Source organism: Vulpes vulpes, chromosome 14, assembly GCF_048418805.1.
Source record: "Vulpes vulpes isolate BD-2025 chromosome 14, VulVul3, whole genome shotgun sequence".
In the NCBI taxonomy this organism is placed as follows: domain Eukaryota; kingdom Metazoa; phylum Chordata; class Mammalia; order Carnivora; family Canidae; genus Vulpes; species Vulpes vulpes.
In genome coordinates this window covers 74,483,595-74,605,490 of record NC_132793.1, presented here as the reverse complement: position 1 = coordinate 74,605,490, position 121,896 = coordinate 74,483,595, and the positions used below count along the sequence as shown (strand labels likewise).

Genomic DNA, 121,896 nt, shown 5'->3' with positions numbered 1-121,896 from the left:
TAATTGAAGCCTGCAGTAGATAAATTCATCTCTGTATAATGGCAGAGAAGAGAAGAACTTAGAACTGGACTTAGGAGATCAATCATTTTGTGTTCTGATTAAGGAAAAACTCACAAAGGAGATTTACAAGCAGCCTCTGGAAGTTCTGTCATGGAATCCAGTGGAAGAGGATTTCAAAAGTGTCAGCTTTGCCCAATGCTGAGAAACTAAGGAAGATGACAGAAAAACACCTGATTAATTTAGTTTTGTGGGTTAACTGTTGGCCTTATCAAGAATAGTGAAGTAATTAGGGAGAGTCCATTCTGAATAAGGCTCCTCCTGATCAATCAAGGAGGTGAGGAGGTGAGTCAGCAAGAGCAGACACTCCTAAAGATGTGACACGGGGAAGAGAAAAGGGGGTGGAGGAAAGGTTTTTGTATTTGACTTTGCAGGTGAAGATTAAACACTGACAATGTGATCATTAATAGTGTGCTCCAGTAAACTGAAAAGTCAGCCTTTATTCTGAAGTTACAGTAATTGTTCCAAGCCTGCTCAGATCCATACTGTTTGATAAAATTTTACTGTGTTCTTGCAACAAGGGAGCTCTCAATGGCACCAAGGTTCAAATAGACAGTGATAGAAAGTGCTAATTCCTTCTAATAGCCATTTTTCCATTAGAATTTCCAGCTGGGGGACGCGTGGGTGGGTCACTGTTGGGTGTTTGCCTTCGGCTCAGGTCAAGATCCCAGGGTCCTGAGATGGAGTCCCACATCAGGCTTCCCACAGAGAGCCTGCTTCTCCCTCTGCCTGTGTCTCTGCCTCTCTCTCTCTCTCTCTCTCTCTCTCTCTCTCTGTGTGTGTGTGTGTGTGTGTGTGTGTGTGTGTGTCTCAAGGATAAATAAATAAAATCTTTTAAAAAAATTTCCAGCTGAGCACAGGAGCTCCTAAAATGAAGACAATTCCCCATTCTTCCTTGCAGTTGTATGTGGCCAAGAGAGCAAGTTCTAATCAATGGATATAAGTAGGAGTATCTGTAGCTGCTTCAGAGACCCTTCCTCTGGAATCAGCTTACATGAACTCTTTGACCCACTATGTCTTTTTCCACTTTCTTGCTGGAGCTGAAGATCCATCTTGGACCATGAGGTGACCTTGAGAATAGAGGCCACAGATGATAGTGTAAAAAACTACAAGAATCCAAAGTCTGCATTGATTTCATAGAAGAGAGTCCCATGGTGGCTCAGACTGCTTGTACCTGGATGTTAACAAAAGAAAAATAAGCATCTAGTTTAAGCCTCTGATATGTTGAAGGCAATGAATATCCTTAGCCAAATCTGAATCTAACTATATACAGAACGACAGCAAGAAAAGCCCAGACTGTAATAGAAATGACAAACCATCATTGAGATGAAAATAGATTAGAAATCACTGAAGAAGATTCTATTTAAGAAAAATAATAGGGTTAATTTAAGACCAGGTATCCTGTCCAGGAGTCCTTGATGTTAAGAAGGAAATGGGCATGGAAATGACCATAATAAGTAGAAAATTCCACATGAGGAAATGTGGTCCTGTATTATCCGGTCTTCTTGTGTATCAAGAAGGTCAATCATAGCAGACAATCTTGCAAAACCTTACTTTAAGAGGAAAAATGAGGCAGATGATGATTCCTTTTTCTTTTTTTTTTTTTAATTTATTTATGATAGTCACAAAGAGAGAGAGAGAGAGAGAGGCAGAGACATAGGCAGAGGGAGAAGCAGGCTCCATGCACCGGGATCCCGACATGGGATTCGATCCCGGGTCTCCAGGATCACGCCCTGGGCCAAAGGCAGGCGCTAAACCACTGCGCCACCCAGGGATCCCCGATGATTCCTTTTTCATATTTAATGCATACTTTCAAACTTTGTTTTAGCCTATTTAACCGTGTATATATATTTTAATCTGTTTAACTGTACATATAACCTGCTAAACTATATATATAAAAACACACATTATATGTATATACATGCATATAGAGTTTAATTTGTGTTGTAAAAGTCTATGTCCAAAATTCTATTTCTTGGGGGATGGTGGCACAGAAGGAGACGGAGATAGAGAATTTTAAATAGACTCCACACCCAGTACAGAGCCTGACTTGGGGCTTGATCTCACAACCCTGAGATCATGACCTGAGCCAAAATCAAGAGTTGGATGCTCAACTGACTGGCCACCCAGGCACCCCATAATTCTGTTTTTTTTAAATAGTAAGGCACATTGCAAAGTGTGCAGAAAACACTCTTCTGGTTATCACTATTTCTCAATTTGAAGAAGTCAAAGCAAGCATATATAAAAAATTCACTTTGAACTGACTACCCAATCTGTTATCAAAAGAAAAAAATCCTGAAGAAAACATTATTATCTCTCATAATAAAGGAGATTTCCACTCTATTTATATGCTTTTTTATCAAGAGGTCCTTATTAGAAGGGCATCTGGCTGGCTCAGTCAGTATAGCATGCGATTCTTGATCTCCGGGTCATGACTTTGAGACCCACAATGGGCATAGAGCCTCACTAAAAAAAGAGAGAGGAAGATCACTATTACAAAATTACATACAATGGGCATGAATTTTATTCCACAATACCAAGATAAAAGAAATATCACATTTGTTTCCTAAATTAAATATAATCTGTTCTGAAGTTGGTGGGAAAATTCAACCAATCATTTTTTAAACTCCCTTCCCTTTCTTGGGGAGGTCCTGCAATAATCCTGGACTTCTGTGTTGTCAAAATTAGGTGATTGTACTATCCTTTTTCTCCATAGTTTAGCCATCTTTGCCATTGTTCTGTGGCCTGCAAGCTGCTGCTGTAGAGCCCTGGAGCCTGCCTCTCTGGCACTGAACATCAGGCAGGCTCAGAGATGCATCTCACAGGGGATTCCTCGTTGACTTCTGACTGCGTTTCTCATTGCCAAGTTCCAAAGAGGGTCACTAACATGCCTGCAGGGTTTGGTGGGTTCTTTGTCTTCTCTCCAGCCAAAGAAAGCTAAAATTCTCACAATGCTTGGAAATGTGATCTCTTTTCTCAAATACACATAAGGAGAAAAGATGATAACCCCAGTTCATTTTTTTCTCCTAATTGTGGCACAGCGTTAAACTTACGTAACTCATAAAACACATTAACATTTGTTTTGAGCCTACTCTTTAAAAAAATAGTATTCAAGCAACTGACGAGGCGAATAATTAATCTCACTTCTCTGATTTGAATTTAAGTTCTCCTTCTGCCTCCAGTTTACGTGCTAACTGGCAGTGGAATTGGATCATCAACAGTTGTTTCTTCCCACTTTAGACTGCCTGAAATTGTTAATACCATCTGAACACATTTGAACTCTGGTGAGTTTCCTTATGCTCGCTTCTAAATATAAAATTAGTGTAACTGTGTACTATTATGATATGCCTATATCTTTGAATTTTTTCCAGATGAATTCAGATGTGACTATCCTTAGATATATAAAAGCAACTAATGGTTTTGAAAGTCTTTTCTTTAAAAAAAGAAAGTATTTTCTTATTGATTTGTTTATGATTTGCTAGAAAATAGTAGAAATCTAACATTAGCATAAAAAGTGAATCCTAATCTGATTCAAATTTAATTATGATTCCTTTGACCATCTTAATAATATATATTGTATTATGATTAAGGCAATGAATAGAACATGTTCATTACAGTGTTAAACATTAGGATGAACAATTAATAAATGCTTAAATCTGTTTAAAAAATCTAAAGAACTTGTTTAGTATCATACATGCAAATACACACACACACACACACATATATATATATATATATATATATATATATATATATATATAACTTACATATATTAACCCTCTCTCCTCTACTGCCATTGGTCTCCTTTAGAGGATACAAGGGAAACAACTCATTTTTCTGGAAACCGTCAGTAAAGTAAAAGGTCAAATGTTTAATTTCCCTTTCCTACATGAACTATATTCAAGGAAAACTAAATAGCTATTGAGGGAAATTTTTTCCCTAGAAGAATTCCAATCAATGAATAAAATAGACATAATTGAATATATCATTTTGCAAACCCAGATGAAAGAATGGATCTAAGTAGTGATCATCAATGGTCACTAATGTCAACAAAAGAGCCCTCAGGTATCATGTCTCCTGATGAAAGTATGTAACACCTCTTACGGAGCAGCCTTGCCAAAAAACTCAACCCACATCAAACCAAACCTCCAGATCTAGCTACGAGCTTACAGGAAATATAGAGGCAAGAGGAGTAGGTTAAAAGATACTGTGGCTACCACATAGTTTTATACAAGAAAAATAAAAGTGAACTAAAGTATAAAAAAAAGGTCCAAATCCTGATAATTCTACAGCCCTAAAGACTGTTTAAAAAAATAAAGTGCAAGAACAAAAAAGAAAGAACATTATTAGACATCAATCAATCCCAAAATGTTGACTTTATTTGGATTCTGATTTATACAAACTACTTAAAACTTATGACATTTATGAAACAATTAGAAATATTAATACCAGAAGCTAAGTATTTAGCATTATTGAAGAATTATTTTTAAATATTTAGATGTGAAAAATTATGCTTTTATAAAGAGCAATTTTATTTTAGAAATCATATTGAAATATGTATGGATGAAATGATATGACATATGGTATTTGCTTCAAAATAATATAAGTGAGTAAGGGTATACATGAAGCAAGTTTGTCCATATTGGAATTAGATGGTGGTATTGCATATGAAGGAGTTCATTGAATTATCATTTCTACTTTGTAAAATATTTTCTTTTAAATATACACGTAGAAAAACTTAGAGGTGAAAAGATATGATAAATTATACTTGCCTCAAAATAATACAGCTGTGAGGTAAGGGGTAGAGTGGGTGAATTTATAGATGAAATAAGATGTGACCATGAGTTGTTGATACTAAAGCTGAGAGGTTTATTGTACTATTCTCTCTACTTTTACATGTGACTGACATTTTCCATAATAAAAAAATTAAAAGCAAAAAAGATTCACTGTCACTCTGAGAAGTAGTAGAAAGAAGTACTCATTTATAACTAAATGTATTTACCTGGCATATTATAATGAATAGTGAGTAGTTCATCTATGAAGGAAAAGCTTTAGCAAACTGCTGTGACAGAGTCTCATTGAGGCACCCAGTGTGTCATTCAGAATGGCCACCCCCAAATCTCAAAGGCATAAAACAAAGTTTATATGCCATGACAGGCTAAGCTATGCTGTAGTAACAAATCACCCCCCAAATCTCAGTGCATATAACAACAAAGTTTATCTATTCTAGAAGTGATTTGTTCATTGGAATCTCTCAAGCACTCAGATTGATGGAGAAGCCACAGTATCAAGGCTTGCCCGTTGCTGTGCCAGAGGGGAAGCCAACTTTAGAATATCTCACTTTGGTGGCTGAAAAAAATCCAGTCTAGAAAGACACATGTCACTCACTTTTCACAGTTCACTTGCCTGAATCAGTCACATGGCCCTATTCAACCACAAGGGAGCCCGGAAGTACATTGCCATCATATGCCCAGAAGAGAGAACTGGAAATATCTGGCAAAGAATTCTGACTTCCTTGCTAGAGAACCTGTGTCATTATGTTGAAGCTGTATCTTATATGAGCCATGGGGAGAACTGTACCTGTTGCCACCCCTGAGAAAGTATTCAGACATAAGTGCTTATCCATCCTTTTGGGTTATTTCACTCTTTATGATCCATAGTAATGCAATATATTTTACATAAGGAATGTAAACTAATTGGTTGACTCAATTGTAAATTTAGAAATACTTTTTAAAACTAAGTGTTCCATTTTCCCCTTGGGTTATTAAAGTCATAGTCATATGTTCTCATTGTAAAACACATGGAAAATATAAAAAACTAGAAAGAGGAGAAATCACTCATAATTTCACCCTCCAAAGATCATCACAGTATGTTAGTATTTTAGTGGATTTCCTTCCAAACTCTTTCCAAGCATTTTAAAACACTAGTTCTGGGCAGCCCAGGTGGCTCAGCAGTTTAGCGCTGCCTTCAGCCCAGGGCGTGATCCTGGGGACCCAGGGTCGAGTCCCACGTCAGGCTCCCTGCATGGAGACTGTTTCTCCCTCTGCCTGTGTCTCTGCCTCTCTCTCTCTCCTCTCTGTGTATTCTTATGAATAAATAAATAAAATCTTAAAAAAAAATAAAACACTAGTTCTCATGGTCACAGAAAGTGTAACCATTTCTTCATTAGTGAAATTGCTCCAAATAGCTGATCTAAGTGGCCCTAAGCAGATAATTAAAAAAAAAAAAAAAGCTCTTTTCCTTGTAACATGAGTGTTCTAACATGGTTAGATAGCATGAAATACTAATGGTTAATAGTTCCATGTCGCTTTCTATGTTTGGGAGCAATGCCCCTAGTCCTAACATTGCTTATAGTATAAGACCAGCCATGAAACAAATGAATAATTGTAATTGTTATTTTCATTTGCTTCTGGTATTTTCTCCATCCAGATTACTAATAAAAAGGGAATAGCTAAGAAAAAAAGGGGGGGGACAGCTTTGTAAATTCATATTACTGTGGAAATGAAGCCTCTTAAAATAATCAAGATTCTGGTTACTTTTCAAAATAATAATAATAAAAAAAACAAAATAATAAAACATCCAAGCAATGATTTAAGTCAAAAGAATAAATTGGTCAAATATGTTACAATTGGGATGAATTCCTGAAGTCTATACCATTTAGTCATAAATTGAGATCTTTAGAGGTCAAATATGATACATGGAGTTTTCCATGTAATTATTACTCAACTTTTTCCATGTAATTATTACTCAAACTTTGCAAGGACTCTTTTTCATTAATATTTTTATTTGACATGTGCATTTCATGTGCAGATTTCTTCTTCATTTCAATCAGCAAAGGAAATCATAGGAAATTTAACTGACACAGAAGCTCCCAAAACATTTTGTAATTTTATTATATTGTAGCAACCTCTCAACTATTTATATTACTAAATAACAGAATGACACAGTGAATTGTGAACTTTTTAGGACAAATTTCATAAATTATCCATTTTTGTATCCTTACAGCTCCTATAAGGAGGAAATACTCATAAACAAATAAATGTTACACTAAGTACAATTGCATTTGTATGTGAAAGGCATTCCAGTTTTGGGGAGTTTGTTCACTTTATTATTATTTCATCTTTGTATTCTGGAATATGTCCTTATAATTTCCAGAAGGGAAATTATTAATTTAGGTCATGTGACCGTTCCTTCATCTGATTTGGTAAATTACTTTCCAAAATCTTTTCCTAATTTATATCCCAACAGGATAAGGGTTCATTTCACTCTACCCTCACCAATGGAGTTCATGCATGTTTTAAACAAACTGGCTAATTAGATACACTAGAAATAGTATCGTTTGTCATTTCATTGTTAATGAGTTTGAGCATTAGTAAAACATGTAGTAGGCACTGAAATTTCCTATTTTGTGAGTTGACCACGTATATACTTTTCCTATTTATCTCGAAGGTGTCAGTGTTTTCTATTTCTATTCTTTGTCCTAACACTATATATATATATAAATATGCATTATACTATATGAATACTTCTATGTAAATATTTCTACCCCAAATATACATTTGCATACATGAGTCTCTGCTATTAGACGGTGGTTCCATAAAGGCAGTGACCTCATTTATCTGCAAATAAACACCTCACACATAGTAGAGAAAATGCACTTTGTACTGTGCAATTTAAGATTAAATGAGATAATGCAAGCAAAGCATTTAATGCGGTGTCTGCCGCATGGTGGGTGCTCAGTAAGTTATTCTCAGCTGTCAGAAGTTTCACGGTTGGGCTAAAACCACACCGTCTTATTTCAGAGTTAAGTAAAAGCGAGGCTAGAGAGAGAAAATCAGGATTCCGTATCCTTAAAAGATCACAAACTGTAGTTGCGAACTGCAGATTTAGAATCCGAATCGATTCTCAAGCCCTTCACCATAAATCACATCTGATATAGTCCTGAGATACTAGAACTCCAGAAGTTTCTTTTTAAAGCTTGCTTTCGGAGGGCGAGCGCGCGCCCGGAGGTCAACCGCGGGGCCGCCCGGGGCCCCCGACCCGTACACTTCCTAGAGCCCAGGGTGGACGATGAGCTGGCCAAACGCTTTAGCAACAGATGGATTTTTCTCTCCACATGTTCTCTCTTCTTCCCTCGACTCATAGGAAACACGCGGTAAAAACAGTGCAGCCCCACGAGCGCAAGCCCGCATCCCAAGAGGGGCTCGGCTCCCCCGCTGCTTAGCGGTCCTTCTAGGGGCGGGGAGGCGGCTGAGCCTCGGGACCCCCGGGCGAAGCAGAAGCACAGCCTCGGCCTCGAGGGCGAAGGGCCGGGCGCGGGCCCTGGGCTGCCGCGGGCGGGGAGGGCGGCGGCGGCCGCTGTGCGAAGCGACAAGGCAGGGGGCCGGGGGGCGGGGGCGCCGGGGCTGCGCCGGCTGCGGAGCTGCAGGCTGGGGGCGGGGGAAGCCGACGCGAGGTCGACGGAGGGCAACGGAAGCCGGACACGGACGCAGCTGGCTTCGCCGGCCTCGCGGTTCGCGCTCCCGGGCGTCTAACGCGAAACCCATGCCGGCGCAAAGCGGGTCTCTACCTCGTCGGCACTTCCGGTGAGAGCCCTGCCCCCCGCCGGGGCTCGGAGCAGCGCGCAGGCGCGTCGGGGCTCGGCGGAGGCCGCCGGCGCAGGGCAGGCGTGCGCGAGCCTCGGGAGCCTGTTCTGCGCCTGCGCTGCCAGCCCCCCGCCCCCTTCCCTGTTCCCCAACAGGTCGGGGGAAAAACAAACCCGGAGCCGACGGAGCCGCCCCGGGACTCCCGGCGGGGGTCGCCCTTCGCTGCGCTGCGCTGCGCGGCGGCCGTCGAGCCCCACGGAGCTCCTCGGGGTGTGGGCAGGTAAGAGCCCCGGCAGCAGGCCGCCTGGCGTCGGCTCACCTGTGCTGCGCGGAGGGGGCGGGGTGGCCGCTGGGCCCCCGACCCGCGTCCTTCCCCTCCCGGGGCCCAGCGACCTGGCCGGGAAATCTCGGCCGTCCAGGCTCGCGTCGGCCCCGGAGAGCCCGGAGGGCCCGACCGGCGGGGCTGCGGGGCTGCGGGGCTGCGGGGCTGCGGGGCTGCGGACGGGCGGCCTGCGCGGGGAGGAGCGGGCCGGCGCGGAGCCCTGCTCTCGGCCTCCGGGCTCCGCAGGGATGCGGTGCTGCGCCTCGACCTCGGCCTGTTCCCTTTGGCACCTCTGGCACATTCTAAAAGATGACCTAACTTTCAGACGTTGACTTACCCGTACTACCGTGATTACCGTGATTGCAGATTATTGCAGACGGAGTGATCTCGCTCCGTGTGACCCGTCTGGAAACCAGTCCGTGCGTTTGATAACTTCATCTTTTTCGTTTAACGAAATGGGCAGTTTGTTTGGTCGAATCAGGTTCCTTAAATGACTATGTTGAGCTTCCTGTCTTCCACACTGGCAGAAGTGTAATGCTTCGGTCTAGGAAAACTATGGATTTTCCTCCCGTGGGTATGAAACCTGCATGCTTAGTGTCAAAAACAAAATCTTAGATGTGCTGTAATGATCAAGGTAAAATAATAAGCCATAATTCCACCATTTAAAGATAATCAGCCACAGTTAATATTTTGACTTTTTACCTTCCAGGTTTTTTTGTTTGTTTTTTTTCTCGTGGCATTTTTCTTAATTCCGATGATGAGATTTTATATAGAGTTTGGATTGCCTGCTTTTTTTGCTTGAATTTAAGTGTTTTTAAAATCTTAATTAAGCATGACTTTATGACGTTTCATTGTCCAAGTAATGCAGGAGCAAAGCTCTGTTCCCATTTAATTATCATCCCAATCATCATGTTACATAATATGATGGTATCATAGTTTTTTAACCCCGTGGGGTCTCAGGATCCCTTTACAAACTTAAAAATTATCGAGGACTAAAAGTTTTTCTCCGGTATATTTATGCAGTATATTTAGTATTTTAGAAAATAAAACTCAGAAAAAAATTTTGAGTTATGCATTAAAAACCCGTCGCATGTTGAATTAAATAATACTTTGAAAAATATTTTTTCTTTAAAAAATTTAGTGAGGAGGGCAGCATTGTCTTTATTTTTGCAGATCACTGATGTCTGGCTTTATAGAAGACAGCTGGGTTCTCAATATTTGCTTCTCCCTTCACTCTTGCGTGCTATTGTGTACGCTAAAGCACGTTAAGAATATCCAGCCTTGCATAGACAGGTGTTTGGAAAAGGAAGGACCCCTAAAAAGGTTTTGGGTCTTCCAGGGGTCCTCAGACCAGTTTGGGAAAGCTGATTTAAGTATTCTTGCATTGATGCACTTTTAAGTTTTTTGAAATTTTGCACTATTAGGAACATTGCAAAGTTGAAAGTTCTTTGTGATGTGTTTCCCCCACACCCGTGCTAAAGTTTCTCTACAAATAGAATTACTTTCGATGCCTATGTAATTTTTTTTTGTGCCCTAATGTTGGTGTTTAGATGGTTTCAGTTAATGATGTGGTGAAATATCTTTACATGTTTACAGTTGCTTTGAATTATTTTCTTGAATTTTTAAGAAAGAGAATTGTTACATCAGATGCAATCTCTGGGGACTGTTTGTCGGAGAGGGTGTACCAGTTTACTTCCTAGCAGCAGTGTCTGAGGTGCTCTTCTTGTATACCCTTACGAACATTGAGCACTTTTATTATTTGAAAAAATTATGGGGGTGGCTGACTGGCTCAGTTGGTAAATTAGGCAACTCTTGTTCCTGAGTTTGAGCCTCATGTTGGGTGTAGAGATTGCTAAAAAAAATTGTGTTCTGATTTAGTAGGTAACAAATCGTATGTGTTCTAATTCACGTTATGTTGATAGTACAGAGTTGTGCTTTGAATATTTTTTCATAATCTTATTAGTTTGTATTATTTGCCCATTTATTGTCCAGTGTCAATGTGTTTTTCTAACAGACTTTTATTATCTTTTTTGTATTGTAAGGATACATGCCATATATATATATATGTATATATATATTTTTAGGAAAGGAGCAAAATTATTTTTTCTCCAGGTTATGAAAGTAGTATATTTTTTTAAAATTAACTAAAATACTATGGAGATACATAATGTAAGTATAAAAGACTTGCAAAATCAGATACCCTTCAGTTTGATGTTTGCCCTCCATGGTTTTCTCCGGTGCCTTTACTAATACTTTTTTTTTTTTCAAAACAACTTATATGTAAAACTGGTTTTATACTGTGCATGATGTTTTGCAATTTGATTTTTTGTCATTTAACATTATATATTGGCTGTTTTCCTATAGAAGTACATATAACTCTGGGCAAAGTTTTATCCTGAAGGGCTTTAGAAATATTAATTGTGGTCTTTAGTTTTCTGATGTCAGGCTCCTCTCCTCTTCTATATTCTCTTTGTAGGTGATCTCATCCATTAACAGCTATGTGCTGCCAATTCCCAAATCTTTTCTCTCTCTCAGACTTCTCTCCTGCATTCCAGATCCTTATATTGAACTGCCTATTGGACATCTCCTCCAGGATGTTCTCAAGGTACTTCAAACAACAGTCCAAATGTGAACTCCTGTTTTCCCTCAGTCCTGCTCTTGTTTGTATTGCCCGTCATGGTCAAGTGGTACCACTGTCTACCCAGTCGCCCATGATAGAAACCTGACAGTAATCCTAGCTTTCTCCCTTGCTTTCCCTCTCCAGAATATCCCATTCTTTAGCACTTTTCTGTTGATCTCCCTTCCATCTGCTCTGCACTGTGTCCGTTCAGGCCCTCATCATCTCTCATCTAAACCATTTTAGGTGTCTTTTTACTATTGGTTTTGTTGGTTTTCTAATTAACTTATATGTTGCTGCCAATTTTTGTTAAATCATGAGATTTTTTTAAAGCCATCTTTTTTTTTTTTTAAAGATTTTATTTATTTATTCATAGAGACACACACACAGAGAGAGGCAGAGACACAGGGAGAGGGAGAAGCAGGCTCCATGCAGGGACCTCGACGTGGGACTTGATCCCAGGTCTTCAGGATCACACCCCAGGCTGCAGGCAGCACTAAACCACTGCACCACGGGGGCTGCCCTAAAGCCATCTTCTATAAAGTAAATATTGTAAATCTTTGATAGTAAATCTGAGAGTATGTAAGCGGTCAGGTGAGTAAAAACATTACCTAAAATAGGTTATCATAGGGATGCCTGGGTGGCTCAGTGATTGAGCGCCTGCCTTCAGCCCAGGGCGTAATCCTGGAGACCCAGGATTGAGTCCCATGTCGGGCTCCCTGCATGTACCTGCTTCTCCCTCTGCCTGTGTCTCTGCCTCTCTCTCTCTCTCTGTGTCTCTCATGAATGAATGAATGAATGAATGAATGAATGAATAAATAAATAAATATTAAAAAATTTAAAGTCTTAGAAAAAAAACAATTTTTCTAAAAAATTATGGAATTCATTGAATATCTATTTACAGACTTATCTCTACCCATGTAGCAAAGTACTACTAAGCACTAAGTCATTTGAGGTATTTAAAAAGGTATAGAAAAGGTAAGATAATTAAATAAAAATAGAATCCAACAATTTACATAAGATATAATACAAATACTGTACATGAAATTTGAAGCTGCACATACTTCCCATTTCATTCAACTAAGCTGTACTTATTGTGCCAATAATCTACCATGTACATCATGAAGACACAAAAATAATATGACATACTCCCTAATCTGAAGAGGTTTATTTACATGTACGTAAATACGTGGACTCGATTCCAGGACTCCAGGATCAGGCCCTGGGCTGAAGGCAACGCTAAACCGCTGAGCCACCCGGGCTGCCCTACGAGACTATTTCTAAAGCTGCTAATTCCTGTGCTTTATGTTTTTAATATGTTTTATATTCAGAGTTCCTTTACTGCTTTTTGCTAGTATGTTTTTTAATATAATGTTAATGGCTATCAAAGGAGTGCTTGTACATAATTTAAAAAATCAAATAAGGCTATAAGACTTAAAATGAAAAGCAGTAATCTTTTCCCTCACTTTCCTGAATCGCACTCTAGAAAAGCAGCCTTTCTCAATCAGTTTTCCTCATTAGGATCACAAAACACAGAAAATAAGTTGAGCTACTGTTCCCACAGTAGTTTAAAACTAGTAACACTTATGAAGGTAGGAAAGAAGGTAATTTATTACATAAAGTGGATGCCTTAGGGGATTCAGGCTTCATTCTCTTATAGAAGAACCCTTTCTGGCAAAGGCTCCTGCAGAATGAATGACTATCCAGCTCTTTATTTATTTTTGTTGATCAACTCTTTCTACCTCTAGATTTTTAAATAACCTGCTTACTTATATAGCTGTCTCCCCATCCTACCATAGTTATAGATATTATATACCAATTTCCTATTACAGAAAATGAGAGTTGAGGTTACCCAACCTGTAAACACTGCACTTTTCCTCATCTCTTATTTGCAGATTAGTTTTATGTTAATTTTTAGTTAAATCATTATTTAGTGTTTATATCATTTAACTATGTACATAATGTGTACAGGTGAGCCAGGTATATTGTGCTATTTCTTTTTTTTTGTATAATTTTTGCTTTTCCTAGAATTTGTAATTACCTCAGTTCTCATATATCTACGTTTTATATATCTTTATGAATGTATGTTTTATATCTTTTTTAAATGTATCTTTTATATGCATATATATTTTTTAAGATTTTATTTAATCTCTATCCTAAGCATGAGGCTTAAACCTATAACCCTGAGATCAAGAGCTGCACACTCCACTGACTGAGTCAACTGAGTCAATAAGACAGGTGCCCTGTCTTATATATCTTTTATTTATCTATTGAAAACTGAGTCAACTGAGTCAATAAGACAGGTGCCCTGTCTTATATATCTTTTATTTATCTATTGAAAACCCCTCAGACAAGATGTGTAAATCTCCTTTTGGTAGATTCAAAATGTCTGTCGTTTGTTTTGCAACATCTTTCCTGTAATTGTCACCCTGTGTCTATCTTCAAGCGTTGCTTTCTAGGCCTTTTGTTGCACAGCCGTCTTTGAGGTGTGTTTTCTTTTTTGATCATCTTTGAATTACAGTTGTCTCTCCCTGTGTTGAATAGCCGGTTTCTGGACTTCAGCCCTTCCTTTCTTCTTGTCTCCCTCATGTTGGTAGAGTACATATTCCAGTTGGCCCCTAAGAAGAGAGACAGAAGAGGAGGCAAAGTTTTTGGGTCTTGCCTGTCTAAATATGTTTTTAAAAATTCTGCCCTCAGGGGCACCTAGGTGGTTCAGTTGGTTGAGCATCTGCCTTTGGCTCAGGTCATGATCCTGGGATCGAGCCCCCTGTCGGACCCTCTGCTCACTGGCAGGCCTGCTTCTCCCTCTCCTACTTGCTACTCCCCTTGCTTATGCTCTTTCCCTCTCTCTCTCTCTCTTTCTCTGTCAAATAAAATCTTGTAAAAAAATCAAATAAGTTTCTGCCCTCACACTTGACTGATAGCTGAATATAGAATTCCAGGTTGTAAATAATTTACTTTTAGAATTTTGGAGGCATGATGCCATTGTTTTCTAACTTCTAGTGTTGTTACTGAGAAGTCTAATGCCTGATATGATAACCAGTCCTTTGTATGTGACCTGCTTTTGCTCTCTCAAAGCTTGTATTTTATTCACTAAGTCTGTAATAAGCATATTTTATGTAGCAAACATTGTTCAAGATACTTTGAATATATTCGTGAGCAAAAATACAAGGTATCTACCCTCATGAAGCATAATTTCTTGGACAGAGCTGGTGTTCCAGATGGTAAACAATGTAATAAACTTGTAGAAAAAGTTAGAAGGTTGTAAAGTAAATGAGTACTTTAGAGAAAAAGGAGAGCAGGATGGGATGGGGAGGTCAGGAGTGTAAGGGAGAGGTGGGAGATGCAGTTACAGCTTGAAATGGGTTGCTCTCTCTGGTATTCTGAAATTTTAAGGTGATGTGGCTTGATAAGGATTTTTCATCCATTGTGCTGGGCCCTTTCCACCTGGAGATCATATCCTTCAGTTCTGAGGTATTTTATTTGACAAATTCTTCCTTTTTTCCTTCCTACACTTTTTTCCTGGACTTCTTGTTATTTGAATATCAGACCTCATTTGATTACATTTCTAATCTTTCTGCTTATTTGCTTTCCCTTTCTTTTTATTCTGCTTTCTGGGATATTTTCTCAAGTTTATTTTCCAATGCCTTCATTTCATTTTTTTTTAAATCTTTTACTTTAGAACAATTTTAGATTTTTAGGATTATTGGAAAGATAATCCAGAGTTCCAATTTACCCTATACCCAGTTTCCCTATTATTACATGTTACATTAATATGGTACATGATTAATGTAACCAGTATTGATACATTAGTATTAATCAAAGTCCATACTTTATTCACACTTCTTTGATTTTTCTCTAATATGTTCTAATCTAGGAGTCCATGGAAGATACCACATTACCCTGATTAGTCCCGTTGCCTTCAGTTCCTCTGGATTGTGACAGTTTCTCAGACGTTCTGTTTTTGATGGTCTCGAACATTTTGAGAATCACTACTCTGCTATTTAGTAGAATGTCAGTTGTGGTTTTTCTGATGTTTTTCTCATAATTAGAGGTAGAGTTTGTGAGGTTTCTTCACTGTGAAATTATTTTTTCTCCCTTTCTATACTGTACTCTTGAGAAGAAAGTATGTGCAGCACACTTAAGGAGCAGTTATGTTGCACTTCCCTGAGAACAAAGTGTCTATGTAAATTATTCAGAATTTTTCTATTTGGAATATTTGTCCTATTCCCTATTTGTTTATTTATCTTAGTATGAACTCATTTTTTTAATGCTTTGCCTTATAAACCAGTTTTGGTTTATATATTTTATTAGTTGTTCCCGCTTTGGCCTTTGGGAGCTCTTTCAGTTGACTCCTTTGATATACCTCCTTTATTGTGTGTGCGTATACACCCATGTGTGCATGTGTATATGTGTTTTCTGGGATTACAAGATGCTCCATGCTCATCTTGTATAGTTTCTGCCCCAGTCTTAGAATTAGCCATTTCTCCAAGGAGCCTTGGTTCCTTTTGTTTGAGAAACCATGCTCTGGGTGCTAAGTAGGCTTGTCTTGCTTCTAGGCCCTGTCAGCTAACAGGGCAAGAGATATAGGTGTTTATACTAATATCTATAAATATTTCTGGTAAAAAATTAGCACAGATGTATAACCATTTGTATCCATGTTAAGCTAGCCATGAGTTTATACCAGTGTCTCCAATTCAAATCTGTTCCCACGTGGATCATTTTAGCTTCTTGCCCTTTTGCTTATCTAACCTTCCCTGCCAACAAGGAGAAACCTGGCTCCCATAAGCAGCCATTCCATTTACTTTTTAATTGCAGTTCAATCCAGTATACATATATAATGATTTCAGAATTGTTAACCCATACCCCCATTGGAAACAACTTTATCAACTAGAGCACAATGCCCCTGTTCCTTTTTTCAATTCAGCCTTACAGATTCACTCATTTCCAAAGGTAGCACTTTATTCCTCCACCCCTTTCAGTAAGATTGTTTTATACATTTATAATAAATTTAGTCTCTTTTGTCACATCCTGCATTCCATTTTGAGATCACCCAACCTTCTAAATAATTTTTTTTAATTTGCATACTTGAGGTTTATTCTTTGTGCTCTAATCTGACAAATGTTTACTGTCTTGTATTCATCACTATCGTATTATACAAAATGGTTTCACCACCCTAAAAAAATCCACTGTGTTTTTCCTGTTCAATGATCCCCTACCCTATACCACAAAGCAATCACTTGTGTGTTTATTTACTCTCTTTGTAGTTTTGCCTTTTCCAGAGTGTCATATAATTAGAATGATACAGTATATAGATTTTTTTTTTTAAAGAGAGAGAGAGCAAGTGAGAAGCAGAGTAGAGTTAGAGGAGGAGGGAGAGAGAAAATCTTATGCCCAGCACGGCACTGAAGGCAGGGCTCAGTTTCATGACCCTGAGATCATGACCTGTGCCAAAATTAAGAGTTAGATGCTTAACCAACTGAACCACCCAGGTGTCCCATGTACAGTGTGTAGAATTTTAAAGACGGGCTTCTTTCACCTAGCAATACGTATTTAAGACTCACCCATGTCATTTTGTGTGGCTTGTTGGCTTATTTCTTTATATCATTGAATACTGTCCCATTGCATGAGTGTATCACAGTTTATCCATTCACTTACTGAAGGTCATTTTGAATACTTCCAAGTTTTTGCAATATAAATAAAGCTGTTACAAACATTCACATCTAAGTTCTTGTGTGGACAAAGGAACATTTTGCATTCCCATCAAGAATAAACATGAGTTCCTGCTGATCATCATCCTTGCAGTGTTTGTTGGTATTGTCAGTTTGGATTTTAGCCATTTTAATTGACGTGAAATGGTATCTCATTGTTTTAATCTGTAGTCCCTAAAGACATGATGTTGAGCATTTTATCATATGGTTATTCACTAACTGCCTATCTTCCTTGGTGAGGTGTCTGTTGGGAACTTTTGCCCATTTAATTGGATTGTTTGTTTTCTATTTAACATTAGGAGTTTTTTGTAGACTTTGGATACAAGTCCTTTATCAGATAAGTGTTTTGTAAATAATATCTCCTAGATTGTGGTTTACCCTTTCATTCTCTTAACAGTGTCTTTTTCAGAGCAGATGTTTTTGATTTTAATAAGGGCCAACTTAATCAGTTTTTTTTTTTTTTCATGGATCATACCAGTGTTATATTTAAAAACTCACAGGGACTCCTGGGTGGCTCAGCGGTTGAGCATCTGCCTTTGGCTCAGGGCGGGATCCTGGAGATCGGGGATGGAGTCCCACATCGGGCTCCCTGCATGGAGCCTGCTTCTCCCTCTGCCTGCGTGTTCTCTCTCTCTCTCTCTGTCTCTAATAAATAAAATCTTAAATAAATAAATAAAAACTCAGCACCAAAACCAAGGGGTTTTTTTGTTTTTTTGTTTTTTAAGATTTTCTTTGTTTATTCATCGGGCAGGGAGCCCGATGCGGGACTCCATCCTGGAACTCCAGGATCCCACCCTGAGCCAAAGACAGACGTCTGCTCAACCGCTGAGCCACCCAGGTGTCCCACCAAAACCCAAGATTATGTAGATTTTCTCTTATGTTTTCCTCAAGAAGTGTTAAATACTGCATTTTACACTTAGGTCTGTTACCCATTTTAAATACATTTAGGTATAAGGTCTGTATCTATGTTCATAGTTTTGCATAGGGATGTCCAGTTTTCTCAGCACCACTTGTTGAAAAGACTAGCCTTTCTCCTCCTAATTTTCTTTGCCCCTTTGTCAAAGATATGTTGACTGTATTTGTGTGGGTCTGTTTCCCAGCTCTCTATTCTTTTCCATTGATCTGTATGTTCATTCTTTTGCCAGTACTATATTGCCTTGATTATTGTAGCCGTTTAAAGCCTTAAAATCAGAGTTGTCCACATTTGTTCTTTTTCAGCATTATGTTGGCTGTTCCTGGTCCTCTTCCTTTCCATATTCACTTTAGAATTTTGAGTTTCCGGAGTCCTCCTACAAAATAGCTTGCTGGGTGGGATCTTGATTGGGATTGTGTTGAATCCAGAGATCAGGTTGAGAAGAATTGACATCTTAACAATGCTGAGTCTACCTATCCTTAAAAATGGAATATATCTCCCATTTATTTAGATCTTCTTGATTTTTTATCAGTATTTTTGTAGTTTTCCACATATAGATCCTTTATATATTTTATTAAATTTATACCTAAGTATTTAATTTTTTGAGTGTTATCATAAATGTAATTTTTTAAAGTTCCAAATTCTAGTTGTTCCTTGCTCATAAATAGAAATGCATTTGATTTTTTGTTTATTAACCTTGTATTCTTTGTCCATGCTATATTCACTACTTTATTTGCGGGGGGGGGGTAGTTCTGGGGGGTGTTCTACATTGAAAATCATGTCATTGCAAATAGAGACAGTTTTATTTCTTCCTCTCCAAATAGTGTACCTTTTATTTCTTTTTTGTGTTGCACTCACTAGAGGAGTTTTCAGTACTATGTTAAATAAGAGTTGTGAGAGAAGTTATCCTTTCCTTGATCCCCATCTTTAGGGAAAAGGCATCCAATTTCTCATCATAATGTATAATGTTAGTTGTAGATATTTTATAAATATTCTTCATCCAATTGAGGAAGTTCCTCTCTGCTCATAATTTGCTGAGAGTTTTTATCGTGGTAGGTGTTGAGTTTTGTCAAATGCCTTTTTTTGCATCAGTCAATATGATTATATGATAATTCTTTAGCCTTTTGATATAGTAGATTATATTGATTGATTTTCAAAGGTTGAACCAACCTTGCATAATTGGATAAATCCCACTTAGTTGTTGTGTATAATTCTTTTAATACCTCATTGGGTTCTACTTGATAATATTTTATTGAGGATTTTTATGTCTTTATTCATGAGCAGTATTGGTTTGTGGTGTGCCTTTCTTGTAATGTCTTTATTTGATTTTGGTATTAGAGTAATGCTGGTCTTTTTTTTTTAAAATTTATTTATTAATGAGAGAGAGAGAGAGAGAGTGAGAGAGGCAGAGACAAAGGAGGAGGGAGAAGCAGGCTCCATGCCGGGAGCCCAACGCGGGACTCGATCCTGGGACTCCAGGATCGCACCCTGGACCAAAGGCAGGTGCTAAACCGCTGAGCCACCCAGGGATCCCCTAATGCTGGTCTTATAAAAAGAATAGAAAGGGTTCCCTCTGCTTCCTTTTTCTGAAAGAGATTATGATGAATTGGTATCATTTCTTCCTTTCTTAAATGTTTGCTAAAATTCACCAGTGAAGCCACCTGGACCTGGTGATTTGTTTTGTGGAAGGTTACTAATTATTGATACTATTTCATTAATAGATACAGGGCTGTTTGGGTTATCTGTTTCTTCTTGTGTGAGTTTTGGTAGTTTGTATCTTCCAAGGAATTGGTGCATTTCATCTAAATTATCAAGTTTGTGGGCATAGAGTTGTTAATAATATTCCTTTATTGTCCTTTAAAGTGTCCATAGCTTCAGTAGTTATATTTTCCCTTTCATTTCTGATATTGGTAATTTGTGTTTCTCTCTTTTCTTGACTAGCTTAGTTTTTTTTTTTAAGATTTTATTAATTTATTCATGAGAGACAGAGAGAGAGAGAGAGAGAGAGAGAGAGAGAGAGAGGCAGAGGGAGAAGCAGGCTCCATGCAGGGAGCCTGAGGTGGGACTCGATCCCAGGACCCCAGGATCATGCCCTGGGCTGAAGGCAGGCACTAAACTGCTGAGCCACCCAGGGAACCCCTAGCTTAGTTTTTTAAATTTTACTTTATTGTTTTTCAGAGAACAGCATTTTTGGTTTCAGTGATTTTTTTTTTCCTATTTCTCTATTTTCCTGTTTTTAATCTCATTGGTTTCTGTTCTATGTTATCTTTGTTGCTATTTGTTTTGCTCTTCTTGCTCTCCTTTTTCTAATTTCCCAAGTTTAGATGATTGATTTTTAAATCTTTTTTTAACCTATGTACTTAAATTATAAATGCCCCTCTTAGCACTTTCACTGCATCCAGCAAGCTTCACTTGAATTTTAAGATTTTTGCTTTCACTTTCCTTTTTTTTTTTTTGTTTAATTTTTATTTATTTATGGTAGTCACACACACAGAGAGAGAGAGAGAGAGGCAGAGACATAGGCAGAGGGAGAAGCAGGCTCCATGCACCAGGAGCCTGACGTGGGATTCGATCCCGGGTCTCCAGGATCAAGCCCTGGGCCAAAGGCAGGCGCTAAACTGCTGCGCCACCCAGGGATCCCCTGCTTTCACTTTCCATGATCACTTTTTCCCTCTCCATATGTTCCTTATTTATGGCTTCCTGTTCCTGTGTCATAGTTGCATTGTTATTTTTCTGAGAATGTTAATTAGTTTCTTTGAATTTTCTTCTTTTTCCTGCATTGTCTCTTTTTCTAAGTTTCTTTTGGTGTCTTATGTTTTTGCATACTATTGTATATGTATGATATAACCAAAATTTAAAAACAGAAGTAAAAGTAGTAATGTGCTTATTATTAAATTAGGATGACATGTCACTGTTATTGAAAATTGTTCTGAAGTTTACCTGTTGCCAGCATAATTATTGTTCTTTTTAATATGACTTATTCCTAAGGGTGTTCAGCCTTTGGAGTACAAAAGTTTCATTAGAGTGGCCACTTGTGAATTTCTCCTTATTTAAATTGCTTGGTATAATGAGTTACCTGTATATGTTGAGTTATGTTTTTCATCAATTCTAGAAAATTTTCTAGAATTATCTTTTCAAGCAGACTTGTTTCATGCTATCTTCCTTATGGGACTCCATTCTCGTGATGGATGATTTCTGCCATCCATGCCTCTCAACTTTTTATATTTTCTTCTTCTTGTCTCTCTGGGCTGCATTTTTTTTTTAATCCTTTTTTTTTTTTTTTTAAATTTATGATAGTCTCACACACAGAGAGAGAGAGAGAGAGAGAGAGAGAGAGAGGCAAAGACATAGACAGAGGGAGAAGCAGGCTCCATGCACCGGGAGCCTGATGTGGGACTCAATCCCGGGTCTCCAGGATCACGTCCTGGGCCAAAGGCAGGCGCTAAACCGCTGCGCCACCCAGGGATCCCTCTGGGCTGCATTTTAGGTCATTTCTTCAACTAGGTTTTCCAGTTTATTTAGTTCTCTCTCTTGTTATGTCTAATCTGTTTAACTCCTCTTTAAAAAATCCTTTTTTTTTTTTGAGACTTCAACCATTGTCAGTTCATGACAACCATCAAATGTTTCTTGTAAAACCCTTTCATTTGTTCATTGTCTTTTACCCCTCATTTCCTACTCCTCTTCCTCACCCCAGGCAACTGTTCAAATGTGCTGCATGATGTATATCTTTTTGTTTGTATGTATTATTGCAAAATTTGTATTGTATTATTGTATTTTACAGAAGTAACAGTACGGAACAGATTGGAAATTTTTTGTGAAAAAAGGTCATTTACCAAAGACAGTGTGAGGAACATTGCTATAGAATGTTCCACCTTCTGGGTTTAGCTGATTGCTTTGTTTTGAAATCATCTAACTTGTCCCTCTGTGCTTGAATTTCCTGTAATATGCAGTTAGTTCTAAAAGCTTGGTTAAATTCAATTCAAGTTTAGTTTTGGGGGGCAGGAATATATTATATGTGATGTTGTATCTTCCACGTGAGGCACATAATGTTTGGTTCTTCCACATTTATTGATGGTGAAATTGATCAGTGGAAGTCAGCATTTGCCTGTTCCCACCATTATAAAGTTACCCTCCAACCTTTCATCTAACACTTTTAGCATACATTGATAACTATTGCCTAGTCTGTTAATTGCATGAAGGATTTCTAAAGATAATTTTTAAAATTGTAATATCCATCTGTATTTAGTAACTGGAATTCTTATCTAAAGAACTTTCCCTGGGCAGCTAGTTTATTATCCTAAAGTACATTTTGTAAATAAAAGGGAGGATAAATAATTGGCTCTTTTTCCTTAATGTATCAACTTTCAAAGATAAGGGGTTTTGACCTGGTAGCCCTCCAATGAGTCGTGTTATTTGTTTTTATTTTTAATATCACTACGATCTCTTGTTTTTTTAGCTATTTGATTTGTGTTCAGTCCTTTGTAGCCTACATTCATTGGATGTTTGGTTGTCCCTTTTTTTTTCTTTTTTTTGGTCCCATTTAAGATAGTAGGAGCTCCTTCAACTAGGCTGCTATGTCCTTTTAATTTTATCCTTTTAGTCACTGATAGATTCCTTTAAGGTGGCTCAGACTCATTTGGGAGTTCTTGGCACAGCTCAGAGGTTTACCTACTTTATTTATAAAACTAACTTTTTTTGTACCTCTCTCGTATGTTCATTTTCTATTTCTTTAACTCCTGCTCTTAGCTTATTAGTCTTCAATTTTTCTTCCATTATGATAGAAGCATCTAAAGCTCTAAGCATTTGAAGTACCACTTTTGCTGAATCCCACAAGTATTTATATGAAGTATTTTTATTTGCAGTATATTTCATATTATTGTGTTATATATTTATATTATTTGGTATGTGATACTTACAACTGTTTTTAGCTTTCAATTATGAACTCTTCTTTTCTTATGTAACTTAAGTAACATGGGTACTTAGATAAGTGTTTTAAAATTTACAATACCATACGTATGTATGTTATGTTGTTAGAGTTGGTTTTCATGAATTATTGTACATTCTTCAAAGCAACTTGTTTGTGTCTGTTCCCTGATTATACTTCTTTGTATGCAGTTAGGTGACATAATATTTATATGTTAGAGAATTAAATATACTATAATAACTTTTTATTTCCTAGGCATATAAGGATTAAATTCTGAATAAGTCTACAAGTAGGATGGACAGTTATTTTAAAGCAGCAGTCAGTGACTTGGACAAACTCCTTGATGATTTTGAACAGAATCCAGGTTTGTTGATTTTTAATTTTTGCTACTAATGGAATTTTTAAGTATCTGTGATTCGGTTATCTCAGATACAGAGTACTCTTAGCAAAATTTGATTTTGGTTGGGGTCACATGATTATATGGTATAAGCAGTTCACATTTTATTATATATTAGTCTATTCCTTTTTTTTTTTTTTTTTTTTTTTTTATTCATGAGAGACAGAGAAAGAGAGGCAGAGGCACAGGCAGAGGGAGAAGCAGGCTCCAGGCAGGGAGCCTGACATGGGACTCAACCACGGGTCCCCAGAATCACGTCCTGAGCTGAAGGTGGTGCTAAACCACTGAGCCACCTGGGCTGCCCCTATATTAGTCTATTCTTATACTAAATAGAACCAATAGCCAGAAATAGAAGTAAGGAAACTAGAAGTTTTCTCTACAGGTACAAATTTAACTAAGAGAAAGACCTTTAAAATCAACAAATAAGCCAGCTAAAAAAACAACTTGAACACTTTACATAAATTGGTATTTCATTAATGTGAGAGATGTTGTTCCACTCATCTGATAATGAAGACTAGGAAACTAGAGAGAGAACCAAAATGTTATATTGTTTTTCAGCTCTTCCTTGGTCTGGATTTTATAGTGCAACTGAGTCATTTTGGGTGGAATTTCTATTACATTGTGACATCTGAAAAGTAAAAACTCCCAAGTAGTTTAAACAAAAATACTTTTGGAGGTTATTATCATTTTGTAAAAGAGTAGTCTTTATCTTTGTTCCAAACAAAAGTTTAGTTAATTTAGAAGACTTATAAAACATAATTATCTCTGTGATAATTTTGCTTTGACCTTCATGAATGACATTATATCTCTGTTTTACTTAGATGAACAAGACTGTCTTCAAGATGAGCAAAATGCATTTGGTTCTAACCACTGTTCAGTTTCTTCAGAGTTGGTTTCCTCACAACTGACTTCACTGCTACAGAAGGATCAACAATGCATTAATTGTTGTGCCTCATCAGAAACATGCTATGAAACAAATCAGATTTCCCTGAACAAAACACTCGAGGGACTAACTTCCATACAAAATGAAAAAAATGTAACAGGACTTGATCTCCTTTCTTCTGTGGATGGTGGCACTTCAGATGAAATCCAGCCTCTCTCTATAGGACGATGTAATAAACCTGTCTGTGATCTGATAAGCGACATGGGTAACTTAGTTCATGTAACTAATAGTGAAGAAGATATTAAACAGTTATTGCCAGATGATTTTAAGTCTAGTGCAGATTCTTTGATTGGATTGGATTTATCTTCAGTGTCAGAAAATCTGTGTGCTTCTCCAGCTGACCGTGGTAATAATACTGTCAGAGAGGAACAGAATGATGTCGACTCTGAATTACAAAATAGAGAAATCAGTGGAGCTGAAGAATTGGGTATAAAAGTAGATACAACAGCTTCAGATTCATGCAATTACAGTGGAAAAGAGAATTTAAAAGATCAAGAGATCTCTAATCAGTTAGAACCAGTTGTTGATTTTAACATGCCATCTGCTTTGACTCAACAAAGTTCCAAAATGTTTCATGCCAAAGACAACCTACAGCACAGGGACCAGCCATGTGTATTACAGAAAGCCAATAACTGTTTGGTAAAAGAGGAAGTAGATGTGGCAGTCATAGCTGCCACAGAATGTTTAAAAGAAAGAGACCACACAAGTGCTTTGCCTTGCAGTTTTCCAAAAAATGAGGATTTATACTTAAAGGATTCAAATGCAAAAGATGAAAATTTCAAATTACCTGACTTTTCCTTTCAGGAAGATAGGACTGCTGTATTTATAAAACAGGCTGCAAAAGAAGGCTCAAGAGATGTGGATCTTAAAGATAATCAAGATGTAATCCAAGATTCCTCTCCAACTCTACATGTTTCAGATGAAGAGATATACTCCTCACTGACTTGTCTTCCAGTACCTGGATCTTTGTGTGGATCATTAATTGAAAATAAAGCGCATGGTGATTGTTTACTACAGAATGAACATAAAGATAACATACAAGATGCAGTACATGAAGAAATACAGAAGAGTGTTATTCTGGGTGAGGAACCATTAAAGGAAAATGATCTTTTGAAACAGGAAAAATGTAAAAACATAAGTGAACAGGTAGGAGATAGAAAGGTAGAGTCCAACCAGATGATAATCAGAGTTGAGTCTTTGGATTACCCTGGTAACACAAATTCTTCTGCAGGTACAGAATCTCTGATGGAGCTTTCTGGGGCTAATGCACCAGAGTTTCCTGATTCTTGTGAAGGTTTCCCTTTGTCAAGCAATGATATCGATGGGCAAGACTTAGATTACTTTAATATTGATGAAGGCATGAAAAGTGGTGCATTAATTAGTGATGCTGAACTTGATGCCTTTCTGACTGAACAATATCTCCAGACTAATAACATAAAATCATTTGAAGAAAGTGCAAATGACTCAAAATCTCAAATGAATCAGATAGACATGAAAGGCCTAGATGATGGAAGCATCAATAATATATATTTCAATGCTGAAACAGGAGCTAATGGAGAAAGTCCTGGTATTAATATGATATGTGAAACAATTGATAAACAGAATACGACAGAAAATGGTGGCCTTTCTTTAGGGGAAAAAAATGCAATTCTGGTTGAACAAGGGTTATCTAACAGTAAATCTGAGATTACAAATGAATTATCAGTCTCTGATATTAGCAATCAGTCTATTCATGTTGGAGGGGCCAGACCAAAGCAATTGTTTAACATTCCATCAAGACCAAGAGGTTCAAAGGAACCAAATAAACCAGATGTTCCAAATATGCCTGAAAGTGAGCCCAGCATAGCAAATACGATTGTTCCAACTACTTGTACTCCCGATGCTACAACTGATCCTCAGGTTAGCTTCAACTCTAATTACATCGACATAGAAAGTAATTTTGAAGGTGGATCCACTTTTGTAACTGTGAATGAAGAATCTCTACCTGCAAACACTTGCAAAGAAGGCCTTGTTTTGGGCCAGAAACAACCTACTTGGGTTCCTGATTCAGAAGCTCCAAACTGTATGAACTGCCAAGTCAAATTTACTTTCACAAAACGGCGACATCATTGCCGAGCATGTGGGAAAGTAAGTTAAAAAATCTTTGTCTTTTATTCTTTTGAAACATTATAAATGAAATTTAATGTGACAAAAGAAACTGATTAATAAATGATTGAAAGTTTTGGTTAGTTTAAAATCATTTTTCACCTAGATGGAAATATATAAAGCACTGTCATTTTATAGATTGCTTGAGGGTGTATAAATGTCACATTGTCATGAGTATGATGTACTGGGAAATGAGGAATGCTAATTACTAGTTTTTGTGAAATCTAAGAATATGTCTTCATCCCTCTAACATTGACACATGAGATATCCCAAATTCAGTCATATCTCCTTGTGTCATTGAATTAATTTCAAGACTCCCCTGCAGTTAGTGTTATAGTCTACACCTAGGGAAACACTGTGGGGAAAAGAAGCAAATTGACTGCCACAAGGTTCAGAATGCTGAAGCTGACCTTGATTGCATTCTGACTGTCTTGTCTGTAAACTCTAAGGGTATAGAAATAACATTGCATTTTTTTTTATTCAGCATTTTTCAGTATTATGTTGGTCTTACATCAACTCTTCTCTCTTTTAGAAAAATAATAGCATTCTACTTTTAAAAGTTTTGAATAAAGGACTACAGAAAGCTTTTAAATTATAAACTTATTCATTAAAGAAAATTTTTGTTATTTTCCAGTTAACAGGATTGATTTAAGGGAATTCTGGTCAGAGACTCAATTTTAAATTGCAGAAACTGCATTGAAGTAAAACAAATAAAAAATAATAATTTTAATAACTGTCTATGATTATGATGTAGAAAAACTATTTGTATAGTCAGAAAAATAGATATTGGGCCTCCTCTCCTCCTGCCTCCCATAGGTATAAACAAATTTGGTATTTTATTCTTTATAGGTATTTTGTGGTGTCTGTTGTAATAGGAAGTGTAAACTACAATATCTAGAAAAGGAAGCAAGAGTGTGTGTAGTCTGCTTTGAGACTATTAGTAAAGGTGAGTATTAACCTGACACATTTTCTTCCAGTAACTGAGTATATCATAAAGACAATTGGATTGTGACAAAGATAAACTTCTTTATTTTCTTAAGGCCAGGACCTAGTGTTGACTTATCTGGTTTAGGTGGGACATCCCATGGCTTGGTTTCTCTTCTTTTTGTTCTACTCTCACAATTAATACTACCAATTTGGAAAGGAAACATTCAGTTTCTGGAGTGGCAGTTCATTAGCTTTTAACAGGTACCAAGTCCCTGAATGCTGCATTTCATCTCCCTATTTGTTTTGTCATCATCATTGTCATCTTTATCATCTTAATCTAAACTTTTATAGAATTCTTAATGATAAGTAGTATTCAGTATTATAAATTAATAGCTTAAGGCAAAATAATAGTTCCCACCCTTTTGAAAATTATAACCTAAGATGGGAATACAAAATAAGGTAGTAATATTTATGGTTTTATAGATAAAATTCATAGGACTGTCATAGTATTAGCACATGTTTATCTTATATATGTTTTTCCCTTCTCCAGTTTTAGATTTAGTTTGTATGTATTTCACCTTATTTCTGGCTCCCTAGCTTAGCAATGATTATCAGTAATAATCATGGTGGTCTTACTTGTGTTCTCACAGTGTGTGTGTGTGTGTGTGTGTGTGTGTGTGTGTGTCTTTGTGTGTCTGTGTGTTGTACTGTGTTTTTCTTTCTCAAATACACATTTGCTCTTTTTTTTGAGTACTTCTTGGCATTTTCAAAGATTTGTTGACACTTTAATTCCCAGCAAATATTACTTAGGACTTTTTAATATCAGACCTGTATAACTAGCTCAGGTGCTGCTTCCTGTTAGCCAGGAGAATAAATACCTGATAATAATTTATTTTTCTCTTTTGAATGAAGATAAATTTTTTCAGCAATTCTCCAAAAAGCTCTGATGTGAGTCTATTAGACTGAGGTAAGCTGCTTTTCTCCCTGCTGTTGACCTCTGCTCTGGAAGATAATAGAGTGTAAACTTTTTAAATTTCCATCTAACCAGCATTGTTTATGAAGAGGTTAGTTTAAGACTTTTTAGTTGTTTTTTCCTGTGCTGTTTCAGTAGCCTAGAAGCCAGCTGAGGCTGTTTAGACAGCCTGCTAGAATGAGAACAACATATGAGAGCAAGTTCCCGTATAATTCTCTTTTCCTACTTGAAAAAAAAGTAAAGTAGCCATGAAGATTTGAAACATTATTTGAGTTGACAGGTCAGATTTTTGGGTGAACATTAGAACAATTTGGACTATAAGATTCCAGAAAAGGAGAAAATATAGCCATTAAAGAGACTCAGTAGGATATTGAGATCATGCTTTGGTTTATCAAAGAAAATATCTTGAAATGAATTTGCTTATCTAGTTATCTGTTTTATTTATCCTGTTATGATATCTTATAGCATGTATTTTCACTTATGGTTCTATTTAACACTGATTTATACACCACAAGAAAACAAATACAAGTTATTTTAATATCAGCCTTACGGTTGAAGATGTTAGGAGTGATCATTTAAAATAATGTTATTAAAAAAAATAAAATAAAATAAATAAAAAATAAAATAATGTTATTAAATAAGATGCAAAAGATGGCTCAAGGGTTGTAAGACAAACTCCATGAAAGATTTGAAGAAAAGATAGTTTAATTAGAGATTATGGGTAATGAGGAAGTTGTGCTGAGACTATATAAGTTTGTGGAAAGCCTGCATGTGAGTGCCAATAGGTAGATTTGGACATTACTCAAAAGCAAGTTGGACATTATTCAAAACCTGGAGTAAGATTATGGATTTTATTTGGTGAGTTGAAGCCATTTCATGAGAGTGCTATGATTCAGTGGCATTTGAGGAGGATTACTTTAGCAGTGGCAACATTTAGAGCAGATTGGTTTGGAGAAAGGATGAAGGGAGAGCTATCAGTGCTGTTCCATGCCATTTGGATGAAAAATCATTCAGCAAAATTCAAGCATTGTTTTGCATTTTGGAGCTCCAGCTGTGAACAGAATATACTCCTCTTCTCATGGAGCCTATGATCTCATGGAGTTTAGGAATGTCGGGAGAAATGGACAGTAAGCAAAGAGAATATCAGATGGTGATCCTAAGTGAAAGAGAGTATAAGAGGGATAAATAGTAACAGATTAGTGGCAAGAGGTAGTATTTTTTTTAAGATTTCATTTATTATTCATGAGAGACAGAGAGAGGCAGAGACACAGGCAGAGGGAGAAGCAGGCTCCATGCAGGGAGCCCTATGTGGACTTAATCCCAGGACTCCCAGGATCACGCCCTGAGCCCAAGGCAGACGCTCAACCCCTGAGCCACCCAGGTGTCCGAACAGGTAGTATTTTTTTTTAATGGTGGGCAGAGTAAGGCTTTATGATAATATGACATGTGAGAAGTGAGAGAATAAAGCTATGTGAGTATTTATGGGAAGAACAGTGTAGGCAGAAAGAATAATAAAAGCAAAGCCTAAACTAGGGGGAGTGCTTGGCTTGTTGAAGAACCAGGAGGTCTGGGTGGCTGGATCATAATGAACAAGTGGGATTGTAATCTTGTAACAAGATGAGGTCAAGGAGCTGAGTGGGAAGGTAGAGGAAGTATGGATGTAGAGTACATAGGGTCTTGTGAGCACAACAATTGAAGTCTTCACTCCACTTGAGAAGCCATTTAAAGATTTTAAAGAGAAAAAATAATGTGATAGGATTTATGTCCTAATGGAATCACTCTGAGCTATGTTAAAAATAGATTGTAGGAGTACAAGGACAAAAACAGAGACAGTCATATTAAATAACAGTTATTTTCTTTAGTAGATAAACATATGCCAAACATAATATTGAAATAACTAATTAGTAGCTTATACTGAAGTGGGGTGCTGCCACCTGGAGTAAGGACATTATCTTTGCCAAGTGCCACTTCTTTTTCTTGCTTAGCCATTGATTTCTTTCTCCTCACAACTTGAAAAATAGATAATTTATCATAATTTACTTTGAAGTTCAAAAGTATTTTAATATTTTTCCCCCTTTCTAGCTCAGGCATTTGAAAGGATGATGAGTCCAACTGGTTCTAATCTTAAATCTAATCATTTTGATGAAAGTGCCACCACCCAGCCTCTTCAGGAGACTCAAACATCCAGTATACCTTCACCTACAACTTTACCCATCTCAGCACTTAAACAACCAAATGTTGAAGGTAACTAGAAGAAAATGCTGTTTCTTAGACTAAAGATAATTTTTTAATGGAATTTCTAGTTTGATAGGGTCTAGTGAGGAAAGAGAGACCGGACTAGATATTACAAGGAATTTGGTACAGGGACTGCAGAGTATGTATGTTTGTTAGAAGATTGGAAGAGCAAAAGGGGCATGTTCAAGCGACTCAGGGATACTAACCACAGTAAAAAACCACTACTTCTAGGGTTGGATGATGAAAGGTGAAGGGCAATAATCTAGAACTCAGTGCAGGAATACTAAGAGGTATTTGGCTCTTGGACCTGGGATTCAGGGTGTGACTGGTGTGATTTCTGGGAGAACACCAAATGGCAAATGTTGGAACCATCAAGGGGGTTCATGGGGTTAGTGTTCAATTGAATGAAGGAGTGTTCCAGGCTTGATGTTAGGAATACTGAAAATTATAAGGCATGTACCTATATCTAGTGCTGCTGCTGCTGCAAGGATCCTGGCAGGAACTAGAACAGAATTCCTTCTCCTGCCACCTTCTACTCTCCCACCAATGCTATTGGCAGAACATGACCAGAGCCAACCAGCAAGGGGGTCTGGAAGTTGCACTTTCCAAACTTCACCCTTGCATCAAAGAGCACCTTATAGAAGACTGGGCTTGGGTTTGAGAGACGATAGGTAAATAACTGGTATATCTCCCTTTCTTTAAAAATCTGTTTCTGGAAAAAAAAAAATCTGTTTCTGGGACACGTGGGTGGCTCAGTGGTTGAGCGTCTGCCTTCAGCCCAGGGCATGATCCTGGAGACCTAGGATCCAGTACTGGGATCAGGCTCCCTGTTTGGAGCCTCCTTCTCCTTCTTCCTCTGTCTGTGTCTCTGCCTCTCTCTGTGTGTCTCTCATGAATAAATAAAATCATTTTTTTAAAAAAATCTATTTCTATACAAACAAAAAAACCCTGTTTCTATATATATTTTTTACCATAATAAAAAAGCTCTTTACGGGATCCCTGGGTGGCTCAGCGGTTTGGCGCCTGCCTTCGGCCCAGGGCGTGATCCTGGAGATCCGGGTTCGAGTCCCACGTTGGGCTCCTTGCATGGAGCCTGCTTCTCCCTCTGCCTTGTCTCTGCCTCTCTCTCTCTCTCTCTCTCTCTCTCTCTCATGAATGAATAAATAAAATCTTAAAAAGGGGGGGAGCAGCCCTGGTGGCACAGAGGTTTAGTGCCACCTGCAGCTCGGGGCGTGATCCTGGAGACCCTGGATCGAGTCTCATGTCGGGCTTTCTGCATGGAGCCTGCTTCTCCCTCTACCTGTGTCTTTGCCTCTCATTCTCTCTGTGTGTCTCTATGAATAAATAAATAAAATCTTTAAAAAAAAAAACTCTTTACATCTACTCAAAAATCTTTGGGTTCTCTGTTCTTTTTTATAATCTGTAGTTTAGGATGTTGAATAAAGCCTGTGTACTTTTTTTAAAAAAAAGGTAGGTTTGTGTTTGTTTGTTTATTTTAAAGTGTGAGAGAGTCAGAGGGGCGCGGTTAGAGGGAGAGAGAGAATCCTGAAGCAGATTTCCTGCTGAGTGTGAAGTCCAAGGTGGCTCTATCTCTGGACCCCAAAATCGTGACCTCAGCCAAAACCAAGAGTTGGCTGCTTCACTTATGGAGCCACCTCAGCACCCTAAGCCTGTGTAAAATTTTTAAGCACAAACTATTACTCTCTAACTTGTTAGAAAATAACTGTAAATGTCAGAGACAAATTCAGATACTTCTGAAAATTATTTTGGATTTCAGCTTCTCTCTTTACAGCCATTTTCTGTTTGTCATTATAGCTTAGATAAGGAGATTCAGCATATATGGTTGTATGTTACAGCTCTAAAATGAAAAATCTTTAAAGATACTTACATGTTTTCTTACATTGACATCCTAAAGTATTAAATTATAAAAGCATTGCAAATACATGAAAGATATCTTATTTAGTATGTCTACCCATATTGCAAAAATTGTGTGTAATTCCAGTTTTCTCAGTGTTACCTGTATTATGTTCTGGAAGGTAGATGTTGATCCTTTGTTTTTTATATTGTTTTAAAACCATTTGGCAGCTATTTTCATAACCTTCCTCTGTGGATGCTTTGTAACAAAAGAGATCACGTATTTATGCTGATATCTAGTTATTTCCTCCAAATGTAGGAGGAAAATACTAATATTAGTAAGATTCAATACCCAACTGTAAAAAAAATTATGCTTCTCTTATTAAGTAAATTAAAACTAAGAAATGACCTATTTTTTATTTTTTTATTTTTAATTTTTTAAAGATTTTATTTATTCATGAGAGACAGAGAGGCAGAGACACAGGCAGAGGGCGAAGTAGGCTTCATGCAGGGAACCCGATGTGGGACTCAATCCCCAGGCCCAGGGTTCACGCCCTGAGCCAAAGGCAGATGCTCAACCGCTGAGCCACCCAGGTGTCCCAAGAAATGACCTCTTTTAAATAAAGAATTTTTTTAAATGCACAAGTGATCCTGTTTTATTTTTTAGATTTTTTATACTTTTTTCTGTTCTTCCCATGTTTTTCTTTGCTTATCTGCCATGCTCCAGTCTACATTTTTCCACCTTGTGCCTTAGTCTTTAAATTTCATTCATTCTTCACTTAGTGATACAGGCTTTAAATATGCCCCGACTGTCTTAAAGATATAACCTCTATTATCCACTCTTTCTCAGTATATGATTCCTAGGGTTACTCCTGCCTTTTGTATAAATTAGGAAAAAACTTCCATTCTGGGTAGCTGAATCACAAAAGGATATTTCTGTAGGCCTTTGCAGCCCTGAGAAGGCAGGTCTTCCCAATGGATAGCAAAAAGGTTTTTGAAAACATTTCCCAACTGATTTAGTATTAAATCATTGCAATATACCAAATTCAAGTACTACTTTACTTTTTAAACTGATTCTAGGATTAAGCTCCAAAGAACAGAAGAGAGTATGGTTCGCAGATGGTATACTGCCCAATGGTGAAGTTGCAGATACAACAAAGTTATCATCTGGAAGTAAAAGATGTTCTGAAGACGTTAGTCCTCTCTTACCTGATATGCCCTTGGTAAGGAAGCTAAAGAACGACCTGTTAATTTAATAACATTTTCTTTTAAATATATTTTGTAGTGTGATTATTAGAGTACTTATTTTTTAATGCTGTGAGCTTCCTAAAATGAGAAATATATGATGTAGTGAATATATTTTAGATTTTACCTTTTTAAATGTTGGTTTAAGGTAATGATTGTCAAAATAAAAAAATAAAATAAGGTAATAATTGTCAAACTCACTGGTCTCCGGACCCCTTTATGCTCTTAAAAGTTATTGAGAACTTCAAAGAGCTATAGATTATGTGGGTTATATCTAGTGATAATTACTGTATTAAAATTAAAATTGTGTGGGGTGTCTAGGTGGCTCAGTCAGTTGAGTATCCAGTTCTTGACCTCAGGGTTATGAGTTCAAGCCCTGCATTTGGGCACAATGCTGGGCATGGAGCCTATTTAAAAACTAAATAAATAGACTTATTTGTTTAATTAAATTAAAATTGTGAAAAAAATTTAAGTTTGTTAAATTTTAACAAACTAATTAAAATTAAAATTAATTAAAATTTAAATTTTAATTAAAATTAAAATTAATTTAAAACTAATTTAAATTAAAATTAATTTAAGTTTGTTATATTCATGGAAATATTTATGAGACATTTCAAAACAAAGTTTAGTGAGAGGAATAATACCATTTTACATTTTTGCAAAATTCTTTGGTATCTGGCTTGATAAACAATTCTCACATCTGCTTCTACATTCAATCTGTTTTGATATGTTGTTTTTGGTTAAATTATATGAAGAAAATCTTAAGACCTCACTGACTCCCTTTATTAAAGTCTTGGCGACTTTAGAAAACACTGACTCACATTTTAAGAACCCTTGGTATAGGGAAATAGAACTGAGATTTAGTAATATAATTTGGGCTAATATTTGTTTAATGATTTTCAGACATTCAGTAAAATATCTGATAGTGGTATTTATGTTTGCATTTACACAAATGTTTTAGGTGTTAAATAAAAGGTATGTAATACAGAATCTAGCCCACTAAGAACTTTCATGGTAAAGTAGCAAAATATTCATAGAAACAAGTATTCAGACATGAAGTAGGAATGCTGTTATTCAGTAAACGTTTATTGAGCATCTACTCTGTGCCAGTTACCTGGTTTATCTTAGGCGTATGCATTAGACAAGATTGGTATATATCCTGCTCTGTTTCACATACCATATAAATGTATGTTGTTTGTCACTAATGGTTCATGAGCTAGAATTTCCAAATAGCCCTAATTATCACAAGTATGTTTCTTAGCTAGCATCTATCCTCAATCGATATTTTAACAAAATGAAAGTTCTAAACAGCCTAGTAAATGTTACTTAAGTTCATAAATGCCTCTCGTTTAATACTAACTCAGATTTGGCCAGTAAAAGGGGGGGGGGGTGCTTTATTGAAACCAGCTTGAAGTATTGCTTATTGGTGATGACTGTTGAGGAATATACCTATCATTCTTGCTTCCCAGCCTTCTCCCCTGATCTCTCTCTTGCTACCTTTCCCTACACAAGACTTTTTGGCTGTTGTCAGGAGGAGAGCTGGGTTGAACTTAGTTTGCTTACTGTGTGATATGATACAGGATCCTGAAGTTCTCCTTGCCTCCTTTTTCTAGTCTATAACATTTTTTTTTTTAAGATTTTACTTCTTTGTTCATGAGAGGCACAGAGACAGACAGAGAGAAGCAGAGGGAAAAGTAGGCTTTCTGCAAGGAGCCCGATGTGGGACTCAATCCCAGATCCCAGGATCACACCCTGAGCTGAAGGCAGATGCTCAACCACTGAGCCACCCAGGCATCCCTCTAGTCTATAAAATTAAAGTTATTAATACTACCTGAATATATCATATGATAAAGCTAAACTTTACTCTTCTGAATTTAAAGGAGCAAAATGGTACTATTTCTTGGCAAATGTGGCTTTTGAGGAATTTCTGAGCCTATTTTAGTTTTCTTTACTCTTATTACAATAGTATCTTTAGGGTACCTAGGTGCTCATTCAGTTAGGTGTCTGTCTTCAGCTCAGGTCATGACCCCAGGGCCCTGGGATTGAGTCCCACATCAGGCTTCCTGCTCGGTGGGGAGTCTGCTTCTCCCTCTACCCCTCCCTCCTGCTTGTGCACGTACATTCTCTCTCTCTGTCTCTCTTTCTGTCTCATACTCTCTCAAATAAGTAAATAAAATCTTTTTTAAAAAAGTGTCTGGCTATAGAGCTCAGCATTTCACAGTTGAACAGAGAATATGAACTAATAGTTTTTTTTTTAATTCCATATTTTACAGACAGTAAATACAGTGGATCATGCCCATTCTACTACAGTGGAAAAAGCAAACGATGAGATAGAAGATATTACAAGAAATGAGATAATTCAGAGTCCTATTTCTCAGGTTCCATCTGTGGAAAAACTGCCTACAAACACAGGAACTGAGGGGCTCCCTACTTCTTGTTCTTTTACGCCAAATGATGATGTTTTTGCAGAAATTGAGGGACCACCTAGTCCTACTGGTGTCTTAGTTCCCAGCAATTTACCTGTTGCTAGTACTTCGGATTATAGGTTACTGTGTGGTATTGACAAGAATGTTTGCAATAAGATTAGTCTTCTACCTAATGATGAGGACAGTTTGCCACCTCTTCTGGTTGCATCTGGAGAAAAGGGATCAGGTAGGATAAGTTATTTAAATTTTAAAAAGAGGGTTTTTTTTTCTTTTGAAAGAACATTGGTGAATTTTGTGATATATGAAATGTATTTTTTTAAGCTGAGGTGATTTGGTTGGACTATGTACCATGACATGTATCTTCAGCTTTTACAAAAAGTCTTATTATGTGAAACCAAATTCTAAAAAGATCTTTACTTTCGAGGTGAATGAATATGACTCATTGATTTCATCTTGAGTCCCTAATTTAGAATGAGGCAAAAGTTTAGTTTGACAGGGAAACTCATATACTTTAAAAAAATTCTTTTAAGATTTGTATTTATTTATTCATGAGAGACAGAGAGAGGCAAGGCAGAGACACAGGCAGAGGGAGAAGCAGGCTCCATGCAGGGAGCCCCATGTGGGACTCCATCTAGGATCTCGGGTCACACCCTGAGTGAAAGGCAGACGCTCAACCACTGAGCCACCCAGGGGTCCCTACACTTTTAATCCTGAAAATATTTCCATTGTATTAGAGTTTTGACTTATATCATTTTTTTCCCAGCCTCCTTGCTCTTTTTTTTTTTTTTTTTTTTTTTTTTAAGGAACAAAGTGCCTAAAGAAGAGAGTACTGGATTGGACAGCAGAGCTAGGAATTTTAGTTCCTCCTCTGCTACTTATTAATACATCTGTGACTTGAAGCATGTTATTTAATCTCTTTGGGCTTCAGTTTCCTATGTAAAAGATGAGAGCCTATTTGATCTCTAAGGTCCTTCCAAGTTGGAGATTCTGTGGCTAGCTCCCACTTCAGAGTAGTTCTCTAGGATACATCCTTGTCACCCCTGGCATTAGGCTGCATTCTGCAACCTGAAATTATTATGTTCTGTGCATGATAATATAGGAATTAAGCTTAGGATATTTGTTCTGTCACTGGGAGCTATCTCATGAGCCTAGTTATAGTGGCAGAAATGCCTTCAGTCCTATACTTTGCATGCCATACATATTTTCCTGTTGGTTGTTAAGATCTTTCTTTGACACTTGGTCACTGACAAAGGGCATATGGTAGCAAGCAGTATATACAACTTGAGTCTAGATTACTTTAAGAGTTGTGAATTTCAGAATTTATAATTGGAGTAGCTTGCAGTCTGGAATCCACTTCACAAAAATGTTTGTTTTAAAGTTGTATAGGGACTAAAATTGTATAAATATGCTATTTAATCAATATATCTTCTATAACTATATATATAATATTTCAGAATTTATATGTATTACAATTTAATATCTTTATATAAGTAGGAAAGTAAAAATGAGTGTATAATAGTTGTCCAGAGTATTGACTGATTTTTATGAAATAGATTTGCTTTTGTTATTAAATTTTATCAAGCCATTGGTAGATTTATAAATCTTTTCTTTATTGTAAGCATATTTAACAGGAAGTCATATCCTAACTAATATGTTACTTTCATGATTTATTGCCTGTAGTAGAGGAACACCCGTCTCATGAGCAGATCATTTTGCTTCTTGAAGGCAAAAGTTTTCATCCTGTTACATTTGTCCTAAATGCTAATCTACTGGTGAATGTCAAGTTAGTATTTTGTAAGTAATGATTGATTTTTCTTTGCCTAAGTGGTGTGTAGGATTTCTGAATTTAATTAAATTTTGACTGGCAGCCATGAAAAGTAAGCAGCACTGGATGCTGATTTATCAGCCACGTATGAATATAGATTTTGCAAATTTATATTCATTGGGACTTGAAAGCTTAAAGATTTTTACTAGTATCCTTCAAGTTCAGTCCTAGGTTACGGTTATGGGCTCCTAGCTGTACCTGATGCTTATGATACAGTGCACTGTATTGCATATACCTTTTAGATAAATTGAAATTTGGTAATTAAACAAGAATCCTGATTCAGTAGCAATAAAGACAGTTTTAAAGTAAGTGACATGGGACCTAATTAAAAGTAAGGAAGTAAATAATCCTCAGTACTCATCAATCTCTCAGCTTTACATTCTCTGAAACAAACTTGATTCTTACCCACTACGTTTCAGCATATTAATGCATCTTTTAGTTTATTTTTATTTTAGTGTTATTTATTGACTCCATAAGATAGTCTTTCATCCTTTCTCTTTTTTACATTAATCTTATATGAATCAGTTTCAAGCTTTTTTGTGAAGAGAATTTTAGGAAAATAAGGAATTTGAAAAGTTGTGCTTCATACAAAGGACAACTATATTAGTTTCTCTGGTTCTTAGACGTTGACATTTATAGTTGTATGCTTTTATCGCTTCAGATTCCTCAGACAAATATTGGTACTTCTCAACCAATGGATTGCATGGCTTGGGACAGGCAGAAATTATTATTCTGTTACTATGTTTGCCAAATGAAGATACTATCCCAAAGGACATCTTCAAACTGTTTATCACCATCTATAAGGATGCTCTGAAAGGTGTAGCATTTTATTTTGAACTATGCAGACTGGGAAATGGATAAATTAAAGTCATTTATGCTTTTGGCTATGCTAACTGTATTAAAGATTTAATTTGTGAATAGATTGCTGATTTCTTAAAAGATTTTAGTCGTTATTTTCAGTCTCCTTAAATCTAGCATTTTATGTAATTACTATCTTACAGTTTTTTTAATTTTAAAAATGGAAATATATTTGCTGCCTTGATTTTTTTTTATACTTGTCTATATACGTATCTTTATAAGATTGAGGTGGACATGATGAATTTTCACATGGTCATGCAGTAAAGGGAAAAATTTAAAACCACCCATGGTTAGAACAATTTTCAAATTTTTGTTCACCATTTCCAACTTCCAGGAATAACTGAGCTTTGTGCATACAAGTTAGTCAATAGATGCTTCTTTAAGAGTAGAAATAAAAAAAATTCCATATCGCTGTTATTTAAGAAAGTTTATACTGAGACATTCAAACTCAGAATGCCTTTTAAAACAACTTAAAATCTTTTTTATTCATGATTTTATTTCCAGGAAAATACATAGAAAATTTGGACAATATTACTTTTACTGAGAGTTTTCTCAGTAGCAAGGATCATGGAGGATTTCTGTTTATTACACCGACTTTTCAGAAACTTGATGATCTGCTATTACCAAGTAATCCTTTTCTTTGTGGAATTCTTATTCAGAAGCTAGAGATTCCCTGGGCAAAGGTTTTTCCTATGCGTTTAATGTTGAGATTGGGTGCAGAATATAAAGGTAAGTTTTAGAATAATAAGTTAAATCACATAGGATTTATGTACTATATTTATATGTACTAAATATAAAATAAGAATTTCAGGGATATCATTAAAATCAAAATTAGGGGGATCCCTGGGTGGCGCAGCGGTTTGGCGCCTGCCTTTGGCCCAGGGCGCGATCCTGGAGACCCGGGATCGAATCCCACGTCGGGCTCCCGGTGCATGGAGCCTGCTTCTCCCTCTGCCTGTATCTCTGCCTCTCTTTCTCTCTCTGTGTGTGTGACTATCATAAATAAATAAAAATTAAAAAAATAAATAAATAAAATAAAAATTGATTTAAGGGGTCTGTTTTTGTTCTGATATACTTTTAAAATTCTAAGATAGAATTTTACCAAATAAGTTGACTAGACAGTCTTGATATGTCACGGAGGTTCTAGATGTTCATAATTATATTAACTTACCTTAAATTTTTTTTTAAATTTCAGAACAAAATATTGAAACATTGGAAAGTTTTCTTAAAAGCTCATATTATAGGGAGTTCATTTTGTTGTTTCTTACATTTTAAGAAGGTAAATGATTTCTCCTCTGAATTAGTGTACATCATAAAAGCCAGATATGAATGATTGTGAATAATGGTCCCAGTTTATGGTTATTTCTAAGTCAAAATCATTTTTAGTGTTAAAATTTTTGAATTCCCACCCTTTTTCCCTGACTTTTTTCAAGAAATTATTTATTGCATGTAAAGTGTATCTAATGAAGTTTTAGGCATTTGATTCTAATATAATTAAATAGGTATTTTCTTGGAGGAAAATGTAGGGGATTTACAAAATATTTCAAAATGGACAAATTCAATGAAAGGGATATAAATCTATTTGGCAAATTTATTAAACTCTTTGATTTTGTTTTTTTGTTTTTTTTTTTTTTTAAATCTTTATTTATTTATGATAGTCACAGAGAGAGAGAGAGAGAGAGGCAGAGACACGGGCAGAGGGAGAAGCAGGCTCCATGCACCGGGAGCCCGACGTGGGATTCGATCCCGGGTCTCCAGGATCACGCCCTGGGCCAAAGGCAGGCGCCAAACCGCTGCGCCACCCAGGGATCCCAAACTCTTTGATTTTGGAGGAGCAGTCTTTACCATTTAGGATTGGTTTATTTAAGATTTATTTAATTTTTTGGAAGATTTTATTTATTTATTCATGAGAGACACAGAGAGAGAGAGAGAAAGAGAGAGAGGCATAGACACAGGCAGAGGGAGAAGCAGGCTCCATGCAGGGAGCCCAGTGTAGGACTCCATCCTGGGACCCCAGGATCACACACCCTGGGCCGAAGGCGGCGCTAAACCACTGAGCCACCCAGGCATCCCAAGATTTATTTATTTATTTTAGGGGGCATTAAGAGCACATGTGAGCCAGGGGAGGGGCAGAGGGAGACAGAGAATCTTAAGCAGACTTCCCACTGAGGGTAGAGCCTGGCTCAGGACTTGATCTCAACCGTGAGATCATGGCCTGAGCTGAAACCAAGAGTTGGACACTTAACCAACTGAGCTACCCAGGCAGCCCACCATTTTAGGATTTAAATATGTAATGCTAAAAAAAAAAAAAAAAAAAAATGTAATGCTGTTGTGTAAGAAGTGTCAAAATTTTTCATCTCAGGTGTTTTACAGGGTAAACTACAGAGCTTAAGAAAGTTTATTTTGTGTTGTTTCATCCATTCAGCCTGATATTTTGCCTCTGCTAAAAATTTTTTGAATCCTATTTTTATGGAAAGTTAGGTCAAAAATAATCTTAAGTCATTATGGAACATGTAATTAGGTCAAAAATAATCTTAAGTCATCATGGAACATATAAAGTTTGACCGGTATTTTGGTCAGTATCACTTCTAGATACTAAATCTGTTTTTCTCACACACGAAGAAGGAGAATCATGAAGCAACTTATGGGACTTCTTAAAAGATCACAGGGGTTGGAGCTGCAAAGCTAGGATAGCTGTTGAGTGACCATGAGGATAATAATCACCAGATATACAGGTTTTTCCCACCATTCAAAAGTAAAACATTCCTGTGAAACCTTTTGTAAGCCAAAATGGCTTTTAATTCAAAGAAACCATTACCATGTCTTTTTTGTTGTTGTTTAAAGATTTATTTATTTATTTATTTATTTGGGGAGGGGGGAGCGGGGGTGGGGGGCACAAGCAGACTCTGCACTGAGAGTGGAGCCTGATCCAGGGCTCAATCTCATGCCCTGAGTCAAAATCAAGAGCCGAATGCTCAAACAACTGTGCCACCCAAGCACCCCAACCATTACAATTTCCTAAACACAAAAATCTGTTTCATATTTCAGTTAGTGAAAACAGGTCTTTTTTAAAAGCAAAGTAGTTAAAGCAAATTTTTGGTTGGGGGGAAACCTGTACATAGAAGTTAATTAGTCTTAGCTGTTTTTTGAGTTCATTGTGTACTGCTGGATTTGAAATATACTGACATTTTGATGTTATTGGTGCCCATGCCTCTAGATTTGAACTTGGAGGTGTGATATGTGTATATGTATTTGTTAGAGATAATGGATATATAGAAGATTTAATGACAAAAGTTAGAGACCCAAGATTAAAAACTGAAAATAGTGGTCTGAAATTAGTAATGTTCAAGTGGGGATTATCTACACTTGCGTTGAGACTATTTGGAATAGCATTCACTATTGGATTAGATAATTTATAAGGGGGACGCCTGGTGGCTCGGCGGTTGCGCATCTGCCTTTAGCTGAGAGCTGAGGTTGTGATCCCAGGGTCCTGGAATCGAGTCCCACATTGGGCTCCCCATGGGGAACCTGCTTCTCCCTTTGCCTGTGTCTCTGCCCCTCTCTCTGTGTCTCTCTCATGAATAAAATTTTTTTAAAAAAATCTTTTAAAAAAGAGATTTATAAGGTCTCTTTATAACTCTGACAGAGTATCTTTCTAAGTTATAACCTTTCGAAAATACTGTTTCAAATAAAATGACCTCAATCAAGTTGTTAAGGATGCTCCTTCATTCATAAAAGATGGAGTAAAAAGGCACCATTTATCTTAATCATATCTATTATCATTTTAATATTTTTTATCACTAATGTCCTTTTTTTTTTTTTTTTACAATCTGCACCCTCTGTCCTCTAAATAATGTAGTTATCCTCTTAAAAACTAAAAAATAGGGGCTCCTGGGTGGCTCAGTCAGTTAAGCATCTGACTTTGGTTCCAGTCGTGATCTCAGGGTCCTGGGATTGAGCCCCATATTGGCCTCCTGGAAGGGAGTCTGCCTCTTTCTCTGCTCCTCCACTCCTCGCCCACTTGTGCTCTCTGACTCTCAATAAATTTTAAAAAATTCTTAGAAAACAAAACAAAACTAAAAAATATGTTGGTAATAACAAAGATGTGAGTTACTATGACTTAAATTTTAAAAATAGATCATGTTATGTAATGTATTTTCTTAGAATTTTAAGGAAGTATATTGATATAAAAGGTATGAGAGAGGTTTGTTTGCTTAATGACCTAGGCTGAGAACTGAAGTGTAGAAAGCCTTCTGCTTTTTATCATTATAGAAATGTCTTACCTTCCTCTTTCCACCTTTTCTTCCAGAAGCCCTTGTACATTTTCAACCAAATACTTTTTCCTTTTTAGTGAATAATATTTATAGAAAGAGAAAGAAATATTTAAAGAAAGAGAAAAGTAGTCAGGTGATAGACTCCATGTTCGTTCTATTTCTCTACATTGCCTTCTCTCTTTTTTTTTTTTATATCAACAGTGGTATTTATTTAATAATTTTCAGAATATAAGCTGCATAGCTTTTTAGAATAAAAAATGATATAACTCAGGTACATGCTTTAGGACACTTGGTTAAACAACAAGCAATCTGTGTCTTTGATGACCACCTCAAAAATGTGGCAAACTTCACAGTGTAACTTGAAAACAGATGTGGAGATAGACAATTAAACATCATGGCATGTTGTCTACAAAAGAACATTCTGACAACTTAAATAGAACACAGCACACAATTTTAAGTATTCAAGCAGTGTTTTCTGGCCACGTAATAACTGTCTAAAAACCTTTTATCATGCTGACCCAAGAACTATAAAAGTTTACTTACCGTCTGTAAATTAATACAATTGAGCATTCCTTAAAAATCTTGAATTCTTCATATTTCTCTTTAAATTCTCAGAACTTTATAGAGTTCTATCCAGTTACTGTAATTTTCCAGCCATTATCATTTTCTGGGAACACCGTATATAATGAAAAGATTAAGTGCTTTGGAATCAAGCAAGCCTAATTTCAAATCTATTTCACTGGTTATTAACTTAGTTACCATAAGCAAGTTTAATAATCTCTATGTCTTTACTCTCCCATCAGTAAAGTAGGAATAGCCTTATTTGCCTCACTGGGTTGTTTTAGGGCTTAAATAAGATCATGTATGTAAAGTTCCCAGTTCAGTGTAGTATCCAGTAAATACACACTGTAGATTAATGTATCTTTCATTTTCCCCAAATGATTATTAGGTGGTATTTATCCATAATGTTTGAGAAATGAGAATTAAAAGTAATAAATTCAAGACTTTTTGGGTTTTTATTGAAAGTAACCAGTTTTCCTTTCTTGTGTATAGCATATCCTGCTCCTCTAACGAGTATCAGAGGTCGGAAACCTCTTTTTGGAGAAATAGGACACACTATTATGAACTTGCTTGTTGTGAGTAATCAAACTATTAAGTGTTTTTACATTGTTACTTTAAAATTTTATTTAGGATATTTTACATATAATTTATATGTAAATAAATTATATTTATAACAATAAATTTACATTTATTTAGCATATTTTCCTATTTTGATTTGGTATAATGTAAATTCATTTATAATATAAATCTATTTAGCATAAGTGGGCTCTGTTTTAAGTAAATTGCTTTTTAGGACACATCTTCTAATTTATGTGTACCTGATTGTAATTATCCTTTGATTCATTCTGCTGCGGTGTTTTCACATTTAGGTAATGTGAAATCTGCACAGTTGTAGTGTCAGTAAAAGTGTGTTAGTATACTAAGTTAGTTAGTTTGGTGATTTTGAGCAAATTGTAGCCCAGGTTTCCTCATTTGTAATAGGAAGAATTGAATTAAATAATCTCAGGTTCCCTTCTACCTACTTCTTTTTTCTGTAATTGTTTTATCTGTAACCATAGAAAAGTATTTGAGTGGACTTTCATTTATACAGGTTTACTGAGAAGACTTATTTTGGAAGATCTGTAATTAGAAAGAGATTACCCCCAGATAGTACAGAATTCTTCCTGAGAATGATATTCTTTATTTCTATTGTGGAGTAGTTGGAAGGATTAGTTGTTTTTTTCAATTGATACTGCTTTCTGGGTGGCATTTTGATAGTTATGTATCTACCACAAGTCTTAAAATGATGGACACTCTTAAAAAAGGATTTAATGAGTAGATAAAATGCTAATGGATAATTTAAGGCTTATGGAAATATCATTATTTTATATGTAGGACCTTCGGAATTACCAGTATACCTTGCATAATATAGATCAGCTATTGATTCATATGGAAATGGGGAAGAGCTGCATAAAAATACCTCGGAAAAAATACAATGATGTAAGTTTAACTTCTTCATGCAGATTTTAAAGATAACTATTGAACATTAGATTTCTTTAAGATGTGTTAAATTGGGCAGCCCGGGTGGCTCAGCGGTTTAGCACTGCCTTCAGCCCAGGGTGTGATCCTGGAGACCCAGGATCGAGTCCCATGTCAGGCTCCCTTTTATTAATGGACAAAATAAAAAATAAAAAAATAAGGTATGTTAAATTTATTTTGAATCAGACCATCTAATACATAATGGCAAGAAATATTTTTGAAATTTTAGTTTTCTAATAAGGGACTTGTTTTTTGTTTTTTATTTTTTTTAAATGTTATTTATTCATGAGAGACACAGAGAGAGAGAGGCAGAGACATAGGCAGAGGGAGAAGCAGGCCCCAGTGGAGATGCCGACGTGGGACTCAATCCCAGGACCCCGGGATCATGCCCCGAGCCAAAAGCAGGAGTTCAATCCCTGAGCCACCCAGGAGAGCCAAGGGACTTGTTTTAATCCTGTTTTTACAACTTTTTCTTTACCATTTTATCTATTAATTGAGGTGATTTTTATCTTAAAACATATGTTTCCATCACATTCTTAGAGTTGTCCAGACCAGAGCTTGATAATTATGAAGCAGGCCAGAAATGTGGCCCTTTGAATGATTGTAACTAATAAAGAAATAACATGTTAGTAGTGTTTCTAAATAAGTATTGGTTTTTTTCCAGGTAATGAAGGTTATAAATTCTTCTAATGAGCATGTCATTAGCATTGGAGCCAGTTTTAGTACTGAAGCAGATTCTCACTTAGTCTGTGTACAAAATGATGGCATTTATCAAACACAGGCCAACAGTGCTACTGGCCATCCTAGGAAAGGTAAGTGTTGATTCCTAGTATTAATCTGTAAAACTACCTCAATATATGGAATTCCTTTCAAAGGGGAAATATATATATATTTTTACTTATTTGTTAAATTGATGGTAATAATATAGTATGCTTTAAAATTTTAGCTAAACAGATTAAAAATAGCTTCTAATTTGTTTTTGTTTTTTTCCCTTGGGCTACATTAGGTTTAAAGACTTGAACACTGTGTTTATCTTGGTATCTTCAGGTTTAATTTATCCCATATGATGGGACTCATATTTTCAGTAATTTCTCTCTGGAATGAGGTGTTTGTCACTTTTGTTTGCCCTCTGTTCTAACTCCTTTTAGGAGAGTATAGTCTGGATAAGGATGAAGAATGATTTATAAAACTATAAGTGGTTGGGGATCTAGAAATGGTAAAGATGGTGGAGTAGCATATGTGAGTAACATTACTCTCAATTCTGGCTGAATGGCTTCAGTGACTACTGTGATTGCCAAATCCTTGCAATAGAGGGCCTAACAAATTGAAAGTTAAGTGGAGATGAGTATTCATAAAATTAATACATTTTAAAATAACACTTAAAATAGTCTGACATCCTGGCTGCTAATAAAATAGCAGCCTTTGATTATAAGGGTATAATATATACTTACATGCTAAGTTTGGAAAATATGTTTTAAAAAGTAACAAAAGAAAAATATGGCCTTTATGGACATTTAAATATATTTCCTGCTTATATTAGTATATATCTATTAAATAGATGGTTTTTATTTGGATATTTACACTTTTGTATTTTTCTAACTTATGTCATTAATACTTTTGTTATTAAAATGTAACAACTATTTAATATTTGTTTGTTGAATAAGTATATGTATTATGAAATTTGAAAGGTATAAGTGGAAAATCTCCTTTCCTTCCTGGATGCTGAGGCTACCCTTTTCTCTTCCCTACAGGCAACCAAAACCAATGTTATCAGTTTTTTGTATATCCTTTCAGAAACATTTTTGCTTACAGGAATATGCAAGCAAACACACATTTTTCTACTTTTTAATTTTTATTTTTATGTATTTTTTTAATTTTTAGGATTTCTTCCACTTTTTTAAACAAGTCCTAACATGCATTCCATTCTTGCTTTTTCTTTTAATACACCTTGGAGATGATTCTGTTAGTATAAAAAGAACTTCTGCATTCTACATAACTTTTCACTTTATATGTGTACATCATTTAATTGTCTCTTACTTAACGGACATAGTTGTTACCAGTTCTTGTTTATTTATAAAATTGAACTGTGAAACCTTGTATATATATGTGCCATTAATTCCTGGTTGTAGAATTGGTGTGTCAAATGATATGTGTATTTATAATTTTAATAGGTAATTATCAAGTTGTCTTCCATAGAAGTTTCTCTGATTTGTGCTTTTTTACCAATGATGGATATTTGATTTCCCATACTCTCACTGGCACAAGTACAAACATTTTAAGTAGTACAATAGCCATCAATTATTATATACAAACATTATATAGCCTTTATGCAATATTTTATCTTAATTTGGTTTAGTTTGGGGTTTTTTTTTATTAGCTTTCTAATATAAGTGGTATGGGCATGGCATTTATCAAGTAGTTAAGTGTACCATGCTCCACATTATACATTTAACAAATATATAGCATTTTAAAAAGGCAAGTTAAAACATAAATGTATTTTTCTGATCAGTGACAGGTGCAAGTTTTGTGGTATTCAACGGAGCTCTAAAAACATCTTCAGGATTTCTTGCTAAGTCCAGCATAGTTGAAGGTATGAGTTTCATCTTTAGGATTGTTTTAATGTAAAGATGTTTTCCATTTACTTTTAAAATGTATTTGATACTTTAAAAGAACATATGTAAGTTACAAAGCACAGTACCACAAACTTTTTTTTTTTTTTTTTTTTATAATTTTTTATTTATTTATGATAGTCACAGAGAGAGAGAGAGAGGCAGAGACACAGGCGGAGGGAGAAGCAGGCTCCATGCACCGGGAGCCTGATGTGGGATTCGATCCCGGGTCTCCAGGATCGCGCCCTGGGCCAAAGGCAGGCGCCAAACCGCTGCGCCACCCAGGGATCCCACAGTACCACAAACTTAAGTGAAATCCTTACCCAGGGGCAGCCCAAGTGGCTCAGCAGTTTAGCGCTGCCTTCAGCCCAGGGCCTGATCCTGGGGACCCGGGATGGAGTCCCACGTCAGGCTCCCTGCATGGAGCCTGCCTCTCCCTCTGCCTGTGTCTCCGCCTCTCTCTCTCTTACTTTCTCTGTGTCTGTCATGAATAAATAAAATCTTTAAAAAAGAAAAAAATCTTACCCAGCTCAAAAACTAAAACATGACCTATATTTGGGTCTGTGTTAAGCATGGCAACTCTGCCATAACCTGCTCTTCCTGCCTGTACAGAGCCTACAAGTCAGTCTGAGGTGAGAGCTTACGGTATTTCTTTAGCACGCACACACCCTGAGCATGTACACAGTATTGTACATGTGTGTGGCTTCCTAAATTCCCAAAAGTATGTTAAAGCTTTTCAAAGCCCTTATGGACATCTCATTCCTCAGCTTTTCCTTTTAAGTATTTGGTTGGCCTATTTACGTCTACTATAATCTGCTGCCACAGGTAGCTGAGATGTTAATTATTGGGTTTTGATTGTTTTTGACAGATGCACCCTGAGAAAAGACTTTTGCACTAGGCAAAATACTCAACAAGGCAAAAAATGATAATTCTCTGATAATGAGACTTTGAAAGGGCTCCAACCTCCTTTTAGCCTTTCTGGTGGCTACCAGGCTATTGATTTTCACCATGATTGCAGGCTATTGGTTCTTAAGGATTCCACTAAGCTAGAGAGGAAGGAATGGGAATAAATTAACACAAAGCACAAAGTTTGCTGTTCTTATGAAGATCCAGCCATTTTTCTTGAATAAATACTCCACAGATTGCTGCAAGCCTTTGGTTAATTTCCAGAGCTCTGAAGAAGTTTTTTCTGTTAATTAGTTTCGTTGTTCTTATTTTGGAGGATACTATTTTTGGAGGTTCTTTAAGTCTGCTCTTTCACTAATGTCGTTCTCCATACTATTTCAAACAGCTTTATAGGAAGTCCTCCCATCTCTGAGCCACACACATATTTTATTCCTGTATTTTTATTTTATAATCAGCTATACTGCTGAACTCTTCATTTAAAATAATTTACCTATAGATTCTTTTAGAGTTTCTGTGTAGCTCAGTATATCATCATTTAATAATGGTAATTTTGTTTCTTTCTTTGCAGTCCTTATGGCTTTTATGTTTCTTGTTTATTGGCTAGGTTTTCCAGTTGAAGCAGTGATTGCAAATGCTCTTGTCTAGATCCATTTTTGTCAAATAATACTTTCTAAAAATAAGTGAGTTTTTATGATTCAGTTTGGTATGCCATATCTGTCCTTCTGATGATGATGTGAGGTATCCAATTACATTTTTCTTATTTCTTATCACATATCTTAAAGCTTTTTTATGTTTTCTGTTTTGTTTGTTTTTCATCATAAATGTAACTCTTCAATCCCCATCACCTATTTCACCCATTCCTCCCTCCCTCCTCTCCTCAAGTAACCATCAGTTTCTTCTCTATAGTTAAGATCTGTTTCTCAGTTTATTTTTTTTTTCCTTTGCCGATTTGTTTTGTTTCTTAAATTCAACATGTGAGTGAAATCATATGGTATTTGTCTCTCTCTGACTTATTTTGCTTAGCGTTATACTTTGTAGCTCCATCCACGTTGTTGCAAATGGCAAAATTTCATTCCTTTTTATGATTAATACTCCATTGTGTGTGTATGCATACACATATACGTAGCACATATTCTTTATCTATTCATCTTTTGATGGACACTTGGGCTGCTTCTGTAGTTTGGCTGTTGTAAATAATACTGCTATAAACAAAGGGGGGGTGCACATATCCCTTTGAATTAGTGTTTTTGTATTTTGGGGGTAAAATACGCAATAGTGCAATTACTGGATTATAGGGTAGGTCTGTTTTTAATATTTTTAGGAACCTCCATACTGTTTTCCACAGTGGCTGCACCGGTTTGCATTCTCACCAACAGTGCATGAGGGTTCCTTTTTCTCTACATCTTTGCCAAACCTTGTTTCTTGCATTGTTGATTTTAACCATTCTGACAGGTGTGAGGTAATATCTCATTATGGTTTTGATTTGAATTTTCCTGATAATTACTGCTGTTGAGCACCTTTTCATGTGTCTGTTGGCCATCTGGATGTCTTCTTGGAGATGTGTCGGTTCATGTCTTCTGCCCATTTTATTGGCTTATCTGTTTGCTGGGTGTTGAGCTACATAAGTTCTTTATGTAGTCTCTTCAATAAATGGTGTTGGGGAAGCTGGACCACTTTATTATACCATACATAAAAATAAACTCAAATTGCTTAAAGACCTAAATGTGAGGGATGCCTGAGTGACTCAGTGGTTGAATGCCTGCCTTTGGCTCAGGGTGTGTTCCTGGGTTTGAGTCCCACATCAGGCTCCTTGCAGGGAGCCTGCTTCTCCCTCTGCCTGTGTCTCTGCCTCTCTCTGTGTGTGTCTCTCATGAATAAGTAAATGGAATCTTTAAAAAAAAAGAAAAGACCTAAATATGAGACCTGAAACTCTAAAAATCCTTGAAGAGAGTATAGGCAGTAATTTCTCTGACATCAGCCATAGCAACATTTTTCTAGCTATGTCTCCTGAGGCAAGAGAAATAAAAGTAAAAATAGGGATCCCTGGGTGGCGCAGCGGTTTAGCGCCTGCCTTTGGCCCAGGGCGCGATCCTGGAAACCTGGGATCGAATCCCACGTCGGGCTCCCGGTGCATGGAGCCTGCTTCTCCCTCTGCCTATGTCTCTGCCTCTCTCTCACACTGTGTGCCTATCATAAATTAAAAAAAAAAATAAAGTTGTTTAAAAGTAAAAATAAACTATTGGGTTTGCATCAAAATAAAATATTTCTGTCCAGTGAAGGAAACAAAACTAAAAGGCAACATCCTGAATGGGAGAATCTATTTGCAAATGATGTATCACATCATCTGCAAATACTTGTTCCTTACCAGTTTGGCTGCTTTTTATTTTATGTTATCTGATTGATGTGGCTAGGATTTCTAGTACATTGTTGAATAAAAGTGAGAGTGAAAAAAATAAATAAAGTGAGAGTGGACATCCTTGTCTTGTTCCTGACCTTAGGGGAAAAGCTCTCAGTTTTTTACCACAGAATATGATGTTGGCTGTAAGGGCTTTATTATGTTGAGGTATGTTCTCTCTAGACCTACTTTACAGAGTGCTTTTATCATGAATGGAAGTTGTACTTTGTCAAATGCTTTTTCTGCATCTATTGAAATGATCATAGGATTTTTTAAATGTTTTATTGTTTTTTTTGTGGTAGGTTTTGATTTTGCTCCATTTTTCAGGGCAATAGTTAGCCCTGTGACCTCAATTCTCTGATCTAAAAATTGTTTGTTTTCGGTTTGTTTGTCATTTGTCTTGTTTTGAGGATGGAAGTGACAACTTCCAGGCTCTTTATGTGTTGGAGCAGACACCAAAAGTCAGTCATATTTTTTGTAATACAAGTTTGCTGGCTTTCATTGATCTGAAACTATCCTTATTTCTTTTTCTTTCTTTTTTTTTTAAGACTGATTTATTTATTTGAAAGAGAGTATGTGGGATCCCTGGGTGGCGCAGTGGTTTGGCGCCTGCCTTTGGCCCAGGGCGCGATCCTGGAGACCCGGGATCGAATCCCACGTAGGGCTTCCGGTCCATGGAGCCTGCTTCTCCCTCTGCCTGTGTCTCTGCCTCTCTCTTTCTCTCTCTGTGTGACTATCATAAATAAATAAATAAATGAATAAATAGATAATTTTTTAAAAAATGAAAGAGTATGCACACAGGTGCACAATTAGGCAGAGTGAAAGGCAGAGGGAGAAGCAGGCTCCCTGCTGAGCAGGGCGCCTGTTTTTGGCAGGGGGGGGGGGTGCTCAACCTCAATACCCTGGGATTATGACCTGAACCAAAGGCAGATGCCTAACCCACTAAACCATCCAGGCACTGCTGCAAAGCTGTCCTTATTTCATTCTTATTTTTTGAAGGATTTTTTTTTTTTGCTAGAGAGAATTCTTTGAAAGTTTTTATTTTCCTTAAAGATGTCCCCTCATCTTTTGGCCTCCATCATTTCTAATAAAGTTAGTATAATTTTTTATGTTTGTTTTCCTTTAGTTAATATGCCCTTTTCTCCAGTCTGTTTTCAAGATATCCTCTTTTTCTTTGGTTTTCACCAGTTCTACGGTGATGTGCCTTAATGTGGTCTTCTTTGTATTTCTCCTGCTTGGCGTTTATGGAGCTTCTTAGACATGTGTATCAATATTTTTCATCAGATTTGGGAAATTTCTTACCATTATTAATTTTTTTAATATTCCAGTCCTTTTCTCCTGGGAGATATCTATATATTTATGTCTGTATATATGTATGTATTTATATTTATAGATACATCTGTTTTATACCAACTCTTGGATCCTTGGTTTTCTGTTTATTTTTCTTTAATCATTTTTCTCCAGGTTTTTTAGTTTGGAAAATTGTTATTGACCTTTCTTCATGTTCCCTGAGTCTTTTTCTTGCCATCTTCAATGTACTATTAAGCCTATCCATTGAGTTTTCAATTTCAGGTTACACTTTTCAGTTCTAGAATTTCCCTTGGGGTTTTTTCAGTTTCTTTTTTCTTTTTTCTTTTTTCTTTTTCTTTTTCTTTTTCTTTTTCTTTTTTTTTTTTTTGTTAAGATTTTTAAAATCTGTTTATTCATTTAGCCCATATTTGCTTTTCACTTTTTGAATGTTTTACTTTAGGTCTTTGAATATATTTTAGAATAGATGTTTTAAAGTGTCTGTGTATTTAACCCACTGTCTTGGCTGTCTGTCTCGTGGTTGCTTTCAGGTGTATAGAGGCTCACATGATTTTGTGGTTCTCTCTGATAATTTTTGATTATGTACTTGTCATTGTTAATATGTTTTAGAGACTTTAGATGCTATTAGCTTTTTCTGAAGAAGTCTTATTTATGTTTAAGCAGGCATTTTTATGTATTCTGTACTTTTCACTTTGTTAACAGATGAATCTGTGGAACTCCTAAGGTGTTTACAATCTGGCAGGACTCATTCTCTAAATGCATTTTGCCTACAGGTTTTGTAAGGGCTTTGTTTTTGCTTTGCCACAGTGCAAGTTAATGAGGTATCTCTACTGTGGTTGCATCAGACTGTCAATATCCTCCATCATTGCTTGATTTCTAGTATCTCTGTTCTGGTCCCAACCCAAATAGCTGTTCCCTATTAGGCCTCATCTAGTCTCACTTTATTAACATGTCCTCAGTTCTAGTTCAAGGACTCAAAGGGACCCTTATTCACAGTCTCCTGGTGCCTTCCTTTTCAATGTTTTGAACCCAGATTCCAGGCTTCTCCAAGCTTATCTCTGATTTCCCAGCCCAGTGTGGCCATTGTAGGTTTAATGGGTCACCATGTGGAAATTGTCTCAAAGCAAAGAGCCTGGGCAGTTAATTGTAGGCTTACTTGTTGAATTTTTCTCTAGGAACCAAAGTATCATATTTCCTGTTGTTCAGTACCTAAAAACAGTTGCCTTATACATTTTGTCTGGTTTTATGGCTAGGCAGTTATAAAAGGGCAGTTTGTCATCAGTAGTTTCATTATGGTCAGTAATGAAAAATGTCACCATTATTTGTGTAACTGTTTAAAAAAAAGGATAATCCTTAACTTTGAAATATTTTTCATATTTCCTAGTAGAAAACAATCATTAAGATTATTTAACAGATGATATAGAACTTTTATCTTACACAGAACATACTTTGATAGCAAATTTTATGGATTAGACCTATAAATTGATATTTAATTTAAAGGAATGTGAAATATAAATCATTTTTAGATGGCTTAATGGTACAAATAACGCCAGAGACCATGGATGGCTTGCGGCTTGCTCTACGAGAACAGAAAGACTTTAAAATTACATGTGGGAAAGTTGATGCTGTAGACCTAAGAGAATATGTGGATATCTGCTGGGTAGATTCTGAAGAAGAAGGAAACAAAGGGTATGAATTTTTTTTTTTACTAAAATATAATTGAGGGGCACCTGGGTGGTTCAGTTGGTTAAGTGTTCGCCTTCAGCTCAGGTCGTGATCCCAGGGTCTTGGGATCTATCTTTAAAAATAATAAAAAATAAAATGTAATGGATTTGATGGAGGAGGAAGGATAAAAATATCTTGCTAGCAAATTAAGCATTTTCTGAGTAAATATAGAATTATACCATTAATTTAAATGCTTGTATGCTACTGAATGTAGTCTGTTTTTTCAAACATGTACCTAACCAGTCTCATGTGTATTTTCTTGGCCAGGATACTATAAACTATTAAAGGGTGGTCAGTTTGGGAGGGGACAGTGATAAAATGTGCTTATGTAGTAGTGTGACTTTGATGCCAAGGTTTTGGAAGGCAAGATACTTTTTCTGTTTTTTCATATCTATTTTTGTGAAGTAAGTAAAAGATTCCTTTGGATGTTTATTCTGTATTATATTGGTTCACTTAAATATAACAACTGAGGGACACCTGGGTGGTTCAGTGGTTAAGCGTCTGCCTTTGGCTCAGGGCGTGATCCTGGCGTCCTAGGATTGAGTCCCACATCGGGCTCTCAAAATGGAGCCTGCTTCTCCCTCTGCCTGTGTCTCTGCCTCTCTCTCTCTCATGAATAAATAAAATCTTTAAAAATACATATAACAACTGAATTTAATAATACATATATTGGAGGTCTTACAGAATATTCCTGCCACTCCTTTTTTCAATTACCATTTTTTTTCTTTTTTGGAGATTGGCTCAAAGGTCTGGATTAAAGAAGGAAAAAAATAGCTTAATGCTGAGGGATTCCAAAATAAAGTTTTTTAAATTCATGCAACAGCTTTTCTGTTAGGAAACTAAGGCATTTTAAACCTGAGATCTAAACTGGGCATAAGAAGGAGTAGATATTATTTGCTATACAATGAAGAAATCTTGGTAAATGAATGGACTATAGTTTTAATTATTTTGTATGTAATTGAATTACCTTAGTGCTATAAATTTATATTTTTAGTATTTTTCTCCTTATTTGTTCAAATCTAATAATTCATTTCATAGAAGGCATTTTGGCACTAATAATACTACTGTATTATGTTTTATTCTATAGTGTTATTAGTTCAGTGGATGGGATATCATTACAAGGATTTCCAAGTGAAAAGATAAAACTGGAAGCAGATTTTGAAACCGATGAGAAGACTGTAAAGTGTACTGAGGTGACTGAGAAAGATTCCTTCCCTTTATGTGTTGTGTTTGGATGTGGGGTTTTTTTGGGTTTTGTTTTGTTTTTTTTTTAACTTGGGAGATTTCTCATTGCAGTTTATTAATACTTTTTACATTATATTTGGAAACACACACATATTTTCACCCCACACTGCCTTCTTTATACCAGATTTGGATTTCCATAAGATTATTTCAGGCTGTTGTATGGTGGTACTCCCTGCCAGTTCACAGTTAAGTTTTGGAAGCATTGCCATCTTTATACAGCATATTTATTTGACCATGTTATTTTCATTTTTCTCTTATTTTACAAAATTATTTTTAATTTACATTTATTTATTTACTTATTTATTTTAAGTAGGCTCCACGCACAGTCTATTTAATGCAGGGCTTGAACTCATGATCTCAACATCAAAACCTGAGCTAAGATCAAGAGTCAGATGCTTAACTGAGCCACCCAGGCACCCCCCAAAATAAACTATTGTATAGATACCAGTTTATAATCAGCATTCACAAATGAAAATTATTTTTGCATGTCCCAACTTTTTTTAAACTAAAAGGATATGAAATTATTGACTCTCAACTCTTTAGTCTACCTCCGTACTCCTTCTCACTCTGCCTCCAGGGTCAGGCAATCAGTGTTACTAAATTCTTTTATATTCCCTGTGATTCTATGTATGTATGTACAATATGGATAGAAACTATAGAGGATGTAGAAATTATAGAACATTATTTTTTTGTTTGATCTTAATTTCATTAAGATGTCCTTACAGGAAGGCGAGCTTATAGGGTAGACTCAGTATACTTTTCTAAACTGAATTAACAGAGCTTTTGTTGCTACAGGTTAATTTTAGGTAAAAATAGCTAAGTCATACCATATTCCATAATCTTTGGTTTTAAGCTTTTACTACCTACGGATCAAGATATATTTACAGGGGGGATCCCTGGGTGGCTCAGCTGTTTAGTGCCTGCCTTCAGCCCATGGCGTGATCCTGGAGTCCCGGGATCGAATCCCACGTCGGGCTCCCTGCATGGAGCCTGCTTCTCCCTCTGCCTTTCTCTCTCTCTCTCTCTATCATGAATAAATAAATAAAATCTTTAAAAAAAAAAAAAGATATATTTACAGGGATGCCTTGGTGGCTCTGCGGTTGAGCATCTGCCTTTGGCTCAGGGTGTGATCCCGGAGTCTTGGGATCGAGTCCCACATCGGGTTCTCTGCGGGGAGCCTGCTTCTCCCTGTGCCTATATCTCTGTCTCTCTGTATTTCTCATGAATAAATAAATAAATCTTTTTTAAAAAAGATATATCTGGGCAGCCCGGGTGGCTCAGCGGTTTAGCGCCGCCTTCAGCCCAGGTTGTGATCCTGGAGACCCGGGATCGAGTCCCACATCGGGCTCCCTGCGTGGAGCCTGCTTCTCCCTCTGCCTGTGTCTTTGCCTCTCTCTCTCAATCCTGTCTGTGTGTTCTCATGAATAAATAAAAATAAAATCTTTAAAAAAAATAAAAATAAATAAATAAATAAAAAAGATATATCTATTTACACATAGTGTTTTTCTTTTTTCACATAGTGTTTTTAACTAATGAATTTCTTGGCACTAACTTTGGAATTTTATTAATTTTATTAATAAAGTTGAAAGTAGCAATTTTTAAAGCTGCTTTTAATCTTAATCATGACTTGTTTCCTAATTAAATACATTTCAGGTATTCTACTTTCTGAAGGACCAGGATTTATCTGTTTCAGCAACTCGTTATCAGTTTGCAAAAGAAATAGCCATGGCTTGTAGTGCTGCACTGTGCCCTCATCTGAAAACTCTAAAGAGTAATGGGATGAATAAAATTGGCCTCAGAGTTTCCATTGACACTGATATGGTGAGACATGTTTTTGTGATGTATTTTTGAAATGAATGTATCATATGTTAAAATAATCAAAAGTTTCTTATTTAATCCTTTATTTGGGATGAATGAAGAAAACTAAAATTTGTTGAACATAAGCACGTGCTACACACTTCCTGTACATTATCTCCTTTACTCTTCACACCAGGGGTCAGCAAACTTTTGTTTGCTTGTAAAAAGGCCAGATAGTAAATATTTTAGGCATTGTGGGCTATATGACATTTTTGGCACAACTATTCAGTTCTGCCATTATAGTACACAGGTGGCCACAGACAGTATATAAACTAATGAGCTCACTATGTATGTTCCAATGAACCTTTGTTTACTAAAACAACTAACTGGTGGGTCAGATTGGCCCATAGGCCGGCCATAGTCTGTTGACCTCTGCACTGTAGTAATCCTGCTTGACAAGTAGGTTTTTAATTTTTTCATTCTGACTTTATTCTATATTCACATGATTTAAAATTACAAAAGTCTAAAAGTGTTAAAAAAGGAAAAAGTCTTTTCCATCCTATGTAAGGAAAAACCAGTTCTTCCCTATGTCTTTCTTTCCTGTGAGTCCTTTACTACTCATAGAAAATACTTCATTTCTGACACTTGTAGTCACCAGATATGTAGAGGGTTTTCTCCCTATCAACAGGTAGGTAGTTCTCAGACACCAGCAGGATATCTAGGAATTCAACTCAGTTTTGACACCATCTACTCAGATAGCATCAGATCCTACAGGTTAAGGGTTCAGTCCTACAAGACTGTACTCTCACACCCCTTCAGATGCTGATTAAAAGCCCAAGTTATTGACTGTGCTTCTGACCAATCAGCTGTAGATCAGAAGTTCTAACAACTCCCTCCTTGGATTTAATTAATTTGCTAGAGCAGCTCGCAGAACTCAGGGAAACACACATGTTAACCAGTTTATTAAAGGATATACAGGAAAAGGTATACTCATAGGGTGAGGTTTGGGAGGTTCTCCAGCATAGGTACTTCTGTCCCAGTGGAGTTGGGGTGTATCACCCTTCTGGTGTGGGTGTATTTAGCTGGCCTAAAGCTCTCCAAACCCCCCACTATAGGGATTTTATGGAGGCTTCCTCATGTAGGCATAATTTAACTCCATTTTTTAACCCCTCTCCTCTCTCTCTGGAAGGTAAGGGGTAAGGGTTGAAAAATCTAGTTTCTAATCATAGCTTGGTCTTTCTGGTGACCAGTCCCCATCCAGGAGCCCACTCAGTCACCTCATTAGAACAACAGATATTGCTAGTGCTCTTATCACTTACGAATGTATAAGGGTTTTAGGAGCCCTGTGACATGGATGGTGTGAAATAAAAATATTAGAACAAGAAATACTTAATCCCAGGGTTCTGGGATCGAGTTCCGCATCAGGCTCCCTGCATGAAGCCTGCTTCTTCCTCAGCCTATGTCTCTACCTCTCTCTCTCTGTGTCTCTCATAAATAAATAAAATCTTTTTAAAAAAGAGAGAGAACAGGGATCCTTGGGTGGCTCAGCGGTTTAGTGCCTGCCTTCAGCCCAGGGCGTGACTCTAGAGACCCAGGATCGGGTCCCGCATCAGGCTCCCTGCATGGAGCCTGCTTCTCCCTCTGCCTGTGTCTCTGCCTCTCTCTGTGTGTCTTTCATGAATAAATAAATAAAATCTTTAAAAAAATAACAATAAAACCTTGGTTTTCTAGATTGTTTATGTATGCATTGAGAAGAAACCTAAAGTATGAAATAGTGGCATTTAAACAATTTTATGATATCTGTTGGAGAGATAATTAAAATTTATATAGAAGATAAGAGAAGTATAGGAGAACGTGAAACATTTTTTGAGTGAATATGAAGTATTTTCTTAACATCCTTAAACTAAATGACATTTTTAAATAGTTCATATTCATGTGCTGAGCTAATAAACAAGATTTCTTACTTTCTAGGGTTGACTTACCAAGATTTTTTTTTTTCCAGGTTGAATTTCAGGCAGGATCTGAAGGCCAGCTTCTTCCTCAGCATTATTTAAATGATCTTGATAGTGCTCTAATCCCTGTGATCCATGGTGGGACCTCCGACTCTACTAGTTTACCATTAGAAATAGAATTAGTATTTTTCATTATAGAAAATCTTTTTTAGTGAAAGATGAATCATATTATATATTGCAAACTAATTTGTTAAAACTACATTCACTAAAGCTGAAATGCCACAAACACTAAAAGTAAATGTTCGCTGTTTGAAACACGTAAGTTTTGCTTTTTAGGCAGGAAATTATCTTTTTAAATCATTAGCACAATATTTAAATCTCTAAAAACTTAAGAGACCCCCAGTTTTTGAAGCTTTGACTTACTGCAAGTACTAAAAAGACAAAGATTTCTTTTGTCTTAAATAAATTTGTAGCATTTACTGTGTCATTTAAATGCAAAGCCAAAGTATCTGCACTTATGTATACCTCGTTATACCAAGAATGATTTTAATGAAGGCTTTTTCCAGATATAACTTTATGAGGGAAATAGCTGTTATATATGCCAGTTACATTGCTGGTTACTAAATTCTGTTAAAAATGAATTTCAGTGACACGATTTTCAGATCTTAGTCTTATATGATAATTCTTTGAGTAAGACAGATAACTTATTTGTAATAATTGGAGTGGAGATCTACCTCCATGATTAGATAAACTCTGATTATTTGGATTAAAATCAGAATTTTGCCTTCTTTTCTTCTCAAATTATATATATATATGGTTTTTTTTCTTGATTAAATGGGTATTCTTAAAATAATTGTGGGTGCTTCAGAATTTTGTGCTTCTATATTTAAGTACATTGTTTTTATAGTAAAAACATGATTCAGTATGTGTTTTATAAGTCTTTAATAATTTATAAATAGGTAATATTTTTGTATTGCAGTGCATTATTTTTCCTCTTTCCTTCGAAAATATACCCTACTTTATTTATCACTTTTAAGAGTGATTGACAACAGGCCATATGACCCTTGATGAAGACTTATGTAGCAATAAATTAAGCCTGAAACAGGTTTTTTTTTTTTTTTAAACTTCTTTACTTAAGAACTTTCTTGGCAAGTCTGCATATTTTCATTGACACTAATGTATTAAATATACATTTTAATGAACTAATTATTTTTGCATATTTTAAATTCTTTATATGATAGTTATTTTTTATAACAGGATATTAACATAAGTTAAATTCTATGTATTTGAAACTGTTACAGAACTTTCCTCTTCAAACAGCAAAGTTTTAAGTACATTGTGTTTAAAAAAAAAAAGTAAAGGGGATATTTTAGTTAGTCCTGTCATTTACATTATATAAAATATAATCATTATTTTGATGCTTTTTTTATTCTTATATGGCAATATGTTTTTGTATCAAAAACACTCATTATATATCTCAAGAAAAAGAAACTACACTACATAGCCCTGACATAAGAAAAATACTTATGAAGCATCTCAATTTGATGACCAAGTCAGGGTTATAACTCAGGATATGAGGTCTCAGGCTAGGAGAGACTGAGAATTTTGCTCCACTGGTCATATGGTTCGTACTGAATCACTGTAGTACTAACCAAAGATACCCTATGAAGGAGATTATCAGTCTTCTGGAAGTAGTTACTTCATAAACAATGTAAAATGTTGGAGCTATTAAATAAAATGGCAACACAAAGTAACCTGTGAAATTTATTGCTATGGTGTAAGATAAAAACAATTGCATATCAAACTCAGTTTATGTTTTCTTTATATAGTGTGTTTATTTTGCAGTATAAGTAGTTGCACAGTCTATATATACTGAAATTTTTTATTTATTTATTTTTTATTTTTAGTAATCTCTACACCACCCACAACCCTAAGATCAAGAGTCACATGCTCTTCTACTGAGCCAGCCAGGTGCTCCTGAAATTACTTAAAAATAACAAAATGGTGGAGAGCTCTTCCCACCAGCTATAGCTATAGGATAGCTTTAGATTTGTTTTCATAAAGCCTCTACATTTAATGAAAATTAGAAAGTGTGCCTTTGGAGGCACATTTTAAAGTATTATTTGTAGATATATAGTACGTTTCTGAATGTAGTTAACTTATTTGGTCATATTCTTCACATTGGTACTTACTTTGAAACTTTAATTTTTTTAAAGGTGAAGAAATAAAATGGCTCTTTGTATTCAGTCGACAATGATCTGTTTTTGGTCTTAGGCTTTTTAATACTGGTCTCTTTCTCTGAATTTTGAAATATGAAGTGAAATCTAGCCCACTTGTTCTATGCAGCCACACAACAAACTTTGTCTATATACTTGTTATGTGCAGAGCACTTTGTTAGGCTTCTCTGGTTGAAAGATGATTAAGATAGTTCTTTCCTTTAGGAGCTGAATATATGATGCAGATAATTAACAAAGTAAAAGTAACTGCTGTAATGGAGATATGAATCTTGACTACATGGTTGGAAAGTAACCCAGAAGGATAGCCTCCTGGAGACAATAAGGAGAACTTGTTAGATAGTGGTCATTAAACTTGGCTAGGTAAGAGATAAAAACCCGAAAAGTAGGTAATATATAAAAAGATCGAACTTTCCCTTTTAAGACAATTTAAAGAGTTTTCTGTGTTATATGAATATCTTAACCTATGATTTAATCATAAAAGCAATAGCCTGACTATGGTGTCTCAACTGTCTAATTTTATAACAGCTTAGATTCAGATACTGTTTTATAAGTAAAGAATAGACTTTTCTTTTTTTTTTTTTTTTAGACTTTTCTTTTTTTAGTCACAAGCATAACTTTGATAACTTGACTCACATTTTAATAGATAATATCCTGAAATAAACCAGAAATCTACAAATCCATCTTAGGTATTAATTTCTTTGTGATTAAAAAATGTTTTATATAGGAGATATATATATATGCATATATATGTATGATTCAGAAATCAGAAAAATATAAAAAATATTTTAAAAATCAATATACATTTTAACTTCCACCTTATATGTGTCTGCCTTGTTCTTCCTACCCTCCAATCTCAACCAGCTAATCATCTTTATTAGTTTCTTATGTCTTCCCACAGTTTAGGTGTAGTAGCAGCAAATACAAATAGATTTTTTTCCTCTTCTCATTTTTTATACAAAATGTAGCATGGTGTTTACATTGAAGAGCACATTCACTTCCTCAATTACTTTGAGTTATGAGGTTCATACCTAGAATCTTAAAGGTTTCATTCCTTCTCAGACCACTTTTACTCATGATTGATAAAAGCATATTAATTGCACAGAGGCAAGAAAAATTCTGTTACAGGAATTAGACCGTATGTTTCAAATAGGAAGACTATTTTTCTCATAACATTTTTTATTACTAAAATGTGTGCAAGTTTATTTTTTATTTATCTATGTTTAAACCTCTATTTTTTTTCCTACCAGACCACTAAGCCTTGCCATCTAAATTTATCTTTTACCACTTAACTGAGATTTTTTTTCACATCAGATTTTTAGTAATTTGAGATCTTTATATTCTTTCTTTCTTTTGGATATAGCTTGGAACAATTTAATATTTAACACCTTTTGGGAAATACTTTGCACATCTGCATCGATAAAATTACAACCATATCTTTAGGCTTTCTACAACTGAAGAACTGGGTTTAACTCAGTGCTTTGTTATGAACCTCTGAGTATAATAAAGGTTTTCTTTTTCTTTTCTTTTTTTTTCTTTTGGTAAAATACAGTGCTTACCAGCCTCCAAGATAACCCCCTAGTGATCTCTGCCTCCTGGTATTCATACCCTTGTGTAGTCCCTTCCCACAAGACATTATTGGTCTTTGTGACCAATAAAATGTGGCAGAAGGGTTGGGATGTCATTTCTAAGATTATGTTGTAAAAAACTATCACTTCCATCTTTGGTACATTTCTCGCCACTTTCTTTTTGTCCCTTCTTATCCTTTCCTCTTCACTCTGACCCTCACTCCCTATTAGATCAACTCATTCTTAGGGAAGCTAGCTGCCAGGTATGCTCAGCCCCATGAAGAAGCCAACTTGGCAAGGAACTGAAGCCAACAGCCATATGAATGGAAGTGGATCCTCCAATGTCAGTCAAGCCTTCAAATTGCAGCACTGTCAAAAGTTTGCAACCTCATAAGAACCACCAAACTAAACCATTCTCAGATTCCCAAATCTCAAAAACTGTGTAAGATAATAAATGTTTTAAGATGCTAAATTTTCTGGTGATTTGTTACATGCAGCAAATAATATGAGATAACTAAGGTACTTTTGAGCAGCTATACATAAGAATTGCTAAAACTGAGTAATTGCTAACAGAATTAAACATTTTCTATCAACATTTGTGTATTACATGCCACAGTGTTAGCAGGCACAAAAACAACATTAATTTCACTGTACATTTCCATCAGAGCTCTTGGGTGACCAGGTGCATTATCAGTGAGCTGCCCTATTTTGAAAGGAATCTTTTTTTTCTGAGCAGTTCTCAACAGTGAGCTTAAAATATTCAGTAAAGCATTGTGAGCAAACTAAGTGAGCAAATGTTGTTTGAAAGATGGCCCTGATAGACTTGTTTGACCTGGGGTTGCCACAAACCTTCAATTTGTGAAAAGCACAGTTTCTGTGAAAATGCAATAAAATGATGTATGCCTGTATGCAGGTTTCAGACTGGCCACTGGGTGGTGCACAATCAGGGCAGATTAGAACTGCACTGTAATGATGCTGAAAACTAAATTGTCCTTGGAACCACGAGCTACATAAAGCTGTCCAAGGTATGTGGTCTGAACTAACTGGATGGACTGCAAGCTAAAACCAAAAAAAACAAAAGCATTTCTCTAAAGACTTAAACAGGACTGACAGTTTCATAACATTTAAAATATCTAGGAAATAATCCAAAATTACTCAACATGTAAAACAAAAAGGAAATCTACACAACCCTCAAGGGAAAAGACAATGAACAAAAGCCAGTTCTGGAGTTACTTGAATTTCAGAATTGTGAGAAAAAGACTTAACATATTACTTTAATTATGCTCCATAAAGCAAGGGTAAATACTATTGAAATGAAAGGAAGAAGTCTTTACCAAAAAAATTGAAGCTATAAAAAGAACCACATTGAAATTTTATAAGTGAAAAATACAAATCAAAAAATTTACTAGAGGGCCTTTTTTTTAAAGATTTTATTTATTCATGACAGACAGAGAAGCAGAGACACAGGCAAAAGCAGGCTTCATGCAAAGAGCCCCATGTGGGGCTTGATCCCAAGACTGTGAGCTCAGGCCCTGAGCCAAAGGCAGACACTCAACTGCTGAGCCACCCAGGCGTCCCTACTGGAGGGTCTAAATAGGATGGAGACAACCAAGGGGAGAGTCAGCAAATTTAAAGATATTTCAGCAGAAATTATCCAGCCTGAATAATATAGAGAAAAAAAGAAAAGCTTTGAAGATGTATGGGAAAACATCAAAAGATCTAATATTCATGTTACAGAAGTTGCAAAAGAAGAGAAAGATTGGAAGAAAAAACATTTGAGGAAGTAATAGCTGTGGGCCCCCTGGCTGGCTCAGTGTTAAACGTCTGCCTTTGACTCAGGGCGTGATCCCGGGATGGAGTTCCACATCGGGCTTCCTGCAGGGAGCCTGCTTCTCTCTCTACCTGTGTCTCTGCCTCTTTCTGTGTGTGTCTCTCATGACTAAATAAATAAAATCTTAAAAAAAAAATAATAGCTGAAAACTTCCAAAATTTGGTGAAAGTCATAAATTTACATATATTTACATAAAATTTACAGTACTTCTACTGGCACATCAAGTTGCTAAAAAGTTAAAAACGAAAACATACCCAGGCACATCATAACCACAGATAAAACTAAACATAAAGAAAAGATCTTGGAAAGCCTGGGTGGCTCAGTGGTTGAGCATCTGTCTTTGGTTCAAGGTGTGATCCCGGGATCCTGGGATCGAGTCCTGCATCAGGCTCCTCGCTGGAAGCCTGCATCTCTGCATCTCCCTCTTCCTGTGTCTGAAATTTGGTTGAAGATACTCCAACAAAGAACAAAGGGATAGGTAAAGCAAAGGTAGAAAATCTTGAAAATTGTTGAATCTGAGGTTGTAGGATGGGTACATGGAGCTTCATCATACTATTTTCTCTACTTTTGAGTGGGGGAAAATATATTTTTAATTATTATTTTTAAAGATTTTATTTATTCATGAGAGACACAGAGAGAGAGGCAGAGACGAAGGCAGAGGGAGAAGCAGGCTCCATGCGGGGAGCCGGATGTGGGACTCGATCCTGGGACTCTAGGATCACGCCCTGGGTGGAAGGCAGGTGCCCAACAGCTGAGCCACCCAGGCATCCTGAGAAAATATATTTTTATACCAAATATGTATCTAATTACTTTTTTTTGGCACAAAGGAAAGGTTTCATATGTGAAGGGTATATGGTGCACTGAGGAAAGACTAGCAGATATACAGAGCCTTATGGGATTAAAATGTGAAAATTGGGCATTGAGCTGAGAGTTTGGAGGTACTTCTGATGATATATATAAATAGGAATAAAGAGTGTATTGTTTGTTCTGACTAACACAATCTGGGTTAAAGTGCTGACTTTATACTTACTAGAGGAGTAGAATAAAGTAAGGCCATTTGTAGAAGCATGACCTTTGATTCAGTATATATAATTCACTCTTGAGAAGAGTGCAGCTGGCCTTAAAATTTAGTTATTTTCCAGTCAGCACTGATGTGTGTATGTTTGTGTTTGTGTGTGTGTGTGTGTGTGTGTGTGTGTGTGTGTAAAAAAAAAGTTACACATATGGTTGACCCTGAACAATGTGGAGACATGGACGGTAAGGGGCAGTGACCCCCCCACCCCCCACACAGTTGAAAATCTGTGTATAACTTTTGATGCCCCCAAACCTAAACAGGCTGCTCATAGCCTGTTGACCCAAAGCTTCACCAATAATATAAGCAGTCAATTAACAGTCAGCATGGAATGCTCTCTCTCTCCTTTTCCCTCTGGCTCCTCCTCCAGCTTGCATAAATAAACAAACAAACAAAATCTTGTTTTAAAATAAAAAATGCTCATAAAAAAATGAGCAAATGATTTGAATAAACATTTCTCCAAAGAGGGATGCCTGGGTGGCTCAGTGGTTGACCCTCTGCCTTTGGCTCAGGGCATGATCGAGGTCCCCCAATTGAGTCCCGTACCGGGCTTCCTGTGGGGAGCCTGCTTCTCCCTCTGCCTACGTTTCTGCCTCTCTCTCTCTGTGTGTGTCTCATGAATAAATAAATAAAATCTTAAAGACTTTTTTTTCTCCAAAGAAAATATATACTCAATAAGCACTTGAAAATATGCTCAACATTATTAATCACTAGAGAAATGCCCATCAACACTAGAATGAGATTCTACTTCATTCACGTGGATGGCTATGATCAAAAAGAAAATCAACAGATAATACCAAGTATTCATGAGGACATAGAGAAATTGGAACTCTCATACCTTGCTGGAAAGAGTGTAAAATGGGAGTAGCTGCTTTTAAAACCTGTTGGTAGTTTCTCAAAAATTTAAACATAAAGTTCATTATGAACCAGCAATTCTATCAGAGAAATACCTTCTACATACCTCCATTCAGAATCTGTAGGTGGGGTGGGAGGTGCCTGGGTGGCTCCAGCCGTTGAGTGTCTGCCTTGAGCCCAGGATGATCCCACAGTCCAGGGGCCCAGCCCAGTGTTGGGCTCCGTGCTCAGCAGGGAGCCTGCTCTCCCTCTCCCTCTGCTGCTACCACTGCTTGTGCTCTCTCACTGGTTCTCTCTGTCAAATAAATAAAAAGAATCTTAAAAAAAAAAAAAAGAATCTATACATGAATGCTGATAATCAGTATTAGTTATTAGTAGCCAGAAAGCAGAAACAATGCAAATATGTCTATTTACTGATGAACCGACAAGTAAAGTGCAGTATATACAAACAATGGGATTTTACTTGATCATAAAGAAGAAGTACTGATGCTGTACTGAGGGAGCTTGCAAACATATGCTAGGGAAGGACGTCAGTCACAAAAGACTATAACATCGTACGATTCCATTTATGTGGCGTGTCCAGCATAGGCAAATCCACAGATACAGAAAGTAGACTTGTGCTTGCATAGGGTTGGGCAAGAACTGGAAAGTAACTGCTCTGGGGTGATGAAAATGTTCTTCGGTTGACTGTGGTGTGGTTTCACAATTCTATGAATACACTGCTTTGGACACTTTATTTTTTAAATTTTTAAAAGATTTATTTAGAGGTAGCCCCAGTGGCGCAGTGGTTTAGCGCCGCCTGCAGCCCAGGGCGTGATACTGAAGACCTGGGATGGAGTCCCACGTCGGGCTCCCTGCATGGGGCCTGCTTCTCCCTCTGCCTGTGTCTCTGTCTCTGTCTCTGTCTCTGTCTCTCTCTCTGTCTTTATGAATAAAATTTTTAAAAATCTTTAAATTTTAAAAAATTTATTTATGATAGTCACACAGAGAGAAAGAGAGAGGCAGAGACACAGGCAGAGGGAGAAGCAGGCCCCATGCAGGGAGCCCCAGGCAGGATTCCATCCTGGGACCCTGGGGTCATGCCCTGGGCCAAAGGCAGATGCCTAACCGCTGAGCCACCCGGGGAATCCCTGATTCGGACACTTTAAATGTGTAACATTTTTTGTCCATTAGGTACCTGCAAATCAAATATGAGCCAACTAACTGTATCTCAAAGATTTAAACACACACACACACACACACACACACAACTGAAATCATTAGAATTTAGTGTTTTCTGAAACTCTAGAAATCTTTTTGGTTCAGCTAGAGAACACCCAGAGGATACTGGAAGCCCAACTAAAGACAATTTTTTTTTTAATTTTTTATTTATTTATAATAGAGAGAGAGAGAGGCAGAGACATAGGCAGAAGGAGAAGCAGGCTCCATGCACCGGGAGCCCGACGTGGGATTCGATCCCGCGTCTCCAGGATCGCGGCCTGGGCCAAAGGCTGGCGCTAGACCACTGCGCCACCCAGGGATCCCACTAAAGACAAATTGAAATAATTACAGTCCAAGTGTGGGAAGACTAAAATCCATTCACATCTGAAGGGCTGCTGTCTGCGTGGTCAGGGGACGTGGTACCTTCATTTATGGCCGACGGAGCTGTATTAGGCACAGTGATGCTGTTTGGGGTTACATGGAAGAGGTTTGGTGTGGGGGTGGGGGGAGGTCCGGAGCCCACGGCCAAGAAAGAATGCTTGAGACGTCTTTGGGGCAAAGGGTGGTTTTATTAGAGCCCGGGGGGCTCAGAGGTTTAGCGCTGCCTTTGGCCCAGGGCGTGACCCCGGAGTCCTGGGATCGAGTCCCACGTCCGGCTCCCTGCATGGAGCCTGCTGCTCCTTCTCCCTCTGCCTGGGTCTCTGCCTCCCTCTCTGTGTCTCTCATGAATAAATAAATAAAATCTTTAAAATAAATAAAATCTAAAAAAAAAAAAAAAAGAAAAGAAAAGAAAGAAAGAAAAAGCCGGGAGCGGTGGGCAGGGAGAGGGCTGCGGGGCCTGGGAGGGGAGGCTGATTGTACCCCTGGGAGAGGGAGGGTTGGGGATGGGGAGCGCATCCTCCCTAAGGAGCTTTGGAAGCCGGGTTTCCAGGACCTCCAGGGGCAGCTGTTGTGGGAAAAGGCCACTTACCACCGTCTAATGAGACCCGAGTCAGGAGACCCTACAGATCTGTATTGGTGGGCCACGTGCTTGGGGATGATTGCCCACACGTGTTCTGGGGGCAGAGATAAAGGGAGTTTCTAAAGGAATTTTTATTTTCTTTAAATATTTCTTTTTTTAATTTTATCCACTTATTCATGAGAGACACAGGCAGAGGGAGAAGCAGGCTCCACGCAGGAGCCCGAAGAGGGCGCCAAACCGCTGGGCCACCCGGGCGTCCCGAGATTCCATGTATTTATTCACGGGAGACCCAAAGAGGCAAGGACGCAGGCAGAGGGAGAAGCGGGCCCCCGCCCCCCACCCCCGCGGGAGCCCGACGCGGGACTCGAACCCGGACCCCAGACCCCTAGGCCCCGCGTGGCTGCGGAAAGCAGGTCAGGAGCTGTGGCCAACCGGGCACTGGGGAGAGAATCCAGCAGCATCGCGCGCTTCCTGCGCGAACAATGGCAGGAAGACGGAGGCAGCAAACTTTTTTTTTTTAAGTGTAAGAAAAAAATAAAAAAAATAAAGTGTAAGAATTTTTTTTTAAGATTTTTTACTTATTTATTCATAGAAAGAGAGAGAGAGAGAGAGAGAGAGAGAGAGAGAGAGAGAGAGAGAGAGGGGCAGAGACCCAGGCAGAGGGAGAAGCAGGCTCCACGCAGGGAGCCCGAGGCAGGACTCGATCCCGAGACCCCGGGGTCACGCCCTGGGCCGAAGGCGGCGCTAAACCGCTGAGCCACCCACGGACCCCCGAAACAGCCAGGTTTATGGAGAAATGATTCCTTGCCATTTCAGGATGTCACTAAAATAAAAAAGGGACGACACCCCCGAGCCCGGGAAGCACATCGCACCGCCCCCCGCGCCCCCCGCGCCCCCCGCGCCCGCTCTCGCCCGAGCAATTCCCGCGACACTGGGGCGGCGGAAGCGGCCCCCGACGGCGCACTCCGAGACTCGGGCTCCGCCCCGCGCGTGCGCACCGCCGCCCGGAAGCCGCCGCCCCCGAGGTCGCGGGGGCCGCGGGCGGCGGCGGAGTCGGGTCTGCCGGCCTTCCAGCCGCCTGGAGGGCCAGCCACGGCGGCCCACGGCCCGGCGCCATGACAGCGGCCGCGGGGGTTCCGGGTAAGCGCGGACCCCGCCGTCGGGGCCCGGTGGGCGGCAGGCCTTGGCCCGCAGGCTCGGGTGGGGGCGCTGGGGCGGCTGCGCGGGCGGCCGCGAAGGGCAAGGGCATCGGGCCCTTTTCGAAAGGGAATTCTTTCTTTCTTTCTTTCTTTCTTTTTCTTAGGGTAGTTTTGGGTTCATAGGAAGCCTGAGCGGGAGGACCCAGAGACCCCCCGTAGCCTAGGTGGACGCTTCCCCAGCGTTTCCCACTGGCCCCGAATCGCAGCGCTTGGTCTCCCTTAGGGCGCCCTGCTGATAGTGTACGCCCCTCGGGTGTAGACAGGTGCGGGTCGCGCGGCGTCCCCACCTCTTCGGCCTCCTCCAGGATGTCCTCCGGGTGCAGGCGGCAGTAGCCTCTTCAGATGCGCTTCTGCCCCCTAACCCTCTGCCTTCGAGGTTCTTCACGACCTGAGAGCTCACCTCCTTTCAGCACTGGGTAATATTCCTGCTCGGTTGTCTGGATGCGCCAAGGTCGATTTACCTCTTCACGCATTCAGAGACCTCGTGGTTGCTGCTAATTTCTGGCACTTACGGGTAAAGCCCCTGCAAACGTCCATGCGTAGGCTTTTCTGTGGACTTAAGTTTTCAGCTCCTTTGGATGACTATCAGGGAGCACCATTGTTGGATTGTGTGGTAAGGGTATGTTTAGTTTTAGAAGGAACTGCCTGTCTTTTATTTTAAAGATTTTATTTCTTTATTAGAGACACAGAGAGAGAGGCAGAGACAGAGGCCGGGGGAAGAGCAGGCTCCAATGCTGGGAGCCCGACGCGGGACTGGATCCCGTGACCCCGGAGTCACGCCCTGGGCCGCAGGCGGCCCTAAACCTCTGAGCCACCCCCACCCGGGATGCCCCCGAAACTGCCTGTCTTTTCAAGTGACTGCAGGATTTTGCGTTCCCACCAACAGTAAATGAGAATTCCTGTTGCTCTGCTCCTACCAGCGTTTGGTGTTGTCAGTGTCTCAGATTTTGGCCATTCTAATAGGTGGGTTGTTGTGCCTCGTCGTTCTGTGTTTCTCTGATGACATATCATGTGCAGCACTTTTTCAAATACTTGCCATCTCTTTATATTTGGTGATAAAGTCATTGGCCCATTTTTAAGATCCAAGTTGTTTATTTTCTTGTTGTTGGCTTATAAGTGTTCTTTGTATATTGCATCCAGTATCAGCTGTGTCTGTTGCAAATATTTTCTGCCAGTCTGTGGCTGGCCTCTTCATTTTCTTGATATTGTCTTTTGTAGAGTAGAAGTTTTTTCATTTTAATGAAGTCCAGCTTACCCAGTCTTTCTTTCCTGGATGGTGCCTTGCTGCTCTATCAAAAAAGTCATCACCACATCTGAGGTCATCTAGGTTTTCTCCTATATTCTAGGAGTTTTAGATTTTGCATTTAATTTTTGTGAAGGATGTAAGGTCTGTTTCAGATTCATTGTTTTCCGTGTGGATGTCCACTTGTTCCAGAATTATTGTTAACAAAGATTGTCTTTATTCTATTGCCTTTGTTCCTTTGTCAAAGATCTTTTTTAGAATTTACTTATTTGTTCATGAGAGACACACACACACAGAAAGGCAGAGACACAGGCATAGGAAGAAGCAAGCTCCATGCAGGGAGCCCAATGTGGGACTCCATCCCAGGATCCTTTGGCCCTGGCCCAAAGGCAGGTGCTCAGCTGCTGAGCCACCCAGGTGTCCCTATCAAAGATCAATTGACTCTATTTACAGGGCATTTACTTGAGGGCTCCCTGTTGTATTCCACTGATCTCTTTGTCTGTTTTTTCACCAGTACTGCCCAGCCTTGGTTACTGTAGCTTTGTAAGTCTTAACGTTGGGTAGTGTCATCTCTTTGTTATTCTCCCTCAGGTTTGTGTTGGCTAGTCTGGGTTTTGTGCCCTCCATATAAACTTTAGAATCAGTTTCTCAATATCTATAAAATAACTTAGTGGGATTTTTATTGTGTTTGCTTGAATCTGTAAATGAAATCGGAAGAACTGGCATCTTGACAATATAAAGTCTTTCTATCCATGAACATGGAATGTCTCTAGTTCTTTGATTTCATTTATCAGAGTTTTGTGGTTGTCCTTTTATAGATCTTGTACATATTTTGTTAGGTTTATACCTAGGTATTTTTGGCTTTTTGGGTGCTAATGTAAATGATATTGTGTGTTTCATTTCAAATTCCAGTTGTTTTTTGCTGGTAAGTAGAAAGACAATTGACTTATATGTTAACCTTGTATCCTTTAAGCTTGCAGCAATCACTTATTAATCCTGGGAGGTTTTGTGTTGATTCTTTCAGATTCTTTGCATAAACAGTCATGTCATCTGTAAACAAAGACTTCTATCTTCTTTTCCCAACCTGTATACTTTTTATTTACTTTTGTTGTCGTAGTGCATAGCTAGTAATCCACTATGATTTTGGAAAGGAGTGGTAAGGAGGAAGGAATATTGTGTCTTGGGGTCATGGTTGAAAGTGACATTTACTTGATCTATAATTTCAATAGATCAAATAGAGAATAGTTTTGGCAGTTCGGTTTCTCTTGAAATTGGGTGAGAGTTAGAAATAAAGACAAAGGGATGTGGCGAACCATTATTCCAGCTTTTTGTTATATAGCTTTTGGAAGTTGGTATCTGGTGTGTCCCTTTCACTTGTCCCCAGAGTTGGGAGGTATTTTAAACCAGGCGGTTCTACTCCAGAAGGTGACAGTCTCTCTCTCTCTTTTTTAGGATTTATTTATTTATTTGAGAGTGATGGGGTGGGGGAGGGAGAGAATCAGACACCCTGCTGAGCGAGGAGCCAGGGCTGGATCTGAGGACCCTGAGATCATGACTTGAGCTGAAATCAAGAATCGAGTGTTTAAGTGACTAAGCCACCCAGAGGCCCCCAGAAGGTTGGAGTACCTTTTATAAAAACCTAAGTAGTCACATTAGACAGGTTTGGTGACATATTCTTTTTTCAGCCTAAGTGTTTTCCTGATTGTACACATAATACATGCTCATTTTAGAACATTTGTAAAATGTATATCGAAATAGGAAAAGAAAGTACACACAATGCCAATAGTAACTTTTTGATATATTTTCTAATGTGACTGGTAAAATAAAATGGGTTAACTTATCTTAAGAGGTTTTAAAATGGAGCCAGAAGGCTATTAAGGAGGAAAGCCTTATGCACATTCTCACCAGGTAGAACCATGAATTTTTGAACTGGGCCAAAGTGCAAACATTCCAAGGACTCTGCACAAACACCTGCAACTTACTGCAGTAACAGACTTTTTCTTAGTGGTAGCCTTAGCAACCAATCATGCTTGGCTAAGATCAGTTTTCTGCTACCAACATCAGATAAAATTTTTGGTACATAACATATAGAAACATTGTTTGTCTTTAAAAGCCCTTGACTGGGCACCCCGGGTGGCTCAGTGGTTTAGCACCTGCCTTCAGCCCAGGGCGTGATCCTGGAGTCTCGGAATTGAGTCCCACATGGAGCTCCCTGCATGGAGCCTGCTTCTCCTTCTGCCTGTGTCTTGCCTCTCTCTCTGTCTCTCATAAATAAATAAATTCTTTCAAAAAATAAAAAAATAAAAGCCCCTGACTTTGAGGTATTTTTTTTTTTGCTTTGTTTTTTGTTTTGTTTTGTTTTTTTAAATACCTCCCTGAATTGCAATTCTCAGACCCTAACTAAATGCTTTTATTTCAGTTCTGGCTCTTCTCTTGGTTGACACTAACAGCCCTAACTTTTAAGAACATAGTATACATGCCACCATATGCTATATATCTTCCTTAGTTTTCTCCCCCCCCCTTTTCTTTTTTTAATATACAAACTACTTTTTTCAGAGCATTAGTTTTTAGTTGCTAGAAAAACACAAATTTATTACCTTATAGATCCGTAGGTCAGAAGTCTGAAATAGTCTCACTGACCTAAAATCAAAGTGGCAGCATGACTACATTCCTTCTGGGGGCTCTAGGAGAGAATCCATATTTTTGTCTTTTCCATCCTCTCAGATGCATGAGTTCTTTGGCTCATTGTCTCTTCCTCCATGTTCAGAACCACCAGTGGCTGGCTGGTCCAGTCCTTCTCACATTGCATCACTCTGACACTGACTCTCCTGCCTCTCTTTTTCACTTATAAGGATCTTGTGATTCACCGGGCCCACCTGTGTAATCCAAGCTACTCTTCCCCACCCCAAAGTGAACTGAGTAGCAACCTTAATTCTGTTTGTCTCCTAAATTCCCCTTGCTATGAAATATAACATATTCACAGTTTACGGGAATTAGGACATGGACATCTTTGGGGGGTCATTATTCTTCCTGCCATAGTACCCATTCATATTGTTCCCACTGTGCTTTTTTTCCACTTAACATATCTTTGAGATTATATCAGTACATACGGATTTGCCTCATTCTTTTTAATGGTTGCATAATGTTCCATTGCATGAATATATCATAATTTATTTAATCCATAGTTGATGGATATTTAGTTTCTTTTCACTCATGCTGTTACAATGTCAGCAAATCTCCTTGTATCAGATGTGTCATTTCCCATATATGAGCATATCTGTCTATGGGATAAGTTCATGAAAGTGGAATTTCTGAGTCAAAGGGTAAATTTTTTTTACCATTATCATTTAAAAAACTATTAAGATATAATTTCCATACCATACAATTCACTTATTTAAAGCATATAATAGGGTGCCTGGATGGCTCAGTGATTGAGCATCAGCCTTCAGCTCAGGGCATGATCCTGGGATCCTGGGATGGAGACCCACATCGGGGTTGCCAAAGGGAGCTTGCTTCTCCCTCTGCCTATGTCTTTGCTTCTCTCTGTGTCTCTCATGAATAAACAAAGTCTTTAAAAATAAAAAATAAAGCATATAATATCGTGGTTTTTAGCATATAAGAGTTGTGTAAGCATCACCACAATCCATTTTAAAATATTTTCATTACCTCAAAAAGATATAAAAAATAGGGGAGGGCATATCTTTGTAAGTCTAAAACTGCTTCCTGAAAAAGTACACTAATTTTTAAAAAATTGAAACAATTTTGCCTTTTTCTTGGCCCTATTTTCAGTTATAGCCTAGCTAAAATAGTAATAATATGCTAGGTCACAGGTAATTGCAGACTTCTTAAATTCATATACAGTTGTGACTAAGTCTAAGGTAACAATTACACCCATTATTAGGGCAAAGAGAACTTTTTACTTCAGATGTTTTTAATTGCTGGAATTAGGGTTTTTTATTGTTAATTTGTAAGTTGCCCTTCTAAAATTTTGAAAGGTGCCACAGACATCCAATATGCACAATTAACTTTTAGTGTTTTTGTAATTACATGCGTGATCGCCATTTTTGTGAGGCTTTTGATATATCTTAAAAACTTTTTTAACAGCCATAGCAGTCATATATTTTATCATGAAGATATACTATGTTGTAATTATTTTCCCACTGTTGGACATTTCTGTTTTAGCCTGTAATTAATGCACCTTCTAAAAATGCCTAACTCAGGACACCTGGGTGGCTCAGCAGTTGAGCATTTGCCTTTGACTCAGGGCATGATCCTGGGATCCAGGATCAAGTCCTGCATCAGCTCTCCAGAGGGAGCCTGCTTCTCCCTCTGCCTATGTCTCTGCCTCTCTCTCTGTCTCTCATGAATAAATTATTTATTTATTTATTTATTTATTTATTTATTTATTTATTTATTTTTAAAGATTTTATTTATTTATTCTTAGACACACAGAGAGAGGCAGAGACACAGGCAGAGGGAGAAGCAGGCTCCATGCAGGGAGCCGGACATGGGACCCGATCCTGGGTCTCCAGGATCACACCCCAGGCTGCAGGCGGCACCAAACCGCTGTGCCACCGGGGCTGCCCGATAAATACATCTTTTAAAAAAATAATTTAAAAATTTTAAATGCTTAACTCAGATATTTTAAAAATGTATTTTCAGCTGAGTGAGTCTGAATGGTCTGTGACTGTTGCATATGCTAATAGAGCCATGTGTTCTGGGCTATAGTGGATGCTACAGCTAACTCTCACCTTTATTCTGTAGCCCAATATTCATAGTGGTTGCTAAATTCCATGCATGTTGGTTAGAAGTTCTCTTTGTATATCCCTCCATTCTTTAATCAAAATTTACTTTTTCTCAATGTCTTATCAGCAGTTTCTGCTGGCCATTTTTAGATTTATCAGTTATTAGGTAGAGTTAAAAATTAACAGAAGACATAATCTCATGCATAAGGAATTACAATCAATTGATAGGCACTAAAATGTTTTAAATGAATAAACAAGAATTATGTAATTTTTTTCATTGTTATATTGGGATATGACATAGTATGGAGTAGACTTCTGTTCAAGTATTTTAGTCTTGATTAACTCACATATTTTAATGCTTAATTAAGAGAAAATCTGGTAAGCCAAAAAGTAGTTGATTGGTAAGGGAATTATGTATATTTGTACATACTAGGTAAATCTATAATTACTAATTCAGAAGTTTATTCACTCATAAATGTTGTTGAGATTCATAATCCAAAGGTGAATATACTTACATGTGTCATTTAAGATTCTAAATTGTTAATAATATAGAATGGGGCCTCAGAGGGAGAAAACAAGTTGCACAAACTGTAAAAAGCTTTAATGTAGTTTTTAATAGGACTTCACATACATTTTACTTATTTATGGTCCAGGATTGAGGAGGATATCATGTGAAAAATCTTGCTTTAAATACCTGCTTCGTACCTTATCTTTTTCTTTCTCCTTACTTCCTCATGGCTTCTGAGTTTCAGACAGACTCTCCTATATGCTTACTAGTTATTATATATAGCATGTTATTATATTAGTTGTATGTTAGTTATATATAGCATATATATATGTATATATATACATGTACATATATACACACATATATATATATACACACATCTCCCACGTCATAATGCTTGTTCTCAATTATTCCCAGTTTAATTACTTTATTATTCTCCCCCATAATATGCTCTGGCCATTGTTTTTTTTTTTTTTTTTAAGATTTTATTTATTTATTCATGAGACACACACACACACACACACACACACACACACACAGAGGCAGAGACACAGGCAGAGGGGGAGAAGCAGTCTCCATGCAGGGAGCCTGACGTGGGACTAGATCCTGGGTCTCCAGGATCACGCCCTGGGCTGAAGGCGGCGCTAAACCGCTGAGCCACCTGCGCTGCCCGCTCTGCCCGCTCTGCCCATTGTTATTTTAAAATGTTTGCCCCATAAAAACAATCCATTCTTTTTAATATAAATGTTGTTTTAGGATCTTGGAGTGAAAATATACTAGAATATTTTCTGAGAAATAACCAGATCACAACAGAAGATGGCGCTGAAATCATCTGGTATCATGCAGCTAACCACAAGGCACAAGTGAATGAAGCACTGAAAAGTAAGTCAATATAATTTCTTGTATATACACTGGATAATACATTAATTCAACTCTTCTTTGATATCTGGGCATATTTGCAGGTATAAAAGGCTTAGATGATCAAAGTATAAATTCTAGGCTGATATAAACATTTTTATTAAAAGATCTCATTTTCTTTATAAAATGAACAGATTTCCATAATGGAATAATTTTCTTATTTTCCAGAAGTGATTTGCCTTTTCTGTGTCTATTTGAAAGTCTCAATATATTATTATACTTGCTTATATACTATGGTGATTTGAGTAAAAAATTGTTTTTTAAAGATTTTATTTATTCATGAGAGACACAGAGAGAAGCAGAGACCTAGACAGAGGGAGAAGCAGACTCCTTGCAGGGAGCCCAATGAGGGACTCATTCCTGGAGGAACTCAGGGATCATGCTCTGAGCCACAGGCAGATGCTCAACTGCTGAACCACACAGGTGTCCCAATTTGAGTAAAATTTTTAAGATCAATGTATGTCTTAAATATTTTTGTGTCTTTCATAGTGTATTTTTTTTTCTTTCATAGTGTATTAAAGAGAAGCTCAATAAATATTTGTTGAATGGATGGATGAAGCCATTGTATACCAATTTATAATTAATTGCCTTGGGTAGTATTTAAGCTTAGGCTAGAAGAGAGAGAGAGATTATATATATACATATATATATGTGTGTATATATGTGTATATATGTATAAAAAATACACTCACAGACATAATATACATATATTGAGTGTGGCTGTGTGTGTGTGTGTGTATATATATATATATTTCTTCATCATAGATGAACATTATATTTTTTTCAACCTTTTCCTTTGAAGTACCCCTGTTGGATGCAGCAGCACAGGAGACTAAAATGGTGTCATCAGAGAGATCTAGGGCATAGCTCAAAGTGACTTGATACAACAAGGAAAATTCCTCAGTCCCAAGTTTTATTGTAAAAATATGTGCATCTTTTGTATCCTACTCAATTATGTATCTGGATAATGTATATCAAAATACATTTTTATTGTAAAGGTATATTTTTTTTGTTATTTTTTGCTTCTCAAAAAGAGGAGCTTTGGTTTAATATTGAATCTTTGATAACCTAAAGCAGTGCCACACAGTGATTATATAATAAGTGAATTTTAGCAAAAGCAAAGCTTCAGGAAAAAGTTGGTTAGTGGATGACAGGAGCTGGCTGGAGTAGAGAATAGGGAGTAAATGCTAATGGGTACAAGATTTCTTTCTGGAATAATGAAATTTTTCTGGAATTAGGTATTGGTGGCAGTTGTACAGCCTTCTGAATTTTTTTTTTTTTTAAGATTTTCTTTATTTATTCATGAGAGACACAGAGAGAGGCAGAGACAGGAAACAGAAGAAGCAGGCTCCATGCAAGGAACCCAATATGGGACTCGATCCCAGGCCCCCAAGATCATGCCCTAAGCTAAAGGCAGAAGAAGCTCAACCACTGAGCCACCCAGGCGCCCCTGAATATTTTTTAAGAACCACTGAATGGTATACTTTAAAAGTCTGAATTTTATGGTCTGTAAATTGTATGTTAATTTTTTTAATGGAAAAAAGGAAGAAATAAAAACACTACTTTCAGACAGTATAGTTGTGTATATAGAAAATCAAAAGATTGCTACAGATAAATGACTGCAATTCATGGGTACGTTTAGAAAATCTCAGGATACAAAGTCGAAAGAGAAAATAAATTTTATTTTATGTAACAATTATACATTTGGAAAAAATTGTTAAAAATTTACAATTTATAATAATAGATGCTAAAATCTTATATTAGAAATAATCTAATTAAATATGGTTGTCTCACTTTTAACTTTATTTTTAAAATTCTTAATGGAAAGTCATTTCCAATTGCTGACGGTCTGATGTTGATCTGGAAGTTTTCAGAGGTTTCTTAGTCTTCAGATAATGTTCTTTTTACATTCTGTTAGGCAAAACCAGAGCTCCAAATTTTATATTTGGGAATTCTCTTCACAAATCCCTTTTTTCAGCCATGGTTAGTTTTGCAATTTCTTTTTAGTCCAAAGGAAAGGAGAGAAGATCCTGGAGACATAAAGGCTATATATTTCATTGGTTTATCTCATTTGTCCTAGAATATTTAAATTTAGTATAACTATTATTGAAGTGGGAAAGCTAGGTTCTTGTCTCACGGGGTCAAAGAATGAATCTTGCAGACAAAGAAGAGTGAGTAAAGCAACAGAAGTTTGTTTGTTTGTTTATTTAAAAGATTTTATTTATTCATGAGAGACGGTGGGGGGGTGGTAGGGCAGGGACACGGAGAGAGAAGCAGGCTCCATGCAGTAAGCCTGATGTGAGACTCGATCCCGGGACTCCAGGATCATGCCCTGGGCTGAAGGCAGGCGCTAAACCTCTGAGCCACCCAGGGATCCCTGCAACAGATGTTTATTTAGAACTGACCAGGGAGGGATCCCTGGGTGGCGCAGCGGTTTAGCGCCTGCCTTTGGCCCAGGGCGCGATCCTGGAGACCCGGGATCGAATCCCATGTCGGGCTCCCGGTGCATGCAGCCTGCTTCTCCCTCTGCCTGTGTCTCTGCCTCTCTCTCTCTCATTTTTATTTAAAAAAAAAAAAAAAAAAAAAAAAAAAAGAACTGACCAGGGAGTTTGTGGCCTTATCATTCTTGTGATGTCTTGGTTAGAGTAAGGACTATTGATACCATCCTTAATGGCTTCCTTTTGGGTCTGGTTATTCTTTGATAGTCACAGGTGATTTAAAAAACAAAAAAAAAAAACAAACAACTTTTTCACCCATACCTGGGGCAGGGTGGTCTGGTTTGTTCCCTTATCTCTGGTTTCCCTTATCTCAGCATTTTTGGGATTTTGTTTTGTGAACCTGATTCCATGGCCCCCTACCTATCTCTCCCTACTTAGCCCTGCCTGTCCTTACTCATTATAAATAAAGATGTTTCAATTTGATTAACATGTGAAACTACATTTTTAACAATGTCTATGATTGAAAAAAAAAAACAAAATACAGGAGGAACAATGTAAAAATAACAGTATCACACTGTCAGCACATCCAGTTCTCAGAATAGTCAAAGTTGTTTATAGAAGTTGTTATATATTATGTAATTTTATGTTACAACATTTTTGCATTTGGATTTTAAACACATTCATATTAAAGAAAATATATCAGTAAAAAAGATTAAGACTTTTTTTGAAGATTAAGACTTTTTGAGAATAAAAAAATATATTTAAAAAAGCTTTTGTAAAAAAAAAGCTTTTGCAACAACTTTAGGAAAAGTGTGACTATGTGCAATAAATATCTATAAATATCTATAGTTTCTAATTTGAGGAGTGCGAAGATAAAAGTACTGTTTTTATTCTCAGAAACTTCAACAGACACTTATTAATCTTTCCTTTTATACTCACTTTGCTATGTACTGGGAAGAAATGAAATATTATACAACAGCTTAACATGACCTATGGAAAGGCATTTAACTCTTCACTTATTGATCATATATGAAACAAACCTGTAAAGGCCTACTACAGTACCTGGTACTTAAAAGTCACTCAGTAAATGTCAGTTTTTATCTTCCTCAAAAGGCTCCTGGACATGACATCTTCTGTAGTCCTTGTTTTATTAGCATTAACTTAAGTTCTTTTATTTGGACAGGTACTGCTCACATGATAGAGGCCGATGTTCTTCTTCCAAGTGATGGATCAGAATATAGCCAACCAATCATGGCCCATCCTCCTGAAACAAATAGTGATAATACTTTACAGGAATGGCTGACTGAAGTTATAAAAAGCAATAAAGGCATTAAGCTGGATTTCAAGAGGTATTTGTTTGTTTAAGATTTTATTCATCTATTCATGAGGGAGGCAGAGACACAGGCAGAGGGAGAAGCAGGTTCCATGCAGGGAACCCGATGCAGGGCTCAATCCTAGGACCCCAGGATCACGCCCGAGCCAAAGGCAGACGCCCAAAGACGCCCAACCGCTGAGCCACCCAGGCATCCCTTCAAGAGGTATTTATATAAACATTTTCAGTCTTTTTGTTGTTACAGAGTAACAATGAAATAAAATATCAATAGCTTCATTATCTATGCTTGACTGACCTACTTTTTTTTTAAACTAACATACTTTAAATTGAAAATGGAATTGCAAACTAATATGTTTCAAGAAGGGACCTAAGACCCATTGAGTTGTTTGCTTAAATTGTTTCTTAGGAACTCTTTTTTTTTTTTTTTTTTTTCTTAGGAACTCTTTGAAGCTAAAATTAAGCTTATTTTTGTAAAGGAATTTATCATAAGTGATCATTGTGATAATAGAATGGTAAATTTAAAATGCTACTCTTTTTTTTTTTAAGATGAATTTATTTATTCATGAAAGACACAGGCTGAGAGAGAGAGAGAGAGAGAGAGAGGCAGACACACAGAGGGAGAATCAGGCTCCCCACAGGGAGCCCGATGCAGGACTCGATCCTGGATCTCGGGATCACGACCTGAGCCGAAGGCAGGTGCCCAACCACTAAGCCACCCAGACATCCCTAAAATGCTACTTTCATTAAAAGTGGTTTGAGGAGAACCTGGGTGGCTCAGTCGATTAAGCATCAGACGCTTAATTTTGGCTCAGGTCATGATCTCAGGATTGTGAAATCAAGCCCCACATTGGGCTAAGAACTGGGCATAGCACCTGCTTAAGATTCTCTGCCTCTCTCCCTCTGCTTACCACCTCCACTTCCCCTCTAAAAAAAAAAAAAAAAAAGGTAGGGAGAGGAGAGTGTGTCAGACACTGTTCTAAAAGCACTGAATGTGTTCATTCATTTAATCCTCATAACAACCCAAGGAGGTAGCTTATTGCTATCATCTTCATTTTCCAGATGAGGGAACAGAGGTAGAGAGGAAAAAGTAGACTGCTTGTTGTCACATAGTTTCTAGGAAATCTGCCAGCCTGGCTGCAGAGTTCATACTGTGAACCAGAACCCTGCACTACCTCTGTTAAAAGTAGCTGGTTGACCTGTTAGTCAAATTTTACTAGTTCTTATTTTATGCCTCTCAATTATTTTGTTTGGTATGCAAATAATAACTAAGTACTAAAATTTTATCTGGAGTTTCCCTTAGAATGTCCTTTTAAACAGTTTATTCTAATTTAATTATGATTTTTATTTTATTATCCCCAATTTCTAAACAAAGTTAATAGGAAAATACATATGATACTCAGAAGTTTGACTTACAAGTAACTTCTCAGGGAAAAAAAATCTATTCTATAAAAACAAAGCTTATGTTCTTTCCTAGGAAAGAATTGGTTTTTTAAAAGATTTTTAATCTTATCTAAATTTAATTTGCCAACATATAGTGTAACACCCAGTGCTCATCTCATCGTGTGCCCTCCTTAGTGCTCATCTCCCAGTCACCGCATCCCCACACCCACTTCCCCTTCTACAACCCTTTGTTTCCCAGAGTTAGTAGTCTCTCATGGTTTGTCTTCCTGTCTCTTAATTTTTCCCCACTCAGTTTCCACCCCTTCCCTTATGATCGCTTTCACTATTTCTTATATTGCACATATGAGTGAAACCATATGATAATTGTTCTTCTCCAATTGACTTATTTCACTCGGCATAATACCCTCCCATTCCATCCACGTCAGTGTAAATGGTAGATCTTCATCCTTTCTGATGGCTGAGTAATATTCCATTGTGTATATAGACCACATCTTCATTATCCATTCATCTATCGAAGGACATCGTGACTCCTTCCACAGTTTGGCTATTGTGGACATAGCTGCTATGAACATTGGGGTGCAGGTGTCCCATCGTTTCACTACATCTGTATCTTTAGGATAAAAAACCACTAGTGTAATTGCTGGGTCATAGTGTAGCTCTATTTTTAAACTTCTTAAGGAACCTCCACTCTGTTTCCAGAGTGGCTGCACCAGCTTGCATTCTCACCAAGAGTGCAAGAGGGTTCTCTTTGGGCAGCCCGGGTGGCTCGGTGGCTTAGCGCTGCCTTCAGCCCAGGGCCTGATCCTGGAGACCCGGGATCAAATCCCATGTCCGGCTCCAAGCATGGAGCCTGCTTCCCTCTCTGCCTGTGTCTCTGCCTCTGTGTGTGTGTGTCTCTCATGAATAAATAAATAAAATCTTAAAAAAAAAAAAAAGAGGATTCTCTTTTATCCACATCTTTGCCAACATTTGTTGTTTCCTATCCTGTTAATTTTAGCCATTCTCACTGGTGTAAAATGGAATCTCATTGTGTTTTGATTTGTATTTCCCTGATGGCAAGTGATGATGTAAAGCATTTTTCCATTTCTCTCTCTCAAACATAGCTTGTTGGCCATGTGTATGTCTTCTTGTGGAGACATTGAAGAAATGTCTGTTCATATCTTCCCATTTTATGACTGGATTGTTTGTTTTTTGGGTGTGGAGTTTGATAAGTTCTTTATAGATCTTGGATGTTAGCCCTTTATCTGATGTGTCACTTGTAAATATCTTCTCCCATCCTATACGCTACCTTTTAGTTTTGTTGATTGCTTCCTTTGCTGTGCAGAAGCTTCTTATCCTGATTAAGTCCCAATAGTTCAGCTACTATTATTTTTAGTTAGAATTACATGGTATTAATAGATTAATTGGGAAGGATGTGTCATTTTGTAATATTTATAATTTTTTTACATGTTCCAGGCTAGGAACATGGTATGTTGTTCTTTGAAATATATACATTGTGGGCAGCCCCGGTGGTGCAGCAGTTTGGCGCCGCCTGCAGCCCAGGGCGTGATCCTGGAGACCATGGATCGAGTCCCATGTTGGGCTCTCTCCATGGAGTCTGCTTCTCCCTCTGCCTGTGTCTATGCCTGTGTCTATGCCTGTGTGTGTGTGTGTGTGTGTGTCTTTCATGAATAAATAAATAAAATCTTAAAAAAAAAATCAGAATTTTTTTGAGAAAGAGACATTGGTGGCAGACATGCATTGATCAGTTTAGGTTTTCTTCCTATTCCACCTGTGAAGAGCAGAACCCCACAGGACCTTGGCTGCTGCTCTAGGATGTGCAGACAGGCAAACTTTGGAGTCACAGCTACAAGTTACTCGCTACCAAAAATGGGGGTCCTAGATCTCAGAATTGTGGTTTTAACATGGCACTGATATTGATCAAGGCATTTGAGAGAGAGAAATGACAGCATCTGTCTTATCTAAATTAAAATTTGCAAAAAAAAAATTAAAATTTGCAAGGTCTAGCATTAGCGTTTATTAATCCACTAACATCTAAGGCCTCCATATCAGAGGGAGAAGAATGAACAAAAAGCTCACTATGTGGAAGCGGAGTGAAAGAGGCTGGAGGCTGGTTTCCTCTAGTTTTAATGAATAGTATCCTTGCACACAGATAAATATGAACCAGTAAATAATGAGATTATCAATTTCTCTCCTTATAGTAGGAGGCTGAAAGAAGTGAGTTGAGTGGTAGAAGCATAGGCAGGAGGACTGGAATCCATTAAGAAAAATGGAAATGTTTGGGACACTTGAGTGGTTCAGTGATTGTCTGCCTTTGGCTCCAGGCATGATCCTGGAGTCAAATCCCATATTGGGCTCCCTGCTTCTCCCTCTGCCTATGTCTCTGCCTCTCTCTCTGTGTATCTCATGAATAAATAAAAATCTTTTAAGAGAAAGATGGAAATGTGAAGAGAGGGTACTGAATGTTCTCCCCTCCAACAGCCATCTCCCAGAATCTTAGCCTCCTACTGTAGTATTCACTAAAAGCTAATTTTCTTAGAATCAAATTTAGGCCTTAAAGGTTCAGAAGAAATTCAGAATTATAAGTAGTATGGGGTGCCTGGGTGGCTCAGTCAGTTAAACATCTGCCTTTGGCTCAGGTCATTATCCCAGGGTCCTGTGATGGAGCCCTGATTTAGGCTTTTTGCTCAGTGAGGAGCCTGTTTTTGTCTCTGTCTGCATTCCCCTGCTTGTGCTCTCTCTCCTTTTCTCTCCCCCAAATAAATAAGTAATCTTTAGAATTATAAGTAGTATAGTAGTCCAGTAAAGTATGGATTTTTAAAAAGTAAAATTTAGGAGCACCCAGGTGGCTCAGTTGGTTAAACATCTGCCTTCAGCTCAGGTCATGATCTGAGGGTCCTGGGATCAAGCCCTGCATTGGGCTCTCTTCTCGGTAGGGAGCCTGCTTCTCTTTCCCTCTGCCCTTCCCCCTTGCTTATGTTCTCTCTCATTCTGCTCTCTCTGTCTCAAATAAATAAATAGTTTTTTTTAAGGTTTTATTTATTCATGAGAGACACACAGAGAGGCAAAGACACAGGCAGAGGGGAGAAGCAGGCTCCCTGCAGGAAGCCCGATGTGGGACTCGATCCCAGGACTCTGGGATCACTCCCTGAGCCAAAGGCAGGTGCTCAACCACTGAGCAACTCAGGTGTCCCTAAATAAAATCTTTAAAAATAAAAGAAGTAAAATTTATGGGAGCACCTGGGTAGCTCCATCATTAAACATCCAACTCTTGATTTCAGCTCAGATCATGATCTCAGGGTCCTGGGATGGAGTCTGCTTGAGGATTATCTCTCTCCTTCTCCTTCTGCCCTTCCCCTGCTCTCTCTCTCTCTCTCTCTCACTCAAATAAATGAATCTTTAAAAAAAAAATAAAATTTATGTAGACTGCTTAAAACCTTATTGTTTCAAAATCTATAGATGTCAGAATAAATGTAAAGGAAAGATTGAAACTGCTTTTTATTTAAATAGTAACTAAAATATAGTTATCTCTCACTTCCAGAAAAAATGTTTATAAAATGAAAATGGAATTTATAAAAGTTTTAAGAGGATGTTATAATTTTGATTTTTGCAATCAGTTTTAGAAACATGTTTATGGGGGCGCCTGGGTGGCTCAGTGGTTTGGTGCCTGCCATTGGCCCAGAGCATGATCCTAGAGTCCCGGGATCAAGTCCCACGTCGGGCTCCCTGCATGGAGCCTGCTCCTCCCTCTGCCTATGTCTGCCTCTCTCTCTCCATGTCTAAATCTTTAAAAAAAAAGAAAGAAAGAAAGAAAGAAACATGTTTATGCATCTAAACTTAAAAGAATACGTGAAGGAAAAGAGGCTCTTTTCTTTGAGGTCACGAACCAATATTAGAGACACAGAGCTTGGGTATACTTTAGGTATTTTCATAAATACGAATTTTTAGGTAATTCGTATATCTAATTTTTAAATCTTGTTTGTACATTCTGATGAGTGAATATTTGTCTTTTCTTAAATTATTATTTTTTAAGATTTTATTTATTTATTCAGAGAGAGAGAGAGGCAGAGACACAGGTAGAGGGAGAAGCAGGCTCCATGGAGGGAGCCCAATGTGGGACTCAATCCTAGGACCCCGAGATCACGCCCTGAGCCAAAGGCAGGTGCTAAACCGCTGAGCCACCCAGGCATCTCCCTTAAATAATTTTATACTAAATGTTCCTAATACTGAGTTTTGAAATCTCAGTCTACAAATAATGGCATTATTTATGTATTTATAGAACCTTTAAGGTACCCTAATGAATAAGTATAAATCAACATTTTGAAATATTGGCATATGTTAATTTTCTGCTCTGGTGCTCTGTGATCTTTGATTTTCTTTTTCTTTCTTTCTTTTTTTTTTTTTAAAGCCAACCCAATTTATTTTTTTGTTAATTCTTTTTTTTTAAATTTTTATTTATTTATGATAGTCACACACAGAGAGAGAGAGAGAGAGGCAGAGACATAGGAAGAGAGAGAAGCAGGCTCCATGCACCGGGAGCCCGATGTGGGATTCGATCCCGGGTCTCCAGGATCGCGCCCTGGGCCAAAGGCAGGCACCAAACCACTGCACCACCCAGGGATCCCTTTGATTTTCTTTAATTCAGGAATTATCATGTTACACTTTTATTAGGAAGTTGAGAACACTGAAATCACTAGTCTAAAAGAAGTTTTTACTTTTACTTTAGGAATAAGTCTCATTGACATCAACTGTGTTTTTAGTCTGGCAGCTGTGGAACCATCCATGATGCTCCTGGAAAATGTGAAGAGGCATCTGAAACGTCCTGTGTGGATTAATGCTGACATTCTTCCTGGCCCAAATGGAAACAGCATGGTAGTGGATGCAAAACCTTTTATAGACACGGTGACATCCTTCTTTCCAGATGTGACATTTTCCCTGGGTTGGACAACAGGATGGCATCCTGAGAAAGTCAACGAAGGTAATAATTCTTAAGATGTATTTCTTATTGGTAAAACTAAAATCTACTCAAAATATAAAAATAACATGTTTAAATACAAAACCAAAAACTTATTTCATAACATAAAAGCCTAATGGAGATAAAGGTCTGACCCTTAAAGGCATCTCTATGACTCTTTTCTTTTCTTTCTTTCTTTTTTTTTTTTTTTTAATATTTTATTTATTCATGAGAGACACAGAGAAAGAGGCAGAGACACAGGCAGAGGGAGAAGCAGGCTCCTCACAAGGAACCCAATGTGGGACTCGATCCTGGGACCCCGGCATCACACCCTGAGCCAAAGGCAGACACTCAACAGTTGAGCCACCCTGGTGTCCCTCTTTCTTTTATTTCAGATACTGCATTTGTTGGTGACGTTGTGTCAGCAGGCTTCGATGGGAAATTTGCAGTCTAGATACCCAAAGCTGCCTGTACAAACTAAACAAATCCCCAGTTGGTCTCTTTGAACTTGCAAAACATTCTGTACTCTTTTATTTTTTTCTTTCCTTGAAGCAAACTTCCTATGTCAGATAAAAGATAAAGAGGTAGTAATAGAAAATTCTCTAGTGAAGTGAGGGGAGTGTGGTTGAAGAGCACAGGTTCTTCTCCATAGAAGTTGAAGGGGCTCCATAAGTAGTTTGTTAGTTTCCTCTCTGGGTGAACAGAGGAATGGGAGGTCATGAGACTCTCCTGTAGGCTGGATCTCTCCTTTCACCTGCTCACTTCAGGAGGACCTGACATTTTTTTTTTTTTTAATTTTTTATTTATTTATGATAGTCACAGAGAGAGAGAGAGAGAGGCAGAGACACAGGCGGAGGGAGAAGCAGGCTCCATGCACCGGGAGCCTGATGTGGGATTCGATCCCGGGTCTCCAGGATCGCGCCCTGGGCCAAAGGCAGGCGCCAAACCGCTGTGCCACCCAGGGATCCCAGGAGGACCTGACATTAAGCTTCTTTTTCCTGGTTGAAATTGATTATGTTATTTGGATTCATCTTTCTATTTCTTCATACATCCCTGGGCAGTGATTTCTAGGTAAACAGCTCATAAGCAATCAGATGCTCTGAGGCACCTGTCCAGATGGTAAAAATAAACTAAGAAGGTATTTAGAACCTATAGAGATGTTAGTCTTTATTCTGCATTCAGGGAACTCATTTTTCACTAATTTGCAATTATTGTTTTTATTTTTTATTTATTTATTTATTTATTTATTTATTTATTTATTTATTTATTTATTTATTTATTTTTAATTTATGAGAGTCATACAGAGAGAGAGAGAGGCAGAGACACAGGCAGAGGGAGAAGCAGGCTCCATACACCGGGAGCCTGACGTGGGATTCGATCCCGGGTCTCCAGGATCGCGCCCTGGGCCAAAGGCAGGCGCCAAACCGCTGCGCCACCCAGGGATCCCATTTTTTATTTTTTTAAGATTTTATTTATTTAGGGATTCCTGGGTGGTGCAGCGGTTTGGCGCCTGCCTTTGGCCCAGGGCGCGATCCTGGAGACCCGGGATCGAATCCCACGTCAGGCTCCCGGTGTATGGAGCCTGCTTCTCCCTCTGCCTGTGTCTCTGCCTCTCTCTCTCTCTCTCTCTCTCTCTCTCTCTCTCTCTCTCTGTGTGTGTGTGTGTGTGACTATCATAAATAAATAAAAATTAAAAAAAATTTTTTTATTTATTTATTCATGAGAGACACACAGAGAGACAGAGACATAGGCAGAGGGAGAAGCAGGTTCCATGCAGAAAGCCCAGTGCGGGACTCGATCCCGGGACTCCAAGATCATGCCCTGAGCCAAAGGTAGGCACTCAACCACTGAGCCACCCAGGTGTCCCTGCAATTATTGTTTATAGATGTTAACTTTTATTTATTTATTTTTTATATTTATTTATTTAGTTATTCATTCATTCATTCCTTCATGAGAGACGCAGAGAGAGAGTCAGAGACATAGGAAGAGGGAGAAGCAGGCTCCATGCAGGGAGCCCACAGTGTGTGACTCGATCCCAGGACCCCAAGATCATGCCATGAGCCAAAGGCAGACGCTCGGGATCCCTGGGTGGCACAGTGGTTTGGCGCCTGCCATTGGCCCAGGGCATGATCCTGGAGACCCGGGATCGAATCCCACATCGGGCTCCCGAGCAAGGAGCCTGCTTCTCCCTCTGCCTGTGTCTCTGCCTCTCTCTCTCTCTCTCTTTCTCTGTGACTATCATAAATAAATAAAGAAAAACAAAACCAAAACAAACAAAGGCAGACACTCAACCACTGAGCCACCCATGTATCCTTAGGTGTTAACTTTTAGTTCAACATAAGATAAGAGTAACTGCTGTCTGGAGAGTCTAGAACATTTAGGTTCTAACCCCATGGGCCAATAATTGATGTGATTGAGAGAAAAAATAGTGTGCTTTAACTTAATTCTAATTTTTTAATCATTTTAATTTTTAATAGTTTTATTAAAGAGTATTGCTGGGATCCCTGGGTGGCGCAGCGGTTTAGCGCCTGCCTTTGGCCCAGGGCGCGATCCCGGAGACCCGGGATCGAATCCCACGTCGGGCTCCCGGTGCACGGAGCCTGCCTCTCCCTCTGCCTGTGTCTCTGCCTCTCTCTCTCTCTCTCTCTGTGTGACTATCATAAATAAATAAAAATAAAAAATATATTAAAAAAAAATAAAAAAAAATAAAGAGTATTGCTTATAATTCAAAGTGTTTAAAGAAGGTAATCTAGAAACAGTTTAGTAACTTCCTTACTGATTCTAAACTCCTTTTGTCACAATTCTGGATCAACCTCAGGCTTTAACTGAATTAGACCATATCTGGATTTTGAAGTCATTTTGATATAACATCAAGTATTTCCATGCTACTTTTCTTCCATTGGCCACTTATCATTACTGTGCTTTATGCCTCCTTACTTCTTATTTCATAGATTTTTTAAAAATATTTATTTATTTATTTATTTATTTTAGAGAGAGTGAAAGAGTGCATGTGAGTATGAGGAGGGGCAAAGGTACAAGGAGGGAGAGAATCCCAAGCAGATTCCTCACTGAGCACAGAGCCAGATCTCATAACCCTGAGATTACAACCCAAGTGGAAATCAAGAGTCAGATGCCCAAACAACTGAACCATCCAGGCACCCCTTATTTCACAGATTTAGAAGAGTTTAGGGATACCTGTGTGCCTCAGCGGTTAAGTGTGTTGCCTTTGGCTCAGGGAATGATCCTGGAGACCCAGGATCGAGTCCCACATTGGGTTCCCTGCATGGAGCCTGCTTCTCCCTCTGCCTGTGCCTCTGCCTCTCTCTCTCTGTGTGTCTGTCTCAATAAATAAATAAAATCTTTGAAAAAAAATGGAAAGGAGTTTATAAGTTTATAGTCATGTAAATATAGCATATATATACTGTTAGCAATTCTATTTTCTAATTAAAAAGATGCAGTTTTTCAGATTTTCAAGGAAAGCAGAACATTGCCCTTTTTTTATTATTAGGAGTTTAGGTGCTAAACTAGCTTATTTACATAGGCTTTCTTTAAAATATTCCTGTATTGACCAATACTTTTTGCAGCCTGCTTTTGATAGAGATTACTGTTTGTTTGTTTGTTTGTTTGTTTGTTTATTTATTTATGAGAGTGGTGGAGAGAGGCAGAGGGAGAGAGAGAATCCTAAGCAGCCTCCACACCCAGCACAGAGCCGGACAAGGGGCTCAATCTCATAATCCTGAGATCATAACCTGAGTTGAAGTCAGATACTTAACCAACTGAGCCAACCAGACACCCCGGAAAATCTAAGTTCATAGAAAATATTAATGAGGCAAATACACCTAAGGGAAGATCCTTAGAATCTTTAAGATAAATACAATGTCAAAATTTGCTTTTTTTGTGCTCGAGAGATCAGTAAAACCTTTTTAATATTTTAGTGTTTTGTTAAATGTGCTCTAGATCACTTGTGGCATGATTTTCAACTTGATTTTTTTGTCTGTATTTTCTATTCAAAATATTTTCATGGGGGGGATCCCTGGGTGGCTCAGCGGTTTAGCGCCTGCCTTTGGCCCAGGGCAGGATCCTGGAGTCCCAGGATCAAGTCCTGTGTGGGGCTCCCAGCATGAAGCTTGCTTATTATTCCTCTGCCTGTGTCACTGCCTCTCTCTCTCTCTCTCTCTCTCTCTCTCTCTCTCTCTATCATAAATAAATAAATCTTTAAAAAAAATTTTTTTCATGTATTAACTGGTATTGTAATTCACTCTGAATCCAAATGGAAATTTTTATAAAATACCTATTAATTACCTACTTATAGGTAATTTAACTTAGTTTTTTATTTAATTGATTTTTAGGATTCCAGTTAGAAAATTTGAATTTGGGATCCCTGGGTGGCGCAGCGGTTTGGCGCCTGCCTTTGGCCCAGGGCACGATCCTGGAGACCCGGGATCGAATCCCACGTCGGGTTCCCGGTGCATGGAGCCTGCTTCTCCCTCTGCCTGTGTCTCTGCCTCTCTCTCTCTCTCTGTGTGTGTGTGACTATCATAAATAAATAAAAATTAAAAAAATTTTTGAATTTATTTCTCTCATTTCAGGTTATAGTTGGACAATGGTGAAAGAAATGGAATATATTTGTAAGGAGTTAAATCAGCCTGTAACATTTCCTGTCAGAGCAGCATTAGTCAGGCAGTCTTGTTCTCAATTACTTTGGCTGTTAAAGAAATCAAACAGGTATGTGTAAGTTTAACAAAATAGCATACGCATGTGAGTATGTGTGAGAGAAAGAGGATGAAAATTGATTATGTAAAGACAATGTGTGTGGGGAAAAAGATGGCAACAGAATGAGCACTGATTGTGTAAGCGAACAGGCTCCCTCACTGGAATGAAGCTCCTGATAAACCAACCTCAGCTTACATAACATCACATCTGGGACACCAGGGTGGCTCAGTGGTGTAGAGCCTGACTTTGGCCCAGGGTGTGATCCTGGAGTCCCCGGATCAAGTCCCACATCGGGCTTCCTGCATGGAGCCTGCTTCTTCTTCTTCCTCTGCATGTGTCTGCCTCTCTCTCTCTCTCTCTCTCTCTCTCTCTCTCGAATAAATAAATAAAATCTTTAAAAAAAAAAAAGAGGAAAAGAGAAAAAAACATCACATCTTCTATTCCTCTCAAAAGTCTTTGAACACAGTAGGTGCACAGTAAATATCCTTTTTCTATTATGTTACACATTCTCAAAAAGTTTTAAGTGGATAAAATAGTTTCTTTTTGAATTCTATCCTAATTTCAGAAGTTTTTTTCCATATAGAAATTTTATTATTTTTAAAGATTTTATTTATTTATTTGAAAGAAAGAGCATAAAAGAGCACTATCAGGGGGAGCGTCAGGGAGGGAGGGAGGAGCGGGTTCCCCTCTGACCAGGGGATTTGATGTGGGGCTCAATTTCAGGGCCCTGCAATCATGACCTGAGCCAAAGGCAGATGCTTAATTTAAGGACTGAGCAACCCAGGCTCCACGGAAGTTTTATTTTAGTATGTAATAAAAATTAGTTGGACCAATTATTAGATATTAAAATATATTTCAAAGGTGTGGATATTGGAACAATTTTGATACTATCTTTTTTAGTATACTAGTCAGTAGAACAACAGAGAAAATCCAGAAATAAACCCAAATCTATCATGGAAGTTAGTTTAGGAAAAGCTAACATTTCACATAATTGGTGCAAAAGTTTAGTGTGGTGTGAGAGAACAGGCCAAGTGTGTGGAAAAAACAAAACTGTTTTCCCTAATCTTCCAAAATAAATTCCAGATGAATGAAGGCTTGAAAATCCAACATTAAATACACAAAGAAAAAACATGATACTATATAGTTTCAGAATGGAGAAGACCTTTCTTGTTTTTGTTTTTTTTTTAATGTCCTTCCATCAAGGAAGTGTTTTTTTTGTTTGTGTTTTTTTTAAATCTTATTTATTTATTCACGAGAGACACAGAGGAAGAGAGAGAGAGAGAGAGAGAGGCAGAGGCACAGGCAGAGGTAGAAGCAGGCTCCACACAGAGAACCTGATGTGGGACTCTCGATCCCCGGTCTCCAGGATCACGCCCTGGGCTGAAGTCGGTGCTAAACCACTGAGCCACCCAGGCTGCCTGGGAGAAGACCTTTCTTAGGCACAAAATCTGGAAGCTATCGTCGAAGCAAAGTTACCAGAAAAATAACTCTAATATTAAAAAAAAAAAATTGTTTTACTTGATCTCAAGTTAAGACAGCTGCCTAGGAAAGACAGTCTTCACAGGGAAGAAAGTGTTCCAGAGAATTAATGGGTTTATAGGTTTGTATACTTTTTTTTACATCTTGTAAAAGCTCAAAAGATTATAGATTAGCATATAGGAAGGAATCATGACTTTTAACATCAGGGAATGCAGGGAGCAGGAGCATTGATCAGTATCTCAAGGAAAAGGTGGTTTTCCTTTAGGCTCTTCCAGATGTACAATGCATGTGTGGCAGGCCGTAAATCAGGCTTTTGGCTTGAACAAAGTTTATGTACGGCCAAGCTGACTTAGAAGGAATCCTAAAATGGCTTCCTTTGTATATCAGGCCTTTAGAGAGTTTTTCTCTCACCACTTTTATAAAAGGGAAGTTTGAGGTGTGACTGGGCAGCTCAGTCTTTTAAGCATCCTACTCTTGATTTCAGCTCAAGTCATGAACTCAGGATTGTGAGATTGAGTCTAGCCTCAGACTCTGTGATGTTTGTTGGACCCTGGCTCACGGGTGCCAACGTGTCCCGGTGGACGCCCCAGAGACTCAGACCCCAGACAGGCAGATGCAATTAGCAAGAGGGTTTATTGAACGTTTGCGGGCAAACGGGCCTCCGAAGAGGAAGAGCCCCGATTAGCAATTACAGGTATCTTTTAAAGGTAAAAGAAAAAAACCCGCTTCAAGACAAAAGAACCGTGGGAGTCGCATAGCATTCAGGTTACCGATTTCTCAGAAGGTCAACATGAACCTATTCAGGGACATTCCAATCAGGGTGTGGGAGGAAATGGTTTTCTTATCACAAACAGAATGCTTTTTGTTGCTAAAACTTCAGGAAGGCACCTGGATGGGCTGCCTCTGGATTAGGGCTGATCCTACTTACAGGGGGGTTTCTTCAATGTTGAGTGTGGAGCCTGCTTAAGATTTTCTCTCTCTCTCTCCCTCCCCATTCTGTAGCCCCCTCACATTTGGGCACACATACATGCTCTTTCCTTAAAAAGAAGAAAGTTTAATACATTTGAACACGTGAAAATGTAAAGATTTTGGTAAAACTACTCTTGATACATAGATCGGACAGATGTAAAGAATTCTAATAAAGAATTTTCTCAGATCATCCAGAAAAAAACTCAGTTTGGTAATTCACTATGTTGAAGAGAGTAAGGGAAGCAGATACACATTAAAGAAGTATTCACATTCCTATGGATATTGAATTTTTACTAAATACCTTTTCAGTTTTTGTGAAAATAATGTTTTTTCCAATATCTATTAATAAAATAGTTAATATTTCATAATATTGTATTATCTTCACATTTACAGAATTAACCCCACTTGACCATGATATATCATTCTTTTAATATATTGCCAAATTGTATTGCTAAATTTCAGTTAGGATTTTTGCATTTGGAAGTGAGATTGATCTGTAGGTTTCTTTTCTTTCTCAGTTTTAGGTATAAGTATCATGTACATGTCATTAAAAGAGCTAGGGACCATTCCTCCTTTTTATCTGTTCTGGGATTTTTTTTTTTTTTTAAAGATTTTATTTATTCATGAGAGACACACAGAGAGAGGCAGAGACAACAGGCAGAGGGAGAAGCAGGCTCCCTGCAGGGAGCCCGATGTGGGACTTGATCCCAGGACCCCAGGATCACACCCCAGGCCGAAGGTAGACTCTCAACCGCTGAGCCACCCAGGCATCCCAATATATAGATATTTGTAGGAGTTCATGTATTGTATTAGGATATAGTTTGGCTGTTATAATAGAAACATAAATTAACAATAGCTTAAGTCTAGTTCGCTCTCACATACCTGGCAAAGCATAAATAATTCAAGGCTGATTTGGTGCCTCTACATGTCAAGGACCCAGAACCATCCTATTTTCATGTTCTGCTTTCCTTAGGATACTGCCTTCATCCATCTGGTCACATTGGTTACTGCTACACCTGAGTTTCAGTTGGTAGTGATGGGGGAGCAGAAGGCTAGTTGAGGACAAAGCACAGGCTGATAAGCACCGCCACCTCCCAGCCCCCCCACTCCCCGGTGGGATATTTGTGACCTTCCTTAGGTACTCCTGGCTGCCCTAAGGGAAGGAAAAACAAATGGTTAATTTATAGAGATTGTAGTCCTCTAAGACAATGAGTCTCCCTTAGTTTACAAATATCTTAATTTACAAGAAAAAACATTCTTATCAATAACCTAACTTTCAGAAGGAAATGTGGCTAAAATTAAATGTCCTTATATCTGCAGCCCATTGACAAATACTTGAGGCAGGCAGAGTATAAAGTTCTTCCCTGGAAGCTCCCAACTGTCTTAATGTTAATGCCTTGCTAGGAGAAACTACCTGAAGTTGACAATGACGAGGCCTCTGGCATCTTGTAAATCCTATTTATCATTTGAAAGTTCTTTTGGAGGGCCTCTCAATTGGGATTGAGCTCACTGGAGTCTGCTTCTCCCTCCGTTTATTCCCCACCCTCACTCTTGCTTACATGCTCTCTCTCAAATAAATAAATAAAATCTTAAAAATAAGCTCCTCTGCTTTCTACTGAGTGTTGGTGTGGAAAAACATGAAGCCAGCCTGATTTTTGTTTTTCCCCTTATAAGTGTCTTGATTTGGCAGGGGGCTATTGAGGGGGATAACTTAATGTAGAAAGGGTTGTCATCAGGTATATAGATTCAAATGTTCTTTTCCGGAATGTTTCTGTGAATCATATTTTAAAATACTTGTTCTATTTTATTTGTAAACTATCTTTTAACTTTCTGGGATTACAGCTATGAATATTTAGATCTCCATTGCCTATCTTTGGTATATATTTTTTCTCTTTAGTCTTTCTATTTATTTGGATTTCATTTTTTTATTTTATTTTATAATCTGCATTCTATGTCTCTTAAAATTTTTTTACGATTGTATCCATTCATGAGAAATACAGAGAGACCTAGATGGGCAAAGGGAGAAGCAGTCATCCCCGCCCCCCCCCCCCCCAACTCAGTGCGGAACCTAAGGATCACTCTACTCAAAGATCATGCCCTGAGCCCAAAGCAGATGCCCAATCACCGAGCCACCCAGGCGTCCCATCCCTTACAGTATTTTACAACAGTGTTTTCCCTTGTATATCTTCAGATTTCACTTTATTTCTTTATTCTTTTTTTTTTTATTTATTTCCTAAAATCTGCCAGTTAGTGTTTCATCATCTCTTTTATATTGTCTTATATCCTCTTCCCTTGAGCTCATACCTCTGCTTTGTGCTCTTTCTTCAAAGAAGCAATTGCATCATATAAAAAATGTTGGTCATGGCTTTTTTTTTTTTTTTAAGATTTATTTATTTATTCATGAGAGATACAGAGAGGCAGAGACACAGGGAGAGGGAGAAGCAGGCTCCATGCAAGGAGCCTGATGTGGGACTCAATTCCAGGTCTCCAGGATCCCTGGGCTGAAGGCGGCGCTAAACCGCTGAGCCACCCGGGCTTCCCACCTTGTGGCATTCTTTAAGTTTTACATATATTTCCACTATCTGATTTTTAAAGATGAAGTTTTTATTTCTCCATCTGCCATTTATTTATCCTTTCGTTTTTTTGTACTCCGTTGTATAAAACCTCTGCCAATTTTTATTATTGCACTTGAAAGAAAGTCATTTTTTCTGGACAAGCTACTTGCTAAAAGTGCATATTGGAGAGGGACCAAGACTATGCTCCTTATGACCTAGAGTCTTATATGTGAGTTTATGTAGCCTTTAACTTTTCCCAGTCAGTGAATATAGGCACTGCGGTACCTTTAAGTAAAATCCTTTATCTATTGCTTAAATTTAAAATTTTAAGTTTCCATAGGAATAGCCTGATACCCACAACTGTGGTTTTTCTGTGCTAAGTCCTTATCTTCATGGCTTCCTGGGGCCAAACCTAATTCAAGAAAGCTTCCACTTGTAGCTCAGGGATGACATTCCCACTGTTGCAAAGTATTGAGGTGGAATGTGCCCCTCATGTAGAAGTAAGTGTCTTTGGTAGGCTCTCTTGTCATCTACATGTATGGGCAAATTTTCTTCCCTTTTTTCCCCAGGTGGCCTTAACCTCTGTTGCTGTTGGAAACCTTTCACTTGTTTTATAATTTGTAGTTTCAGTTCTTAATTTCATTCAAGATGGAGTTTCTCTCTTCAGTCTTTTGCTCCTTTTGCTGCCTTTGGGTAATTCCTAGGAGGAAAAGGAGGCACAGCTGACTTCTGGCTGCCATGTTCAAATAGGGAGTTTCTACCTCCCATTTCTTTTATTATTACGGCCTCAATTTTCTCTGTCTACTCCCTATGAAGTCATTTACTCTCATAAACCTTCTCACTTGAAAATTACACTTTGTGGGTAGCTGAGGTGGCCCAGCGGTTTAGTACCACCTTTGGCCCCGGGGCCTGATCCTGGAGACCCGGGGAGTCCCATGTTAGGCTCCCTGCAGGGAGCCTGCTTCTCCCTCTGCCTGTCTGTGCCTCTCTCTCTGTCTCTCTCTCTCTCTCTCTCTCTCTCATGAATGAATAAATAAAATCTTAAAAAAAAATTATACTTTGTTCAAATTTTTTATTTTTTAATATGACAAGTGTACAGCCAACACCATACTTCCTGAAGATAGGATGCAAACTTTTCCTCTAAGATCAAAACTAGGGTGCTCACTCTCACCACTCTTAATCAACATAGTACTGAAAGTCCTAGCTGCAGTAGTCAGGCAAGAAAAAGTATAAGAATTAGAAAGAAAGAAATCAAAATGCCTGTATTTGAAGATAACATTTTGTACATAGATTTTTGTATAAAGATTCAACCAGGACGAGCGTGGTTGGCTCAGTCATTTAAGCCTCCAACTCTTGATTTTGACTCATGTCAAGATCCCAGGGTTGTGAGATCGAGCCCTGTGTTGGACTTTGTGCTGGGCATACTTTTTTCTTCATTGAGTAATCTTGGCTCCCTTGTCAAATATTAGTTGACCATATACGCTTGGGTTTATTTTTTGGCTATTGATTCTTTTCTCTTGGTCTCTTTGTCTGTTTTTATGCCACTACCACACTGTATTGTCATACAGTATTATTCGAAGTCAGAAGTATGATGCCTCCTGCTTTGTTCTTCTTTACCAAGATTTCTTTGTATATTCAGGGTCTTTTGTGGTTCCATAGAAGTTCTAGGAAAGTCTTTTTTCTTTTTTTGTATTTCTGTAAAAAAAAAAAAATGCATTTGGAATCTTGATAGGGATTTCATTGAATATTTTGATAATACTGACATTTTAATAATATTAATTCTTCCAATACGTGAAGACAGGATACTTTTTCATTTATTTATGTCTTCTTTGATATATTGAGATGTATTTCTTCTGAGCCTGATTTATTGAGTTTTTATCATGAATGGATGTTGAATTTTGTCAAATGCTTTTTCTGCACCTACTGAAATGATCATATGATTCTTTTCTTTCATTCTATTAAATGTGGTGTATAACAGTGATTTGTGTGTGTTGAACTATCCTCGCAACACAGGAATAAATTCCATTTGATCATGGTGAATGATTATTTTATTGTGCTGCAGAATTGGTTTGGTGGTTTGTTTTTTTTTTTTTTAAGATTTTATTTATTTATTCATGAGAGGCAAAGACATAGGCAGAGGGAAAAGCAGGCTTCCTGTGGGGAGCCTGATGCAGGACTCAATCCCAGGACTCCAGGATTACACCCTGAGCTAAAGGCAGATAGATGTTCAACCACTGAGCCACCCAGGTGCCCTGTTTGGTAGTATTTTACTGAGAATATTTGCATCTGTATTCATCAGGGATATTGACTTACAGTTTTCTTTACTAGTAGTGTCCTTTTCTGGTTTTGGTATCAGGATAATGCTGGTTTATAAAATAAATTTGGTATTGTTTCCTGCTCTTCAGTTATTTGGAAGAGTTGGAGAAGAATTGGTGTTAATTCTTTAAATATTTGGAAAATTCACCAGTGAAACCATCTGTTTCTGTGCTTTTCTTCATTGGGAGATTTAAAATTACTGATTCAGTTTCTTTGCTAGTAATTGATCTATCCAGATTTTTAAATTCTTTCTGATTAGGTCTTGGTAAGCTGTAAAAATATGGATCTTAAAGTAATTCTCATTTGTGCGTATGTGTCCTCGCCTGTAGCTTAAAATTTCTTTTTGATTTGCCACAAAATGCTGCTGTAGAATAAAATTCAAAGTACTTTTCTCTGTTACATTTCCAGAATAATGTCACCATCCATAAGGACAAGAATGTGTCTAACATAGTGAGAACACCTTGGTTAAGATAGACTATTTCTTAGTAGTAGTAGAAGTGTTTTGGAGATTTTTTTCAAGTTTCCTGGATTCTGACATGTTTATGGGGAAAATAAGTATGAAACTACTTAGCAGCATTGCATTTTCTTAGACTCTGATGCAATAGGAATATTGTAATAGAAGTAATGTCTACTAGAAGAAACGAAAATATACAATTTAAATAGCATTAAAATTCTGAGTATATTCTTAACATCCATAATAAATATGCATATATTATTAATGTTTTTTTAACACCCAGAGATGGATCTAAATTTATTGTTTGGCATCCTTAGTGACATCTCTTGGTGTTCTTATATCTTCTACAAACTCCCCCAAAAGGGAGAGTGGGGCCACTTACAAGTGAATATGAATGTTGGTAATGTCGGTGACATTTATGTCTCTTTATAGTCCCTTGCAGTCATGCTTCTGACTCTATCCAGCCTACTGGAAAAAAAACCAAGTTAGAGTGGTAGGTTTTGTGTAGGGAACAGATTTCTTGATCAGCAATACAATCTTTTCAGTTTTTTTGTCCAAAATTTGGCTCATTTTCACTGTTAACCAGTGTAGGTTTCCAAAGCCATTTCACATTCCTGTAACTCTGATATACCAGTTACCTAATTTAGATAAAGGCAATGTGAATTGTTTTTCTCTCTAGTCCTTTTGATGTTCATGAAGGAATGAAACGGGAACTGTATGTTCCAGCACTGCTAATTAATTGTCTGTGTAAATTTGAGTTAAAGATAAATGAAAGTAACTATTTTTAGGCTTGTTGGAATTCCTCATCGTTGTTTCTTATCTTTTACTTTTCACTATAAAATTCTGTTTTGGGCAGGACCGGTGGCTCAAGGGGTTTAGCGCAGCCTTCAGCCCACGGCCTGATCCTAGAGACCCGGGATCGAGTTCCACGTCAGGCTCCCTGCATGGAGCCTGCTTCTCCCTCTGCCTGTGTCTCTGCCTCTCTTTCTCTCTCTCTCTCTTTGTGTCTCTCATGAATAAATAAATAAAATATTTTTTAAAAAATTAAATTTAATTTAAAAATAAATAAATAAAATTCTTCTTTATTTTAATGCAGGTATAGCCTGACTATTTGGACTGGAAAAAATGATAACTATTCCACCGAAGATTTACTTTGCATTAGAGACTTTTTTGACAAGAAACAAGTTTTCTATGACATCTTGGAACCACAAAACCATGAATTTAAACAAGCCATTGGAGTCAAAGTTAATCTCTAAGAAGATTCTTCTAAATCATTTCATGTTTTGGTTTCATAATCTTCTGCTTTGGTCTGAATTAACTACCATATAAATTGTGATGATTGATTTATGCTATAATTCATCTACTCTAAAGACATGCTTACTTTATTAGGCCTATGTCCTTATGATACTGTATATACTTAAAAGATTTGGAAAGTGAAGATTTCAGTGCGCCTGGTCTAATAATAATTTAGGAAAATTATGCTTTAAACCCCTTTGTAAAATGTAATTTTGATATACTGAAGATAATTGAAGAGTATATATGTCAATAACATATAATCACATTACAGAGATTCCACAAAACTATGGCACCCTCTTTCTTTTGTCCTGGAGAACTGGTTATTTCAGAGACTAAGGAAGAGTAAGAGGACTTTAAAAATGTTTTAACTTTCACAGAGGTGACCAGATTTCTCATAACAGAATAAAATCCATTTATTGAAAATAATATAGATTAAATTTGATGGATCTAGAATTTCCGTATTGTTGGGAACATGCTGACAACTATTTAAGTTTTTTATATTCCTTGTTTCAATCACTATATTTTATCTATAGTAAGTACAATATTACTGGAGATCAGAATTTTAATCCTAGTTATGTATCATTTGGTTTTCAAATTTCTCACTAACACCACCATAGTCTAGGCCCTTATTTTACTGCTAGAATTTTAAAAAGTTCTTCATGACTTCATTGTTCACATTCTACTCAGAGATGCCCTGAGTATTTCTGCTGAAGAAAACTTTTGTAAGCACCTCTTGCCAAATCAGAAAGCTCCAGGGGTCTCTTAAATGCCACTTCATTAAATTTTACTCTTTCAAGATCCTTCATAATGTAGCCCACTCTAAAAGTCACCTGTGTGAACTTCAGCTCTGTCAGCATTTCAAAAATGCCTATAACATCTGTGGTCTCCAGATCTTACTTTAACAGTTAATTTTAACTATTTAATATTGTCCACTGGTTATGTCATACATGTTAGTTTATCTGCTCAGCTAGGTCATATAAAGTCCTTTATAGTAAAGGAACATTCTTAACTCCTTTACACTGGGTGGCATAGTCTTGAGCAAGGTATTCAGAAAAACATGTACTTCTTTCATTTATTGAAAAGAAACTTACCAGTGAATGTCCTAAGATATGTAATTTGCTTTGTCTATCAACTGTTTTCTCCTGGAAAATAATAGTATATAGAGAAAAGAACTTGGATTTTGAATTCAGACAGACTTCCCTTACAGCCCCATTTCAGGCCCTTCCTAGCTGTAGATTTTAGGGAATATTTAACCTCATTGCGTCTTGGTTTCCTCATCTGTAAAATGGAGGGAAAATGAGGATTCTCTTGTACAGTTATTATGAAGATTGAGATTCATGGAACAAAGGCATCTAGTTCATACTCAACACATAGCAAGTACTCAACAGACAATTCCCTTCTAGACTTATCATGGGATCATAACCATTATAGATAACAGTTAAGGGGTATAACATCAGACATCGTAGATGTATAAATATTTAAGGAAGACAATTGTATTTCCACTTTAAATTTTAACTCCAACTAGATGCAGTGCTATTTGTCAAATGAACTTCACTTTCTATGGTTGTTTACCAGAAGCAAAAGATGCAATGTTATAATCATAAAATTTTAATAATAGCAACAAAGAATAACTCTTTAATATTTTAGTAAAATTAATGTTTAGTTTATAAATTTTCTAAAATGACTACGTTTTACTTTTATAAAGAGAGTTGAATTTGTTTTTGGATTTTTCTTTTAATTTGAAAGGGCATGAACAGGAGGAGGGGCAGAGGGAGAAGCAGATTCCCAGCTGAGCAGGGAGCTTGTTCATGGTTCGATCCCAGGACCCCAGGATCAAGACATGAGCCCAAGGCAGCTGCTTAACCAACTGAGCCATCGAGACCACTCAAGAGTTGAATTTAAAAATGAACTGCATTTTAATAAATATAAATGCATTTAATTGCATTTAATAAAAGTCATTTGTCCAGAAGATTATTCTTGCTACTTGATTATCTGACCGTTGGTAATATATATTTTTTATTTTGTTGTTTATTTTATTTATTTATTTATTTATTTATTTATTTATTTATTTATTTATTTATTTATTTATTACTATTTTAGAAAGGGAGAGAGAATCTTAAGCAGGCTACATACTGAGTCTGGGGCTTGATCTAATGGCTGTGAAATCATGACTTGAGCCTAAGTCAAGAGTCAGATGCTTTACCACATGAGCCACTCACATACCCTATGACCCTTGATAATATTTTAAATATATTAGTCTTAAGGCAAAAATGCCTTTGTATTGAGGAATTTATTAGCTGATTATGACTTAGGTTAGATTTTTTTTTAAGGGACACCTGGGTAGCTCAGCGGTTGGGTGCCTGCCTTTGGCTCAGGTCATAATCCCGGGATCAGGGAATGGAGTTCCGCATCAGGCTCCCTGCAAGGAGCCTGCTTCTCCCTCCACCTATGTCTCTGCCTCTCTCTCTCAGTCTGTGTCTCTCATGAATAAATAAATATTTTTTAAAAAAAGATTTTTTTAAAAGATTTTATTTATTTAACTGAGAGAAATAGTAAGAGAGAACATGGGTAGGGAGGAGAGAGGGAAGCAGGCTCCCCATGGAGCAGGGAGCTGCAGGGCAGGGCTGAAAGCAGATGCTTAACCCACTGAACCACCCAGGTGGTATTTTTACCATTTATTTTAAAAAAGGTGTATTTTTAAAGTCATCTTTGGGAACAAAAAATAGATAAGGAAATTATAAAATGTATTCTATTGAAAAGTAAATTTTGGGGGATCCCTGGGTGGCTCAGTGGTTGAGCGTCTGTCTGGACCAGGGCGTGATCCTGGAGTCCCGGAATCGAGTCCCGAGTCAGGCTCCCTGCATGGAGCCTGCTTCTCCCTCTGCCTGTGTCTCTGCCTCTCTTCTGTGTCTTTCATGAATGAACAAATAAAATCTTTTTAAAAAGAAAAAAAAAAACCTGGTGGAAGAGAATGGAAATGAATTTTTAAAAATAAAAAATAAATTTTTAATGGACAGCCACATAGAAAAGAATAAGTGATCCCTACTTCACACCATATGCAAATAATAATTTGAGTTATATCTTAGGCCCAAATGTGAAAGCTAAAACTACAGCATTTAGAAGAAAATAAGGGAGAATGTTTTCATGACTTAAGAGTAGACAACAATTTTTTTTTTTTTAAGATTTTGTTTATTCATGAGAGTGTGTCTCTACACAGAGAGAGAGAGGCAGAGACACAGGCAGAGGGAGAAGCAGGCTCCATGCAGGGAGCCTGACGCAGGACTCCATCCTGGGACTCTGGGATCATGCCCTGAGCCTAAGGCAGATGTTCAACCGCTAAGCCACCCAGGGTTCCCCAGAAAGGGAGAATCTTAAGCAGGTTCCACATCCAGAGTGGAGCCTAACCCAGGGCTCAATCCCCCAACCCTGGGATCATGACCTGAACCAAAATCAGGAGTCCAACACTTCACCAACTGAGCTGCCTAGGTGCCCTGACAATGATTTCTTATTAACACAATACTAATTATTAAAAAGGTTTGATTAATGGGCTTTATCAAAATTTAAGACTTCTCATCAAAAGACCATTAACATATATTTGACAAAGGGCTCATACTTAGAATCTATGGAGAACTCATAAACTGATTTTTTTATTATTATTTTTTATTTATGATAGAGAGAGGCAGAGACACAGGCAGAGGGAGAAGCAGGCTCCATGCACCGGGAGCCCGATGTGGGATTCAATCCCGGGTCTCCAGGATCGCACCCTGGGCCAACGGCAGGCGCTAAACCGCTGCGCCACCCAGGGATCCCCCCATAAACTGATTTTTAAAAAGAAGCTAAACAACCTAATCAAAAATAGGCAAAAGGACAGACACTTCATAACTTGGTTAGTAAATAATGATATAAAGGCCTTAATGTATAAGAATGCAATACAATACTATAGAAACACTGAGAATCTACATTTACTGATATGGAAAGATGTTATATTGCAGGTGGCAAAACAGGTGTCTGGTATTATATATATATATATTTTTAAGATTTTATTTATTTATTCATGAGAGGCAGAGACACAGGCAAAGAGAGAAGCAGGTTCCATGCAGGGAGTCCGATGCGGAACTCGATCCCAGGACTCTAGGATCACTTCCTGAGCTGAAAAGCAGACGCTCAACCGCTGAGCCACCCAGGTGCCCCGTGGTATCATATTGTTTGAAATTGAATGTCTTTACGTGCTTTTGTATACATAGGAAAATATTTGGGAAGAAGTTCCCAGACACAAAATAAGTGTGACCTATTTTTCCCCTCCAGGTTCTCAAGTCTAATGTATTGGTGTTGAGAACTGATAGCATCCGAGGGCTATTTCCCAAGCCTGGCAGAGCCACCCTGGTCCTACAACAGACTTCGGTATGAGATCCAAGTGTTCAAAAAAATCGGCTTTAAAAAGTGCAGTAGTTTATGGCCCTGTAAAATTGTTGTAATTGCTACTTAGTCAGATATGTACTCATTTATCAAGTGGGAAATTGTTAAAAGTTATTCAGAACAGTTTGGTTATTTGCTTATTTTTTGGAGCTAGGGTCTTAGATTTTTTTTCCTTGTAATCCTAAGAATTAAATACATAGTGAATATATAGAAAAATGCCCTATCTCTCACCTTGAAATTTAAGATTTAAGAGCCTACAATCCGCTTATAAATTCATGAATCAATGCAAGGACAATAGCTGAATGATAGAAAGGTGAAGATAGTAGTACTAAGGAACTTTTTTTATCTAGAAAATGGGAGTATGACGAATGAAGATCTGATAACCAGGTCTTGGAAGAAATGGGGCAGGATCTAGTTCTTGGGACCTCAGTAGCAGGAGCTCAGAGCCTTTGTTCTAGTGTCTAGTGTTCCACATCCATGTCATTCTTTTATCCATGACTGTGATTGCTTCTCTCTTCCTTGTACCTACCATCCAGGGACTGGAATTTGTCTACTCATTTGTGTCTTCAGGGCTCACTGGGGAGTGCTGTGGGGAGGGAAAGGATTCAGGCATTAAATTGATGTCTGATGTGCTGAAGATGCTCAAATAATTAAGAAATAATTTCTACCTCAAGGATCTTCCAACCTAGGTGGGGGAGAGAGACCTGTGAATGATGAGTTGGATGTTTGCCATAATTCCTGTGATGTAACTGAACACCAGGTTGAGGCACAGGCAGCATTTCATTCAAATTGAGAGAAAACACTTAACATCGAGTCTTGAATGATGAGTAAGATTCACCAGGTAGACTAAAAGAGGGGCAAGGGCCTCTTTTCAGACAGAGGCACGTGCACAAAGGAACTCTAAGTAGGAAACAGACTGGCCTGACCTGTTCAAAAAGTATGTGGAGACGCCATACTATGAGGCCGGGCACTTCTGCAGGGGCCAGACTCATTTTCTGAGCCAAAGAGTTTGCTGCTTTTCTAGTAGATCATAGGGATCATTGCACCATTTTAAGTAGGGGAGCCTTATTCTCAGTTTTGACTGTTAGAAATTGTTTGCAATGACATGAGAAAGGAGATTTGGAATTCTTGAAGTGAAAAGAGATGAAACCCTGAAGTACGGTGGTAGGAAAAGAGCATGGAAATGCTTAAGAGCCAGAGGAAAGAGGCTATGAAGGAAAAACTTAAGAGTCTTTAAACTGGTGGAATGAGGCATATGGGACAGAGGGAAGAATCTCACATATGTATTTTCCACTTGGGTACCAGAGGGTCAGGTGCTGCTATTAACCCAAACACGATAGGAGAGGCCAAGTGTGGCTCTGTTTCTCAGTGATTTGTTGATGTTGCTTCTCTATACCAGCTTGGAAAGAAAACTGAAAACCCCATCTGCTAGCCCCTTAACTCACTTACCTCCTACTCTAACTTTAGGAAGGATGCTCTTTTTTATTTAACCAATTTCATAAAGATCCCACACCAAGTAATTGCTACTTTACTACATATTTTATTTATTTTTTTAAGATTTTATTTATTCATGAGAGACACAGAATGGGAGGCAGAGACACAGGCAGAAGGAGAAGCAGGCCCCCCATAGGGAGCACGATGTGGACTCCATCCTAGGACCCTGGGATCACGCCCTGGGCCAAAGGCCACCCAGACGTCCCATTACATATTTTAATTATTCCATAATTTTAAATGATATCCATAGTCCCACTATTAGTGAAGACAAAACAGGCAGGGTTTGAAAGGGGCTCACTCAGCCTCCTGCCCTTTAGGGAGGTTCTTGTTTCTACGTTTCTGCCCAAGAAAGGGACCAGTCTAACAAATCTGGTGCCTGAGCTCTTCTGGGTTTGCTTGCTGCTACAGAATGTTCATTAAAGCTGGTCATTGCCTCTTTCTTCTTTATCCTTTCCTTGGGATGAAAGAATATAGTAAGAGTTCAAAAAATTTAACTGAACTACTATGAGAGTCTGTTGCTACTTTGTGAATTCAAGAGCTAATCAAAAACTCTGGATTAAAGTAGAAAGATGTGACCTTTTCACAGAGCCTGTTGAGCTCAAGCCCTTAAAGAGTCTTTTGTGACTTCCCCAAATGTGGGCTGTCTCCAGAGGCACCTCTTCTGCTACAGTATAGTTATTTTACAGGTTTGTGTTTTGTTCTCAGCTGTGTTGTTTTATTTACTTATTTTTTTTAAAAAAGATTTCATAAAAAAAAAAAATAAATAAAAAAAAATAAATAAAAAAGATTTCATTTATTTATTCATGAGAGACAGAGAGAGAGGCAGAGACATAGACATAGGGAGAAGCAGGCTCCATGCAGGGAGCCTGATGCGGGACTCGATCCCTAGACCCAGGATCATGCCCTGAACTGAAGGCAGATGCTCAACTGCTGAGCCACCCAGGCGTTCCATCTGTGTTGTTTTAGAGGAAGAAACTATTCATTTTTATGGGATGTCTGGTCAGCATAGGCCCTTAACAAATGTTGAGATTGGATGGATGGATGGATGGATGGATGGATGGATGACACAAAACCTCAATAATTTTTTAGACCAGTTGTTCTTACAGTGGTCACCAGCCCCTCATTTCCCTTGAGATGCTTTTAGGAGATACATGAGGTTAGAACCATTTGTGAAATTGTTATTATTCACAAATAACAGCATTTACCTGTCTCAGGTTGATATTTACACTGATGTTGGACAAACAATGGTAAGTTAAATTGTTGATGTCTTAGTATAAATCAAGTTCATGGCATCAACTAGCAATCATATTCTTCACTGCCATACAATCACATTAAAAAGAAAAAAAAGACTCAGAAGTATCATCACTGAGTTCGCAAAAATTGTTAATTTTTGGTGCTGAGTCAAGATTAACATTGTTGAGTTAATATTAAGATCTTGGGGCACCTGGCCGGCTCAGTTAGGACATGTCTTGGGGGTTGTAAGTTCAAGCCTCATGTTGGATGTAGAGATTACTTAAAAATAAAATCTTTTAAAAAAGCTAACTACATCTCGACTCTTTAATATTCTGTGTGATGAAATGGGAGGTAAACACACAATAGTTCTACATACTATAATTTAGTAGTTGTCCTAGGGAAAAGCACTTGTTGCAAACAAAACTAGTCATTTTTTTCATGGAGAAAATATTTACTTGAAAGAACAACTGACAGATTAGTTATTCAGCCTTGAGTATTTGGCAAATATTTTCTCAAAAATGAACAATCCAAGTTTGTCACTTCAAGGAAAACAACTGACAATAACTGTTTCCAGTGACAGAATCTGAGCTTTTATAATGAAAAATTAGAATTTGACATGAACTTGAATCAATCATTGTGAGCCTGAGACAATTCCCAATGCTTAAGGACTTTTTTCTGATTATCAATGGTAATATTAGTAAATGTTATTTTTAATATAATAAAATGTGCCAACATTGAGAAGATCTGCACAACTTACAGAGTCATCATTTTCCAAATAACTAGTGCTGATGTTATAAAACCATGCATGAGTAAGGAACCTATTCAAATTGTAGGACAGACAGTGAAATTATTGTAACAGAATATGAAAATTCATTGATGTGGTTTCAGATTCCACATTACAGCTAACCTTTAAAGCAACTACCACTTACTGTTTCTCGGCCTTTTGGCTAATTACCCAGATTTGAGTATAGTATCAAAGAAGACTGTCCACAATTATGTGAAAACTCTATTAAGCTATTTCTTCCTTTTCTAATTACATGTCTATGTGAAGCCATATTTTCTTCATATGCTTCAACTTAACATATTAACTACAGATTGAATACAAAAACAGGAGAATCCAGCTGTTTTCTATTAAGCCAAACATGAAGAGATTTGCAAAAACATAAACCAGTACCACTTTTTTCACTTAATATATTTTGGATAATATACTTCTCATAAAATATTTATGCCAAACATGTGATGGGTTTGTTATTTTATTTTATTTATTTATTTTGGTTTGTTGTTGTTTTTTAAGATTTATTTATTTATTCATTCAGAGAGAGCAAGAGAGGCAGAGACACAGGGAGAGGGAGAAGCAGGCTCCATGCAGGAAGCCTGATGTGGGACTCAATCCCCGGTCTCCAGGATCACATCCCGGGCTGCAGGCGGCGCTAAACCACTGTGCCACCAGGGCTGCCGGTTTGTTGTTATTTTAAAAGAATTAATATTTTGGGATGCCTGAGTGGCTCAGCGGTTGAACCATCTGTCTTTGGCTCAGGGCGTGATCCTAGGGTCCTGGGATCCAGTCCCACATCGGGCTCCCTGTGGGGAGCCTGCTTCTCCCTCTGCCTATGTCTCTGCCACTCTCTCTGTGTCTCTCATGAATAAATAAAATCTTTTTAAAAAATTTTTTAAAAATATTTTTAAAGTTTTCCAGGTTTAATTTTTTTTTTTTTTAAGATGTGAGGGTTTTTTTAAAGACTTTATTTAGGGACTCCTAGGTGGCTCAGTTGTTGAGCATCTGTCTTCAGCTCAGGGTGTGATCCTGGGGTCCTGGGATCGACTCCCATATTGGGCTCCCTGCAGGGAGCCTGCTTATCCCGCCTCTGCCTCTCTCTGCATCTCTCATGAATAAATAATAAAATCTTTTTTATATATATTTTTATTTATTCATGAGAGATGCAGAGAGAGAGAGGTTTGGCGCCTGCCTTTGTCCCAGGGTGCGATCCTGGAGTCCCGGGATCGAGTCCCACGTCAGGCTCCCGGCATGGAGCCTGCTTCTCCCTCCTCCTGTGTCTCTGCCTCTCTCTCTCTCTCTGTCTATGATAAATAAATAAATAAATCTTTTTAAAAAATTTATTCATGAGAGATGCAGAGAGAGGCAGAGACATAGGTAGGGAGAGAAACAGGCTTCCTCTGGGGAGCCTGATGCCGACTCGATCCTGGGACCCTGGGACCATGACCTGAGCCAAAGGCAGATGCTCAACGGCTGAGCCACACAGGCATCCTTAAAGATGTATTTATATTTGTGAAAGAGAGCACAAGTCAGGGGAGCAGAGGGTGGAGAGGAGAGAATCTCAAGGAGACTCTCCACACAGCACAGAGTCCTGATACAGGACTTGATTTCACAACCCTAAGATCATGATCTGAGCTGAAACAAATAATTGGATGCTTTTTTTTTTTTTTTTTAAGATTGTATTTATTTATTCATGAGAGACAGAGAGAGTCAGAGGCATAGGCAGAGAGAGAAGCAGGCTCCCTACTGGGAGCCTGATGCGGGACTCGATCCCAGGACCCCAGGATCACCACCTGAGCCAAAGGCAAATGCTCAACCGCTGAGCCACCCAGGCACCCCTTTCTAGGTTTAATATTTTTAAAGATTTTATTTATTTATTCATGAGAGAGAGAGAGAGAGGCAGAGACACAGAGGGAGAAGCAGGCTCCCTACAGGGACCCCGACATGGGACTTGACCCTGGGTCTCCAGGATCAGGCCCTGGGCTGAAGGCGTTAAACCGCTGAGCCACCCGGGCTGCCCTCTAGGTTTAATTTTTAATGTAGCAAACATAACCTAGATTTTTTTTTAAGCCTTTAGGATCCTCAAGTTTTGAGAGTGTAAATGTCCTGAGATCAAAAGGTTTAAAAACCTGTGTCTCCAGATGTTTTAAGTGTTTGGCATATATGACATTGGGTGTAGAAATTACTTAAATAAATAAATAATTTAAAGGAAAAGAATTATAGACATTCAAGGAAGGTACACAAGAAGGTAGGATGTCACCTTGGTAGAGCCAATGGGCAGCTCCAGTAAATCCGTGGATTTACCATGATCTGGCTCTCCAGTCTTGGTGACTTAGAAATGACTTAAAAATGTGATTTAGATCTAAGGAATATTGGCATTAAACAAGGCTATATAAACTTAAATATTATTTTACTAAGAATTATGACTTCCAAGAAAACTGTGCCTTCTTGTTTAAAAAAATATAGGTTTTATTATTATCCACATATGCTGAGGCCATTTAAAACACATTTTGTACTCAGGGTTGCAAGAGGAGGCAGGCATCCCTCTTCACAGGGGGCCAGTGTGGGGAAGCACCAGGGGTTGGGCTGAAGGACGAGGGAGTGAGGGGAAAACTTGGGGAAGATCCTTTATTATGGTTTCTGCAGGAAGGAATGGGTGAGGAAGAGTAAGCCAGTTTAGAATTGGCTAGTTTGAATAATTTCAGTGGTTTCTGGGGTGTGGCAGCTGTCACTGGTTGTTTGGTACCTGACCCCTAGGGTGATGAGGACAGGGGGTCAGTGGCCCGGAGCTAGAGAGCCCTGTGAGAGCCCGATGAAGGAGATGGTTGGACTACAGACTCTGGGTTGGTTGGTTTGTATATGAAAGATGTACTCTGGGGCAAGTTGTTTTCTACCCCTACGAATTAGCTAATCCTGGGAGGGACAGTCCCTCAAGGATCAGCAAGACCCCAGGATATTAAAGCATTAGAAAATAAAGAAACATGATTAATACAGTTGTCATCACCCTGACAAGTTCATTCCTTCCTTTAGGCAAGCTATATGGGAATCAAGGTAGTAGGAGGCTACATAGTATTTAATCAGAATAAGGGTAGTTTTATCCTTTGAGATTTTAAAAGGTCCAGTTACTGAATAACTGATGGATGCATCTCTACCAAAGACTATGCCAGGCCGGTGTTCATCACTTTCCCTGGGCACTGTCAGCACTTGTCTCTTCCTCCCCAGAATTATTCTTGCTATGAATCAGTATTAGCTGTACTCTTTGGAAATCCTAGCCAAAAGTAACTAAGAAAGGTACCTGTAAAACTAATGAATGAAGTGTCATCATACCTCCTTTAAGTTAAAGTTTAATCATACTTTTACATTAGGTTAAAACATAACACATACATATCTGATTCCTATTGCAAACATCTGTGACTTATCTCTGGGATTCCAGTGATATATTCCACTTAATGGAGTGACAAGTCCCATGGGATGGCTTTAGAGCCTAACTCAAGCAACCTTAGCCCCTAAAATGTTTTTAGGATTGATAGAAGACTAAAAGCTCTTCCAAATATGGCCAACAAAGTGTTAATCCTATTAAATATTTTTTACACATTGGGATGAGAATAGCAACAGAAGTTATTCTCTCAGTTTTCTGTTTACTCAAAGTGATATGTAGCATAATTTCTCTTGAAATTATATTGAAATATTTATCATTAGTATTTGAAATAAATGAAAATCAAAATAACATTTAAAACTTTTATTGATAGCATTTTGTTTACGAACTAATCTATTTACACAGCCTTCCAAACTGTATCCTTACAACTTAGAGCCAAGCATTTTTCTCCCTACTAAAACTTGTGCAAAAGGTTTAGCTATATCAGGTACAATTCTAATTTCTGAATCAAGAAAATATTTCTAATGTAATTTACATTAATGTTCTTCAACATTAAATGGAAAACCTCCAATTATTTTTTTCAAATAAAGGCCACAGAAAATTAAATAATTACCATATACATTATAACTTGTTTATATCAAATTACCAAGAAAAGCATCATGCCAATTGTTAGGATCTCCTCTACTAATAAAGGCAAAGAAATAAAGCTGTATATGACAGTCATCAAATAAATACACTCAGGTTTTGTATGATTTGACTTTATTCTTTGTTGTAAAACTGCTTAATTGAAATAAGGATTCTTTATATAAACACCACGTTTTGAAATCATATGGATAATATAGTCATTTTGTAATATTTCATGATGGTAGTGTGGTCTTCATTTATTTTGTTAGAAGTTATTCACAGGTCCTAAATACTAGATGATTGGAATATCACCCTAAGAAAATTATCCTTATTATGTAAATGTCTAATAATTATATGTTAGAAATTAAAAGATACTCTTTAATCTTGACCGAATATTTAGTGTATTTTGTAATTTTCTATTGGCTTTCTTAATTTTAGCTAACCTAAGAGAATCTAATAATCAATTTTTCTTTTCTAAAACGTAGCAAGCACATAGTTTCTATTTGTGATAAATCGCCACGGTTTTTGTTTTGGTTGTCTGTAGAAGGCAAGCATAATCTGATATAAGTAAAGAGGAATGCTTTTAAATTTCTGCTTTATCTTGTTATTGGGAACCTATGGATAGGCTTCAAAAAATAACAAAAGGTATGGAGAAAAAATTCTATGAGATAACATTAAAATTAAAATAAAACCAAGCAAGCAAAAACCAGCACACCAACACTTAGCATAGATTATTACTAGCTTGTAAAACTCTGATCTGTTATTTGATGTTGATTAAGCTGACAGCATGAATATTAGCTGCCTGGTGTACTATAATGGTTGGCGTTTTCAAATTTTAGTTAGACTTCACCTACCTGCAGTCAACATTTTTAAGAATTAGTTCATCCTTTGCTTATACCTTAGTCTTAATAATCATAGAACTGTTTTGTGGGTGTTTTTTTTTAATGCTTTTGGCATCATGGAAAATTACAATCTTATTTGTTGTTATGTTAAAAACATTTACTGACTTGAATGCAGTGTTTCCTAATAAAATATCTGGAAAACCTGAAAAAAAGTTTAAAGTCATTTCCAACATATGTGACCTGGGTTTTTTCGCTGATTTTTGTTTAAATTAAAAACTTGGACCACATGAAGGTTGTTAAATTTTAGAGGTTTTGAGAAATATAGCTTTAATTTTGAGAGAATTTCCTTAGTAGAAACTATACATTATTTGTGTGTGCATAATGCCTAGTACGATACACAATATATTTTGATACCTCTAACAACTATAGGTTAACCAATTACAAGATTTAAAGGGACGAACATTTGAGATTTCCTCTCTGGTCCTGTATTTCTCTGGTTTAGACATTTGAACAAAATGTGCTTTCTAGCCAGCTTTACTAATTTTACTAAAAATTTACTAATTGCTTAATTTGTTCTGTTTGCAATGATTGTCTCCTTAACAACATTTTTTTACTTTTGAATTCTTTAGGGAACATAGGAACTGTTGGCATAAGCACTTTCTGACCACAAGAAAGGAGGCTGGAAATCTTATTATTGACGCTGGTATCGGAGATGGGGGGGTGAGGGTTCACATGTAAGGGTGGTAGAAATCCTGGCCTGGGTGGTGTAGAATTGTGATCTAAAGGGAAAGCTCCTGACCCACGCCTTTCTAACAGTGTGTGATTTCTCCTGCTCAAGGGACCTGGTGAGATACTCTCCAGCAATTCTTTGGGCCCTGACAACAAGGAAGGAGATGGCGAGAGGATCTTCTTCTTTCCTAGAAGTGCTTTGCCATCTTCTAAAGTCGTAGGGGTAAGGCCAGCCGTGAGCTGGGAATCAGAGCTGTAGTGGTTTGCCCCTGAGTTTCTTTTCTGAACTATACTTCTTAAGGTGGAAACAAACATTGTCTGGTTCGAGTCTGGATCTGGGTCAGCAGGGATTTCAAGGCATTGCTGATTTCCTTCTGAAAAAAGTAACTGATGATTTATTTCATCATATGACATCTTTCTTGAGCTGGCCTGATCAAAGGCTCTCAGCAAATATGCAGTGTCTTTAATATCAATACTTTGGTGCCTAGTGATGAATCGCTTGGAGAGCACCAGCCCATTGGTTTTGTAGGATAATTCTTCCTCTGGAGTAATATCTTGGAGCTCCTCTTGCAAAGAGGCCACTCTGTTTTGGTGCATTAGTAAGGGGGGACTCTTGATCCAGGTTGGAGCCTGGGGTAGTTTGGCCCCATTAGAGGCCATAGCAGGCTTCCTCATAGGGGAGCCTGGGTCCTGTGTATCATCACTCTTTCCTGAGGGCTCCAAACCTTTAAGGCCAAAAAGTGTCTTTTCAGTTTCAGAAGAATGTGAAAATGGCAATGAAGCTGTTTTTATGTCTATTTCTGAAGGAGTGGCACAGGAGGCTGAGGAGTGACACCCATCTGTATCTACAGGAGGCATATTTAGGTACTGTTTGGTAGTGTGCCGACCACATGGTGATTTCGCTGTCGTTATGATAATGACCTCTTTTCCTTTTGCCTTGCAAGCACTAAGCAGAACTTTCAGGGTTTCTCTATCCTCTGAATTTATAGCATAAACAAGGGCCGAAGAACTAGAATGGTCTTGCAAGCTGAGATCAGCCCCACTGTTTAGGAGCAAGGAAACAACTTCAGGACCAGCTTTTTCTAGGCAAGCGTGCATCAAAGCAGTTTTCCCAGATTTGTCCTGTATGTTGGGGTCAGCATTGTTTTCTAACAGGTATTTAACCATTTTGACTTTACTGACACTCTGGTGATCAACATGTTTGGTCTTACAAGCGATCATTAAAGGTGTTTCCCCACGGTCATTGCTCTCGTTAATGTAGGCACCACCTTCTAGCAAGAGTCTTGTGAGGCGAAGCCGGCTCTGATGAACTGCTTTGATCAGGGAATTTCCCTCACTTGAAATTTCTAGACCTTCATCCATCTTCAAAAGTCAGAATCAACACCTGATTATCAAAGAATATGAAGAACAAAAGATTAGCGAGAATCCTAATTTGTATTCATGTTATCATTCATAATTTCTGAAATATGTATGGATAGAGTCACAGAATATAAATGAGATTATATCATTAATAAATTTAGAACAAAATAGTGAATTGCAAAGTAAAAGAAATTCTAGAATAGTAAGAGCCTTTAGGGAATCACAGACTAAAATTTACTTTCAAAGTCTAAATTGAATATTTATGATACAATACCAGCCTAGTGCTTTCCTAAATTCCACATTAATTAAACAATCCACTTTCTACTTTTGAAAAATACTTTTAAAATGACACTAAAATGTAGATTTAAGCAAAAATTCTAAAAATCTGTGTAATTGCAACTGAATCAATTAAAAGTATATTATATTTATGGCAGATTAATCTAAAAAACTTCTTACTGTTAAATTACTTAAATGAGCTCTTGAGTTAAGTAATACAACTATTATCTAGATTTTCAATTTGAAGAACATTTCTATGTTTCTTTTAAAGGATAAAAAATCACTTGAACTACAAGGCATTAAAATACCTGACACAGTGTGTGGAACTCATACTGAGAGGGGAATGGTGAGCCTGTAATTATGCATTTTCCTTGATTTCAGTATTTAAATCACACACTAGATTATGGATAGGGATAGCCACATACTGTCGGGTTAAATTTTAACAGCAGTACATTTGCTCTGAAAAAGAGGAGTTTTTGAGCCTAAAAATGTAAATAAGGACATGTAGCCTTTGTAGACATTTTATTTTTTATTATTAAAACTAAAAATTATTTACGTTTAATTTATTTAAGTAATTTAGATTCAAATTCCTTCAAAAGATAATTCCGTTAGTTGATAAGAATTATGTCTCTAGGAGTGCTTGGCTGCCTCAGTCAGTAGAGTACACAACTTTTGCTCCTGGGCACATGAGTTTGGGATCTCGTGTCCCTCTATCCCCACTTTGGGTGTACAGCTTATAAAAAAAAAAAAAAAAAAGGAAAAAAATTATGTCTTTATCTAGAGCTGAGGAAATGTTTGTCTTTGAATAGTCCTTAGAGCTGGGGAGAAAAATCAAATGGAGTTTATATAATATTTAAACCTATTCTATTTAATGAGATAGGTTTTAGAAATCAAGAAGTATTATTTATTCTTCTTATTTACTTTTTTTTAAAGATTTATTTATTCATGAGAGACACAGAGAGAGAGAGAAAAAGAGAGAGAGAGACAGGCAGAGGGAGAAGCAGGCTCCATGCAGAGAGTCCGACGTGAGACTCGATCCCGGGTCTCCAGGATCACGCCCTGGGCTGCAGGCAGCGCTAAACTGCTGAGCCCCCCGGGCTGCACTACTTTTAAATTAACAATATGGGACATGAATTTTTTAGTAGATAATAAATATAGGGTAGCCCCTGTGGCCCAGCGTTTTGGCACCACCTTCGGCCTGGGGTGTGATCCTGGAGACCTGGGATCGAGTCCCATGTCGGGCTCCCTGCATGGAGACTGCTTCTCCCTCTGCCTGTGTCTCTGCCTCTCTCTCTCTCTCTCTCTCTGTCATGAATAAATAAATAAAACCTTAAAAAAAAAAGATAAATATAACAACCTTTTAATGGTCAGGAGATAAAAGGAACAGAAAATGAAGGGGGGAGAAAGAAAGACATGCACACAAAACATAGAATCTGAGTATTAAACAGCTGTAAGCTCTTACTACGTCCCAAGCACTGGGCTATCAAGGCACGTGCCCCAGCCCTGAAGAGCTTGCTCAGTTGTTGGAAAGAGATGCCACTCAAGCAGTGGTTATGAGCATACAGGTGGTGGTGGTGCTAGGGCTGAGGGCCTCCCGGGGCCAGCCCTGTGAGTGGGTCTTCAAGACCACCCAAGACTTTGGTAGGCGTTCCCGGTGCAAAACCTACCTAGATGCCTGAAATAGCAGTTATTTATCAGGAATCCGGCTCTCTTTATGCCCATGTAACCAAACTTTAGAAAAGGATGTAGCAGATGGTTTGGTTAGGGTAAATATGACAGAAGACACACCTGCAATGTTGCCTCTTCCTGAACAATCCCTTGAAACTAAAGGTTTTCTTTTCTTTTTTTTTTTTTTAAGATTTTATTTTTAAGTAATCTCTACACCCAACATGGGGGGCTCCAACTCACAACCCCGAGATCAAGAATCACAGTGTCCACTGATGAGCCAGCTAGGCGGCACCCCCAGAATTTCGTAAGAGATATACATTCATGGGACGCCCGGGTGGCTCAGCAGTTGAGCGTCTGCCTTCAGCTCAGGGTGTGATCCCACGGTCCTGGGATCGAGTCCCATGTCAGGCTCTCTGCATGGAGCCTGCTTCTCCATCTGCCTGTGTTTCTGCTTCTCTCTCTCTCTGTCTCTCATGAATAAATAATAAACTCTTAAAAAAAAGAGATATATACATTCACAAGGTTAGCAGGAACATGAGACAACTGCAACATTCTGGAAGCCAGAAAGCCAATGCACCAGTGGTGACTAAGTCAGCCAACCTGAGAAGGCTCAGGTCATTCATTACAAAGCTGAGACCTAAGGCCACGTGCACCGCAGAATCCTCGAAGAGGCAGTAGCGGCAGGAAGTTCTAGAACTGGGCAGGTGGTGCAGAGTACAGCTAATACAATGAGGACTAGGTGAAAAGCTGTCAGGAGAAGCTGTTAGATCCCGAGGTCCTTGCCAGCCAAAGTGTGATCTACCGTGGACTACCAGCAGCACCACCATCACCTCAAAGCACCACCTACTGAATCAGAGCCTACATTTTTTTTTTTTTTTTTTTTAGAGCCTACATTTTAATTAGATCCTCAGGTGATTTATACGTGCATTAAAAGGTGAGAAGCACTGCCTCAGGTCATTCCTTCACTCCAAGCCACTGGGAGATAGGATATTACCCCTCCTACTTGAGATGTCCAGACCTTTATTCTCCAGAAATGGTGAAACAGAGGCTCTTAGGGGCGCCTGGGTGGCTCAGCTGTTGAGCACCTGCCTTTGGCCCAGGGCGTGATCCTGGAGTCCCCGGATGGAGCCCCACAGCGGGCTCCCTGCAGAGAGCCTGCTTCTCCCTCTGCATCTCTCATGAATAAATAAATAAAATCAAGAAAGAAAGAAAAGAAAGAAAGAAAGAAAGAAAGAAAGAAAGAAAGAAAGAAAGAAGGAAGGAAGGAAAGAAAGAAAGAAAGAAAGAAAGAAAGAAAGAAAGAAAGAGGAAAGAAAGAAGAAAGAAAGAAAGAAAAAGAAGAAAAGAAAAGAAAAAGAAAAGGAAAGAAAAGAAAAAAAGAAAAAAAAGAAAAGAAAAGAAAAGAAAGAAACAGAGGCTCTCTGGATTGGAAGACACCTGACATATCTGAGGATAAGAAAATGGGGAATAAGTGATCGAATGCTTACTGATCACTGAATGAAGAGACTCACAGCCTTCTCTCCAACTCAACTTCAAGAAGGCTGGCAGCTGTACCCTTATAATGGAGCAGAACACTGCTATACACTTCCCTCCAGAATCTGACCTGCTTAAAAGAAAATACCTAAGAGTATTAACCACAGGGATTCCCTAACATGACACCCGGATCATCAAACAGTGAAGTTAAGGATTACAAGCCTCACCCGTGTGTTCAAGGCTTCTCATCAGCTTTTTAATCCAAGTCTTTTAACCATGAACAGATCATCAAAATAAAAAATAAAAACAAAAGTCTCTTTACATTAAAGATAGAGACCAGATATGTGTATACACACACACACACACACACACACACACACACACACACACACTATGGAATATTTACTCTGCCTTTAAAGGATCAACGCCTACCATATACATTGACGTGGATGGAACTGGAGGGTACTATGCTGAGTGAAAAAAGCCTATCGGAGAAAGAGGATTATGTGGTTTCACTCATATAGAAGAAATAGTGAAAGAGACTATAAGGGAAAGGAGGGAAACTGGGGAAAAAATCAAAGAGGAAGACAAACCAGACAAACCATGAGAGACTCCTAACTCTGGGAAACAAACAAGGGTTACAAAAGGTGAGGGGTGGAGGGAGTTGGGGTGACTGGGTGATGGGCACTGAGGAGGGCACTGGATGGGATAAGCACTGGCTGTTATACTATATGCTGGCAAATTGAATTTAAATAAAATTAAAAAGATAGAGACCAGAACACATAGAAAAAAAGAAACTTGGAGGAGACAGATATTAGGAAGATGAAAACTTCAAAAGCTCATTATCTTCAGAGATAAAATCTTGTAACAATGAAACAAAAATAAGACTATGAAAAAGGACAGCCCCTGTGGCTCAGTGGTTGAGCATCTGCCTTCAGCCCAGGGTCTGATCCTAGAGTCCCGGGATCGAGTCTCATGTTGGGCTCCCTGCACGGAGCCTGCTTCTCTCTCTGCTGGTGTCTCTGCCTCTCTCTCTGTGTCTCTCATGAATAAATAAATAAAATATATTTTTTAAAAATCTGAAGGAGAAATGACTCCCAGCTTAGAATTCTACATCTAGCCAAACCATCAGTCAAGAACCTGAAATACTCTCTTTTTTTTTTTTTAAGATTTTATTTATTTGTTCATGAGAGAGAGAGAGAGAGGCAAAGATACAGGCAGAGGGAGAAGCAGGCTCCATGCAGGGAGCCCGACGCAGGATTTGATCCCAGGACTCCAGGATCACGCCCTGGGCCAAAGGCAGGCGCTAAACCGCTGAGCCACCCAGGGATCCCTAAAATACTCTTAAGAATTTACTAAAGGATATAATCTACCAAGATGAAATGGTAGAACAAGAAAGAGGAAATCTTTTTTTTTTTTTTAATTTTTATTTTTTTAAAGATTTTATGTATTTACTCATGAGAGACACACAGGCTCGATCCCGGGACCCCACGATCACACCCTGGGCCGAAGGTAGGTGTTGAACCACTGAGCCACCCAGGATCCCAGAAAGAGGAAATAAGATAACAGAGGCTGGAGATCATCTTAGAGGAGAAATACAAAATACGCCCAGGAAGATGGTAAAGGGCAAGGAAAATGGATGTGAACAGAACATCATCTCAGAGGTCAAACTGTCATTTTACCGTCTTGTCAACTGAGAGCCAGGTGAGCCTGCCCCCGGGTCTTCTCTCTCCTTTGCCTGGTCCTGACCATGTCTCTGCTCCCTTCTCTACACTATGCTTTCTGGGGCAGCCAGTGCCACTTATTGTATCTGGGCTCCATCGTTCTGCTTTGACCTGCTGCGAGGCCTGGGGATTAGTCTCGGTGAGCTTTGGAGGAGAAAGACTGCACCTTTATTCCCCCTGCATAGCCAGAACCTGGGCTATGCTGCGACACTGCCAGAAGCTGGTCATGCTGAGCCCCATGTTTCCCAGGACTTCCTCACTCAGAAGGGTCTCTTAAAAATGCTGGGCCAAATTCAGGTCCAGAGATTGTTAAACTCACCTTCTCCTGAGAGCTTTAGTCATATATTGGCAATGCAGACCTTTACTTACTCAATTAATTTTGTACTTGCTACCCAGTTTTCCAAAAATAAACAGTTTA

General features: G+C 37.8%; 3 protein-coding genes across 27 annotated transcripts in view; 2 read left to right on the top strand and 1 right to left on the bottom strand.

Annotated features, from left to right (window-relative positions):
- Positions 1 to 3,220: 3,220 nt before the first annotated feature.
- On the top strand, positions 3,221 to 61,001 carry ZFYVE16 (zinc finger FYVE-type containing 16). Of its 14 annotated transcripts, none has more exons than XM_025998247.2 (19): positions 8,680 to 8,922; positions 11,520 to 11,569; positions 23,385 to 23,493; positions 24,348 to 26,596; positions 27,464 to 27,560; positions 30,597 to 30,758; positions 33,684 to 33,826; positions 36,122 to 36,500; positions 37,955 to 38,068; positions 38,761 to 38,916; positions 39,462 to 39,686; positions 44,285 to 44,367; positions 45,167 to 45,271; positions 45,975 to 46,122; positions 47,820 to 47,900; positions 54,055 to 54,217; positions 55,341 to 55,446; positions 57,152 to 57,319; positions 59,298 to 61,001. In XM_025998247.2, exons 3-19 carry the CDS (start codon positions 23,424 to 23,426, stop codon positions 59,457 to 59,459), a joined length of 4,611 nt encoding a protein of 1,536 aa, XP_025854032.2. In that variant the 5' UTR covers positions 8,680 to 8,922; positions 11,520 to 11,569; positions 23,385 to 23,423; the 3' UTR covers positions 59,460 to 61,001. The 14 variants fall into 14 exon arrangements, with proteins under 14 accessions (XP_072593010.1, XP_072593017.1, XP_072593011.1 ...); XM_072736908.1 differs by having other exon boundaries at positions 11,441 to 11,569; XM_072736909.1 differs by lacking the exons at positions 8,680 to 8,922; positions 11,520 to 11,569 and adding an exon at positions 3,221 to 3,341.
- An 8,954-nt stretch (positions 61,002 to 69,955) lies between these two features.
- On the top strand, positions 69,956 to 103,458 carry FAM151B (family with sequence similarity 151 member B). 5 transcript variants are annotated; one of them, XM_072736901.1, is made up of 8 exons: positions 69,991 to 70,108; positions 70,849 to 71,130; positions 77,420 to 77,545; positions 81,203 to 81,368; positions 87,514 to 87,731; positions 92,297 to 92,432; positions 101,290 to 101,437; positions 103,236 to 103,458. In XM_072736901.1, exons 4-8 carry the CDS (start codon positions 81,214 to 81,216, stop codon positions 103,350 to 103,352), a joined length of 774 nt encoding a protein of 257 aa, XP_072593002.1. In that variant the 5' UTR covers positions 69,991 to 70,108; positions 70,849 to 71,130; positions 77,420 to 77,545; positions 81,203 to 81,213; the 3' UTR covers positions 103,353 to 103,458. The 5 variants fall into 5 exon arrangements, with proteins under 5 accessions (XP_072593001.1, XP_025854029.1, XP_025854028.1 ...); XM_072736900.1 differs by lacking the exon at positions 70,849 to 71,130 and having other exon boundaries at positions 69,956 to 70,108; XM_072736902.1 differs by lacking the exon at positions 103,236 to 103,458 and having other exon boundaries at positions 69,985 to 70,108; positions 101,290 to 103,208.
- Positions 103,459 to 113,131: 9,673 nt separating this feature from the next.
- ANKRD34B (ankyrin repeat domain 34B) overlaps positions 113,132 to 121,896 on the bottom strand; it is a 14,639-nt gene continuing 5,874 nt past the window's right edge. For all 8 annotated transcript variants that reach the window (XM_072736895.1, XM_072736898.1, XM_025998238.2 and 5 more), the window contains one exon: positions 113,132 to 116,362. In XM_072736895.1, the coding sequence (XP_072592996.1) occupies positions 114,796 to 116,340 (1,545 nt within the window). In that variant the 5' untranslated portion in view covers positions 116,341 to 116,362 and the 3' untranslated portion in view covers positions 113,132 to 114,795. The remainder of the gene's footprint in view (positions 116,363 to 121,896) is intronic.

Bases quoted from the DNA above. Each gene is read 5' to 3' on its own strand.
- ZFYVE16 (XM_072736909.1), top strand. From the start codon at position 23,424: ATGGACAGTTATTTTAAAGCAGCAGTCAGTGACTTGGACAAACTCCTT. The intron at 36,501-37,954 runs GTAGGATAAGTT...TATTGCCTGTAG, and splicing joins ATCTGGAGAAAAGGGATCAG to TAGAGGAACACCCGTCTCAT. The intron at 46,123-47,819 runs GTAAGTGTTGAT...TTTTCTGATCAG, and splicing joins TACTGGCCATCCTAGGAAAG to TGACAGGTGCAAGTTTTGTG.
- FAM151B (XM_072736900.1), top strand. From the start codon at position 70,084: ATGACAGCGGCCGCGGGGGTTCCGG. The intron at 77,546-81,202 runs GTAAGTCAATAT...TTATTTGGACAG, and splicing joins AGTGAATGAAGCACTGAAAA to GTACTGCTCACATGATAGAG. The intron at 81,369-87,513 runs GTATTTGTTTGT...CTGTGTTTTTAG, and splicing joins ATTAAGCTGGATTTCAAGAG to TCTGGCAGCTGTGGAACCAT.